Source organism: Triturus cristatus, chromosome 4_2, assembly GCF_964204655.1.
Source record: "Triturus cristatus chromosome 4_2, aTriCri1.1, whole genome shotgun sequence".
Taxonomy (NCBI): Eukaryota; Metazoa; Chordata; class Amphibia; order Caudata; family Salamandridae; genus Triturus; species Triturus cristatus.
In genome coordinates this window covers 882255928-882397623 of record NC_140586.1, presented here as the reverse complement: position 1 = coordinate 882397623, position 141696 = coordinate 882255928, and the positions used below count along the sequence as shown (strand labels likewise).

Below are 141696 nucleotides of genomic sequence, written 5' to 3'. Positions count from 1 at the left end.
CGAAGAGAGGACAGAAGGGAAGGTGACATGTGGAAGGGGTCAAGGTATGAAACAGACTGGAAGAAGGCAAGAGAGAGAGAGAGAGAGGGGCAACAGTGCAGAAGGGGGGTGAGAAAAGATCTCTCATTGAAAGGAGGCATCAGACCTTTTTAGAAGCAGTAACAGCAATAAAAGCAGCAGCAAAACTCAGAAACCACAGACTGTAGCATTAAACACAGAAACCACGGTCGAAAATTCCACAGGAGTGAGATTTGAGCAATTTAATCTGGAAGTCAATGTTTTGTCAAACAACATAGCGATTCGTTGATGTTTGACTAAACCAAAGAGAATTGTCACAGACCAGTCAACTAGAAATCACTCTACAGAGATATTAATTCAACAAAATTTAGAAGCAGCCGAGGTGACATCACATACTCCAGTCTGCGTGACATGTGAACCATGGTCAACCCAACCTATTTGCACCAGAAAGGGAGGGGAAGGGAATGTGGTACAAAGTACAAAATTAAATGAATTTTAGGGCTGTGTTGCCTTCTGGATGCCTGAAACCAGGGGTAGCAAGGGCAGTGTCAGTAGTGCTAATGATCAGACTATAGGTAACAGCTGCTGCCCTGGCTCTACCTTACCGACATGCAGGCTGAGACCGCAGCCACTGAGTAAGAGCTGATGTGCTCGAGGTAAAGAAAACATGTATCTAAGAGCTTAAAATTCAGAGGAACTGGCAACAGAAACAGACCACCCAGTATACAGGGTCGACAATCTCCATTCCATCTGTGGCCTCCTTGGACCTGGGACAATGTCTGGCTCCATCCTGCCTGCCATCCCAGCTCTAAGTTGTTTCTGTTGGTGTTCAGTGGCTTTGGAACACATCTTTTACATTCGGTGCTTTAGCACTCTTTAATTACTGGATCAGCCTACTGTGTCTTGCTGAGCACCCGGCTGCTTACGGCAGCTGTAACATAAGTGAGTGCTCAGCCAAGCAGGATAAAAATACACACTGCTTAGAGTAACACAGAATCAGAAACATCACAAATTACTCATGGTAATATGGATTATGTTTCAGTTGCAATACAATGCACCTGCTGAAAAACCTACATGGGAAATGTTATACAAAAAAACAAAACAAGCTGCTCTTGCCTTGTAAACACAACACCTCTGCCTTATGCCAAATGAACAAGGGTTACACATTTGTGGTGGGATCGCACAGCCTTTGGTCAAGTTCCTTTGGGGCAGCAGCGTGAACTTCTCTGCTGCCCCAATAAGCGATGTGTGAGGTCCAGGGCAATGCCGGACATGCGAGCGCCTGTTAAGGCAGCCACGGCATCCTTGGCATGCCCCAGAGCCAGCGGCCACAACCATCTCGAACTGACAGGGGAAGTGGCGGCTCTTGCCGGGCTCCAAGCAATTCATCTTCTCCCGACGTGCACTCTAATGGGTTACCGTGTGGCGGGACTGGTCATCCATTTAAAAAAATAAGAAAGAAGTCCCGAAACAATGGATTAAACTAGTCACTGCATATGTTTAGAAGCAGTTGGTCCCTGCTCTCAAGAAGGGCTAAACACTGGAATAGGCATGACTCATGCACGCCATGGACAAATGGGGAGAACGGATAATAGGGCAACGATGGAGCCAGGAAATGGGAGGCTTCTGGGCGGGCTGTAAGCCCACAAAGTAGATACAGCATGTCTCTTTTCGAGACAGTGCATACATGCCGTCTAGAGCCAAGATCTAATTAATACAATGGAAAATAATTACTAGAGTGAGTCTGACACATTTGATAATTTTAGGGAATCAAAATATCTGACACAAAGAATTGACATATAGTGATTACATTTGTTTTTTGTGTGGGTAAACCTTTTTATGCCCCTTGTTCTCCTTAAGATGCTAGTCAAAATGTTTATAAAGCTAGTGTGAGATTAAGGCTAGTAAGCTAGGTGTACATTTGATAAACTGGGACAAGGTCACTTTAGGAACTTGGAAATTAAACCTTTAGTAGCTGTTAAATGCTAGAAACACCATAGCACATTTATGAAGCCAGAGTTCCGTCCATTTTTGTGAACTAATGACATTCAAGTAAAGAAAGACAGCTTCCTATCGACTCGGCTACCTACCCTGTATGACATGGTGGGTATTCACCGAGAACTGAGTTCCCAACCTAAGCTGAGGGCAGTGGGGATGTTCCAACTAATTTTTTTTTTTTTTTTTTTTTTGTTTTTGAAAATTTTATTGAACAATAAATCAATTACAAGCATGGGCCTACAACCACCAGGGCCGGCCGCTAGATTCAGAAAGGATCATACAGATGTTAAGGCAGTAGTCGACTCCCGGGGCCCAGCTCCGTACATGGCTCCGGATAGTCCTAGGGAAGCAGGATACATAGGTTTAACATAAATAACAAATAAAAACAAAAGGCGAGGCATAAGGGCAAAAAAATGTGGGTCAGGCTACATCCGGGGGACTCTACTTCAGACCTTCAAATAGCTATCAAGAGGAAGGAGTACTGATAGGTCGGGGGTGGGTCACGGGAGAGGAACGTCTATATTCGGTTATTACAAAAGTCGCAAGGAACCATCAAGGGTCAGGGGGACAAAGCAATATCGGTGTCCACTAGGGGGGGAATACAGATACCCCCGCGATACGCGTTCCATTGCCCCCAGATTCTACCCCATGCCCCCGGTTTACCACGAGCCACATACACAGTCTTCTCCCTGAACATGCACCAGTCCATGTTCTCCTTCCATACGGACACGGTGGGAGGCCGCTGGGAACCCCAAAGCTGCGCTATATCTCTCTTGGCAATCATGTTCCCCAGGGCCGCCCACCGAGTCTGAGCCGCGTTATAATCATTGGGCTCCCACACATTCAGGACACAGCGACGCACCTCCGGCAGCAGCACAACCCCGGTGACTTGTCCCATGACCACATGAACCCGGCGCCAGTATTCCGCCACCTCGCGACACTCCCAAAGGATATGGAGAAAGGTGGCACTGAGTCCACATCCCCGCTTACAGAGCCCGTCTTCAGAAAATCCCATCGAGACCAAACGGGGACCCGTCACATACACCCGGTGGAGAATCTTAAGCTGGACCAGGCGGAGACGGGCTGGAATGGCCACTTCCTTGGGGGACGACAGTGCGGACTGCCAGTCCTCGTCGTCCAGTTCCACCCCATCCCCCGTCCACGCCTCCCGGAGGCGCACCAAGAGGTCAGCCCGATTATTGATAAGTTTTTTATAAATTAATGAGATAGTACTGTCGGGGACATGACCATCGAGTATGCGGTCCTCGAGGGGCGAAGAAGCCGGGATCTTGGTCCCCTCCCCAAAAACAGAGAGCAGGGCATGCCGAATCTGGGCGTAGCGGAAGAACTCCCTTTCCGTAAGTTCGTATTCGCTCTGGAGCGCCGCGAATGTTTTAACCGCACCCTTAATCCATAAGTCTCCCACTCTACTAATACCAATCGTGTCCCAACGTTCAAACCCCTTCGTTGTCCAGAGGCTTCCCAGGCGGTCGGAGGCAAACAGAGGAGTAGCACATGTTAATCGCTCACTCCAGCTCAAGGCTACATTGGCCGCCTTCCAGATCCGTACCGCAATCTTAGTAGGGCCCGTAAGGGTCCGTCCAGCCGAGCTGGAGTAAAGTGCCCTGTTATAATTTCCGCCGGGAAGCAGGAATTTATCCATCTCATACGCCGGATTCAAGCCAGGCGCATACGTGGCATGGTTAATGGCCGATAGCTGTGAGGCCCAATAATACCTGCGAATGTCGGGAAGCGCGATGCCCCCGTCGTACCAGGGGAGAGTAAGCTTTGCCAGAGCGATACGCGCCCGTCCGTCCCACACCAGTCTCCTCTGCAGGCTCTCCACCTCCCGAAAGTAGGACACAGGAATGACATCGAAGGAGTTCTGAAGTGCATAGAGGAATCTGGGAAGGGACATCATTTTAAACAGTGCTGCCCGACCCAGCGGGGACAAGGGCAGCTTACACCACCGAGCCGTGTCCTCCCTCAAACGCCGAAGTGGAAGCAGGAGATTCTGCTCATAGCGAGCCACCGGGTCCATCGAGACGTATATTCCCAAGTATTTAAAGCCGGACAGAGATAATTGGATCGGAAGCCGAGGCGGCAAGAGAGGAGGGTCACCGGAGATAGGATAGACACAGGATTTAGACCAGTTGATCGTTAGACCCGAATTTCTCCCAAAGGAAGTCAGAACATCAAAGAGAACATTAAGCGACTGCCGCGGCGAGGTGAGATACAGGAGAATATCGTCCGCATACAACGAGACCCGATCCTCAAAGCCCGGGGCCCACCGGATCCCTCTGATCGAGGGCTCCCAGCGGAGCCAAGCAGCGAGCGGCTCCAAGGCAAGAGCAAAGAGCAGAGGGGACAACGGGCACCCCTGCCTCGTACCCCTACCGAGAGCGAAGGGCCGAGAGACCCGCCCATTAACCACCACCTGAGCCATGGGTCCCGTGTAAAGGAGCTTCACCCAGCCAAGAAATCCCTCCCCAAAGCCGAATTTGGTCAAGACAGCCCAGAGGAATGGCCACTCGATGGTGTCAAAGGCCATCGTGGCGTCTAAAGAAACCAGCACGGCTGGTTCGGAGAGGTACTCCGCCCTGGCGAGGGCGCCGTGAAGACGCCGCAAGTTAAGAGCGGTGTTACGGTGAGGGATGAAGCCGCATTGATCAGGATGAATCAAATCGCAGATGACGCTCAACAAACGATTGGCAAGGACTTTAGCCAGGATTTTAGGCTCTGCATCCAACTAATTTAAAGATGGATTGGTTGAGTAACAAGGCAACGGTCCTTATCTTTTACTGCAATGTACAGAATAAAGAGGTTGTCAATTTCCGTGACGTCTAGTTGCTGACTCTGAGGCAACAGATAAAAGGTTAACAGGGCGGCAAATTGCCAACGATTATGTGCTGAGCTACATTTTAAATGTATTAGGGACCTTAGAATAAAAATATATTTTTTTTAAAGAAATCTAGTGTGAGAATCTAACTTTCCTCCTAACCTCACTGATCCGGACGTTCTGTAGTAATTAGCCAAAAGTATGAAATACACTGAAACTAGAGAGTTTTAGGTCAAAAAGTTCCTTCATTAGCCGAAGAATTCCTGTCACCCATAGGTTTGAGAATGCTTCTGGTAACATATTTCTGCAGGTCTCCTTTAACTATTGGTGTGGTTAACTCTGGAATCTTCTTAGTCAATCTGTGTATAATCATTATTAGATGTAGGATGTATCTTATACTTTTGATGCACCAGTTCCTTGTTTCCTACCAGTGTTTATGAATTGATTAGTTAATGTTAAAATGCATTTTGGTCAGTGACTTATTCTTCTGTACTAATACTGTATCAATTCTGTGGAATATTCATTAATTCCGAAATAAATCTGGATTGATTCTTTCACTCACATTTTTTCAGCTTTTCTGTGATTCTTTTTTATTTATGAAGAGAGAATGCTTGAAATGTATGTCTAGAGTCTTCTCATCGGGGAGGTGTGAGGAGCCAAATGCAACACTATTGGTTAGTCAAAGCTTAAAGGGCAGGGCACAGAGACTCAAAGCCGGAGGATTTCAATGTCGAACTCTTTTATCGACACTTAATCATCATCACTGATCGCAATACGTGACTGGATCAGGCCCCCTCCTACAATGTCCAGATGGGCTGCTAGCTGGGTATATTCAACACAGGTTTGTAAATCAAGGTTTTGTGATGTAAAACGTTAAAGTACTGGAAACATAAAAGCATTACAAAGGAACGATGGGGGCGATGCCAAGCCCTGTGTGACACTGTTAGTACTGCTAGCAAGAGTGTGTACATGTATCTGCCAATAACTCCTCTTTGTGAATAAGGGCAGCCATGCCTTGACTCTCTCCCTGTTAAACCCAACCTATTTTACACTCTCTCCAGCAGCACCTGTAGACGGCTCGCAAGTGAACACTCTTACAAATCCATCCTATTTAACACCATCTCCAGCAGGACGTATAGAAGGCTGCTGGGTGAACACTGAACACTCCCACAAAACCAACCCGTTTTACACTTTCTCCAGCAGCACCTATAGACGGCTGGTGAGTTGAATACTAAACACTCTCTCACAAACCCAACCTATTCTTCTCCCTCTTCAGCAGCCCCTGTAGAAGACTAGTGGTGAACAGTAGACCCATCACAAACCCAACCTATTTTACACTCTTTCCAGCAGGACCTGTAAATGAGTGACGGTGAACAATAGACAGCTGGGTAGTGAACACTGAACACTTTCTCACAATCCCAACCTATTCTAGACTCTCCAGCGGCACCTGTAAACAGCTGGCAAGTGAACACTGAACACTCTCTCACAAACCCAACCTATTTTACACTCTCTTCAGCAGCACCTGTAGGAGACTGGTGGTGAACAGTAGACCCATCACAAACTCAGCCTATTCTAGACTCTCCCCAGCAGTTCTTTTGGTAGGACACCGCCAGAACCTCCTTTAGGCTTATTTCAGAAAGTAGTGGATTTGGAGCTCAACATAAGGTATGATTCGAGTAACCAGATGACTCCATGTCACTTGGAAACAACTTTTCCATTTCTGGATTATGTTTTACCATATCACTGTAGTCTGTGAGCTGGAGTCTTACCAAATGAACCAGCACACCTGATAATAATGATATGTAAAAGCAAAGTCCAGGAATGGGAAGGTAGTGTCCCTGTGGCATGGAACCATCTGGTTACCATACGTACGACAAAGTAAACTTTACGCAGCATATTTTGTGCTCTGTTAGAGCTGTTATTTTTAAAAACAATACATATGTACATATAGGCAGGCAGGTAGAATCAGAAATAACATAAAAATAAAGTTCTAAGAGAGCTAGGCAGTCATGTTTGCAGGGTTGGTCTAAAGTAGGGCTACTCAAAGTACGGACCGGGCGCTGCAGGCGGCCCTACTGACCTTTAACTGCGGCCACCTTGTGAACAGACTGAGCAGAAACATTCAGAAACCTGTGAAAAAACAGGCCACTTTATTTAAGTAAATTAATGCTAAACAAAAGTCCTAGACAACCTACCTTTAGCAACACCTTTAGTTTTAAATACAACTTGCACTAAATACGTAAAAACATTATAAACTCTATGTAAACTACAAAAAGTGTATTTTATTAACATGCATGCATGTTTTACCTTAGTAGATCAGATTATATCACTGCATTGAGAGGCATTTATTAGCAGTGATAGTCTTCAAACATGTTCATGGAAACATTCATGCCGCCCCATAGTGAAAACAATGCCATTAGTGAATCAAGAGACAAGTCATTTGCCAGGTGAACCTTGTGTGTAGCATTGGTTATTATATAATTGGAACAATATTATAGTTTATTAAATAAAGTGCTAGAGAAAGATTTGTACAGCACACATCTTGAACTCGTATATTTTAAGGGGCTCTCATATGTGGTAATGAAGAAATAGGAGGCAAAGTGAAATTAACAAATTGCCTCGGATCACACAGTTTCATCATGTGGGGGCGTCAGTACTGATACCAGGTTTTCTGGTTTCACATTTTGCAATTCAGCCACCAGATAAGTATCTCTTTCCCTCTCATGCTTAAAATTAGAAGTTAATGCTTTGACTTTAATTCTTGGTACATGAGAATAGGGCGTTGGTGTCAGACAGAAGTCATGTGAAGGCTTGGTTTGTTGTCCACACCATGCATCTGCTTCGCGTCCACCTATGCCCACCTTTCATCACCCGACCCTTACATTGCAGGCATCCGTGCGGCCCTTGGGCATGCCACAGACAGTACTGAAGCAAGTTGCTGTAGAAGCAATGCTAGATTTTGGTGAGCTATAGGGTTCTCCCAAAGTGGCACTCTTTTTGACATGGGTAACTATTGCACCAATGACTAGTTCTTGACATTACCACTGATTGGTGGCAGCTGATAATAGTAGTGGATGGCAGGATTTTATACATATGATCCCCTGGGGAAACTAGCTGCTGGCTCTTCCTGGTAAATCTGTGCAGTATATCATGACTGCGATTAGGGTCAGTCTGTGTAAGTAGCCCTAAATTTGTAGGGTGATTCATTTTTTCATAAGGCTTTATTCGGAGCTTAAACACAAAGTCCATAAAAGCACATACATACATACATCAAATACAATATCATAAAAACCATAGGTTAAAAATACAGTACAGAGTACGAGAATAAAAAACAGTTAAATTATCATGCTAGTCCTTGCTTTAACAGCTTGTTGGAGAAAGGTAGCAGTAAAAAAACAGACATCAGGGTGGGGATTAAAAAACAACTTCATAGAATCATGAACATTTCGGATTCCATACTTCATAAAAATAGGTTTTAAGAAGGCTGAGCGAAAGTTACCATACAATTTACAAAACAATAAAAAGTGCATAGTGCTTTGTGCGGATGAGTGATCACATGGACATGGGCCAATCGGATATTTTTTAATGCAGGGGAAGGCCACCAAATGGTAAACAATCCCCAACCTTAATCTGGTTAAGACAAACCGGTGGGAAGCTCTAGTAACATAACTCAGATACGGTTGGTAGCCCACAGTCTCACTGTATCTTCCATAGAGCATACATGAGGAAGAATTGGCACCAATCCTGTCCCGCCTCTCTGATTTATGGCTCATAGAGATGATCTTCATCTCACCCTTGGACAAACTAGAGGCAACGTACATGTCCTTTCTAATATCAAATCCATAAATCTCTAAAAAACTATTGACAACAAATTTAATCCAGGGAATCTTCAGGTGGTCGTCAGTTAACAAACAGTCTCGGATGATGGCTCTGTTTAGGGAAGTCTCTTCCTTCGACCAGATGGCGCGCCATAGCATTAATGGTCTTAAGGTAATTTGGTCTGAGAGATGTTGAATCCCAAGCTCTTTATGCGCCAGATCACAAAAGTCTCTTAAGAAAGAGATTTTCCTCCACTTGGAGGCTTCGGGCCGAAGCGTGACCCCAAACCCCAGCACCATAAAGGGCAATCGAAAGACATCTCATTTGATAAATTGTTAACATGTCTTTGATCCGTTTATCCCCAATTTTACATGCAAACTTGAACACCCCATGTGCACATTTAGCCATCTTGGCCCGGACATAGGTAATCTCACTGGACCAGCAACCATTCTTAGTAAAAATTAATGCCAAGATAGTTAAAGGAGTTCACCGTTTGCACCTTATGCCCATCAATGAAATAGGAATGGAGTTTATTACGCCCCAGACCACATTCCATGATGTGGGTTTTGGATTTGTTGATCAACAGCTTTCTATCCTTGATGAACAGAGAAAATCTATCCATCAGACGTTGAAGGCCAATAGGAGTCCTGGACAAAATCACAGCATCGTCCGCGTAAAGTAATACCGGGACGTAAAAAGCATTAGTTTTCGGGGCATCTGCCGCCACCGTCTTTAGGGCAGAATCGATTTCGTTGATAAAAAGGGTAAAGAGTAGGGGAGCAAGAACACACCCTTGTCTTATACCCCGCCCAATCTTAAACTTAGGGGTACGCTCCCCACCCGGTCCATAGCGAACACTAGAACTAAGGTTGGAATAAAGTCGTGCCAGGAAATAAACGATGCCCTCGGGTGCCCCCATTTCAAGCAGTTTGGCCCATAAAATACTATAGTCCACCATATCGAAGGCGCTGCTCAAATCTGCAAAGCAGAGATAGAGAGAGCCTTTCTTGGCCCTCGTATATTTCCCAATTAGGAGGTCAAGGTTGAGACATAGTTCAATGGTCCCTCGTCCCTTCCTGAAACCGTATTGGCAATTGGCCAGAATATTATTGGAATCGGCCCACTCTTCCAACCTGACCAGGAGCACCCTACTCATGATTTTCACTGAGGAATCAAGAAGGGAGATTGGGCGATAATTCTTCACGTCACCCCTGTCACCCTTCTTATAAATAGGAATGATGATGGATTCCTCCCAAGTAGATGGGACTCTGTTGCATACTGCAGCGTTAAAAACATTTGTTAACAGAGGGCCCCACAGCTCAGGGACTAATTTATACAAATCGATTGGCACCCTATCGGGCCCCTGCGCCTTCCCACCGTTGCTTGAGATAATGCTTCCCTGTACTTCTGCTGTAGAAATGTTCAGAGGGATGATAGGCCAATCATCTTCATGCACAACCCTCTGCCTATCTGAATCGAAGATCACAGAGAAGTGGGAGACCCAGTTTTCCTCACTGACGTTAGCCGTCAGTTCGGGCATCTTATCATCCTTTAGGAACGGGCAGTTAACCGTATCCCAAAATAGAGAAGAATCTGAAGTAGCCGCTGCTTGATCTAGTTTGTCCCAGGCCTCTTGCCTTAATTCGAGCTTCCTGCGTTTAACTGCGGCCTGATAGGTGGCTCTAAGATCTCTAACCATGCTAATATCTCTTTGCTTGGCTGCCAAAGCGGCTTTAAGCCCCTTAAGTGCGATGGTACTAGCATGGTCAAACCACCCCTTCTGTTTAGATGACTTGGCCTTTCCATGTTTGGTAAATTTGTTCTCTATAGTATGGTTGATATTGGTAAAATTATGCACAACTTCATCGGTAACCTCCTCACTTTCTAAAATGGTAGTGATTTCTATCAAACAACTTGAGACTATGGAATTTGACACAAGCTCCGCTTTATCCCCTTTCCATCTAATTCTGGTTCCATTCGGTCGATGCGGTTCAATATTAGCAATGGTACAAATGTTAGGGCCATGCTTCTCCTTCCAGAGAAATGTCTCAATGGTGATACAATTGTGATCGCTGAGCGCATTATCCACGACCACAGGGGTCAGACACCATAAACTAAGACTAGAGGATATGCAAATAAAATCTATTACGGTATTTGCATTCCTTCCCCTAAAAGTAGGGATTATATCTCCAGAGGCATTTTTCGCATTAACCAAAATTTCCAGATCATAAGTGGTCAGGATTTTATTCAAAGCATCCCCATAGGTGTTATGTGGAAAATGGGAATCATCATCTCCTAAACTATCATTAAATCCACAGATCCTTTGAGAGGAAAGGGGACAAACAGCAGTATTGAACTCTCCCACCCAAATATAATCAAAATCAATATCAAACTCCATTATGATGTCAGCCAAAGCGGTCTCAAGAGCTAGCACTACCTGGTGCCTGGTACTGTCAAATACATTGTTATAAAAATGTATTAAAAGAATATTTCTCCCATGCTCCTGATAAAGCCATAGAATCTGGGAATGGACCCCAACCAATACATGTTTTTTAACAATAATGGGAACATCCACTGAAATCAGAACCAGAAGCCCACCCTTTGCCCTACCCAAGGGTGACGCCACCGCTGGTAATTGATATGAAACGTACCCATTATAATTGATTAGCTCCGTACACCAGGTCTCTTGGAAACAGATAATGTTAAAAGCATTGATAAACTCCAACCAACCCAAGCAGGCGTCCTTAGATGAGAGACCTGCTACATTCCAACTAACAATTGAGCATAACCGGGGGTTGGAATTTTTGATAGGCGTAAAGCTCAAAGAAATTGGTCCGCTGTGACTATGCGGAACACTAGTAAGGGAAGAATATCCACCCCGATCGTCAAAAACCAACCTCCCGTCTTCACGGCGTCTGTTATCATTAGTGGCATCAACAGTAGGGCTACAATTGGCATTTGGTCCCGCGGGGTCAGAAACCCCCAATATTACATCACCTCCCCCATCACCTAGAGAAACAGCTTCATCCCTTGAGTTCATCTGGACAGGACCCAGTCAGTCGTTGGAATCCAGTCCACTCAGGGACTGGAATCTATTGGACGTAGCAACACTAAAGGTAGTATGCAGGTTTAAATCTCTTACCCCTGCCCTAATGTAGTCGGAATTAGGCTGGTTATATAAATGCCTATAAAAATAACCTAGGGGACGAAGGGAAATCCCTTGGTCTCGGTAGGGGAGAGAAGTGCCTCTACATAGAACAGTGGAGGCGAGATGAGGATTTCTAAAATTAACAACTATACAATCGCCATCACAGTTCTTGCACGAGCTTCTTATCCAATTAACTCTTCTGGTACTTAAAATTCCATCTGCTAGGGCTACTGGGAAACCACACTCCCGATGAATGTCCACAGTCTTATTTTTCAAAGAGGCATGGGATTCACTATATGTATTATTGTGTCCGTTCTCTCTAACTGGGGGGGCATTGGTCAGGACTGCCACATATGGTGCACAGTCCGGTGGTAAATCAGGCTGTGAGATGACATTAATTTTGACTTTTCCAGTACTATGTGCCACCTGGTTCCCTGAGGGTAAATTAGACAAAGAATTTCGACCTGTTCTCAATGGGGGGTTAGACACAATGGGAACCTTTTCACAAGGACCCCCAGGGGAAGGCATAGGGGTATTAGACATAACCGTAGGGGTAATCTCGCTAGCACTCTTGGGAGTATGGCCTCCGACTTCCTTATCCTTGACTAGGTCCCCTATACTGGGATTAATAAACGATTCCAACATACCTCCCAGTCTTACTACTTCTGCATTAACCAGGTCAAGCTTAATCAATAGGGGTTTGACAATCAGGTCGAACTTGGCTTCTAAGGTACTGATTAGGCAATCGAATAGCTCACCATTTAAAGTGGCCGGGGTAGATGCCGATACTAAATTAGGGTCACCCACAGCACTGGTTAAAGGTGAATCTACTCTCTTAATTAAGCGATTCGTCCCCCGCTTTAGTTGGGCATTCTTATTATTATTCCTACATGCCCGTGGAACTCTCTGCGATCTCGTGGCCGTAGGACAAGGTAGCGGAGGATCTGGAAGTCTAACCGGGCTTGATTCTAAGTCAGTAGCAGCCCCAGGTTTTAAACCATCTGAACGGACTTGGTCTGGAAGCTCCACCAAGATGGAACTATCCAAGTGGTTGGGATTATTGATAGCCGTGGGGGAGTTAGACGGGGAAATAGATAAAATAGATGGAGGGGAAGTAATATCAAGGGCCTCCATACGCCCCAAAGACTTTCTGCGCTCTTGGTTGATTTTATCCACCATTTTAACCAAATAATTATCCATGGTGGCCGTCGCAATGGCGATTTTCGTTTTTGACATAATAAACACAACCAAACAGCCGTGTTACTCCAGTACAGTACAGTGACTTTTAAACACAATCCCGCAACCACACCCCCTCATAAACTGGTGGCTAACCGCTAAAGGTCACAGTTGTTAATACGACAATGGAAGGCACAACAGTTTTACCTAGGAACAGAAGAGGTTGAATACCTTAGAGCTACCCACACTACTGGGTCCGGCCCGGCCCAGCCTCCTCCAGCCACCTCCTGTCCTGGACTGTCTTGGACTGTCACAGACTGTCCGCCCTTTGTCCGGGCTTCGCAGCGGTGATTGGGGATAATTGAAGGGGGCAGGATAGGCGGGTGGGCGGGCCTCGTAACAGCTGGGAACACGCACGGACTCCTGGAAGCTGGAGTCCCGTGCGGCAACCTTCCTCGGCCAAAGCAGTGGCGGCAACAGCATACACAGCCCCTCCAGGGGTAGTGGCAGCACAGTTCTCAGCTTGCCGGCAGCACAGTTCTCAGCTTGCCCCCAAGGACGAAGCGGGACCCGCGCCAGCGGGTTCGGCGAGGTGTTTTAAATGTTTGTAGGCGGGAGGGCGGGCCTCGTTACAGCTGGGAAGACGCACGGACTCCTGGAAGATGGAGTCCCGTGCGGCAACCTTCCTCGGCCAAAGCAGTGGCGGCAACAGCATACACAGCCCCTCCAGGGGTAGCGGCAGCACAGTTCTCAACTTGCCCCCAAGGACGAAGCGGTGATTCATAGGTTTAGCATTAGAGTTTGAATGGGAATGTCCCCTGCATGGTGTCCAGTCATGTTCCCTGCCCTGGGTGCCTAACTGCTAGTTTCTGGCTTCCTGTTGTTTGATTTGCCCCAGTGTCACACAAATCTAGTGCATGAGTGTGAAAGCCTAAGTCTGTCCTTTGACATGAGTGAGATCCTGCCCTGGAATAGGGGCAACCCAAGCATCCCCTCATTTATTGGATAGTGGACTACAGTCACAGGCATGGTTTTGGCATGCAAAGTAGTGATAGCAGCATACTATGTTATATGAAAATATGTTTTGTGAATCAGTAGATGTGAACAGACCATTTGAACTGTGTCACAGGAATCGAGGCCTACTGACCCACTGTAATGTTCTGCTTCTATGCACTAGCCCTGGTCCTAGTGCTAACATCCCAGTGTATGTTATTTGTGGTTGTGTGTGTAGCCTTTGTGATGAGTTCATTGTGTGTAGGAGTGAGTCAGAGCAATGGAGGCCTTTGGGTTACATTTTTAGAAGTTTCTGGCTTGTCCATGTGCACAAGATGGAGTTGCAGTTGATTTCCCAGACTGGATGTGTACTGCTGACATACCTGTAGTTGAAGTGAGAAAAGAGGAGACAGGGATCCCTTTAGAAATTAGATCATCTCCTTTTGCTATGAGAGGCTGCTGATAAGTTTTCCTGAGCGCTGACATTTTGTAGCTGGCAAGGTGAAGGGTGGGACCCCAGTCTCTGTTGTCCAGAGTGTAGGATCACTTTGGGCAGGACAACCAATTGACTGTTTCCTGAACACTGTTCTGCATCAATGTTGATAGCCAGGTACGAAAGTTGAAACCTCTGTGTGCCTCTGTTCGGGGTGCTCCAAGCCAGAGACGAACCTGCTGTGAAGAGCTTCAATCTACAAAAAGGATCCATCTGGAAGATGTCCTGGAAAAGACACATGAAAGAAGAACAAACCCAAATTAGTGATGAGAGTGCAGACAGAGAATCCATACCCCTTGCATGCTTTGACTATATAAAGGTACGAGCCGCTGAACCACTTGCTGTTTCACATTCAAATTCTCCATGGCCAAGACGATACCTGCTATTCCAATTTTAAATTCTCTTTGGCCAAGGAAGGTAATGCTCCACAGAGTACTCAGATGATAGCTGTGCAACCAGAGATGATGTCTTCGTGACACTCAGTGACAACACGCAACCTCATATCTTTCGCTTCTCCCGTGCACATGCTGATTTTCTTGGCCCAGGAGCGGTGTAGTCCCTATACGGAATTTGGTGCTTTCTGATGGAACCGTCTTTCCTGTAATGGAAATTCAGTTATGTCTTGTCTCTTAATCACATCAGAGTCTTTAAGGATGACAGACACAACAGTTTTTAAGTTTTAAAGATTTACTTCGAAAATATTCAAAGTATATAGACACAAATTGCAGTTAGTCAAATAGAAATTCAGTCAAAGTGCTAAACCCAAAATACAGAGAATCATGAACTCAGGAGAGTTCAGAGACAAAACGGACAGAGATTCACCTTCTGAGAGTGGGGACAAGACTTCTCCTAAAATTGTAAAATCACACACATTTTTCAGATTTTAAACATACATTCACTACATTAGTATATCATTCTCAAGCACATGACCAATAGGAATAAAGCAAAGAAAAACATTTCCAATAAAATACATTTGAGGACTTTCTCACTATTATACGACATGGAATTCACAACATAGCTTCCCAGAGGTGAGGGGACATCACCTGGCATCTGACCTGGAAGTGAAGATCTTTCTCCCTGTCCTTAAGCACCTGACCTCGATGCTGAGAGAGGGAAAGAGTGCACTGCCATGTAGGAGGTGTGATCGTTTAGAGTGGGCAGAAGCTGCTGACCCCACAGTAGAGGGTCCATCTGACCAGAGACACTCAAGAGAGTTATTTGCGAAAACGAAGGACACCAAAGAGCAGGCTATTCTGCCCAAGAGGCATGCATTATAGCACTGTCTCGAAGCTGTGCCCAAACGGATCATGCTGCTATGATCCTTAAGTTATACCTGGGTGGTCTACTCCATGGCACTGTCTGAAATTGTCCCCAAGCGGGCTGTGCCACGCTTAACCTAATTTTGCCAAGCAGAATGTGCCACTGCACAGTCCTGACATTATGCAAGAGCTGACTGTGCTGCTGTGAGTACACCACTATCCCATTGCAGTGAGATGAGATTGGGTGTCTTACTGTCCAACTCAACCGAAGCCTGAAAGCAGATTTGCGATTATCCGGAGAACATCAATGATGCCGAGCCTCCATGCCTGAACAGACTCTGAGTGCAGTATCTGATGAAGCACCCGCAGGCTTGAGCCGAGTGCAGGTGCTCTCACTGCTGGTGGGTCTCCACCTGTTAGGGAGAGGGAGAGCCAGACATGTGCAGCGGGTCGGTGGCATGACGGTGCTTTCATGATCTATTATGGACAGAGGAGAAACCGCCACCTTCATCTTGCTTGACCTTTCGGCAGCATACAACATTGTCTCTCATGGCACCCTCATCACCAGACTCCAGGAACTCGGGTATCCAAGGGCTCGCACTGAGCTGGATCGCCTCCTTCCTCTCCAACACGAGTCAGACTCTCTAATTCCACCTCCGAGCACAAGAAGCTAGTTTGCGGGGCCACCTAGGGCTCCATCCTCAGCCAACCCTGTTTAACAACATGTACATGACGCCCCTCACCCACATCATAAGAACCCATGGAATCACCATTGTCTTCTACGCTAATGACACTCTGCTCATCGTTTTCCTCACTGACTCAACAAAATCATCGGGACCAACTTCACCTCCTGCATGTCCAATGTGGCCAAATGGATGTGAGAGAACCTAGATCCTGATCTTCAGAAGTAAAAGCTCCTCCTAGAACTTCTCCTGGTGGCCACCCGACCTGGGTACCATGCCTACCCCACAGAAACCAATTCTAGGATGCTTGTTTCCAGCCCAGGGAGGACCCGGATTAGCAGTTCAGGCTGGACTGTCCTCATGAGGAACAGGGTCAAGACTGATTTGCATATGGCTGGGTCCAAACTGGGGTGGCGTAGTGAGCAAAAGAATAATGGATTTATCCCACATCTCTTGACTGGGGGTGAATGTTTGATTATTTCAGCATTCCATCCATCATTTGTTGCTGCAGCACTTTTTGGCCTAAGTTGGACGGGTATGCCCAGACGTGGGTCCCTTGCTCGCTGTGCCACTGGATTCAAGCTAGACTGGCTGATGAGGGGTGTTACCCCGAAACCGGTCCCAGGATGCTTGTTTACCAGCCAGGGAGGACCCGGCTTGGCAGTTCAGGCTGGACCTAACTGAGGTGGCGTAGTGAGCAAAAGAAGAATATAGCATATTACAACGCATGCAATTACATTGCATACTTTTACAACGCCGTCGTTACGACGACCGCGTTGTTAGTAAGCAATACCTTTACATCGCAAGTCATTACATCGACTAGCTGTAGGGGGCACGCTGGACTTAGGAATAGTATTATTTACTATTCCTACTCCAGTTTGCGCAACAGCAGGGAAGGTGTTGGATTTTATATCCAATACCTTAGCCCCCCCTACAGCAAGTCATTGTAATGACTTGCGAGGTAAAGGTATTGCGTAGCAACAATGCAGTCATTGTAACAACCGTGTTGTAAAAGCACTGCATTGTAACAATAGCATTGTAAACACTGTTTCCTGCAAAAGAACAATGGATTTTACCTAGATCTCTTGACTGGGGATGAATATTTGATTCATTTAGCATTCCGTCCATCATTTGTTGCCACAGCCCTCTTCGTCTGTAGTGTGATGGGTATGCCCAGACGTAGGTCCCTTGCTCGCTGTGCTACTGGATTCAAGCTAGCCTGGCTGATGTGGGGCAATACCTCGAAACCAAGGATGCTTGTTTCCGGTCCAGGGAGGACCCGTCTTGGCAGTTTGGGCTGGACTGTTCCCATGAGGAAGAGGATCAAGACTGATTTGCATATAGCTGGGTCCACCCTGGGTGGCGTAGTGAGCAAAAGTACAATGGATTTTTAAATTGCTCACAGACATTGCACTGCCTGCACTGCAGCACCTAAAAACCAAAAGCACCAGTCACTGCAGAGCAAGCACCGGTGTCAAGAGTTTGTTGGGGTTTTTCCTGCGGTGAAATTTCCACAAACTGACTGGATGCCCATAATATGAACATGTTCACCTTAAAATGATATTGGGGATGTCATGTTGGCGATTATATTGGAATTAAAATAAACCTGTGTCTCTGATTGTCAATGCTAGTTACCACTGTTCATGTTGTATACTTCTAAGGAAAGAATTCTAAGCGGCCGTGTGAATCTCTGGCAATAGCCCGATCAGTAATCATGGATTTATGAAAAGCTGAAGAGCCATCAGAAATGTGGATGAAAATAATTAGGAATTTGAAATAGTTACACTTGAAAAGATATTTGAAAAAATGAAATTGTACACAAAATAGATGTGGTTCAAGAGGATTTATTCAGGTTAGTTACAAGATCAGTAATACAGCCCCACCAGGAGCAGCCAGCATGCTGCTCAGCCCTTCTCCAACTGTGGCCTACCACTCTCAACATTCCATATTACATCATACAGAGGGAATCTCACTGGCAGAGCATGAACCACATTGAAAGCAGGATACTACATATCCTCCTTTCTTCCAAAAGGAAAACAAAAAGGAACACCAAATATAGAATAACAAAAAAGAAAGAAAGCAGAAGCTAGACACAGGCTAAAGGAATGAAAAGAGCAGAGAGAACCAGAGAGAACAGTGGGAAAACAAAATGAAAGGAGAGGCGAGAATAACATAAACCAAAACTCATCTTCGCTTCCAAAGATAGCAACAGAACAGAAGTACATAGGAGCAAAGAATAGAAAGAGAAACCATCAATGACTACCCTCTGCACACCTACTGGCCAGGTAAGTATGCAAGAAGGCAACCTACATCAGGAGGAAACAAGACGACGGAGAAGAACAGGAATGTACTCAGACTTCTCCATAAAATTTAGAAGAATGAATCAAAAATAGAGAACACCACTGGGCTATAGTGTTGAAAACAAAGCAAGAAGCATTAAAAAACAAACGCCCAGCGTAACGTAACCCATGCACTATGGTGACTGAAACCATACACCCGCCAAGAGTAAAAATGTACTTGTGCATGGGCAACCTCGAGTGGAGGTAAAAAAAAACATAACCCGCACTAGACACCTTAAGAAGGTAAGAACGTGCACTGTAGTGAAGGTATAAGTCATGTGATGTCATGTTCGTGTAAGGACGCCTCTCGACTGGAGGTCATATGTTATGCACAGGATGATGGGGAAAAAACAAACAAACACACCTCCGGAGAGGTCAAGAGATTGTGCATTGTAAACGCGGGACACCCGTCCACGCGACACACCTAGTGTACTATGAGGCAAAACATTGTGCACAGTACTAAATGAGAAGAACCCATAAAACACACCCTATGTAGGGTAACAAAACAAGAAACGACGACCTTGTGTGAAGGTCTGTTGTTTTGCATTCGATGACTGGGACTGAAACCCATCACCCAACCTAGAGTAAGGTTAACAGGGTAACATAATGTGAAACAAGGAAAGAGGGACTAGAGCCCAAATTCGTGCCCCTGAAAAAGGGACGGTGTATACGGAATTGCGCAGTAGAGTAAACAATAACTATAGTTGACAAACGACCACGCTGGTGAGCGACACCTCACCCGAGTTGCACATCAATTGGCTCAGCTCAAAACAAGTAATGCATGAAAAACATCACAGTATTACAGTCATGAGGGTGTGTACACTCAGAAATAGGAACCAGTTAGCCAGCGTAAACATGACATGTCAAAAAAAATATACAACACCTTTTTGAATGAGTGCAACCACAAACATTCTGTATGCACTGTAAGCCCAAAACAAACGCATAGTAAGCTTAACATTGGCGCTTAACCACTGAAAGATAGATGGTCTGTAAGATTAACATTATAAAAATTTCATTGGTGTGCCTGTCACCGGGGTAGGGACAGGCAGACGAAAACGGACCCATCAGAACAACTTAATGTTAATTCTGGTCTGTAAAGCTCACTGACCCACAGCAGAACCCTTTGCAGCAATATTTCAACATCACTGTGCAAGTTATGGAATCTCCTTCCTCTGTAATAATGCTCTAAATCAACATTATAGTTCCTAGGGCTCTATGCCGCCTTGCTGATCTTGAGGCAGCAAAGTTGACAGTAATCCACAATTGATGTAGGCAGCTAAATAAACGGAACAGTATCTTCAACTGTTGAGTGCCTTCCAAGAAGTGAGTGAAAACTATACTTCACCTTGGTGCTAACATCACGACGTGACCGGAGGATCATCTTGTTGAAACTTTATTGATGTGGTTAAAAAGCAACAAGGCTGGAACGGGTAGTAACGTGGTTGGCAACATGACGAATCGCCAATCGTAAAACGGCGGCACGCAATACAGACGTAGCGTCGGATGGCTCCCGGCATAGACGTGCATCACGGCGTCCACAGAAGAGTACTAGATTCCGTAACAGCAGAACCATAAAAAGGAAGATCACGAGGGAATGGCTCCGCGTGCCAGAAGAATGCAGGTAAGAGTGTGGACACCTTGGATGAGGCTCGCGCCTCTATTTCAAAAGACACACATGGCGGTTGATGTGGCACTGCTGCTCAAACAAGCCCAACAATGAAAGCTTAAATTTCCTCACAGGCTCCAGTTCCCTCGGACTGCAAAAGGCACGTGGGACCAAATAAATAGACCTCGAACAGCGCATTTTCCCAAAGCTAGCGTTGACAACGCGTTGTAGTAAGTTCACTTGCCTCTAGTACCGTCAAAACAGCAAAACAGCTTTTGTGCTCGTGAATAAAACACAGGATGCCTGGGTTGAAGCAGACCAATTACATTGTAGGGACAGCAGAAACTGACCTTTTGAGGGTTGAGAGGACTCTGTTGCTCACTGCATACCCCCACTGCTAACGTAGCACGAAAGTTGAAGTATGTCCTCTAATCTCTGGCATTGTGAAAACAGTCTAAACAGCTTCTGTGCGAGCGCACTTCGAATTACACGGTGTATTGTGAGGTTGCTTGGCTGGAAGCAATGAAAATGTAGATGCGACACTAACTGTGTGCAGACGTAAACTTGTTCCAAGGAAACTTGATCTTCTGAGGCACATGCAGGAACAGGTTTGTGCAGATACGGATGTACAACACAGGAGACACAAGCACGGGCAGCAACTGATTACCTTGCTTGTAGAGGCTCTGTAGACACAGGCGCTTGGGCTGCAGCTGGAACAGAAACAGCAAGGACTGGCACGTTTACATGCTGGGCGACCGATGTTGAGGTCACTGGTGGGGCTGGTGTGTGCCAGTATGTTGATTAAATGCAGCTGTAGATGAAGGAGTAGTTTAAGCTTGAGAGTAGGTTCTCAGACTCTCCAGACTTGAATAAGATGGCTTGACAGGAAACTCATTCAGGTTCTTTTGAAAACTCGTCGCCATAAAATTGTAGTGACTTAGTCCAGACAGATAGATGTGGTTCAAGAGGATTTATTCAGGTTAGTTACAAAGTCAGTAATACAGCCCCACCAGGAGCAGCCAGCATGCTGCTCAGGCCTTCTCCAACTGTGGCCTACCACTCTCAGCATTCCACATTACATCATACAGAGGGAATCTCACTGGCAGAGCATGAACCACATTGAAAGCAGGATACTGCACATTGTCTAAGAGATATTGAAGTGGTGAAATGTGCAGGTTATAGGCCTCCAGAAACAGACAATTTTTTAAAAATTGTATTTATATTTTTGCTAGGAAATTAATAAAAAGATGATGACAAATGAGAATGGGGGGCGTGGCCAGGGAGGGAATGGAGTAGGATGTGCTTTGCCTGCTTTCCCCAAGGCCCATCAAAGCGCCATCAACTGCACCGGGGAAATCGAGCAGAAATCCTGCGGCTCCTGGGACTACTGCCACTCCCTCGCTTTTGATGTGGCACGGGTTGCATGCACTCCTGTCTGGGTCCTGGCTTAGTTACAGAAAAGGTTGGCTGCTGCCGAGACAGGCCTTCGGCGCTATCTTGCCCCGCCGGCTGCCGCATCACCTTCCCTTGCAGCATCCGCAGTGGGACGGCATAGCAGACTCCCCCCTTCTAGAGACTGGTGGTGGGGGCTGCCCACACGGTGCATGTGCAAGAGACCACCATGTTGATGACCTCCACGGAGCCCCACTGAAAACATTAGAATTGTGTGGGTGTCCGAGTCCTGGTGTGCCCACGAGCTTACAGACTTCCCCTTCACCTGGGGGTGCCTCTGCTGCCCAAGCACTGAGTACCCTGCTGGTTGGAGTACCCCGACTCACCTGCTGCCCTTGGCCTGCGAGGCAGCCCATCAAGGAGGATCCTGAGGTGATGTGTTGTTATGTTTCAAAGGTACCCCCGAAATAGGCTCAGGTAGTGACCAAACCTTTCACCTATATTTCCCCTGCCATTACACTACATAATGGTTCTTGTAACTGACCTTTTACCTAGTTACGGTACTGCTTAACCCGTTGAGTGCTCATGACGAGCTCATCTCGTCATGAATCACAGTGGAGCTGTGCTCATGATGAGCTGAGCTCGTCATAACTGCCGTGGCCCGCCCACGCGCGATTGATTCCCCGCCTGTGCGGGAGAATTAATGGGTGGGCGGGGTCGTGACGAGCTAAGCTCGTCATGAGCTCAGCTCCAATGTGAGTCATGACAAGCTGAGCTCGTCACGAGCACAGCGGCGCCGCGGCCCCCCGCAGGGAAGGGGTTAAAGGACGTGGGGTTTTCTCCGAAAACTAGCTTCATCCATTATACATGATGATTCTTGAAATCTCAGCAGGACTACCATCTCCTGCATCATAACTATATCCTAGAGGGATTCTTGCCTCTACACCTACATACATGTTAGGTACACGTAGGTACAGCTAGATAGGGTTGCATCGTAGGAGTATGCATTTATTACTGTCATGTATTTTATATACTTGCCTGTATTCATTGTTCTTGCACTATGGTAGGAATCTACCATCCTTTTACTCTATTGGTACTTGTAATCATTTCTATTCGTTTCTGTCTTATGGTTGTTTCAGCACATTTATTTTACATTAGAATGACGCTGGCTCAATAAATGATCATTAAAAAACGTCTCCACCGTTTATTCTGTCTATTCCTCTGAGACAAAGAGAGCACAAGTGACTGAGCAAAAAGTACAGTACTGTTTCCACGATCCCTGATGATGAGTTATCATGTTCGTTAGTTGCCAAGAACTATTCATCTCCTTGGTAACAAGGGTTTATAGTGGCACTGTGAGCTAGCTGGTATATAGGCTAACATACCCGGTGGGGGTGTCTGTAATCCGTCTGGACACCAATACCGCAGTGTAAGTTGTCTAAACACACAGATCCTATATAGGTTTATAGGAACTACACAACAGTTTTGTGGCGTGGGCAGCGGGGGACGACTATCAGACGGGAGGCCCTGGGGACCCGACCTTCCTTCTGGCCTGGGGCCTGCCGCCACTGCAGCCTGAAGAGGAATCAGGGATCTGCTGGCTCCCTGGGCATCCTTAGTTTTGCGGCCCCCTGAGGGCGAGGGGGGGCCCTACGCTGCAGCAACACGCGGGAACTCCCTGAGTGAGATAAGCGGGCCTCTCTGGTACACCTCAGGCCATTGGTCTGCAGCCCTGCCTCGCGTAGCCAAGCTCTTTTGCACACCGGCATAGGCCCAGAGTGAGGACATTGGCTGGAAGTGAGCTGGCTGGGGCGAGCTGAGTAGACAAGTTGATCTTTGGGGAGGCTCGCGAACGATGCCACTCGATAGGGGCTGCCTCCCTAGACACGGTGGCAGTTTTCAAAGGGCCCAACTGATTCTACCCATGGCTATATCTTACACAAAGCTTGAGCATTGCATGGGACTTTTGTTACACTGTGTGGGGTGCAGGCTCTCCCGACTCCACCTTTATAGCCTCAGTGGGGGCCTCTTTGAAAGCCAGAGGGACGTCTTGGGCTGGAGCTGACCCGGGCCTTTGGAGGACTCAGGAGTCACAATGGTGAGGTCTGTTAAGAATGCTGGCCTCTCTGAGCAGCATGTGGGATGGGGCTCTTTTGCTTGTAACCCAATGGCTTAGAGGCGGTGAGGACCGCATTGGGGGCAGATAGTGGTCTGGTCCTATCATATCTGCCTGTGTAGGCCCGTGCATCGCACAGCACCTCCCATCTCAGGGACACTGACCGTTACGGTTCAACCAGCCAGAGTCTGAAGTTGAGTGAGGTGAACTTCATAGCCCCACTAGCCTCGTACTGGACCCGAAACTCCGCCCCATTATGCCATGATCTAAAACTGCAAAGTGATGTCTCTCTGGAGTAAGACTTCACTGGCGGATTCTGAAGCACTGCACGCCCCCACTGACACCAGCAGCGGAAGCTGCATCCTCAGCCCCCATTACTCAGGGCTATATGGACCACTTCCTGAAATCCACACCGACATCAGCTCACTGATAGACGAGTTCAAACCCTGCCTCTGTGACATTCGGAGAGATGTCTCTGAAATTGGTGAGCGAGTGGATGAGCTTGAGCTAGATCTGAGGGTCAGTAGATGCTGTGGCACCAAGGAACAGCCCTGGAGGAGCAGAATATCAACCTACAAACCAAGCTGGAAGATTTAGAAAATAGAAGCTAGTGCAATAATATCCACTTCCGGGGGGTGCCTAGGGGTGCGGAGGGCTGTGGTATCATGGCCTTCACGGCGGAACTTCTGCAGGCAATCCGTGGGGATGATGACTCTTCTCCTGTTCTTAATAGGCCTCACCGGGTGACCGCTGTCAATGGACGCACAGATGTAGTTCCTGATATCCTGACCAGAGTACATGTCTTCACAGAGTAAAATGCGATATTGCGAGCATCTAGAGACAATACTGAACTCACGTTTCGAGGATATGTTGTGCAACTTTACCAGGATCTCGCCCCTGTAACCTTGAGAAAGCGGTATGATTTCAAGCCTGTCACTGGCAAGCTACGTTCCCTGGGGATCCCCTATCCCCTTTGCCTTTCTGTTCCAGTGTGAAGGTAAACATCACTAACTAAGATCCCTAACGGAGACGAAGAATGTGCTGGGACTCACTGATGACTCTTAGAAAGATGATGTCTCCCCAACCCGGGATCCCCCTGGGAGGGACCTCAAGCCCAAATGGACCACTGTGAAATCACAACGGCCCGACAAACGACAAGCAGAGGCATCCTCACAAGAGGCTAAGCGTGATAATATCCATCATCTCTGCAGCATTGGTGGGGGTGTCTCCCCTGTTCGCTCGACCACAGGCTTCCTTTCAGCGCAGGGGCCGCCCTGCACTATCCTGCACCAGCATGCTTGAGTTGGCTTTACTTCACCCTTTCCTCTTTCTACCTGGGCCTAGGAGGGCCCCACTGTCCCCTGAACTTCTACGCCTCAATGCCTCATCTGATGGCCGCCCCATATACTTTCTCTTCTGGAGGGTGACTCCTCTAGCAGGTTTGGAGCATTTTGGTGCCGACCTTCGCAAGATTGGGTTACTAATGGACCCCTCGGTCTGTTGATACCATTTGTTATGACATGTTTTCTCTTACAGGTCGTATTCCTTTGACAGCGGGTTGAATGGTTGTTACAGCTGCTGTCTCCGGTCTCAGGGGTGGCCGGTGGGGCACTGGTGTCTGCCTGATAGCCAGTCCCTTCACAGCCCCCCTAATGGGCTATCAGTGCAAGGGGCTCACTAGCTTTTTCCTATTGTCGCCTCCTCAGGGGAGAGGGTAGATGTAGATGAATCCCTCCCTAGTTTGCGGGATGCGCCCCATGTAACTCTGCCTCCTCATCTATAGGACACTTTACGCACACTCCCTGGCCCCTTATCTATTCTGGTAGGCTTTAAGTTGATATCTCTGAATGTGCGGGGTCTGAATTCCCCAAACAAACATAAACAAATCTGGCGTTATGTACTACAACACGACCCAGATGTCATACTGCCACAGGAGACCCACCTGACAGGGCTGACCGCCACCGTATGGCACACCCAAAAAACCCTTGGCGTCACTTAGCCTACACGAATACCAAAACGCTTGGGGTGGGTATCCTTTGCATGGCGAGTTTCTGCACATCCATTACTAGTGAGGTCCGAGACAAAGAGGGTTGGTTTTTTAGCATTACACCTTCTTCGGGGGCAGCATAAACTCATGATATCCTGCAGGAACTATTAGAGGGGTTAGACAGCGACATCATAGTGTGCGGGGAGGCCATGTCCTCATGTTTAAAGTGGGAAAAAGAGGACCGGGGCCTCAGACTCGTGGCGCTATAAACATCTGGAAACACTGGACTATTCTTTTTACTCACACGTACATACCTCCTACTCCCGGATACACTATGCTGTCATCACCCCTTCTCTCCTCCGTCACTTAGACACAGTGGGGCTCTCTGACATTTCTATTTCGGACCATGCACATCTGGTGCTGTCATAGGTGGGTGGTACATCCCACCCTGGAGAACCACATCGCTGGCGCCTACCCCTACACCTCCTTCGCGACCCAGTATATTTGCCTGAAATACGTAGAGGGATTACGGACTACTTTACATTCAATGCACCCCCTGAAACACCCCTCTACACTCTCTGGGATGGGTTTAAGGCCAACATTAGGGGCACGATTACGTCCAGAGCCATTGCGCCTGACAGGAGATGAGACTGGTGGAATCCAGCTTGTCAGCGGAAATTAAGCAGTACAAGCACTTGGACAAAACCGCATCCTCTCGTCCAACGAAGCGGCAGCTGGGCGTTCTACTTTGCCAACTGCGAACCCACCAGACGGGTAAGTGGAACAGGTGCTCCTGGCTCTGCAACAGCGATACTATGAGGGGGGAGACAAAGTGGGTAGGCTCCTGGCCCGCAGGTTGCGTCATGCACGTGCCAAGATGCACATTGTTAAGATTCAGATGGCGTCGCAGGACGGGTGACACCGGAAAGGGACAAACTTGAGGCTTTTCATGCTTACTATCAAATGTTGTATCCCCGGGATGATCCACTCTCCCTGATGCTTCACTCCTACTTAGCTGATTCTGAATGGGAAGCACTGTACCCGGGCCACGCTGCTCTGCTGTATGAGCCGATCACTGCTGAAGAACTGCGTACTGTAGTCTGGGCCCTACCTCTTCTATTGGCTCTTTTTATCCCACTTTCAGGATCACTTATTGTGACTTTTTAAATCCCTCACGCAGGAAACGGGCCTTATGCCCACGATGGCGGCTGCCGAGATCTCTCTCATACTCAAAGCGGGTAAAGCCCCAGCCTTGTGCTTCTCCTATCGCCCCATAGCCCTACTATGGATGCTAAGCTTTTCATCAAAATATTAGCCACACGACTGGAACCATACCTCCCGGGCCTCATCAGCCCGGATCAGGTGGGCTTCATCCGCCATAGGCCGGGTGCAGACAATGTCCGCCGCATAGCACACTTGGTGGAAAAGTCACATTGTTTTGACATTCCGGCGTGCTTCCTCTCGCTCGATGCGGAGATGGCCTTTGATAGGGTGAATTTTGAATTGGTCTTACCTCCACGCAGTGCTGAAAACAATAGGGCTGGGGCCGGGTTTAATCTCTAAAATGATGGCCTCGTACATGGCACCCGTGGCTAATGTCCATGTTAATGGACAAACCACGAGACCTGTATCTATCCGTCGGGGCACACAGCAGGGTTGCCCGCTATCGCCATTACTTTTTGCTCTGGCTGTTGAACCCCTCGCTATCGCAATCTGCGGTACGGATACAGTGAAAGGCATACCCTTTGATGGCCAGACACACACGATAAGCCTGTTCCTACTCACACTCTCTCAACCTGAGGTGTCTCTACCAAGCGTTGTGGCATGCTTGCAGGCCTATAAGGCTCTCTATGGCTTTAGAGTCAATATGGCTAAGTCAACCGTACTTAATCTAACCAGCCCTGCCCACGACATACCACCACTGCAGCGCCTAGTACCTTATCAACGGTCCCCGGACGCCATCAAATACTTGGGCCTCAAAATCACCCCCATGCTTACTTCCTGGTCTCAAGCCAACTGGCCTCCTCTTCGTCGCTTAATCGTGGATGAGTTTTAGAGGTGGAAATCCCTCCATATCTCCTGGTTGGGGTGTGTAAACGTCATAAAACTCAATGTACTCCCGAAGGTGGTCTACCTGGTTCAGATGCTGCCTACCTTGATCCTGCAGGAGGATATCCTGCGTCTGCAACGTGACATTCACACCTTTATTTGGAATAGGAGACAACCCCGAGTAGCCCATTCCTTGCTGAAGTTGCCGCGAGATAGGGGAGGCCTAGCATGTCCTAATCTCTTGGAGTACTACTGGGCAGCTCATCTGCGGTATGTTTCTGAGTGGGTGGTTCAGGAAAGCGAGGAGCACTGGTTCCATATGGACCATGCTGTGGCGTGTAGGCCCCTGTGGGACCTTGCCTGGCTGCCCAAGCATGCTCGGCCGTGCAGTTCATATGTTGCCACCCCTACAAGGATGGTGTTAGAGATCTAGGACAAGGTGGTCATTAAGAGAGGACTAACTACTTTCCCTTCTCGCCACACACCTATCGCAACCTGGACTTTTTCCCGGGGCTTGTGCCCCTTGCCTTCCGCTGTTGGAGCGAGGGGGACTGTCGGACGCTCTTTACGGGGGATGCCATGAAGACTTTTGACGAATGTAGGGCAGAATTCCAACTACCATACACCACGCAACTCCAATTCTTTCAGCTACGACATTGGGCACTGCATCCCTCGGTGTATCCAGCGATTATCTGTCCCCATACCCTATTTGAAAATCTAGTTCGGGCCTATGACGATTCACGAGGATTAATATCTAACACGTATCATGTGCTGCAACCCTCTATGCCAGCGCGCACTCATACATATCAATCGACATGGCATAACACCACCCAGGAAGAAATAACACCTAAACACTGGGAGACACTGTGGCGGGATATACCCATAACCTTCGAGAGACCGCATATAGATTGGAGTTCCAATGGTACTATACACCGGCCCATCTTTCCACCATTTATTCTGATGTTTCCCCTCTTTGCTGGCATTGTGGGGAGGTGGAGGGGGACTTTTGCCTTATCTGTTGGTCCTGTAGAGCAATGTTCCCTCTAATTTAATTTCTCTGTGTGCAGCAAGAAACCCTCTATGTGCACACTTCCCCACCCTTGTGCTGCACTCCTTCTGGGTAAGCCCGCTGTAGGGTTGCAAGCAAGCGAAGAGTGGTCCATTTTTATGCTTCGTGCAAAACAGTATCATTACAATGTACTTTTGCAAATGCTTACCAAAGGTTAGTGTACACAAATATCATGACTCATCAGAAAAGAAGCAAACTTCCTTGCAAATGGCAAACTTTTTTTGAGCTTCCTACCCAATAAACATTTACCACATAGCTCTGTTACCAAAAAAGATTAATTTCCCAATATGGCTTGCTCCACATGACAGAAGTACAATGAATGCTGAAAATAAAAACAAACACAGCAAAAATAACAAAACATTTTATATGACGCACACCGTGAACTGAATTCCAGGCTGTTTTGCTCTGGGGCTCGTAATAGTGATGGATTAAAGGGGTTTTGGCATTATGCCCATTCTTGAAGTGCCTGGACATTAACTCAGCCAAGTCGAGGTTGAGGACTTAGGAGTACCCCTTTACATTAATGTAATGTTATTAATGTCAGCAATCTCAAGCCAAACTGTTGGCAATAGAGGTCTAAGCATATCTCTTTTACAATAATAGACAGAACAGAAGAAGACATTGCCCTGTGGACGAGGGATTAGAAAGGAGTTTAAGAAATCTGCAAATGAACGCTTAAATCACATGTCTGTTTGACAACAACAGTTTCCCTTGTTAAAAAAATGTAATTTCCTTGCAGATGAACACTGTTGGTAAACCTACTATAAATAACTGCAACTTAAATACCAGAAAAATCTAAACATTATCATCAGTCTGTCAGAAATGGCTATCGCTTCTGCGATCCTTAAAATGGATTATATTAGCACCTAAAATGAGTGAAAGTAAAGAATATACTCTTGTTGAATAAATGATAAGGAATCTCGACATTTTTTATCTGCCAGTGTCAACATCCAGCTTGGTGGTCTGTAAGTGCTAACTTACCACAACACATCTATCAAATGAGTTGGACCATGAAGAGACCTGCTCAAGAGTTTGCAGGGTAACCCCTTGCGACATGTGACACTGCTCGCAGAACCTGGCCCCACAATACCCCCATAAAAATAAAATCATTCGTTTTACATGGACGATGCCACAGTGTTTATAATTTTGCGGGATTCAGAGCCATCCAGGCAGCCGTTCATTAAGGGTTGTCTATTATTTTAGGAAGTAATACTTTAGTTGATAAATACAGATACCACTGGGGCAGAATTTCCTCCCTATTACTGAGGTCGGCACTGCAGAACTGGGGATACTGCTGAAATATTTCATGGTTCCCCATTTTTAAGCTGCAAAACCAGGAATGTGCAGTATTTTCCTTGCACAAATTATGTCACTTTACTCAGCAAAATTTGCAAGGGAAACACTCCAAATGTATTCAACTTTTGTAATCCCTATTTGGGCACTAACTCCTTTTTACTCCCACATCTGGAATAATTGTCTTCCTGTCATGAGGGCCAGGAATCTGGATTACAATAGACAGCAAATGTTTCCCTGCTGGGAAATGTAAATCTGAAATTTTCATTTGTTCACAAAGGCACAGCAGCATTTAGATTCTGAGTTAGGTAAACTGTGATGAATTATCAGTCCCAAACTTGCCAGCAGCCTATGTTCATACAGCTGTCGATGCGTCTCAGTCCTAGGACTTCCTGCTGTATGTGTTTACACGACTTTTACAATGTACCTCAGTCACAATGCTCAATTCAGGCAGCATTCACACTGCTCCACGGATGTCTAATTGCATCCTCACCCCTATGACATGGATCTCAGTCACAGGGCTGACTTCCGTTCGCATTCACACTGCTCCACTGATGTCTAATTGCATCCTCACCCCTATGACATGGATCTCAGTCACAGGGCTGACTTCAGTTTGCATTCACACTGCTCCACTGATGTCTAATTGCATCCTCACCCCTATGACATGGATCTCAGTCACAGGGCTGACTTCAGTTTGCATTCACACTGCTCCACTGATGTCTAATTGCATCCTCACCCCTATGACATGGATCTCAGTCACAGGGCTGACTTCAGTTCACATTCACACTGCTCCACTGATGTCTAATTGCATCCTCACCCCTATGACATGGATCTCAGTCACAGGGCTGACTTCAGTTTGCATTCACACTGCTCCACGGATGTCTAATTGCATCCTCACCCCTATGACATGGATCTCAGTCACAGGGCTGACTTCAGTTTGCATTCACACTGCTCCACGGATGTCTAATTGCATCCACACCCCTATGACATGGATCTCAGTCACAGGGCTGACTTCAGTTTGCACTCACACTGGTCCACTGATGTCTAATTGCATCCTCACCCCTATGACATGGATCTCAGTCACAGGGCTGACTTCAGTTTGCACTCACACTGCTCCACGGATGTCTAATTGCATCCTCACCCCTATGACATGGATCTCAGTCACAGGGCTGACTTCAGTTTGCACTCACACTGCTCCACTGATGTCTAATTGCATCCTCACCCCTATGACATGGATCTCAGTCACAGGGCTGACTTCAGTTTGCATTCACACTGCTCCACGGATGTCTAATTGCATCCTCACCCCTATGACATGGATCTCAGTCACAGGGCTGACTTCAGTTTGCATTCACACTGCTCCACGGATGTCTAATTGCATCCTCACCCCTACGGCATGGATCTCAGTCACAGGGCTGACTTCAGTTTGCACTCACACTGCTCCACGGATGTCTAATTGCATCCTCACCCCTATGACATGGATCTCAGTCACAGGGCTGACTTCAGTTTGCATTCACACTGCTCCACTGATGTCTAATTGCATCCTCACCCCTATGACATGGATCTCAGTCACAGGGCTGACTTCAGTTTGCACTCACACTGCTCCACGGATGTCTAATTGCATCCTCACCCCTATGACATGGATCTCAGTCACAGGGCTGACTTCAGTTTGCACTCACAAAGCTCCACTGAAGTCTAATTGCATCCTCACCCCTATGACATGGATCTCAGTCACAGGGCTGACTTCAGTTTGCACTCACACTGCTCCACTGATGTCTAATTGCATCCTCACCCCTATGACATGGATCTCAGTCACAGGGCTGACTTCAGTTTGCACTCACACTGCTCCACGGATGTCTAATTGCATCCTCACCCCTATGACATGGATCTCAGTCACAGGGCTAACTTCAGTTTGCATTCACACTGCTCCACTGATGTCTAATTGCATCCTCACCCCTATGACATGGATCTCAGTCACAGGGCTGACTTCAGTTTGCACTCACACTGCTCCACGGATGTCTAATTGCATCCTCACCCCTATGACATGGATCTCAGTCACAGGGCTGACTTCAGTTTGCATTCACACTGGTCCACTGATGTCTAATTGCATCCTCACCCCTATGACATGGATCTCAGTCACAGGGCTGACTTCAGTTTGCATTCACACTGCTCCACGAATGTCTAATTGCATCCTCACCCCTATGACATGGATCTCAGTCACAGGGCTGACTTCAGTTTGCATTCACACTGCTCCACGGATGTCTAATTGCATCCACACCCCTATGACATGGATCGCAGTCACAGGGCTGACTTCAGTTTGCACTCACACTGGTCCACTGATGTCTAATTGCATCCTCACCCCTATGACATGGATCTCAGTCACAGGGCTGACTTCAGTTTGCACTCACACTGCTCCACGGATGTCTAAGTGCATCCTCGCCCCTATGACATGGATCTCAGTCACAGGTCTGACTTCAGTTTGCATTCACACTGCTTCACTGATGTCTAATTGCATCCTCACCCCTATGACATGGATCTCAGTCACAGGGCTGACTTCAGTTTGCATTCACACTGCTCCACGGATGTCTAATTGCATCCTCACCCCTATGACATGGATCTCAGTCACAGGGCTGACTTCAGTTTGCATTCACACTGCTTCACTGATGTCTAATTGCATCCTCACCCCTATGACATGGATCTCAGTCACAGGGCTGACTTCAGTTTGCATTCACACTGCTCCACTGATGTCTAATTGCATCCTCACCCCTATGACATGGATCTCAGTCACAGGGCTGACTTCAGTTTGCACTCACACTGCTCCACTGATGTCTAATTGCATCCTCACCCCTATGACATGGATCTCAGTCACAGGGCTGACTTCCGTTCGCACTCACACTGCTCCACTGATTTCTAATTGCATCCTCACCCCTATGACATGGATCTCAGTCACAGGGCTGACTTCAGTTTGCACTCACACTGCTCCACTGATGTCTAATTGCATCCTCACCCCTACGGCATGGATCTCAGTCACAGGGCTGACTTCAGTTTGCATTCACACTGCTCCACTGATGTCTAATTGCATCCTCACCCCTATGACATGGATCTCAGTCACAGGGCTGACTTCAGTTTGCACTCACACTGCTCCACGAATGTCTAATTGCATCCTCACCCCTATGACATGGATCTCAGTCACAGGGCTGACTTCAGTTTGCACTCACACTGGTCCACTGATGTCTAATTGCATCCTAACCCCTATGACATGGATCTCAGTCACAGGGCTGACTTCAGTTTGCATTCACACTGCTCCACTGATGTCTAATTGCATCCTCACCCCTATGACATGGATCTCAGTCACAGGGCTGACTTCAGTTTGCATTCACACTGCTCCACGGATGTCTAATTGCATCCTCACCCCTATGACATGGATCTCAGTCACAGGGCTGACTTCAGTTTGCACTCACACTGCTCCACTGATGTCTAATTGCATCCTAACCCCTATGACATGGATCTCAGTCACAGGGCTGACTTCAGTTTGCATTCACACTGCTCCACTGATGTCTAATTGCATCCTCACCCCTATGACATGGATCTCAGTCACAGGGCTGACTTCAGTTTGCATTCACACTGCTCCACGGATGTCTAATTGCATCCTCACCGCTATGACATGGATCTCAGTCACAGGGCTGACTTCAGTTTGCATTCACACTGCTCCACTGATGTCTAATTGCATCCTCACCCCTATGACATGGATCTCAGTCACAGGGCTGACTTCAGTTTGCACTCACACTGCTTCACTGATGTCTAATTGCATCCTCACCCCTATGACATGGATCTCAGTCACAGGGCTGACTTCAGTTTGCATTCACACTGCTCCACGGATGTCTAATTGCATCCTCACCCCTATGACATGGATCTCAGTCACAGGGCTGACTTCAGTTTGCACTCACACTGCTCCACTGATGTCTAATTGCATCCTCACCCCTATGACATGGATCTCAGTCACAGGGCTGACTTCAGTTTGCACTCACACTGCTTCACTGATGTCTAATTGCATCCTCACCCCTATGACATGGATCTCAGTCACAGGGCTGACTTCCGTTCGCACTCACACTGCTCCACTGATGTCTAATTGCATCCTCACCCCTATGACATGGATCTCAGTCACAGGGCTGACTTCAGTTTGCATTCACACTGCTTCACTGATGTCTAATTGCATCCTCACCCCTATGACATGGATCTCAGTCACAGGGCTGACTTCAGTTTGCACTCACACTGCTCCACTGATGTCTAATTGCATCCTCACCCCTATGACATGGATATCAGTCACAGGGCTGACTTCAGTTTGCACTCACAAAGCTCCACGAATGTCTAATTGCATCCTCACCCCTATGACATGGATCTCAGTCACAGGGCTGACTTCAGTTTGCACTCACACTGGTCCACTGATGTCTAATTGCATCCTCACCCCTATGACATGGATCTCAGTCACAGGGCTGACTTCAGTTTGCACTCACACTGGTCCACTGATGTCTAATTGCATCCTCACCCCTATGACATGGATCTCAGTCACAGGGCTGACTTCAGTTTGCACTCACACTGCTCCACTGATGTCTAATTGCATCCTCACCCCTATGACATGGATATCAGTCACAGGGCTGACTTCAGTTTGCACTCACAAAGCTCCACGAATGTCTAATTGCATCCTCACCCCTATGACATGGATCTCAGTCACAGGGCTGACTTCAGTTTGCACTCACACTGGTCCACTGATGTCTAATTGCATCCTCACCCCTATGACATGGATCTCAGTCACAGGGCTGCCTTCAGTTTGCACTCACAAAGCTCCACTGATGTCTAATTGCATCCTCACCCCTATGACATGGATCTCACTCACAGGGCTGACTTCAGTTTGCACTCACAAACTCCACTGATGTATAATTATCTGGGGGCTGCCTTTATTCACAATGTAAAAACATTTGATATTACACTGCTACAGTAACACAGTTTTGACAGTGCACCGCTTTCACAGAGTTGCCAGTCCATGTGCACACAACTTTGACAGTGCACCTTAGTTATAAAACCACCTTCTGTCAGAATTCATGCAGCTCTAATGAACCTGTTGCCAGACATGTTGCAGACTGTCATATTACTCTGTGAATCAACTGTGGTACAAGGAAGCACAGATTCCCACATATACCAAGTTGACTAAGAAAGGCCAGTTCACTAATGGTGCACTATTAATGTGTTTTTACATAGCATTTCAAACCACTACTTAATGTATAGGTATTACTATTTACCATTGTATAGTTCTCAGTTTAGTGAACTCGGAAGGATGAAATGCTGAGTGTGCCTTGCAGGTTTGAAAACCATGATCGCCAGAACTCTGCATATGTCTGCAACAATTGTCTAGCTCACTGAGCCATCCTTCTGGCTACTAGATTAAAGAGTACTGTAAGCTCCTAATGTGCGATAGCATTCCGGAAAGCATATGCCCCATGCAGCAGGAGGGATGATAGGGACAATCACTGGACTTGTGATGCTCCCGTCCAGATCTCAAATTGCAGATGAATCTTAGCACTGCATTTGGGTGCTCAATAAAAACAGGACTAAATTATGGATGTCACCTTTGTTTCAGAAACCTTATGTTCCTATTTGAAGGATATATTGTGTGATCTTAGAAAGGAAGGTTTGACTAACTGCTTTAGTTAGTCATTGTCTCTTTCCTTCCTAATCCTTACCATAAATATCGCCCCTTTCTGATGGGAGCAATGATGGCGCTCTGCATTCTTTGGTTTGCTCTTGCTTCAAGGTATTTTCCAGGCTAGTGTTGAAATCCCTCTTATTTAGCCTCTCAAAGCTGAAAACGACTTTCTAAACCTGTTAGGTCAACGGGACCCCTACACTCTTTCCTGCTAAGAGATGTTACCACCCCTACCCAGACCCGCTCTTCAACGGATAAAGACCTGTACAATCCCCCGGTAGGCTGGATGGGGTGGGGGCTGGTTTTATGACAGGGGTCCGGTTCTGTTGCTGGGGGCCGATTTGGCCATGTCGGACCGACTGTGCAAAGTAAAATCAAACATGACATTGCATTACGCACAACTCTCCGTGACGTGAGCAGTGACCTGCCGGCCGATTTTAATTTCATTTAGGCAGCAGCAGGCAGAAAACTATACCTGACTCATTACAATTTATTTTAAAAAACACCTGACCGTGTGATCATTGATCGTGATGAGTGACGTAGACGTGCGCAGCGCGCAGATGTCACCCCCTCCGCGTCTGCGCGCCGTGGTTTTAGTTAGTTTTGGGGTCTGCTGCCTGGTGATGCTCATGCGCATTTGGCTCGCGCATTTAAAAGTGCGCGTGACTCTGAGGCGAAGACGAGGTCGAGAAGGCGAGGCAGGCATCTCAGAGGCCAGGGCGGGACTGGGAAAGAACGAGGCACCCCATAATTGTATTCCCCTGCCTGGACTACCGCCAGCAGGTGAGTCTATATACAAAAGGACTGGACACTGTCCAGTCGTGTAAATTGCGTGCAATCCTTAAATCTTCCTGCTTCTGGCCTGATCTGATTCATCCGCGGTAGTGGCCAGGGCCTAGGCCCTTGCCCCTTAGGCCCCTTTTGTTTTTAATTCTTTCTGGCCCTGTCGCAAATTCCGTCACGTGGCACTGTCTGTTGAACTTAAGAGTCGCAACCAGGCGACTGTGGTTACCAATGTCACGGTGGCACTGTCTGTCGGTACCGGGACAGGCCGGCCAGAAGTTGAATTATCATGGCTGCGTGCTCATATTATTGAAACACCGCGCGCTGGCTCGGTTGTGCGCAGGCCCAGGGCATTGTGACGTGAGAGATTGGAGGGGTTTAAAGAGAATGAATTGTGTAATAGTTGTCGAGCTCTATTAACTGATAATTGACTCCTCAGTATTGAATGCGTACAATAAGCAGGGCTCTACATTTGTGGTCTCCTACGCCCAACAATTTTTACTCCTCCATATTCAACATTTAAAATGTAGTCTAAACATATAAATGATCCGTGGATTAGCAGACGCCACATCAGGTGATAGCTTCATAACTCGTTTGCATCTCGTGATAAATGCTCATTCAAATACTAGGCTCCTCTGCGATAGTACCTCGGTTTCAGAACCTAATGTACCATCAGTAGCATTCTGCAAATACTGAAAACAACTTTTATGGATGCTGCCACCCACCGCGTTGACAACATAGACAATAAAGGCAGGCTGGTTTTGTCGTCAAATATTGTTAATGAAAATGTGCTCTTAACTTCCCTATGTTGGCTGCTCTATAGAAACGGATGCCGGTGTGATCTGGGACTACAGTCCTTATATACAGCAGGCTGGTGCTGGAGCTAGTCTGTGACCTCAATAAAAGGAGCGTTTTCTCTATTCTCAGATAAATCTGCATCATACTACAGATTCTTTATTGTTGAGGGGGAGGTCACCTTTTTGTCCAGCTGGGATTGCCTTTGTTTAGAGGTAAGGATTGGAGCTTCGGCAGAAGGAGCGGATTATGTTGGCAGGAGCGCCTCGCCATTACATAGAATTATCCCCGTCTTCCAGCAGCACTTACACTTGACCTAGGCACGCTAACATTGAAAATTGCTGTTCCTCTTGACCTTGCTGTAGTGTAATGACGCTCATTTGCACATGACTTACATACTAAGCGGCGAACAGGTGATAGGTATTTTAATGTGCGGGGGAGGGTGTTCCTTCTTGATTCCGCCTGCAACAGCAGAAAAATTGCGTTGTTGCGGGGGGAGGGACGGAGAGACCAGCCTCTGAAATTACAGTGCACTGTGGTGAAACGTCTGTGGAGTGTGGACTTTGTGTTAGACAGTTCTGGGAAACCTAAATTACTATTTAAAAAAATCTCCAAAATAGATGAATTAAAGCTGACTGATTAAATGCAAAAACATGATTCGTTTGGTTCAGCATTCTGCCTTCAGTTCTTCCACTGAGCACTTCCACTGTGAGAGAGTGGACACGTTTGTCAGGCCCAGCCCACAAACTCGATCTAAGCAAAGTTTTTAACGCCTCAATTTTGCCTCCATCTAATTAAACAACACTATTGGAATTAACATGTAGATATTCCCTTTACTAGAAACAAGTTTCACACAGATGTGGCACTCCTCGTTTTATGACCTGTCCTCCTGAATTACTGAACCTGGAAAACCAAAAGGGGCCTAAGGGGCAAGGGCCTAGGCCCAGCCCGGGAATCGGACGGGACCCGGTTCGGTCCCTGACCTCAGAGGGGGTGATGGCTAAGTTTGCGCTGACGCCCGTGAACATTTGCACTTTCTGCCTGAATTCAGTTGTGCCGCAGTCTACCCTACAACAGTGGGTCATTGAGGATGGGAAAGAGAGTCTAAGGAAGAGGAAACAAGAGGAATAAGTGAGAGAAGGAATGGAATCAAGTAATGGGGTGAAAGGAAGGAGGAACAAGGGTAAGAGGGGGAGGAATGAGAGAGCATTAACCAGGATAGGAATTAAGTAAAGAATGTTAGGTGATCATGGAGAGATGGTAGGGAAGAGTGAAAGGGAAAAGAAAGGAACACAATGGAATGAGAGAGGAGATTATATTTAGAACATGGGTTAGAAAAAAGGAGAGACAAGGAGGATAAGAACTGAAAGGATGAGAGAGCAGAGGAAAAAAGAGAGAAAAATCAAATGGCAAAAATGGTTAAAGAATGGTGAATTTGACATCTGAGTAAAAAGCGTAGAAGGCAGGATTAGAGTAGCAAGGGAAAGAAAGGTAACTGGAAGAATGCCCTTTCTGGGAAAGAACACGTTTTAAAAAAAAGCATGATAAACAGCTAGATGAAGATTATTGAATCTGGCTGAAAGTACTTGAACAGGAGTGAATGTGAAGAAGCCAGGGGCATCTCATAGATAGGAAATGTGTTTAACAGCCAAAGTAGTGGAGTCAGAACATCCTAAGTAGTGGAGTCAGAACATCCTATTATATCTGAGCTAAACTTGCAGTTGCAGTCTTGGGAGATAGTGGTCTTGTTGTAACTGGTGCTCCTCAGTGAGACACTAGATGCCACCCCCAGTGTATTTATTCAAATGCAAACAGGAAATAAGATGTATACTTTCTAACGCATGCAAACAGAATAATGGTAATGACATTGTTCATAAAATGTCAAATTCATACTATGAAATTCATTTTTCTTTTTAATTTTAGTTCAGTTCGACAAGTGTTATCCACACTGAAGTTGCGAGCATAGTTTTTTAAAACATTTCATTGTACAGCCAACACATGTTTCGCAAAAGTGTAAAACCGCTTTCTCAGGGCTCTTTCTCTAATTTTGGAAAAGTTATTATTTCCATCTATTTATCACATATTGTGTTCCAAATTAAAAATATCAATGTATCTTGTTAGGACGGTTTATTCTGTTTTATTTATTCGTTAAGTGTTTTTCTTGCCCAGCATTTACTACAATACCTCTTTCTTCACAATGCACGCACCAGAATTACCTCACTTGGTAGTGCCTGTGCATATTCTCTGCCAATAGAAGCAGTCTCTACTGTATCATACCTGTAATATAGCATGAGTTCCTTCCGACCTGCAGCATGCCTGCTGTTTGGTTTACCCCACTACTTACTAGCATTCATCGTAGCTTGCTGACTGTACAGTTGTACATGACCTGTGTGGCTACCCAAGGCCATCTCTGCCTACTGCCTGTGCAAGTGCATTCTTGCCTGTGCTTGATGCGCCTCTTTCCATAGCTTAACACAGAGTCAATTAAAGCTGTCTCTAGGCCAGACTTAAATAAGAAACCCAGATGTGCCTGTGGTGTTGGAAGCCTGTCCACGTTTCTACCGAGCCCATAGCTTTTTCTGATATCCTTGGAAACCAGTCATCATCTTCACAAGGAGCACAATGGAGGACATGTTTTTTCCTAGACTGTAAACAAAGCAATCCCCTCTTGCCAACCAGACCTGTTCTACCATTGGTTGGTTTAATGGTCTATGGTTAGTTGGGGTTTTGCATGGCCCCAGTTCGAAACCCTCACAGTGCGAACTCAATGCGCGCCCTTTCCACGTCTGATAATGAGCTCACTGATGGTGTGATGAACATGGAGGATTTTCCTTGCTTGGCACAAATGTGTGCATAGGCCGTGCGATTATAATATATGATGGTGCACCGTTTGTATTTTGAACCTGCGAGGGATTTATCTTGGATATACTGTGATAAAGCTGTTGGGCCAAACTCTTACAATGTTCTTCGCATACATCTTTGTCCTCTCATCAAAGCTCATCCATCTATCCATCCATCCATATATCCATCCTTTTAAATGGGATTACCCTCCGTAGTCTCCTCCAGGTTCTTTTGAGAATCAAAAGGCTGCGCACATGCGATGCACATTTAAAGCACAATCCCTGTCATAAAGTGTCCAAGTTGTCACACAAGTGAACTGTCACATAAGTGGCGTGCCCTTGAGTACAACCTATGCTTCATGTTCACAGTTTGGCTAAATGGTTGGTGGGGTCTGTAACTATTTGCTGCTGATACTATGGGAGTGGGATATGCCAATTATTAACTCTTCAAAGTAAATGGACATACGGATCTGCATCACATAACACACAGAATACTTTAAAAGAACTTTAAAGAATATGCATCTGTAAACTCTCTCCTGTGTTAAACGTTCAAAATTATACTGGGACGTCATGGGGAGATGCTCTTCAAGGATGGTGAGCTGTAGCACTAGTCTTCCACAGGCCTCCCTTGTGAAGTGTTTTTTAGATACATATTGTTCATACTGACTGCTGAGACATGGTTAGAGAAGTCCTTGTCGGCCTAAGATTTCTCCAAATTAAATGCAGGTTTGATCTGCTTTATTACATCAAAAGCCATTTTTGTTGGCCCTTAGGGCTCAGTGCACTTTACCACCACTAAACAGTGCTAAAGTGCTTGCGCCCTTTCCTTTAAACATGGTACAATTGGCACATTTATTTACTTGTAAGTCCCTAAAAATGTGGTTCTACATGTACCCAGGGACTGTAAATTATATGCTGCTAGTGGGCCTGCAACACTTATTGTGCCACCCACGTAAGTAGCCTATTTAAACATGTGTCAAGGTCAGGGCCGGTCATTGTAGTCTGCCTGTGCAGTTCTAAAACTGCCATTTTGACCTGCTAATTGGAACCTTTTGCCAGGCCTAAAACTATTCCCTTTTACTACATATGTCACCAGGATGTCACCACTAGTGCAAGCCCTAGTAGTGGTTGCTAACTGTTGCACTTGTTCGCTACACACCATGTGGGGCTGGTCTCACTTTTACTTTGTTCTCTCTGATTCACTACTCGTGTCTATTTTTGGTGCTCTCTGTAAGAATGTCTATGGGTACATATGACTGGGTGGGTAACATGGTGCTCTTTAAGGTCATCATCGACTATTTACTGTGCTTTGAACGTTGATACAATTGAATATATAATGAGAAATGTGCTGTAAAATTCACCATTTTGGTCTGTCTTTTAACAAAATTTTCTTGGGGGGAGAACCCCCCCAAACCCTCCTAGTAGCGGTCGGGCTCGCTCGCTGCGTATGCTCGCTCCGCGCCGGACGGGGGCTGGTCTGGCAAAATTTGCCAGGGATGCTTTCAGTTCCCAGTCCGGTCCTGCTTTAAACCCAGGCCTTTCCTGCACACAAAATGCTTGTTTGTATGAAATGCATTCACGACTGGAGGCAGTTTCTATCAGTGAGCAGCAGAGGGCGCTCCTCTCCGGCTGATAAAATCCACTAAGCACATTGTAGCAAGGGGAGAAGGGCTTCCTCTTCCGGGTCAGCGGTGGCAGAGACAGCACTAGTGATGGAATCACTTTCAGACACTCACTGGCGACCCTGAGGCTCCAAACCTCACAGGAGGTCGCTCCCCTCCCACTGCTGCTGCCTGACGCCTGCCTGCTGAAGCGACCGCTGCGCCGCTCCTCCTCACCTCTGCTGACCTGCTTGGAGGTACAGCCCTCCGCTCGCTGCCTGCTGCGGCTGCCCATTTCTCTCGGCATCTTCTTGGGCGCCGCTGACCCGGTCACTCTCCTCCCTGGTTCCCGCCTGTTTCCCGCCGCTGCTGCTTCCCGCCGCTGACCCCGCAGCCCCGCCTCCTCTCCTTGCCCATTGGACACACAGCCTCCCGCCTCCCAGCTGACCCTCCCTCCCGGCTCCTTACTTATGACGCCCCCCGAGCGACCGCGCAGCGGACGCGTGCAGCGGGAGCGCTGAATGAGCGCCGAAGGTGCGCCAAAGGTAAGCCCGTCTGCGCCCGTCCGCGCCTGGACCGCGCCCAGCGCCAGACCCCCTGCCCCCGCAGACGCCAGCCCACCCGCCTGACCTACGACGCCACCGAACTCAACGCACTCAACGCCGGCCGATTCCCGGCCTGCTTCCAAGCCACCCCGAGATGCACCCACGGACCCTTCTGCTGCAACTCCTGCGAGTTCACCTGCATCCGGACCTGCACTACACCAGCACCGACCGAGACCAAGACGAGCAACAGCAGCAACCACCTGAAGTGCATCCTGCTCAACACCCGCTCCGTCCACAGACACGCCGTCGAGCTCTGGAACCTGCTCGACACCACAACCCCAGACGTCGCCTTCCTCACGGAAACCTGGATGAACGCCTCCTCAGCGCCCGACATCGCCATCGCCATCGCCATCCCGGACGGCTACAAGATCATCCGGAGGGACCGCGTCAACCAGATAGGAGGAGGCATCGCCATCATCCTCAGGAACACCATCCGCATCACGACCAACACCGACGACTCCCTCACACCCGCCGAGCACCTGCACTTCCAGGTCCACATCAACCCCAAGACCACCCTCAGAGGCACCCTCATCTACAGACCCCCGGGACCACGCACACAATTCAGCGAAGACATCGCCGACTTCATCAGCCCGCACGCCCTCCCCTCCGCTGACTACATCCTCCTTGGGGACCTCAACTTCCACCTGGAGAACAACAACGACCGCAACACCACCACCCTGCTGGACAACCTCGCAAACCTCGGACTCAAGCAACTGGTGACCTCCCCCACCCACTACGCCGGACACACACTCGTCCCCATCTTTTCATCCAGCAAGGACATCACCTTCAGCCACGCCACCGGACTCCACTGGACGGACCACAGCTGCGTCCACTTCAGCTTCAGAAGGACCACGATCCTCCACCACCAGCAACAGGTTGCACGCCGAAGCTGGAACAAGATCACAGCCGACCAGCTCGCAACCTCCCTGAGCAAGAACCCACCAGCGCAACGAACCCCAGCCAAGCGGCCACCAACCTCACGAAGTGGATCAGCGACTGCGCAGACGACCTCGCCCCCCTGAGGGCCCCGCCTAGCAGACCCGGCAGCAAGAAAGCCCCATGGTTCACCAACGAACTCAAGAGCCCCAAGAAGAACTGCCGAGCCCTCGAGAGAGACTGGCGCAGAGACCCAACACCTGTCAACATGACGGCCCTCAAGCTCGCCACCCGAAAACACCACCAACTGATCCACGCCACCAAGAAGACAGCATTTAAGGAACGACTTGACAACAACGCACACAACAGCAAGGAACTCTTCAAAATCGTTAAAGAGCTCTCCAACCCCAACGCCGGAAACAACGACATCACCCCTTCGCAAGACCTCTGCAACTCCCTCGCCTCCTACTTCCACAACAAGATCGCGGACATACACAACAGCTTCAGCACTCTACCATCGCACGCCACGACCGAACCACCGCCCCCCACCACCACCCTCCGCGCCTGGACCCCGATCAGCTCCGAAGACACCGTCCGCACGATGAACTCCATTCACTCCGGATCACCGACCGACCCCTGCCCTCACCACGTCTTCAACAAGGCCGACGCTGTCATCGCACCCCACCTGCGAGACATCATCAACACCTCCTTCGACACCGCTACCTTCCCGGAGAGCTGGAAGCACGCCGAACTCAGCGCTCTACTAAAGAAGCCATCAGCCGACCCCGCCGACCTCAAGAACTACCGCCCCATCTCGCTGCTCCCGTTTCCAGCAAAAGTCATCGAGAAGACCGTCAACAAGCAGCTGGCCGCCTTCCTCGAGACGAACGGTTCCCTCGACCTCTCGCAGTCTGGCTTCCGGGCCAACCACAGCACCGAGACCGCCCTGATCGCAGCCACCGATGACATCCGAACCCTGCTCGACAACGGAGAAACAGCGGCCCTCATCCTCCTAGACCTCTCCGCGGCCTTCGACACGGTCTGCCACCGTACCCTAGTGCAGCGCCTCAGCAATGTCGGAATCCAGAAGAAGGCCCTGGAGTGGATCATCTCCTTCCTCGCTGGAAGGACACAGAGAGTCCGCCTCCCCCCAATCAGATCAGAAGCCACCGAAGTCATCTGCGGCGTTCCTCAAGGCTCTTCGCTTAGCCCAACCCTCTTCAACGTCTACATGAGCCCCCTCGCAGCCATCGCACACCAGCACAACCTCAACATCATCTCCTACGCCGACGACACCCAGCTGATCCTCTCCCTAACCAACGACCCCGACACCGCCAGAGCCAACCTACACGAAGGGATGAAAGAGGTAGCCGAATGGATGAAGAACAGCCGCCTGAAACTGAACTCGGACAAGACAGAAGTCCTCATCCTGGGATCCTCACCCTCCGCCTGGGACGACTCCTGGTGGCCCCCCGCCCTAGGCAGCGCACCCAAACCAACAGACCATGCACGCAACCTGGGCTTCATCCTGGACTCCTCCCTCTCCATGACCAGACAAGTCAACGCCGTCTCCTCGTCGTGCTTCAACATCCTGCGCATGCTACGTAAGATCTTCCGGTGGATTCCCACCGAGACCAGGAAAACGGTCTCTCAGGCCCTCGTCACCAGCCGTCTGGACTACGGCAACTCCCTCTACGCCGGAACCACCGCCAAACTCCAGAAGATACTCCAGCGGATCCAGAACGCCTCAGCACGACTCATCCTGGACATCCCCCGCCGCAACCACATCTCCGGACATCTGAGAGACCTGCACTGGCTCCCGGTCAACAAGAGAATCACCTTCCGTCTCCTCACCCACGCACACAAAGCCCTACACAACCAAGGCCCAGGATACCTCAACAACCGCCTCAACTTCTACGCTCCCAAACGCCAGCTTCGATCGACCAGCCACGCCCTCGCCGCCATCCCCTGCATCCGAAGAGCCACCTCAGGAGGAAGGTCCTTCTCCTACCTCGCCGCCAAGACCTGGAACTCCCTCCCGACCCACCTCCGCCTTACCCAGGACCACCTCGCCTTCAGGAAGCTGCTCAAGACCTGGCTGTTCGAGCAGTAGTGGACCCCCCTCCCCTAGCGCCTTGAGACCCTCTGGGTGAGTAGCGCGCTATACAAATGCTTTGATTGATTGATTGATTGAACCTTCACCAATCACCTGCGCCACTCCAGCCCCCTGAGGAGGATAGAGCCTGGGAATATCTGCAAAGGTAGGAGATTGTCGGCACCTTCTGCTGTGTTTGCACAAATAGACTAAATAATCCTTGAGTAAATCTCTGACAAGAGCCGGCTAAGCTGGGCTCTTCTATCCGGAGACCTCTGGGGGGCTTTCCAAACGGCCCAGGGGTTGTTTGTGTTTATCATTTGTGTTAAAGAGGGGATCTGTGCACACTGCACTGCATTTTACTGCGGTGTGAAAAATCTGCACATTTGCACTGCATCTTACTGCACTCTGGCGGATCTGTGCACACAGCACTGCTTTATACAGCACTATGAGGATCTGTGCATGCTGTTCTCGATATTATTGCACTGTGAAAAATCTGTGCACGCAGCACTAATTTTTACTGCACTGAGGGATCTGTGCACACTGCACTGCTGCTTACTGTAATATGAGTCTTTGCACTGCTTTTTACTGTACTATGAGGAACCTTTGCACTGCTGTTTACTACACTGTAATAAATCTTTGCATGCTGCACTGCATCATACTACAGTATGAGGGATCTCTGCACACTGCACTGAATCTTACACTGAGAAATGTGTACATTCTGCACTGCTTTGTACTACACTATGAAAACTGTACACCTTGCATCTAATTACACTGAGTAATTCGTTCACACCGCACTTTTTTTCTGTGTGATGGTAAAATATGGGCTGCATTGATTAATCTGTGCACACTGCACTGTGGATTGCGCTTAGTGTACACTCTTCATTACATTTACTAGACTATGATAAAGCATTGCATGCTGCTGTTTGTTGCACTATGAGAAGTATGTGCATACTGTTCTACTGTTTACAACAGATTGAGAAATAAGGGCTCGCTGCACAGCTTTTTGCTGCACTAGGAGAAATCATTGTTCACTTCAGGGCTGTTTACTGCACTCTGACTAATCTATACACACTCCAATGCTGTTTAACTATGAGAAGTATGTGCACAATGGATTGTGCATTCTGAACTCCTGCTTAATGCACTTTCAGAAATCTTTTAACACTAAGATTTTGTCTGCACAATACGAAATGTGTGCATACCTCTTGTTTTTTTACTACACTGTTAGAACACTATTAGCACCTCACTTCTTTAAACTGTGCTATGAGAAATCTGCACACACTGTACTTCTTTTCACTATAACATGAGAAATATGTCTACTGCACTGAGAGGTATTTACAACTTAAACGGGAAATCTGTGCACACTGCACTGCTTTTCACTACAATAGGAAATCTGCGCACACTGTACTTCTTTTCACTATAACATGAGAAATATGTCCACTGCACTGCGTCTTCCTGCACTGAGAGCTATTTACAACTTAAACAGGAAATCTGTGCACTCTGTACTGCTTTTTACTACACTACTAGGGACATAGTTAAAGTAAACTTGTTGACTCCTCTGCTTTTTACCATATTATGAGATCTGTCACACTGCACTGCTTTTTACTATACTATGAGAAACGTATGCAAACTGCAATGCTTTATACTGCCCTGTGAGAAATCTGTGCACACTGACTGCTCCGTAGGTAATTTACAGGGCACTGGTTTTTATAACCCAGTAAAGGGGGACTTCCAGAAGAAGAAATGTGTGCATGCTACTCTACAATACATTACTACACTATGGGCCTCATGTAGGTAAATAAATTTTACCGGTTCTTAAATACCGAGCCGTACCGAATCGGTAAATTAGAATCGGTAAGTTATATGTAGGTAAAAATTCGGTAACAGTTACCGATTCGGTAACATTCGGTAATCACGAATCGGAATTCACCGAATCGGTAAATACCGAGGTGGTATTTACCGAATCGGAAAATACAGAGGTGGTATTTACCGATTCGGAAAATACCGAGGTGGTATTTACCGAATCGGAAAATACCGAATCGGTATGTACGGATTCGGTAAATAAAATCACATGACTTGACGAAACAGCTAATCCTGTGCAACGACAGCCCACCCAACCAGGAAGTGGCCACACCCAGGCAGGTGTACATAATTAGCCGACCCTGGAGAGGCTTTGAGTGCAGAGGAGAGGCAGGGAGCCGTTGCCTGTGCGAGCGGGAAAACGAACAGCATGTCCAGCCAGAGAACACAGAGAGACGGAGGGGAAAGGAGGAGGAAGCTGAAATTTAGCCCCAAGGAACTCCAGGTGCTGGTGGAGGAGGTGGTGAAGCAGCACCAGAAGCTGTTTGGAAGGCAATCCCTGCAAGTGCCTGAGGCTGAAAAGCGCAACATATGGCTGGCCATCCAGGCGCAGGTCAATGCTGTGGGAGTGACCCACAGGGACATTGAGGTCCTCAAAAAGCGCTGGTATGACCTGAGGATTGTAACCAAGAGGAAGATGGGCGACATCCAGAAGGAGGCCAGCCAGACCGGAGGTGGAACCAACAGGGCACCTGCCCTCACCGAACTGGAGGAGCTGGTGGCGGCCACAATCGAGCAAGAGAGCGTCGTGGGTCTTGGGGACGCCGACAGCTCTGCCAGAGCCGCAACACACCAAGGTAAGACGAAAGCACAGCAATGTAGCCCCCCCTACCCCTATCCCACATCCCCCATTGTGAAACGAGAATCACACTGCAGTCCACACGTGTCAGTGCAGACAGGCAATGCATTCCGGGAGATGTAGTCAGGGTAACACTAACCATGACGTAAATGTTACAGGGCAACAAGGCATGTCACGCACTCGAGGCACAAGGAGACAGAGGACATTTTGGAATGTGAAATGATTTATTGTGACGCTTGCAATGCAGCCCTTCGGGGACACTGAGCCAATGTTGTATTTCTGTCCACAGATGTGACATCATGCAGGACAGGGCATGCTGCAGGAGAGACGGCACACCGGCCACAAATATCACCTCTAGCCAGCACAAGTTCAGACCAGGGAGCAGGCCCACTGGCAGCCGCACCACCAACACAGCCAGCCTCGCCGCACCCAGAGCCAGCATCACCTCACCGAGAGCCAGCATCACCTCAACCAGAGCCAGCATCGCCACTCATGTTCGAATCACCGGCCACATCTCCGCTTGCAGGTGTGAGAATGAGGAGGCGTCCAGCAGCCAGGCTACGAGCCTTAGACACCTCGTCAGACGACAGCATGGGCCCAGAAGACCGCACCAGGCCCCAGGAAGGGAGCCATGCCACTGTGCCCCACACCTCACAGGCAGCACAGACGGGAGCAAGAGGGCGCCGCAGGTCGCGTGTCCAGAGTCCACCAGCACCCATTGACGGCCATGGTGTCTTCTTGGGTCTCGAGGGCCAAATGTTGAAACAACAGCGCCTGCAATCAAAGGCAGTCATGTCAGTCCAGAGGCACATGCGGGTGATGAAAACAACATTAGTCAACATGGACAATAACATTAGCGGCATGCCTGCGGGCATTCGGGACATGTCCCAGTCAATCCAGCAGTTGTGCAGCAAATTAGATGCTGACATCGAAGCACGGCGCCGGGAACGCCAGAGAAGGGACACTACCAGCAGGGCACTCAACCGTCTGGCAACTGCGACTTCTCTACTGTGCCGGCGCTCTGTGACGATGCAGGAGGGCCTAACACAGTGCTGCAGCGACCTGTCTCGGGGGATGGTGCAGGTGACAAGTGCACTAGGGGTGCTATTGACTAGTCAGGCGTCGACAACTGCTGCAGGGGATGCTGCGGAGAGCATCGACACCAGCAGCAGGAGCAGCATCACACCCCCCGTCCCAGAAGCACGCAGGAGCAGCAGGCGGCTTGGGGTTGGCTCTAGTGAGGATGCACAGGCCGTGCAATCCACCACTGCAGCGCGTATGCGCAAACATTGATGTAGCCCTGCTTAGCCACTTCCCATTGGGTGACGTAACCCTGGACTTACTCCTTGTATAGATGGGATATTGCCAGATTGGCTTGTTCATGTGTTCATGGCGTGGTGCCACATTAAAACTACGTCATGACTTCTCACAACTCGCTGTGTCCCCTCACTTACTCAGAAATAGTTGCATGTGATCTCTGCCCGTCTCTCTCTCCCATCGATTGCAGTTGGCACTCTAGCTGCGTTGCCCTCTGGCTGGCCTGACTCATCCTCGTTGTCCTCAAAATATGTTAGTTCCACATCTGTACCTTTTTTCGTGGCAAGGTTGTGCAGCATTGCACAAGTGGCAATAATCTTGCAGCAGGTGATGGGTTTGTACTGGCGTGCGCCTCCGCTCTTGTGCAGGCAGCGGAACCTGCTCTTCAGTAGTCCAAACGTGCGCTCCACCACATTGCGTGTTGTTTTGTGTGCCACGTTGTATCGTCTCTCACTCTGGGTTGCTGGGTGTAGGTAGGGAGTGAGGATGAATGACCGGCATGCATATGCACTGTCGCCTAGATGAGTAACAGGGAACCATCAGTAACATGCCTCTATACACTATGATTTGCAGGTTTCAAGGGGCGTCACTGTTACTTACCTAGCAGGTATCCCTCTCCGAATTCTCCGGCACTCAGTCGTGTGTAGATCCCACTATTCTGGAAGATGTAAGAGTCGTGGGTGCTCCCAGGAAACTTTGCAACAATATCTGTGATGATGTTCCCTGCATCACAGATCACCTGCACATTGATGGAGTGGGTGGACTTCCTGTTCCTGTAGATGTGCTCTGTGTCAGCTGGTGGACAGATTGGGATGTGTGTACCATCAATACAGCCGATGACATGGGGGAACTGTGCCATGTGATAAAAGTCTGTTTTTGTTTTCTGCAGTGCAGCCTGTGTGTTTGGGAAGCTTATGTAGTGGTGCATTCTCTGCATCATGGCATCCAGGAACTTCCTGAAGAAACGTGACAGGCAACTCTGGGATACCCCACCCACCGCAGCTATCACCACCTGATAACTGCCGGATGCCAGCAGATGTAGGCTGCAGAGCACCTGCACATGTGGGGGTATGGCGTGCGCCCTTCTTATTGGCTGGTCCAGGAGTGGGTGAAGGTCCCTGATTAAGTCCATGATGGTTTCGGGGTGTAGCCTGTACCTCTCATGTATCTCTGCATCAGTCAGCTGGAATAGTGTGATGCGCTGTCTGTAGATGCGTTCCTCCCGTCGCCAAACCCTCAGTCCTGCTGCCTGTAGACGTAGGCGCCTTGCAATGACGTACATAGCGGCCATGTTGTCCACGCTGTTGCATTTTGGGATTGCTTATCTGCACTGTTGATGGTTACCACCTGCTTTCAATCCGTGTTAATTACCGACTCTTATTTACCGATTTTCTTGGATTTCTTAATTACCGAGTGCTCCTACATGTCATTTTGATTTTTACCACTTCATATTTACCACTTCATATTTACCGATTCGTTAATTATGTATTCGGTAAATCTGATTCGGTATTTTGGAATTCGGTAAATATGAATCGGTATTTACCGCCTCATATTTACCGAAAAGTGGTTTTTGGACTCCTACATCTCACTTGTCTGAATACCGGTCGGTAACGGCATATTTACCGAAAATCGGCCGTTACCGACCGGTATTTGGCTACCTACATGAGGCCCTATAAGAGATGTGTACAGAAAAGGTAATCTGTACACAGTGCACTGCTTTTTATTCACCTTCTACTTGTAGCTTGCAAAAGTGGATGTATGTGCTGTAAGTCAGTCCAAATTGGCCTTAGAACGGCGTGTCATTAGGTGCCCTTGTAACTCCAGTTTGAGCTGGCTTCTGTGTTTCAAAATGTCATGACAAATTTTCAAGAGCATCTCAAATATTTCAGGAAGGCATCTTGATATTTGTTGATACGAAAAAAGTGCATGACAAATATGTTGTAAGAGTGCTGTCCACCTTGGAATCCAGTGGGGTTACTATCAGGGAAGACAAATGTATCTTTGGAGTACATTAAGTTTAGTTCCTAGGCCATGTGTGGACATCAGATGGGGTTAAACCCCAACCGAGCGTTATTGATGGTATTGTAAATACACCACATCCAATGGATAAGGGCATCTCTGTTTTTTTTTTGTTTGTTTTTTTAGGTCTTTGTGAATTCTATGCAAAGTTTATAAAAAATGTACTGACCTGACTGAATGATTTAGGCAATAGTTTAAAAAAAAAATTAGAATTTGAATGGTCTGCCATATGTCAACAAAGTTTTGATTGCATCAAATAAAGTATTTGCTCTACTTCCGCACTACAGTCTTATATGGAAGGACGCAAACGTTTTGAGAATGTAGATGCAAGTGCGTACGGCATGAGGGCTGTTTTGCCATAAGTGAAGGATGGCAAGGAAGTCACTGTAGGGTCTGCCAGCAGAAGCATGAACGAATTAGAAACAAGATATTATGTAATAGAAAAAAATGTTGGTATGTGTTTGGGGTGTTGACACGGTTAAGCCATATCTCTGGGGAAGAATATCTTGTTTAAGGACAGATCACATACCACTCATTGATATTTTGTAAGGCATGATATGGGCCGGTCATTTTTCACTTCAGAGGGATCTAGTGAGGGTTTTTTTAGAATAGCCCGTATGCAAGCTTTCTTCTAAGAGACAGAACTCCTGACACAAGAATGTTGTTCAGGAGCGGGGCCAAACGTGTACTAACCCTATCCAAAACCATGTGAAGTATTGAGGGAGGACAGGGATCCGACGGGGAGCCAGACTTAATGGATAATAATAGATCACTTACTCTCTTCTGGGTTACAGAGAAGTTTTGCAGTTGACAGGTAGTTCGGAGTAATTTTCGATGCAATAAAGTGAATACAAAAATGACAACACATTTCTTTGAGAAACAACACTCCCCTGACTCTTTACAGTGGACAGTTCTCCAATCCTTTAGAAACATTAGTAAAACCAAATTGTTTACGTTGGAACAGAGGTGGGTAATGAGATTATCCTCCCACAAGGAAGGGCTGAACGAAGACATTCCCTGGAGTAGCCTTTTGAATCTCTGAACCACAGGGTTGGATTATAACCAGTTGATACACAACATTAGTTTACCTTCAGTGAGTGGCCGTGGGTAGGGATCTGTCCGCTACCTCTGGAAGGTAATCGTTAAGTTATTGGCATCTTGCCTCATACGATATCCTTGAACCATTCATGGAATAGCTCTTTATACATTCTCTACCCAGCAGGGTATGAGCGCCCCTTTTGGCTCAAATAATTTTATCTTTTAATGTTAACTCCACCTGTTACGTTACTTTATCTGTATGTGGCTGGTACCGTTTGGCTATAATGACTATCCTTTAATGTTAACTCCACCTGTCACGCTACTTTATCTGCATGGGATTGATACCGGAAGAGGGGTTCGCGCTTACTCCCCCGACCTAACAAGTTAGTTCACGCGCTAGCTTTTCTCTTCTCTCTCCCTTTTTTCATTTGTCGACATTAAATGACGTGTCACGCCTTCTGACACAAGAACGTTGCTGCGGGTATGACTCTACCCCGCCCCACCGGAAGTACACTCCGCGCAACACTCCTCTATCTGAGGAGATTATTGGTTCCCGTCGTTGATTGGCTCCCTGTCCCATTTTATTCTACCCGCCAATGTCCGGTTGTGTCTCCTGAGCCGGCGCGGACACAGGGTAGGATTCGAGGCGTCCCGTACTGAGGACCGATGTAAGTTATCCCTCACTGTTTGGTGAGCTCTTTTTGTACATCAATATCCTTTTTGCATTAACAGGATTAAGACCTTGACAACCAGTTTTTGGCAGCCGCTACATTAGAATATATGTTGATTCTTTACGAGTTCGTATATTTATACACGAAACCTATGCTAGCGCATTTCCCCCCCCCTTCTCTATAACAGGACACTGCACTATTCAGTGTCGTTATTCAGCGCCTTCTCGTTGGAACCTGAAACATTGCACCTCAGGGTGAGTTGACGAGCGAGCTGAATTGACTGTAAAGTTTTTTATATTTTCTTTTTAAAGTCACGGTGTTCCGCCAATATTAAGACACGTGTGGTTCATGCAGCAGTGTTTGTCATACTATGGGGAGCAATCCCTTTTAGCCACTAATAAGTTTGGTTGACACACTTATGGTACACGATTGAATACCACCACGTTACGAGTATTGCATGACACCAATTGCTTGCAATAGATAAGGCTGTTTTACTAAGATTGTATTAGTAAGATGTTTTTGATTTGTATGTTTGTCCCCTTGTATCTCTTTTACAGGCGTTTTTACCTTATCCATATAAGTAACCACTTATTAGGGTGCTGTATCAGTGGTAAGTGCTTTAGTAGTTGCTACCACTACCAATAAGTGTGTTAACTTTCTGGTCCTGATGAATTGCGGTTACATTTACCTATGCAAGAAACATGTTGACCACTGACCACTAAAGCGTAAACCAGACACCTTTACTGTAGGATAACGCACGTTATTGTTTTTAATTAAGAGTGGGACCTCTCTTATTAAATTCTGTTACTAAGGATTTCCACTACTTATTTTAAGCACACTTTCTCCAACACACACTTCACTTTAGGGCCCTCACCTGCACTACACCAACCGGCAGTTAAAGGAAAAAAGATCTCCATTAAAAGGCGCCACTAAGGTCGCCGATCGGGGATTGCAGCGCCGCCCCGATTCGGAGCAGACCTAATGATGAAACATGACATCTGGGCCATATGCTGACGAAATATGACAGCTAGTCTGCCGGATGTGTGAGGGTCTTTTTCCTTAAGGAGGAAACTCCTCCTGACTTTGCTGACTCATACATTTCAAATATCATTAAAAGCCTTTCCTACATCACTCTTTGAGGAACAGCATACCTTTGTATTTCAAGTATTGAGGGAGGACAGGGATCCGACGGGGAGCCAGACTTAATGGATAATAATAGATCACTTACTCTCTTCTGGATTAGAGAGAAGTTTTGCAGTTGACAGGTAGTTGTGATTCCAGAGGCATTGTCCTCTATTAGCATCTCATTGACTGTCTGGAACATGCCCTGAGAGCTTCTTGTAGACTGTTTGCACATTGGTCTGAAAAACGTTGGCCACTTTATTGCAAAAGGTTTGATCAGGAGAGAGTTGATTCTCCACCTGAAGTTTAGACAGAGAAATGAAAGTTTAGAAAAGCTCTAGTCAAATTTTTTGCTTCCTCTTTTTTTTGTAGAAAAGTAATTCATTTTGGCGGTTTTAATTGCTTCTTTATATTCTACTAGGGCTAGCCTGTGGTTTAATTTGCCCTGCTCACTATAATCTAGCCTCCAGGTATGTTCTAAACGTCTGCACTTGGATTTTATCTTTTTAAGTTCTGCCGTGTACCATTGGACTTAAGGTTGGTTCTTGCGTTGTTTAATCGATTTCTCTGGGGCCAAGAGATCGATTGCCGACCTCACCCAGCGGTCGCAATTATCAGCAGCCTTGTTGTTGTCTTGGTCTAGCGGGGGAGGGTATCTAAACAAGGCCTCTTCTAAGTCGGTTTTATTAATTTTCTGCTACAATCGGGTTTTAGTAGCAGGCAGCCTGTTGTGAGAGGGCATTATTTTCTCCTGAAGGAGTTTGAAGAAGATAGCCCTGCGATCGGTCCAGGTTAGCTGCAGTACGTTTTCCATATTGATATTGGAGTTATTAGTGAAAATCACATCTAATGTGTGACAGGCCTTGTGTGAGGGCTCTGTAATGATCTGAGTCAGTCCAAAACAGGCCATGCTATCTACCAGAGGGGAGGCGTCCACATTGTTATGCATTTGAGATGAACATTAAAATGTAGTAGCATAAAAGTTGGGAAATCAAGGCATGATTCCATAAAAGTTTGGAGGGATTCTGTAAAAGGGGCCCTAGGCCCAGCGGCCTGTAGAGTAGTAATCCAGGGAAGGACATGGTATTACTGAATTTGAAGTTGAACATCAGCACTTCTACTCCTGAGTGCTGCATAGGGTCAAATGTGGCCTTAAAATTGGTATGGTAGGTAATCGCTATAGCTCCTCCCTTTTTCCCTTCCCTATCTTCGCTTGCTAATTCGTATCCGGCTGGTAACGCTGCAATCCAGTCAGGCTCAGATGGATGTACAGTAAGAAATCAAGGAATGTATCATTGCAAAGTTGAAGATTTGGTCTTTTTTCCGATATGATGGTATCGAGTGATCAGTTGAAGGAAGTTGCTGTATTGAACAAGGTCATGAATTTTGTGAAATTTGGGTGGCCAATGGAAAAACGTTGGATACAGCTTTGTAATCTTATTGCAAAGTGGTAGATGAGTTACCTTTGGAAGGAGGATTGTTGGTAAGCGGCGTTCAGTTGATTCCACAAGTATGTTTCTGCCAAGGGATTTTGAAGACAGCTCATGTAGGCCATCTGGGTATGAGTACCACTAAGCGTAGGACAAGAAATGAATTCTGGTGGCCTGGAGGGATTCTGGAGGTAGAAGTGGACAATGCTGTTTGAGTGACAAATATTTGGTGACCACTGTGCCTACTGATGTGCCTGCTTTATGTTCTTTTAAGGTGTGGCACAAAATTGTGGTTGATGTGGGGTTTTTTTTTGGGACCTTTTCTTGTATTACCTTCCAATATGAGACACTTTGATGTCAAAATGGATCATCTTTTCAGGTGGGTGGAAGTATGTGGTATAGCAGAACCCAGCACAAACTCTGTGATTAGTTTTTTTGTGTTTTGCTAGAGAAGGTAACTCTGATATTTGATGTGGGCTCATTCGGTCACTGGTAAAGCACCTTTGAACTCATGAGAGGGAGAAAAGTGGTGCCCTCGTTGTGCCCTTTTTGGAAGATGGAGGTGATGGGTCTTGAGGTGCAAGGAAAAATATGTCCAGGGGTCAAATTCAAGGTGGGTGATTTGGTATGTGTCAAATACGCTATTTTGTTGAGAATGCCATCTTCGAAATTTAGAGATCCCGTTAGAGCCATCGAAGTTAGAGGCAATGCTGTTCGTGTTTTGAATGGGCAATGGTGGAATATGGCAAGAGTTGCTAGAATTGGTAAAGGTGATAATGAAAGTGAAAAAAAATGCCTAAGTGACAAGCAAGTGCCTGTTTTAGGGAATGGTCAGAGTTCTGGTTTAAGGAGTACTTGTGTTATCAAAGTACCTAAAAGATACACTCCTCTTACACGTTGAGTAGCATCTGGTTAGTTTTTTATATCTGCCTTCGGTATTGTTTTCCTCTGGTTATGTGTTGATCTCTTGTCCTGTTTTGTATGCGTTTGTTTGTGTGTGGTAGTGTCACTGTGCTTCTGTATGTGTGTGTGGTGTTAAAAAAATGAAAAAATGGGGGAAGATATGCGGCACCTTCAGATAGGATGTCTTTACTGTTTATTGTTATATGATGTAATAAGACATTGGTTAGATTAGTCTTCTGTTATGGAATGTGATGGTTTGAATATTATTACAGTTGCAAGGATCTGCCGGGCTCTTCTACACCCATGTTACTGGCACAGCAATTAAACTTCTCAAAAGTCTACCCCACCTTGTGGATTGATGTTATTTCCACATGGTTTCTAGGCCTCTGTGTTCCAGGGTTTCTTGCCTGTCCTCCCACAGGCCCTCCGCATGTTTTCCACCACTGCCCCATACAGTAAAAACGTAGAGCATAGGGTAGAGCATATTCGTTTGAGATCCACAAAGTCCCTTATTCTTTCACCTGCATACCAGTTTCCTTGCACTTTCATACCCTTTCTCTCTCACAAGCCAGTCCAATATCCCTCATGCTGGACTAGTAATGATGCAGACAGGGGGAGGTCCTTTGCATGAGGAACCCCATATGTGTTCTCTGCAAGTCCTACGCCCAATCCAATTCAAGGGTATTCAGCAGGAGACCAGAATACTCAGCACCTGTTCGAGCATTCTGGCTAATCAGTGTGGCCAATAGCAGGGTACGGGTGGGAGAAAGCATACACCAGTCGCTGCCTCCCCTCCCATCCCCCCCTCACCTCACAAGGTCTCCAGTAAGCACCCATATCAGTTTTTCTTCCAGGTAATAAAGCTCCAGGTCAGGCACCACCAACCCACCTCCATTAGTGAGGAGCTGCAGTTTGGTTAATGCCAGTCTACAACATCCCATGCCTTATATGAGGTATAGCAAAAGACTTTTCTTCTCCTGAAAGATGGATTTTGGGAGTCAAATTGGGCAAGCTGCAAAGTAATACAAGAGACTGGGAAGGAAAACCATCTTTGAAGGCATGAACCTAACTGCGACTCATAGAGGAAGTGTTAGCCTGAAATGTATGGAAGTCCGCGCTAGTTGAAAATTGTTCTCAAGGAGATTGGCTACGTTGTGGTAAATACGAACACCCAGGTAGCAAAACGTGACTGGTTTCCAGCAGATATTCTGCCCTATTTCTGGCAGAATTTCACCCATTGTCGGAGCATGTATTGTGAATGCGTTTGATTTGTGGTTCAACAACCATGGCAAATAGCACTGGCGACAGCGGACAATCCTGTCAGGTCTGGTCTGTCCTACAGTGTGCTAATAAGACACCCCGGTTCAGACCCCTAGACATCAGGGACGAATATAGCAGAAGTGTCCAGGTGAGGAAGCTCTTCCCTAGTCCCATGCTGGCCAGTGTAGTGAAAAGGAAGCCCCAGCACAGAGACTCAAAAGCTTTCTCTGTCCGTGCCGATCGCTACTGCTTTAGGATAGTCCGCTAATGGGGTATGGAGCATTTGGTGAAACTTGGGGATCATACTACGTTTAGGTATAAAACCTGGATGATCCGTGTGAATAAGTTCACCTTGATGGGATCCCAGTAACCAAAATTTTACTAAGTATTTTATAATCCACACTTAAAATGGAGAGAGGCCTGTAGGATGTTACCTTAAAAAGCTTCCCTTTTTGTGGAGTGGAACAGACGGGTACTCTCCATCATTGGTGGGAGTTCTCCCGCTGTTCTTGCTGCCTTAAACAATGTAGCCAAAGATTGGGATAAGCGTGTCTACATGACATGCATTAAATTCCAGGAGCAAGCCTTCTGAGCCTGGTACGTTGCCCAGGGCTTTAATCTCCTCCTCACTTCCTGGATTGAGATATCACCTCTCCTGTCCTGCAGACACTGCCAATGACATTTGCTTCATACTTGCTGACAGAACATAATCCTACATGGCACCTCATCAGAGCACCCATAGATGTTAGAATAATAGACAGCAAAGACCGTATTAATTTCGGCCTACCTGTAAACTAGGTCGCCCTCCCTTACATCTGCAATATTTGGAAACCCTGTCTATCAGGATTGGCAAGACCCACTAGTAATCTGCTGATTTTATCACAATCTGTGTGTGCCCTAATAATATATGCTCGACAATCATAATCCTGGAGTCGCTCCACTAGTTCGAGGTAGTTTTTCCCTTTCTACTCTTGTCGTGAGGGACTAAGGGTGCCAGCGGACATTGCTAAGTTAGCATCAGTTGTGTTTGCTTCACCGCCATTTTGCACACAACCCTACATGCCTTCGTTCTCACATGGAAACTGTCTGCCTTTCACTAATTCTGCTGTGCTCTGAGTTCTCGTCTGTGCATAGGCCAGAAAACAACACCACTGGTTAATCTGCTTTGGCCAGTCCCACGCACATATAGACATAACATGGAACACAGCTGCGCTTCTGAATTTTCAAGTGCTTTTATTATTGCACAGGATGCAGGTTAAGGCACTTGGAGAACACCTTTCCAGCAGGAAGAGCTGTGTTTGTCCGGAGATGTAAATCCTATCATCTAAGACTTGAGGTAGGGGGTTCCGCTGTCCAAGCCCAGAGGTCTTCCACTTATATAATAAACATTGCTCTTAGAACGGGGAGGGTGGTAAGGCGCTACATGGCTTAATCCACTGTCATTATAATATGCTATCCCCGTTCGTATTATATGGAAGTGTAATTATGCTGATTATATTGTTTTTATGCATTTCTCTGCTAGCATTAGCACGTGTACTGCATTACAGAGAACGTTAGTTGAAATAAACATTTTAAACTATACAGTGTCTCTGGTTACTCACATTGTGGACAGGTATGAGTGTTTAGGCGAAAGAGTGTCTTGTTCCCACGATTTCTGAGAGGACCTGAGTAGCATGTTCTAGGATGTCTAATCATTGGTTGCTCCACTGTATAAGGAGAACGAATGAGATATTATAGCTAGTCAGATAGGGGTTCCAGGTACTAAGGTGGGTTTTTTGGTAAACCACAATACACCGAGGTCCTGGTTTCCTGCGCATAGTTTTGTGTATGTGCAGAATCCCTGCAACATGGCGTACCTAACGTTTGGTCTGGTACTTATTTACGAGTCACTTTAGTAGTACTCAATACTTGTCCACAGTCCCCTCACTTCTGTTTCCGTAAAACATTTGTGACGGTTACCTTGCTATATTGTCGTTTTTATAGGTTTTTCAAGCTTGATTTATTTAAAGGTTTTGTTCTAATTTTTGAATTACAACCCAACTCTGTCTTACCACCTTTTAAGTTGTTCATTTCTTATCTCGTCTATATGGCTGCAATTCATATAGCGGCGCAAAGCCGTGCTGTGCTCTGGCAACACTTGAAGGCATTTGGAGTGCCGGGCGCAGGTGTCAATCTCATTTTTGTCATCGAAGCTGATCTGTTATACTCATATGAGGTATTCTACTGTTTGGTGACATTTCATGCAGTGGACAATTCATTTCATACAAACACTCCCATGCACGTTCCTCTTGTATATTGTTCATATAGAACTCTTGAAGTTCCGTTGTCGCATTGGCAACATCGCATTTGGTTTGATGGCGCCCTCCCCCAGTCCCTGACACCGATCCGTTTAGGCCCTTTATCTATTGAGGGGGCAACATGGCATATGTTGGCAGGGCACACGCCACATACACGATATTTGACGTGTGATGTACTGGCTCTCCGCGATATGCACACTACGATAATACGTGTGTATAGAGCTCTGGATCAATTCGTAACGCGCAACGTCCAGGTGGGAACGCCTGGCGCTGCACAGCAACCAGCTGAAACTGGCAGTGTTATTATTAGCCCCGTCATGGCTAATTCGGTTATGGGTAAGCGTCCGCAAAATAAGGAGGATTTACCTTAGTGGCTTGCAGAGAAATTTGACCAGCTGGAAGCGGTATTTCCGAATACCACTCCTGTGGAGAAATACAGGATTTTAATAATTAGTTTGCAGAAAGACTTAGTACCCGAGGTCACCGATTGTGGGAGTTGGTGTAAAATATTTGCGGCTGTGTATGCAAAGTGTTTCGGAACACCCTCCATGATAGTACTCCCCTCCGTTATCAAGCGTGTTCAGGATGAGCACGGACCGGAGGTGGTAGTAGAATTAGGGATGAGGTTAGTTGGGGTGTTTGACGTAGTTTCTGATCTTATCATTGCCAACGTTCAGGGAGATGGAGTCATCTTTCAAGTGTCGAAGGCTTTGGCTCTTGTCCAGGATGTAGACAAGCCGCAAGAATTACCTAAAATTATTGCCCTGGCTTATAAGACCGTTGGGCGTAATAGTTTGGGTGTTAAGCCTTTTGCTAGAGTACTGGCACAGCCGCAAACACAACAGACGTCTCAGTCTGATCAAAGTGAGCGTCCAGCATTCTCTAAAAAGAATTTGAAGAATAAAAAACAGGGAAAGCAACAGCAGAAACCAGGGTCGCGCGGCTTCTGAACGCCCGTATGATTTGCGTGACCGCGCGAGAATTAGATCTCCTGAACGATTTCAGGTTCCTGATCAGCGTTCTCCTCGTTCTTCACAGGAAGCATCAGGCTCACAAGCCTTTGGAGGTGATCGCCAGGATCACGGAAGAGGTCTAGGTGCCCAACAAGGATGTGAGCAGCCTCGTACAAGTGACTTAAAGGGAAAACAAGACGATTTTCCTCGTCAGCGCCCACCGTTTCAGAAGAAGAAAGTTGCCACTTTAACAGCGCGATATGCCACGGACGGTGAGAACCCAGCTCCGGAATCTAACTTGGGCAGTAACGCTGCTAGACAGCGCAGCAGAGGTTACAATAGTGCAGCAAGCACTGCATCCATTTCTGGAGGCGAAAGCAACTGATACTTTCAATACACTTGAAACAGCTGACACCCGAGTGGCTCCCCCTGACAGACTATATGACATTAGTATTCTCATCGAAGGTGACATTAAACGTGTAATCAATTTTTTTTTGGGGGACAATCGAACTTTTTCTTATGACATTTTTGTTAGCAGAGGCAGACTGGCCCCCGCCTTTTGTTCTGGGAGCTCCGAGAGGGGAGGAGCTAATCCTCCCTAGTTTTTCTCATGGTGTATCCAAGGAGCATGCGCAGCCTTTTTCAGAACAGTGGGCTTTGGTGCTTGCACCGGCTTTGTACCGTACTCAAGTGGTATGGGATAAAACATCTCCCCACCACGAGATACCGTGGCGGTCTATGCCCCAGGCACAAACCCAATATTCCTTCCGGCGGGAGTCAAAAGCTCCCGTTGCGGAAATACTCGACCAATTAGAACATCAAGGAGTGATTGAGACGTGTCTTACCGACATTTTAACTCCCATTGTCGGACAAATGCTGTCCAGAATACCCATAGTTCAGTCCTAGTGGACAGTCTAGTTTGTAAAAAATATAAAACGACCCTGGATATTTCCAATGGCTTTTTTAGTCACAATCTGTCCCCTATGACCAGTCAGTGGACAGCATTTACCCACGGCGGAAAACAAAAACATTTTAAACGATTGGCAATGGGCTATAAAAACAGCCCGTGTGTTTTCACCGCGCGTGTAGTTACTTTGTTAGACACCACCGACCCTGATGCGTATTCGTACGTTGATGATATTTATCTCACGGACGACTAATTATGGGCGCATCTTTGTCGCTTGGACCGCATCATAGTATTGTTTGTGGACTACGGTTACAAGTTTAACTTTGCAAAATCACACATTGCAGAGTTCACAGTATTGTTCTTGGGCTACGAGTTCAACAATGAAGGTAGAGGCTTAGCACCTCACTTCCTGGAGGAGTGTGCACGTTTGCGTCCTCCAACAACCCAGAAAAAATGACAATCCTTGCTGTTTTTTAAAAACTTTTGTCGTACATACATATCAGAGTATGCCCACTGTATCAAGCCTTTGTATGCTTTGATACAACCAACCTTTGCGAAAGCATGCTGGCTTCTGGAACATACAGCTATACTGCAATCTTTGCAGTCTGATCTTGTTGAATCTAAATACTTATTGACCCGTGATAACCACACCAACCTGGTGATAAGTATCATCCCAGGCCCTGTTGGTTTCACTTACTTGACTTTTAATGAATCACATTTGTACACTTCCGTGGAACTGTGATTCTCCGCTGTCAAAAGTCTTGACAGCTGTCCAGATGGCGATCCTCAAAGAACGTGAACTGGCACGGGGAAAACAAATTTTGGTTGTTACACCGTATCCTGCTTTGGAAGCAGTGACTAAAGGGAGTGTTCCAAATTCCAAAGCTTTACATCCACGGTGGCTACAATGGGCTACTTTGTTGACGTCCCCGGATGTCACATTTATCTTTCATTCCTTGTTACAGACACAGGAGTTCTTACAATATGAGTTTGTTCATCCACCTCCTCTGTCACTGCGCCCGCGTGATGATTACCATTGTATCATTTACACCGACGGTTCGACGCAACCATCGATTGGATCTAAACATTCTTACTCAGCAGCCTGTGCGATTGTGGCTGGTTCTATGGTGAATGATGAGTTTAAGTCCAGTGTGGTACACACACAGGTTCTTGCCGACTGTACCGCCCAATTGGCTGAGCTGTGTGATTTGGTACTCGCACTGGAGTTTGCAGACCCAAATGTGACTACTTTAACTATAAGCAATTCCTATTACTGTGTACAATTTTTTAACAACGTGTTTTTTTGGTCTCAGAAGGACCACAGTGATTCCAAAGGCAAGACAATTAAGCATAAAATGCTATGGGTTCGAGTGGCGGAGCTTAAAGACCGTTTGCTACTCACATTTAATTCATATTCTTGGCCACCAACGTGTAGGAGTACACGCGGTCGGTAACAGCTTAGCTGATGAGGCATCTAAGTCCGCTGTAGCCACGTGCTTCATAGCAGCAGTTACAAGATCCATGAGTAAGATTGATGATGACATTTTGGCAGCTATAGCTGCTACAGAGAAGGGTAGTAATTATCCACAAGGATTCCCTTCCAAATACTCTTATCATTTAAGTCCCGATAACATTCCTTATGTGAGAATTAATGACGTTGGTGAAAGGTTGATTCCCAATGCGGACTGCAGTCTCACACCGATAATAGCGGCACACAAGGGCATGGCCTCGGCGCATGCTGGTGTCTGCTACAGTCTATCTTGCAGCAACGTTACTGGTGGCGCTGCTTGTATAAACAAACACGTACTTATGTGCTTTCTTGTGACTTTTGTCAGTAGATCAAGCCCTCTACTGTTGTTCGCACACCACAAACACCGCTATGCATTTCTAATAGACCATTTGTTTGTGTTTATTTGGATCACTGCGGTCCATTTTCTTCAGATACTGCCTATAAGTTCATCTTAGTTGAGATGATTCGTGCACACGTTTTCTATGGGTTTGGCCACAACGCAGCGCTGAGCCTCACACTGTAATCAGGGGTTTGCGTGTCTTTGTGTGAATTTTTGCAGTTGGCACCTTACATTCCGACCAGGGTCCGGCGTTCGCCTCTAAGGCGTACAAAGAATCCATGAGGTCATTGGGGGTGCAGGTCAAATTTTTGTCTCCATACAGGCCTGAGGGCAACTCAGTTGTGGAGCGAATGAACCGTGACTTAAAGCAATCCTTAACAGCTAGAGTCCTAGGTACTGGCAGGAACTGGGTCGCCCATTTGTATCGCGTACAACATGCACTTAATAATCTCCCAAGAAGCCCTCTGGGTGGGCGGACCCCTTATGAAATGCTCTTGGCATGAAAATGTTTGTGCCAGACCTTGATTGCCTAGACTTTGCGACTCAAGCCGTCCCCTTTGACGTAGATAATCATTCTGCTATATTACCGAACCTACACGAGACAATCTTTCAAAGGAACATGTACCCTCAGCCACTGATGGTGCACTGCAGATTCCGGTAGTCGGCTGGCTACCCAAAGTCGGAGACCTGGTCCGAGAGAAGGTGGAGAACAAAAAAGAATTTGGTCCATCCTATGGAGCCCCGGTTCCAGTGCTAGGAGTACAGGGAACTCGTACAATCATTTTACCACCACTTCCTGGTCGCAAAGACAACAGATACATCTCCATTGACAATGTCAAGCTACAACATCTGGCCGATTCTGAATAGTTTGCCTCCGGCATTGTCTTATACATCTTTTTCCAGAAATCCTGCGTTGTGCTTCTTGGACAACGCTCTGCCTGACACTGCCATAGAAATGGACTCTGTTGCCAATCCTTTGCTGATCCCACAGTCATCAACTGCAAATGAAGAAACAGAATATGCTTACCTTGCAAGTGAGTCGTTGCCTGGTTTACATGCAACAACCAGGAACCAGTCACGTTTTTCTTTTGACTCGCGTTCCACATCAACTTTGACCCCTTCAAAATCTGCAAGTTTTGTCTCCTGGTTTAAACACATTTTTTGGTTCCCCCTTGGACATACATTCGGCTAGTGCACATCTTCATATTTTTATTTATGTCTATTGGATTTGTGATAGTGTTTTTTCTTTTGATCAAGGGTCACTACCTAAAAGAACGCTCTGCTGTTGAACTGATAGATGGAACTTTGGCTCCACACTCTTCATCACACATCATGAAAAGGGACCAGACTTTTGTCAACATTACTGCCTGGCCAGTTGCGGATGGCATCGTTTGGGATACAGTCAAGTTTCAAATTCATGGCCCTACTGAGATAATTAATGTTCCAAATGTACTTCGTGTTTCAATGGGTGATGTGGTGAAATATAACATACATTCTGATGACTGGTATGTGCAAGCCGTACAATCTCTATTTTCAGATTTGAAGTACTATATTGCATTTGATGCTGAAGACTTGTATTTAAATTCTGCTAATTATGCTGATTTATTTTGCTACCAGCATTATGGCCACCATTATCTCCATAAAGCTAACACATTTAGAGCCTTTTTTAATTAGATAGAATGGGAACATTGCCCCGCTTCTTAAACAGGAAGCTCAAAAACACTGTTGAATAAATTTACATATTTTACGAATTTTGATAAATCAAACCCTGAGTCTTTCTATTTCAAATTGAATTATATGTCCACTTCGAAAGTTATGCTCACCCACACTAAATTATTATACTCTGATTCCTTCATCCTTAAATTGGCGGTGGGTTGCTATGATCATTGTAAAAATACATTTGATTTAAAATCAGTTTGGGGTTCCAAATCATGGCAGGTGCAGGGCACAGAAGCCTTTTATCGCGCCTGCCTAAACCCACACACATTTTATTTTTAAATGATTTGGTCTATCAAACTACTTGTTTAGGCTTAGTTACAACTAAACAGATGAATGTCCCTGCCATTCCATCGCTAGTCGAATACCATCACTGGCATGCTACCACCAATTACACCATTGAGGAGTTGCAGTCTTTGTTTACAAATGTGACATTTAATATCTCGAGTATTGATTCTCTAGGATGGTTGGTTTGGCAGGCCAGTGCTGATGCATGGCGAATGTTTTTCCATGACACAGCTTCCGGTTATATGCAGGATAGGCCTAATCCTCGATTTTGAAACACACATTCTATTACAACGTATTCTGTTGGTAAATTATGTCAAAATTGGTTGCAACAGTTAAACACCATTTGTCTATACTATCTAATGATGTGGATTTATCAGATTTTATAAAAAGCCCGATTGGCCCTAGGCCTAAACGATTCATTTATGCCACTTACAATGAAATATGGAAGTTATCTCAAATTGAAGCCGCATCACGTTTAACCCCTTCGCTGCTGCGGACATTCCGCTGCAGCGCTGGGGGGGGCAGGGGGGCAGCGCGGTGGGCCTGTGCTCATGACGGAGCCGCTCCGTCATGAGCCACAGTTGAGCTGTACTCATGACGGAACGGTTCCGTCATGACTCCGCCCATTTGCGTTGTCCCCCCGCACAGGCGGGGAAACAGCGCCGCGCAGGCGGAGCGGCCGCCAACGGGCGTGTCATGACGGAACCGTTCCGTCATGAGCACAGCTCAACCGTGGCTCATGACGGAACGGTTCCGTCATGAGCGGGGAAGGGGTTAAGGGCGATAGCCCAAGCTAATCTTGAAAAGGTTCTTGCAGTGGTGGATAACAGTATTAATACACTTTCTTCCAGGATATACACATTGAATAATATTGTTTCATCTGTTGTTGATATTGTGCAGGATGATGTATCTGTGTTATAATATGGTCAGAACCAATTGCGCTTCATTATGCAGTTAGCATGGACTTTGCAGACACTTATAATGGGTCGAGTGCCATAGGACTATTTGAACTCGTCTTCTGTGTTTTTACCATTTAATTTAACTGATAGACAACAATCAATGTCTATGAAGGAAGCCGCTTACACTCTTTTGCAAATTGAGAAATTAGACCCTCTACCTTTCTCCGTGGCAGAAACTCACTCTGCTGTTTGGCTCATTCATGGTGTAATAACCCTGCAGTTTTCGTTATTTAAATTTACATCATGCATGAAGCATCAGAAAGTATGTTAGCAAACTGATAGCTTGTGCATACCTGAGTAATACAAAAAGATGCCGCATCCGGAATTGAGGTTCTCCAGGTATCGACAAATCATCAATGATTGATCCAATATCGAAATGCGTGGGCAGTTTTATGTAGTAGTAATCAATCAATCAATCAATTAATCAATCAATCTACCTATAAAGCGCACTACTTACCCGTAAGGGTCTCTCGGCGCTGAGGGGAGGGGGTGCCGCTACTGCTGGTAGAGCCAGGTCTTGAGGAGTCTTCTGAAGGCGAGCAGGTCTTGGGTCTGCTGCAGGTGGGTAGGGAGGGTGTTCCAGGTCTTGGCGGTGAGAAAGGAGAAGGCTCTGGCGCCGGAGGTAGCTCGTTGGATGCAGGGGAGGGTGAGGCTGGTGGAGCGGAGCTGGCGGGTAGTGGTGTAGAAGCTGAGTCTGCTGTTGAGGTAGGCTGGTCCGGTGTTGTGGAGTGCTTTGTGAGCGTGGGTGAGGAGCTTGAAGGTGATCCTCTTGTCGACGGGGAGCCAGTGTAGGTCTCTCAGGTGGGGGGTGATGTGGCTGCGGCGGGGGATGTTGAGGATCAGTCTGGCGGAGGCATTTTGGATGCGTTGTAGTCATTGCAGGTGTTTGGCCGGGATTCATGCATAGAGTGCGTTGTCTTAGTCCAGCCTGCTGCTGACCATGGCTTGGGTCACCGTTCTCCTTGTTTCGATGGGGATCCACTTGTAGATCCTGCGGAGCATGCGGTGGGTGTTGTAGCAGGAGGAGGAGACAGCGTTGACCTGTTTTGACATGAAGAGGGAGGAGTCGAGGATAAATCCTAGGTTGCGTGCGTGGTCGGTGGGTGTCGGTGCCGGTCCCACAGTGGTCGGCCACCAGGAGTCGTCCCAGGCGGAGGGGGTGGGTCCGAGGATGAGGACCTCCGTCTTGTCCAAGTTCAGCTTTAGGCTTCTGCTCCTCATCCAATCTGCGACGGCCTTCATTCCCTCGTGGAGGATGGTTTTGGCAGTGAGTGGGTCCTTGGTGAGGGAGAGGATGAGCTGGGTGTCGTCGGCATAGGAGATGATGTTGAGGTTGTGTTGGCGGGCCACTTGTGCGAGGGGGGGCCATGTAGATGTTGAACAGTGTGGGGCTGAGGGATGAGCCCTGGGGTACTCCGCAGATGATGTCGGTGGCTTTGGAGCGGAAGGGTGGGAGGCGGACGCTCTGGGTTCTGCCGGAGAGGAAGGACGTGGTCCAGTCGAGGGCCTTCTCTTGGATTCCGGCTTCATGGAGGCAAGTCTTTAGTGTGCAGTGGCAGACCGTGTCGAAGGCGGCTGACAGGTCCAGGAGGATAAAGGCTGATGTATCGCTGTTGTCTAGTTGGCACCTGATGTCGTCTGCGGCGGCGATGAGGGCTGTCTCGGTGCTGTGGTTTCATCTGAATCCGGACTGGGATGGGTCTAAGATGTTGTTGATGTGCATGGGTGTGTGATCTAACTAAAGTCACATCCGCCACGCAGTTAAAATCTCCTCCAAGTTCCTCAGGGTAACGATGTAGTACGGTGAGGAGAGGCATTAGGGAGGATAGGAATGATAGTTTGGTCCATATTGGGGGCATAAATGTTAACAAAGGCTATATCCTTGCCATTCAATTTTCCTGCTAATATCACAGTGACTTTCTTTTTTTTTTTTTTTTTTTTTTCTCAAAAAGTTTATTGTGCAGGAAAAAAAAAGGGTACAAGCACGGGCCTACAACCACCTGGGCCGGCCGCTAGTATTCAAAATGATCAAACAGTTCAAAAAACAATGACTGGCCCACAGGGGCTCCGCTAAATTACAGGAGATCAAACTGCACATAAAGGGAAGTCAGGATACACCCTTTTAACATAAATATCAACAAAAGTAAAGAAAAACAAAAAGCAAGGCGAAAAACATTGAAAGGGCGTCTAATTACGGCAGGGGAACTCAACACCTGACCACCCAAGGGTGGTCAATAAAAAGGGAGGCCTGAGAGGGAGGGGGGGGCCACGGGAGAACCAAATCTATACTCAGATGAACGAAATAAGCAAGGAACCCTCAAGGATCAGGGGGACAAGGCAACCTCAGACGTATCCACCAGGGTGGGAGAACAGATAGTCCCTCGATACACATTCCACTGACCCCAGATTCTACCCCATCACAGTGACCTTCTTTTTTTTAAATTTTATTGAGCAGTAAAAAAGGATACAAGCACGGGCCTACAACCACCTGGGCCGGCCGCTAGAATCAAAAAGGATCACACAGAGCTAAAGTCAATAACTGGCCCGTAGGGGCTCCGCACATTACAGAAGCTCCAAATGAACATACGGAAATCCGGATACATACATTTAACATACATAACAACTAAAAACAAAAGGCGAGGCGAGACGACAAGAAATGGGCGTCGTACCGCAGCAGGGGGACTCTACATCCGACCACCCGATAGCGGTCAAGAAGAAGGAGGACTAAGAGGTCAGGGGGGTGTTCACGGGAGAGCCAGGTCTATACTCGGATATTCCAGATAAGCAAGGAACCATCAAGGATCAGGGGGACAAGGCAACCTCGGATGTATCCACCAGGGGGGGAGCACAGATATTCCCACGATACTCATTCCACTGCCCCCAGATTCTACCCCATGCCCCCGGTTTACCACGAGCCACATACACAGTCTTCTCCCTGAACATGCACCAGTCCATGTTCTCCTTCCATACAGACACGGAGGGAGGCCGCTGGGAGCCCCAAAGCTGCGCTATATCTCTCTTTGCAATCATGTTCCCCAGGGCCGCCCACCGAGTCTGGGCCGCATTATAGTCATTGGGCTCCCACACATTCAGAACACAGCGACGCACCTCCGGCAACAGAGCAACCCCGGTGACTTGTCCCATAACCTCATGCACCCGGCGCCAATATCCCGCCACCTCGCAGCACTCCCATAGGATGTGGAGAAAGGTGGCACTCAGCCCACAGCCCCGCTTACAGAGCCCGTCCTCAGAAAACCCCATCGAAACCAAACGGGGGCCCGTCACGTAAACACGGTGGAGAATCTTAAGCTGGACCAGACGGAGACGGGCCGGGATGGCCACCTCCTTAGGGGACGACAGTGCGGACTGCCAGTCCTCGTCGTCCAACTCCACCCCATCTCCCGTCCATGCCTCCCGAAGACGCACCAAGAGGTCAGCCCGATTATTAACCAGTTTTTTATAAATCAGAGAGATAGTACTGTCGGGCACGTGACCATCAAGTATGCGGTCCTCGAGGGGCGAAGAAACCGGGACCTTGGTCCCTTCCCCAAAGACCGAGAGCAGGGCATGCCGAACCTGGGCATAACGGAAGAACTCCCTTTCAGTAAGCTCGTATTCGCTCTGGAGCGCCGCGAAGGTTTTAACTGCGCCCTTAACCCATAAGTCTCCCACTCTGCTAATACCGATCGTGTCCCAGTGCTCAAAGCCTTTCGTTGTCCAGAGGCTTCCCAAGCGGTCTGAGGCGAATAAAGGAGTGGCACACGTTAAACGCTCACTCCAGCCCATGGCTACATTCGCCGCCTTCCAGATCCTCACTGCAATCCTAGTAGGGCCCGTAAGGGTCCTTCCAACCGAACGGGAGTAAAGCGCCCTGTTATAGTTACCGCCGGGAAGCAGGAATTTATCCATCTCGTATGCCGGGTTCAAGCCAGGCGCATACTTGGCATGGTTAATGGCCGATAGCTGGGAGGCCCAATAGTACCGTCTGATGTCAGGAAGCGCGATGCCCCCGTCGTACCAGGGGAGAGTAAGCTTTGCCAAAGCGATACGCGCCCGCCCGTCCCACACCAGTCTCTTCTGCAGGCTCTCCACCTCCCGAAAGTAGGCCACCGGAATGACGTCGAAGGAGTTCTGAAGTGCATAAAGGAATCTGGGAAGGGACATCATTTTAAACAGCGCTGCGCGACCAAGCGGGGACAAGGGCAGCTTACACCACCGAGCTGTATCCACCCTCCAACGCCGAAGTGGGAGCAGGAGATTCTGCTCATAGCGAACCGCCGGATCCAACGAAACGTACACCCCCAGGTATTTAAAGCCAGACCGAGATATTTGGATCGGAAGCCGAGGCGGCAAGAGAGGAGGGCCACCAGAGATAGGATACACGCAAGATTTAGCCCAGTTAATCGTCAGGCCCGAGTTTCTCCCAAAGGAAGTAAGGACGTCAAAGAGAACATTAAGCGACTGCCGCGGCGAGGTGAGGTACAAGAGAATATCGTCCGCGTACAGCGAGACCCGGTCCTCGAAGCCCGGGGCCCACCGGATCCCTCTGATCGAGGGCTCCCAGCGGAGCCAGGCAGCGAGCGGTTCCAAGGCGAGAGCAAAGAGCAGAGGGCACAACGGGCACCCCTGCCTAGTACCCCTTCCGAGAGCGAAAGGCTGAGAAACCCGCCCATTGACAACCACCTGAGCCATTGGTCCAGCATAAAGAAGCTTCACCCAGCCAAGAAATCCCTCCCCAAAGCCAAATTTAGCCAAGACGGCCCAGAGGAATGGCCACTCGATAGTATCAAAGGCCATCGTGGCATCTAAAGAAACCAGTACGGCTGGTTCGGAGAGGTACTCCGCCCTAGCGAGGACGCCGTGGAGACGCCGCCGGTTAAGAGCGGTATTACGATGAGGGATGAAGCCGCATTGATCTGGATGTATCAGATCACAAATAACGCTCAGCAAGCGAGTGGCGAGGACTTTAGCCAGTATCTTGGGCTCGGCGTTTAATAGGGAAATAGGCCTGTAGGAGGCACAGCGGTCTCGTGGCTTACCATCCTTGGGGATCACGACTATAGTAGCCAGACGCTGGTCAGCGGGAAGGGAACCCTTCTCGAGCGACTCCTGAAACATACGACGGAGAAAAGGGGCGAGTTTATCCGGGCGTAATTTATACAGTTCAATAGGCAGACCGTTGGGGCCCATAGCCTTGCCAGAGCGAAGGGAGCGAATCGCAGTGGCAATCTCTTCAACAGACAAGGGGGCGTCCATCTGCTCACGGTCCTCGACGGACAAGCCGGGCAGAGCAATATCCCGCAGCAGAAGGCGAGAGTCATCCTCATCCCTATCAGTCACCGGGGAGTACACCGCCCGGAGGTGGTCAGCAAAACACTCCACAATCTCACCAGGCTCAGTCACACACGTTCCATCCGAAACCCCAAGCTCCGGGACCACACGATTCACTCTCTCCTTCTTATCCAGCCAAGCAATCAATTTCCCCGCCTTGTCCCCGGCGTCATATAATCTACCCTGCTGCTCCCTATACATAGTCTTGGCAGCGTCAGTGACAAGAGACTTGTATTCAAACTGCTTCAAGCTGAGGGCATGGAGCCCATCCGGAGTGACACCCGCCTCCAAGGCCGCCTCCAGCCCCGATATGTCAGCCTCCAGCTTCACCACCGCCTCATTCCTGATCTTCTTAGCCACCACTATCTGGGAGAGGGCATGTCCGCGGAGTACGGTCTTAAAAGCTTCCCACAGGGACATTGAGGACGACACCGACCCCTCGTTTTCAAGGAAATATTGGTCAATCGACTTGACCAGGCTATCGCGAGTCGTGGGGTCTCGCAGGTACCAAGGGTTAATGGGAGCGATCCGCCCTGCAGACCGCGTCCCGGTGTCAAAGAGCAGCCACAGTGGGGAATGATCAGAGATACCCCGAGCCAGGTGCTTAACCTCTCGAATCCGGGCAGTCTGGGCCGCGGGCATAAGAAAATAGTCTAATCTGGAAAGACTCCCATGCGCCCCAGAGTGAAAGGTGTACTGACATTGTGTCGGATGCATTAATCTCCAACTATCTACCAGACCAAAGGTCTCCAAGAGTCCGCCGAGCCATGCCTGGGCAGCGGGGAGGGCCCTGGGCGGGTGACGATCCAGGTCACCCGAAACCACCGAATCGAAGTCCCCGCCCATAAGCAAAAGACTGTCCGGAAGCTCAAGCAGCATGCGACCCAAGTCTGAGAAGGTGGAGTTCTGGAGGCCCGGGGGAACATAAACTGAGACCAAGGAAAGGGACTGCCCCGCCCACCTCCCAGTCAAAGCCACATAGCGCCCTCTATCATCCGGAACTACCCTGGTGATCTCTAACGGAAGTGAGGATCGCAGGAGAATGCCCACCCCTCTAGAACCAGTGGTGAAACCAGAATGGGCCACGAGGCGGTATCCCCCCCTGTTCATGGCATGACAAACATTACCAACCAGATGCGTCTCCTGTAAGAACACCACATCAGGAGTCAGACGACGCAAATACTGCAGCACAACACCCCGCTTGATACGGTCCCCCAACCCATTGACGTTCCATGACATCAATCTCAACCCGTCCCCCCCCATCCCCTCCAGTAGATCAAAGGTCCCCCAGCAAATAGCGCAACACCCGAAACTGGACCAGAATCAGTACCTCGCCTTGAAAACAAAAAACACACATCAAAACAACCCCTCCCACCCCCCAACCCCCCCCCCCAAATCCAACTCCCCCCACCCTGCACCCCTGCGGTCCAAAAAACCACCCCAACTTGCAGTGTGCCTGTCGCCCTACAAACCCCATTCTACGAAAAGACCCCGGAGGAGGAAAGGGACCCGTCCCCGCCCGCCCCCCACACAGGTCATAGTGAAACAAAATGAACAAAAGAAGTAAAATCCAGCCGAACAGTACAAAGTGGCAAAGTCAAGGACCAAAAGTCACTCCAAAGGGGACCCGTCACCCTCGGTACCGGCAGAGGGCCCAGGCCGGTCACCCCTGTCCGGCAGCGAGTCCAGCCAGTCACTCACAGTCGCGGGAGAGTCAAAAAAGGCAGTCTGATCCTCGTGTTCCACTCGGAGCTTTGCGGGATAGAGCATAGAGTACTTAAGGCCCAGGTCACGGAGACGACGCTTCACACCCTGGAAACCCATCCTCTGTTTCTGGACAAGTTAGGTGAAGTCCGGAAAAAAGTTAATAGACGAGTTCTCATGATGAACCGGGCCGTGGACCCGTGAGGCCTGCAGAATCGCATCTCGGTCTCTGTAGTGGAAAAGTTTAGCTACTCCCGGAACTCGATGGGCCCGCTCCACGGCAAAGAACTTACTCAGGCCAGCGGGGGCCAGCTGTTTGAGGATGAGCTCCTCGACCAGGAGGTCAACCGGGCGGTTGTCGGAGGACTCCGGAACGCCTATGACACGGATGTTATTGCGTCGGGCTCGTCCCTCAAAGTCCTCCAGCCGCCGGGCCATCTGATCGTTGGCCAGCTTGAGGTCGCCAAGAGTGGTCCGCAGGTCCGACACCTCCGCACCAAGGGTGGACGTCCGCACATCAAGCGCTTGAACCCTCTCGTTGGTTTTAGAGAGATCCGCCCGAATTAGTGTGACATCAATAGCCACCGTGTCGATTTTACGGGCCAAGGCCTCGTACTGCGTGGCGATGGTCTCCTTGATGCCGTTAATGGCGCCCATGATGTCCTGCAGGGACAGCTCCGGAGAGACGGACGTGCCACCACCGGCATCGTCTGGGGGGGCACCGGCCGCTCCAGGGGACCCTCTGCCATGAGTGTAGCGGTCCATGTTGTTCGTCTGGACCGGTCCCCCAGGGAGGGAAGTTTTAGTCTTACGCCCCTCGGGGCCCCCCTTGCCCCCCATGTGGGCCACGCTCGCCGAAGGGGACCGCCGATCAAGGGTCGAAGGGGCACCGGCACAGCAGACGGGCGCCGCACCAGAGTCCGCAATGTGGCGGTGCGAGGGGACCAAAGGCAATGGGTACACTTGTAGCAGGCGGAGACAAAGGCCTCAAGCAGAGGCCAAGTAAACACCCAGCCGCACCAAGCAATTCCGCCGTCCAGCCCCTCTGAAGTCCAAAAGTGAAACCGAAAGTGATGGAGCGGCCGCTGGCACAGCGCTGCTGCCGCTGTTGTTCAATTACGCCCCGGCTCCACAGTTCACCCTCGCACCGGGCACAGCCGTCGGTTGGGCCTCAAAAGTTCAGACCACGATAAATCAGGATTCCCAGGTCCGATTCGATTTCTGAAAGGAGGTCAGTGTTCAGCCAGCCTTCATCTTCCAGATTCCGTAAACCATATCAGGATAAAGTCAGGATAAGTTCCGAGGAGCAGCGAGGGTCCGGGGAGCCCTGTGCTCACGCGACCATCTTGAGTGACCTTCTTGATCTATAATCTCTATCAGCAAGAGAAACGGGGTCCCAGTAAGAATTAAAATCAGCACCCCCTGCCCATAGCAAATGCGGAGTGCGTGGTGGCGTAGATTTTCACCCTGCATTGCTTCTGCAGTGCTAGACCCTCTTCTTTTGTTAAGTGAATCTCACAAAGCAGTCCTATTTAAGGTATCTATGAGGGATGATACAGATATATCATTTGCGGTTCTCGTGGCCCACCCATAGTTGTTGTTCCAGGAGTACCCGTTTGGTGCGTTCCAGATCTGTGCCAACACGATATGCTTGCTGTAAGAGCTGATTCGCCGTTATATATTTCTATCTTTGGGAGTCTCAGTCTGTCAGAAGTAGTGGCTTTAAGTTTGGACATGACCAGTCCTCGTGTCTCACCTTCCCAAAAATATGTTTAAATGGCTGTGTCTATTAGGCATAGTTCTGATGCTGGTCGGGACCAGTATAGGCAGCATACCGAAAATGTAGTTAACCTGTGACTCTACCCCATGTTCTTAGTTTGGACTTGTTCCCATAGCTACAATTGTGGATTGCTCCATTTAGTGAACTCCCTGTGCATTTGATTAGGCAGTACAGCAGTGGCGGTTTTTGCGTTGGGGCGGTGGGGCGTTGCCTCACTTAATTAATTGTGTACATTTTCGAGCGCGCTGCTTTAAATTATTAATACAATTTCAACTTTCAAAGTTGAAATTGTATTAATAATTTAAATCGGCGCGCTCGCATCACTCGCGGCCGCGGTGTCACGTCACGTGACAACAACTCGGACTCCATGTCCGTTAGGCAGGAGGCAGGCAGCATTGATTTTCAATGGGGCGTGGCCTCGCACAATGTGCGCCGTGTGGTCACATGGCGTGCGCGTGTTGGGTTTGGCCGGCTGCCTTTCCTCGGCCAGGAACCCAGCATGCGCATAGTGGCTTTGCTACAGCAAGCACAAGGTGACTGGGGGAGGTGCCCAAAACAGCAGATCCCAGTAGGAGCAAAATGAGCAGCGAGTACATTTGTTACCTTGGGCAGATCTAAGAACTGTGTCCTTACCTCGCAGAGCATTTCCTCTTTCGACGTCCCTGCTGCTGGCCGGGTCTCCCTCCCGCCGCCGCGTCAGTGAATCTCGTGGCCGCTGTGTGGAGGGGAGACCACAACTCCCAGACTCCTTTGCCCCCATACCGGAAGCTGTCGTACTGGCAGTCGCGCCTGGAGGCGCTTTAAAAGCAACAACACTCCTGGTGGAGCGGGCGCTCGAATACATTTGTTACCTTGGGCAGATCAAAGAACTGTGTCCTTACCTCGCAGAGCATTTCCTCTTTCGACGTCCCTGCTGCTGGTCGGGTCTCCCTCCCGCCGCCGCGTCAGTGAATCTCGTGGCCGCTGTGTGGAGGGGAGACCACAACTCCCAGACTCCTTTGCCCCCATACCGGAAGCTGTCATACTGGCAGTCGCGCCTGGAGGCGCTTTAAAAACAACAACACTCCCCGCGTCGCAGGACCGCGCGCGGGCCAAGCCCGGGCAAAGGGCGGGCCGTCTGTGGCCATCAGGGGCCAGAGGGGGTCGGGCCGGGCCACCCCTCTTGGTTACTATATCTGGAGACCTGACAGTGAGTTATGACTGTTTGACTCAGGGACTGTAAAATCATATACATATCTCTTTACGTGAGACCCTGCCACTTGCTACTGCATCTTGCCTGTATTGTATTGTGCGCATGCTGTGATAGGGGAGGAGGGGATAAAACTGTATCTATTCCAGGCTGGGTGTAGTGAAGGTTAGGACTAACGTGGGGTGAATAAGTACCATTACGATACCTTCAAGGGGAGTGATTATTTGTTGTTGGGAGCATGGCAGGCAAAACGGTTACACGCTCGACAAGAGCAAAGCTCAACACTCCCTCTGTTCCCCAGGCGTATAAAGCTGACACTAGTTCACCTTTCCCTGTAATTATGCAGCCAACAGCTATTGACCGTATGCTTAAAAGAGCGCTAGGGGCTGTGTCCAGCGAAATCGAGCGCACAGAGCGACGTTTGTCCCTAACCCCAGTATTTGACCCACTTGTCGCTACCCAAGATCAGGACCAGGAGGTTGTGTTAATCTCACCGCTCAGCCCTTCAGAGCCTAGCGAGCCGGATATCCCGTGTGCCCAACAGACCACTACAAGGAAAAGGGAGGACTTAGTCGCAGCCAAAAGCGTTACAATGCAAAGAAATAAGAAAGGCTGCCTAAAGAAGCGAAGGACTAAAAACAGCATAGTGAGCTCCTCCCACCCTGCGAGCAGAAACAATACTGGGGTAGAGCGAGCAGTACAGACATCTCATCAGGTAGACCAACCAATATGGTTGACCCAAATTAAGTCAGATTTACAAGCTCACTTAGAAACATTTATTGTAAATCAGATGAAGCCGCTAGCAAGCAGGTTGGACAAAATCCTGAGTGAATTAAAAAATAGGGAGAAAAAAGGCAGCCCAGTAGGGGAATCAAGTAATTCTATAAATACCCCAGACACTAATTTAGTGTCCCTAAGGGAGAAGAACATTAGTAATACAGGGGACGCACAATCAATAATTGTACAGACCCACAAAGTCCCGGTTCCCCAGTTACATGTGGATAAGCTCACTAACCCAAATGATAGAGGATTACACACAATTAATGGTCCAGGTGTGCAACAATCGGATAAGCGATCCCAACTATCTGCTGATTCCAATGTAAGAACAGTACACAATGTAGAGAGGGCTACCACAATAAACTCCACCAAGGCTCTACCTACTGTAAATTTACCACCTGAGTCATGTCCGTTGGTGGTAGTTTTTGCTGGGGTCCCAGAATTAAAACACGAGCAGAGAGAAACACGCCAGGAGTTAAAAAAATAAACTCATTCATTGGTTGACCCAAAATAGACCATTAGCAGATAACCAAGATGGGGAAATCCTTTTGGTTAGAAGAGCGAACTGGATAGGAACCAGACCCCAAAACATCGTAGGCAATTGTATTATTGCTAACTTTAGGGATAGGGGGGTTGTCGAGCATATCCTCAGACAGGGGACACTTAATCGTGTGAGCGGTATAAGGCCTCTGTCACTTAGTTATTTTTACCTAAGGCAGCATGAAATACAGGAGGGGCAGTACAACACTTGGAGAAGTTGGGAGGGACCAAACTTGTACTCAAACAGGACCCCAGATTGCACACGAGGAACGGCAGGGATATGGGCAGGGGGACACCCATGCTGGGTAAACAGGTTCAGCCCACTAAGGCCTCTAGAGGAGACTGATTGACTAATCGCCCCACACACCCCGGAAAAGCAGGCCGACATAGAATATAAGAATCTTGACTTGGATGCATTGATTGGGGGAGGCTCGAAAAACCGAGGGGGGACACCACTCACACTTTTTGGTCAAAGAGGATAGACAGTCAACATTAGGGGAGCGCAGGTGTTGGAGCCTAGTAAAGACTCCGGAAGCCTCTAACTCCATCGCTAAGGGACGACCGCAAGTAATCTCAGGGACAGGAGCTATAGCCCCAGCTTTAACATTGCAGGGTAGGGAATCTCTGAGGCCACATGCTAGGAACCAAGATGGGTTGGTTAATGTCTCTCAAGGTATGACTGGGCCAGGGAAAGATAACATTGCGGAAGAGGGACTGAGAACTATTTCTTGGAACATAGCAGGTCTTGCAAGTAAATTTGACAATGAGGACTGGCGGCAGTACATGGCCCACTTCCACATAATTTGCTTGCAAGAAACCTGGGTAACAGACAACACCCACTTTCACATGGCTGGGTATAAATGTTTTTTTATCCTAGCACAGAAAACCACTTCAGGTAGAGCCAAGGGAGGATTGTCCATGTATGTAGATTTAAAAATACAAGGCAAATGGACCAGTGCGGACTGGTTCTCATGGAACATCCAGGCTCTGAGCTTTAGGAGTAAAGGGTTAAGGCTCGTGTTGTTTAATGTGTATAACACAGGTCTTTCCGGAGATGATATTCCCATTCTGGGGGAATTAGATTCCAGACTGAGCCATGAGCTTGCGCCTGTTAACGGGGCCGCGGCCTCATTGATATTAGTAATGGGTGATTTGAACTGCCACTTATGCCCCCTGTTGTTTCTGATTGATGTGAATTGGTCACAATGCCCAATGAAAAAAGGTCCTAATTTTATTCACTCATCGAGGGGTACAGACCTGGGTAAGCTCCTTCAATCTTATGACCTGGAGCACACGGTTGATATGATGCCACTGGGGCCAGATGGCACTCTCCCCCCCCCCACCTTTAAAGGGAGAGGGTGCTCTTCCTACATAGATTATATTCTTGCTTCCAGGTGCTTAAAGAATCGGATCACTGAAGTAGGAATTGAGTGGAGCCCCTTCAGTGACCACAATCCCTTGGTAATGGAGTTTGTGTACCTGGCGAAACAAAAGTCCAATCCAGTAGGGGGCATTACCTAGAGACTGACGGACCAAGGTAGAAGACTTAGGTGGGCAAAATTAGACGGGGAAAGATTTTACCGGTCCTTAATGGATAAAGGTAAATCACTCATTGATGAGTGTTTAGATCTCTCTGTGGTAGGGGATCGATTAACAAACGCATTTGGCCAAATAACTAGCCTGGTGGAGGGGCTATTGTGGACCAAGGCCCCAAAGAAAACCAACTCGAATACAACGAGATGGTTCGATGGGGACTGTACACGAGCCTTGAGGGAGCTAAAAAAAAGCCCTTGGCAGTAAACCTAGGGACACTGTGAAAGTCACAACGTGTAGACTAAAATATAGGAAGGAGCAGAAGAGAAGGAAAGTAGCACTGCAGGGGGAAGCGTGGGCGGCCTTGAGGGAGGCCTCCGAAAAAAGGGATATCACGGAATTTTGGAGACTAATAAATACCCCTTGTTTTCAAGACAACAACGCCCCCGAGATTGGCACAAACATCTTGCCGGAGCAGTGGACAGCCCACTTTGAGGGCCTGTACAACCATGGGGAGGAAGACCGGACAGAGGAGATGGGGCTGGTTACCCAGGGACAGGTACTGGAGTTTACCTTAGAAGAAATTGTTATGGGCATTGAGGGACTTACTAAAAATAAAGCCCAGGACCCAGATGGGACCCCACCGGACTTGTTCCTGAGTAACGTGGAGTTATGGGCCCCCATTTTAACCAGAGTTATAAATGCGGCCATTAGGGTTGGTCTGCCCCGTTCCTGGTCGTTGGCTATTATAGTACCCATTTTTAAAAAGGGCAACAGAGATAACCCCCAATGTTATCGTCCAATCTCCCTGATAGACGTTACAGCTAAAATCCTAGGAAGAGCAATACTGAATCGCCTGACTGAATGGGCCGAGGATAAAAATATCATCTCGGACGTTCAGTACGCTTTTAGGATAGGAAGGTCTACCAGTGACCAATGCTTGAACCTCTATATGTTGGTCGCAAAGTATATTAAAACCAGCAACGAAGCCATCTATCTGGGGTTTATGGACTTGGCTGCTGCATTCGACCACGTTAATAGGAACAAGCTTTGGGCTATGATGAATCATCTGGGAATTGACCCAGGTCTAATCTGTACTCTGAGGGAACTGCACAGAGAGACTTCCGCCAGAGTACGCTACAATAAGGAAGGGGGGTTGACTGATTCTTTTAGATGCACAAGTGGTGTGAGGCAGGGCTGCATACTTGACCCTTTCTTATTCTTGTTATACATTAACAATTTAGAACAGTCCCTGACCAATTTAAAAACAGATTGCCCTAGGGTGGGGAAACGCAACATCCCGGTGCTGCTGTACGCAGACGATGCGGTTCTCTTGGCGCGAACCCCCAAAAGCTTGCACATTCTAATTGATGGGTTTGTCAAATTTATGGACGTGCTAGAACTGTCTGTCAATCTAAAAAAATCTTATGTAATGACGGCAGGTCACAATCCACGGACCAGCTTCCCATATAGAATTGGAAATCACACACTAGAAAGGGTGCAATCGTTCTCGTACCTAGGCTTGCTCTTTGATGAGTCACTGAAATGTGCCCCTTTGGTACAGGAAAGGGGTGGCAAATTGGTGGCCTCAACTGGTGCTATAGCGGGTTACGGGAGGAGAGTTGGCCGTTGGTGTCCGGAACAAACAATGAACCTTTATGGCTCAATGTGTTGTTCCAAAGCCATGTACGGCTCAGAAGTGTGGGGTTTTATAAATCTTGATTCACTGCAAAGGGAGGAAAACAAATTTTTACGTTCAATACTGAAAGTTCCTAATAGCACTCGAGCTGTCATAGTACACAGAGAATTAGGAAGACCTTACATAGAGGATATGATAAAATTCAGACCAATTCTGGCCTGGCTCAAAACCTGGACAAACCCTGAAGCTGCGTTGAGTAGGCAGATCCTAAAAGATTGCCTTGGAAGAGATAAAAGCCTGAACATCCCATGGCTTAACTATGTAAAAACTAGCCTGGAAAATATGGGCTGCAAGGAGTTCTACTCAAACCCTTCAGTGATTACACCACAGGATAAGCTTAAACTCAAGAGAATTTTTTTGGACCAAAGATCGTCTGTTAGAACTACAGTGGAAGGGGCCAAACGATCAGTGAGTGCTTATAGCAGGCTTGAAACCACTGAAGGGATGGAACCGCATCTTTGTGTTATGTATAATGCCCAAGAAAGGTTTTTAATGTCACGTTTTAGGCTCAATCTTTTATCATATTTGTTAGCTGACCCAGCTGGTTTTAGTCATTTAATTGAGCAGAAGGGTGCCTGCGGCTGCGACAATAGGTCTCCGCAGGACACCCTTCATTTTGTACTCCTATGTCCTTTTTATGCAACCCGAAGACGTAGATTTTTAAAGGAAATTTTAAAAAAGGCCAGGTTTACTCGAGCCAAAGAGGCATTGACCTTCCTACAAAGGGCTAGTGACCCGTTAACACTGTGTTCTGTCATAAGTTTCTTGAAATTTGCACTAAGATTAAGGGTGACCAGAGGTTAGAACCATTTGTGAACCTGGCAGGATTCCTCACCCGCTATTTCCATTAAGCTACCAAGGTGGACTCACTGTGAATAATGAATTATTTTTATATACATAGATTCAGTCAATGTTTCTGTATGATGATTTAATACTATTTTAACTGTATATAATGTGTACTCTTTTATGATGGTTTTTAACCACCGAATTAAGAATTTACTGACTGAGCGGCGAGTTTGCCTGCTCATGCCCATCCTACGACAGCAGCATCTGCGTCCGGATTGGCTGCTGCAGCCGAGGGGTATAATTTACTTGGAGTTGGCACTGCATTGCAATCCGCAGGGGTGGGAGGGCCCGCCCAGTGCCTAACGTAGCAATGGCCAATCAGTGTCATGGTTTATTATTGAGCCATGCAGTGATTGGCCATTGTGCCGTTGCTGGGCAAATTCCTCTCACTCTTAGTAGTCGAGACTAGCGCGTGGAGAGAGTCAAGACTACTAACTAACTAGACTGTCTGTGAGACACCGTCCGTGACGCGATTCAATTCATCATTCATCGAGACATCGATCATTTCTTGGATCGGATTAACTGCTGCCCATTGCCCGGACTTAGCAGGTCAGTCCTCTAGCCTCTACTGCATATCTCCGCCGCAGTACTGCATCTCCAGCCCAGCAGCCCTTGCACATCTCACTACTAGTTGCAATGCAAATGCAAGCACAGGTAGTGTGTGGTACATACAAACAGTACGGTGTGAGCGCGAGGCCTGATCTGCGCAGTAGTAGCAGATGTGCGGCCATGTGCGAGAGGCTGGGGGTATGCTGTGGACTGTGGTACAGCGGAGAGCAGGCCTGTGAGTGTGAGCGAGCGTTACGTTACCGTTAGTGTGCGAGAGGCCTGATCTCTGCTGTAGGCCTGAGGGTGGCAGTTGGTGTGTGAGAGCGAGGTGTGGTCTCTGCTGTGTGTCTACGTCTAATGGTAGTAGCAGTGTGTGTGAGATCAGATCAGTGCAGTGTCTCTGATCGCAGGTGTGAAGGAAGCCATGCCTTGCTGTGTTACACAGTATGGATTCGTGATCATGAATCATGCCTTGGAGCTGTTGGTGCTGAGAAATTAATATGTTCATGAGGTGTGGGAAGAATAAACTATCAAGTAAGTTCACCGACACCCGCTGAGTGTGATGTCTTTTTTAGGTTAACAGAACTCTGCCACAATTGTCGGCCTAAATGCAATTGTGCCATTGTAACACATCAAAGTTGTATATCCGTGCTGTTGCACTTGCAGTTCAGTACGTGTCGGTGCCCTCTGCGCTGCAAGTGAGAGCGGGTGACTTAGTGGCTTTACATTGTATTTATTGAATGAGGAATATGACTTTAATGTGAAGCACACAATGTGCTAAAAGCGAGCAGCACGGCCTGCCAGTGCCAGTGTGTTCCGTCCTTTGATGTAAACAGTATTGATGATGTGAGTGTACATGTGTGTACACAAGGACGACGTGAGATTTTGTTTAGGGAAAAATGCTTCGTATGCAAACCTGTCCATGCGCTAACCCCGAATCACCCGCACAAGCCATGTAGAGAAAAGTTGTGTTAACTAAATGTATTGCACGAAAATACTGTATTCAACCAGGGGGATCCGTCATCCGGTAATTTTCATTTTTAATCATTATCATTATCAACTCCCTACGATTTTTTCAAAGCAGGTATTGTTGAAGGATTTAAATTAGAAGCAATTGGGGAAGAATGTGAGCTAAAACCTGCACTTTTTGTCTTTACATGGGGTGGGAGAAGACTGTCAGACAAGTCGGTCTGATGCGAAAAGCGTGTCAGTGTGTCTTTATGAGTGTTGTGTTTATTTGTGAGGTTCGCAGTGTATGTGTGTGTCTCTTTTGTGCGTGCGTGCGTATTTGGGCGAAAGTATAATTTTAATGGGTTGCAACTTGCTACGTTCACAAACGTAACCGTGGGATTTGAGTCGGACTCGAGTTGGAGTTTAAAGTTCTAGGTTTGGCACTAGAACACATGTTCCAGAACAGTGCCGCTAATGGGGTCTGCGAGGTTGCCCTTGCTGTGTGTCTGCACCACCCCACCACCCGTTCATCAATAATTAGATAGAGCGCCCGCTCAGAGCAGCAAGAGGCCCTTCAGCACCGTGAAGTGAGTGACTATCCCTATACATATGGCACTAACTACTTTAAAAGAGCTCACTGAATTCCATAATTCCACTGCTAAGAAATGTGCAACCGTTTCAAAACATAGTAAAAAAACAAGTCTAATAACTTTATTGCTTAGTAAACACTAACGAGCAAAATAATTTATTGAACACAGGCATTTAAATTGCTACTCGAATCGACAACTGACAACATTCTTCTGCCGGCCAAAAGTAGAACCATCACAAGAGTATATCAGTTCATCAAATTATTGTGCTGGAAACAAGGAATTTAGTTCCAAAATAAATTATACTGTTTCTCAGTGTGGGCTGAGCCCACACTGGGAAACAGTATAATTTATTTTGGAACTTAATTCACTGGGCTGGTAGACAGGCTTGAAAGAAATGTCAATAGTAAGTTCTAAAGTAGCGCCCTTCTCTAGCAATGGACACTTTCCTTCTGGGAGCAACGTGCCTCGCCTCCTCATGTGCAGCAAGTGCCCCCGTTGTTTGCATGCCCTTGAACTGTGCCAGATATTTACTGTGCATGCTGTTGCGTTTTGAATTAGCGCGGGCCTAGCAGCGGCTGCGGAGCAAATGACAGAGACTACACACAGGTACTGGGTCTCGGTGCGAGTGCCCAACCGGGCACGCCCCCTTTTATTTATAGAGACGCGTGTACGCCACCGTCGTGGCGTACGCATAACGCTGTCAACATGTGCGCTCTAGCGTCGGACGCTAGAGCGCTAACTGCAACACATGCCATTGTTCCCTCACGGAGTCCACACGCCCGACGTACACCAGATGGGAGGCCCGGATAACCAGCGGGACAATAAAACTCGTCCAGCTGAGTTCACAGAGAACCAGAGCTGCGCGCCAGGTAACGTCTTGCTCTAGTGCTTTCTATGAGCTTATTACACATCTGTTGCATTGCCTGCACGTCCCCTTGTCCTTGTTACCTTCGTCACTAACTCACTACTGAGGTGGAGTCCACCTCGAGATACAAAACAAAGAGGTACAAGAAAGCTAGAAATATTGCCCCTCCCCACGAGGGACCTTTTCTGATGTTCTTTTTTCTGCCTCACGGAAACAAGAGTTAAAGAGTTTCGGCCCCTGTTGGGCTCGAGTCAGTCTATTACTAGGGTTGCCACCTAGCTGATTTTTTTTTTTTTACTGTGGGCTGCAGGCCGGTGCACTTGGCCGGGTCTGGTGGCTCAGTGGACTAATGTATCCACTGCAGGGGACTGTTTCACCTCATGGTCACAGGTTCAAATCCTGACGGGTCCATCCAGCCTTTCATCCATCTGAGATCGATAAAATGAGTACCATTGAGTTGGGTAACAATTAACATCTCTTATTAAGCGCCGAGAGACCTATGGGTGAACGTGTGCTTTACAAATACACATGTTATGTTATGTTACTTAGAAACCTGTAGGCCTTGAAACACATCAGTGAGGAGGCAATTAGTCGACAATGGCGTCACCACGCTTCACTAGCAGCAGTGATCACTTCACGAGAAATTGTATACAAAAAGCATTGAGCTGGTTTCTTGCATGTCGTTTACTTTGTATGCAAGGCCATACCTCGCAAACAATGTTCACGCATGCAACTGTTCAGGGAAGTTTGCATATTATGATAATGTACGGCAAAAGGGGATTTGGCAAGGGAGTACCTATATCCTCATTTTCTTTTCTGGACGCATCCCATTTTCCTTTAACCCCTTCCCCACTCATGACGGAACCACTCCGTCATGAGCCACGGTCGCCGTGTGCTCATGACGGAGTGGTTCCGTCATGCTGCGGCCGTTGGCGGGCGCGCCGCCCACGCGGCGCTAATTCCCCGCCTGTGCGGGCGATTAGCGCCATGGGCGGAGTCATGACGGAACCACTCCGTCATGAGCACAGCTCAACCGTGGCTCATGACGGAGTGGCTCCGTCATGAGCACCGCGCCACCGCGCTGCCCCCAAACCCCCCCAGCTAAATAAATGGGCATTACAATAAAGAATAAATTACACCCACAATAGCATATTTTTGGGCATCTGTTGCCCGGATCGATTCCGAAACAGATATCTTAACATTCCAATTGTCACTAAGATTTCGACTCCTATCTTAACAAATAAGACAATGTGTATTGTGCAATAGGTACAAAACGTCTGCACAACTTGACACTGAAGTCACAGGATGAATCTGTTTTATGTATGATCCGAGGCCTGTGGTTCTTTATGATTAACAGTCTATGTGTTTGGGTGACACTACTACATTTTGTTATATTTGCTTTTCAGCATCTGGTAAAGCCTCAAAGCAAAGAAGAAGAGGCACCAACCTCCTTTGCTGCACTTGCGCCTCTACAACAGTCAACAACCCCAGCGTTTAAGGTAAGGAAACCGCTGCTGTATTTTACATTCTAGTTGTTAAGGGCTATGTAAGTTGTCTACATGGTGGGTGGCCTCCACATGCACCAAACCTCATACGTTGTACTTGATTATTGACAGGTAACATTAACATTGGTAACACCATGAATACAGTAGAGCAATTACTTGCAAAGCCGTTCATTGGACTGAAACGTGAAGATAAACTAATTGTAAAACAACTAGGACCCCACCGGCCAGACCTAAACCTACAACAAAGTTCCCAAGACAGAGGGAAGATTTACACACGTTCTTTCTCAAACACCCGGTACACAAAAGTTGATTGGCTTACAGGGTGTACTTCAACAAATACTCTGTTCTGCTTCCCCTGCTTGCTGTTTGGTGGTGAAATTCCTTGGACAAAAAAAGGAGTGAAAGACTTGAAACATCTGTCAGATAAAGTAAAGAAGCATGCACACACAAAAATACATATGGAAAACCTGACGAGACTGGGAATGTTGGGAGACGCATCGATTGAAGCCCACATAAGCGATGCCTACCGCAAAACAATAAAGAAACACAATGAAGCAGTTGATAGGAATAGACACATACTATCAAAAATCATTGATTGCATTAGTTTCTGTGGTGCTTTTGAACTGGCATTACGAGGGCATGATGAATCTCAAAGTTCCGCAAATCCTGGTATATTCAGAGGCCTTGTGGATTTAATAGCAAGCATAGACCGTGAAATGGAAGCACATCTAGCAAGTGCTACAGTCTTCAAGGGCACCTCTTAAATAATACAAAATGAACTGCTTGAGTGCATGCTAGATATTGTAAAAAGCAATATCGTGCAAGAGTTGAAAAACACCGACTTTGTGGCTATTCAGGCTGATGACACCACTGATGTGGCCACTAAAACACAGTCTGTACTGATCTTTCGGTACCTTGACAATGACAGCAGAGTTGTGGAGAGGTTCTATGGTTTTACACATTTAAAAGACTCTAGTGCAGAAAGCATTTCTTCAGCTATTCTACAAGAACTAAACTTGATTTTTCCAGAGCAGCCTCAAAAACAAAAACTGATAGCACAAAGCTATGATGGTGCTGCAGTAATGAGTGGAACCTCCGGTGGAGTACAAAAATAAATTAGAGATGTGTACCCTAATGCCCATTATGTGCACTGCTATGCCCACCAACTTAATCTGATTATGCAACAAGCAGTAAGAAAGATCTCTGAGGCACAGATATTCTTTATGGATGTAGGAGGAATGGCAGCATTCTTCTCACGTTCCCTCCAAAGAACGGAGGTACTTCATACGATTGTCAACAGAAGGATTCCAAAGGGAGGCCCAACTCGTTGGAATTTTCACATACGTACAATCAGCCTAATATACCAACATAGGGTTGACCTTGAAAAATGTTTCGACACCATAGAAGCCAATGATGACTTTGAATATAAAACTCGGAGTGAGGCCCGTGGCTTTGCTAGAACACTGCAAGACAGGGAGTTCCAGTTTTTGCTGTTTTTGTTTCATGACCTAATGCCTCATGTTGACGTACTATATGAGAGGTTACAAAAACGTGAAATAGATACTGTCTGTGTGGAAAGAGCTACCACTGACTTTGTTACCTGCATTAACAAAGTCAGAGAAGGGGTCGACAATTTAGATAGCAGACTGCCAAATGATTCTACTTTCTCCAACCGCAGAAAAAACATCAGCAGTCTGGTCCGAATTGCAAAAGATATGTGACACTATAACTGTGCAGGCAAAGGGACGTTTTTCTTTTACAAACCATTTGGTGAGTGCCACGTTACTGAAAAGTGATTTGTTTGCAAAATATGATAACTCCTTCCCTGAGCAAGCACTGAATAAGGCTGTGGAAGCTTACCCTATGCTCAACAAAGAGGATTTGAGAACTGAATTAACTGTACTCTACAGTATGAGTGTATATCGGCAGGCCACTGGTGCAATTTCTTTGCTTGCTTTGATTCGGAACCTTAACATGGAAAAGTCACTTACAGAGACAGTGGCTTTACTAAAAATAGTCATAACCACTCCAATGACAACAGCAGAGGCGGAACGATGTTTTTCCACTTTGAACAGAATAAAGACATTCTTGAGGAACACCATGATTCAGGAAAGACTGAATGCTTTAGCTATGCTCTCTATAGAGAGAGACCTAGTTAAGAGAATACCAGACTTTAACATTCAAGTTATTGAAAAGTTTGCTGCTCTTAAAGATAGACATGCTGATTTTATCTACAAAAAGTGAACAATATGTTGAATGCTGCTAGTTTGCAACCTGTTTAATTGTTTGTTAAATAAAAAGCATCTGTGAGGTACTCAGAAATGCATTGTATCGCGAAGTCTATTATGAAGCTTTGTGGTTATACTGAAGTAAGCGTCTACCTATGTTATATGACATCTCTTTATTAATGTAATAACTGCACTTTCACAATTGCTTTTTAAACCTCCCTGCTTTCTCAAATTTGCTTGAAAATGCACCATTTGTCCACTCTTTTTTCCAAATTTTCTTGGGGGGGGGGAAACCCCCCAATCCCCCCTTAGGTGGTTCGGGCTCGCTCGCTACGCTCGCTCGCAACGGTGAAGTTTCACAATTGTTTTACGTTCACCACTTTCAAATGTCACCAGCCACCACTGCAGTACAGTTATATTCGATAGTCGGTAGTAATCAATACTCTGTGATATTTCAACTTGGCAGGGATTTACAGAAACAAATGTTCATGGAGGGCTTCCCTCGTGGTATAGATCGTAGTGTGTAAGACGTCACTTATGGTCCAGTTAATTTCGTAACTGGAAAACGCTGTAAAAACTAATATGGAGAACATCAGTGCTGGCATCGAAAAATCTGGAGAGGCTAAAGTAAGGAGGTAGTAGTCCGCATCCAGCATAGTTTTCAGGTTTCCAGCTATGGTTTCAGTTCCCCAAATGTCTTTTGAGGAGAATATGGTAAATGCGAGGGACTCTAGGGCAATCAGGAAGAGTATGGGTGAAAGAGGACATCCCTGCCTCATGCCATGTCCAATGGGTTTCTTTCCCTCCCTTTCTGCTTCTTTTCTGGCATCTGTTTGTTCTCATTATCTGTTGTATGAATTCTCAGAATTTAGATTTTTCGAAGTGTAGAGTCAGAGTCTTGAGTATTATGCCTTACATCCCTAGCTTTATCAGCATCCAAGTTAAACGTAGTTACAAAAAGACTGCACTTCCCAGAACAGAACCGAATGGGATGCATGACTACAGAAAACTGAACCTGATGCACACTAGGTCTCATAGTTAACCCGTTCGGTGCAGAGGACGGAATGGTTCTGTCTTCTGCACACAACCACCAAATCCCTCTGCTGTAAACAGCAGAGGGATTTCCTTTTTAGGTCGAGCTAGACAGTGCAGCTGCTGTAATCGGTCTCTGCGCTTGAAGTCCATCCCCTTTCGTGCCATTGCTTTTCATTTATCTCTCTCAGTATCCTTTAAAAATCCTTACTTGCTAGTGGTCAGTCCTGCCTCTTTGTCCTTCCTTTCTCTCTTCTGTACCTCTCACAGAGCAGGGACTTAGTACTGTCTCATGCCTCTATGGTTCTTTATCTGTTGCCCTGGGGACTACTTTCTTTTTTCGTTGTCTGCTGTGTTTCGCACCATTCAGTTACTCTCCCTGTGCTGTCCCACTCACCCCCTCAGTATCCTACAACACTTCTTAGTGTGTTTAGCAGCTGATATGAACATTAAACCGACAGCTGTGTCTGTACCATCTCTAAAGATCAGATTGGCACTGGACTGCAGCACGCATTATGGTCCGTAAGTGCCCCATAGTCCTATTTCCATGCCTGTGCTGAACGTAAACACAATCATGGCTGCCTTGGGACATTTCTTCTCCTGTGTATAATGCTGCCAGTCCCTTGCTGTTTTCCCTGTTTTACTATCTGCAGTGATAATATTCACACAGCTCACCTACGTTTGGGCCTTTTTGTCAGTTTGTAAAAAATGTATTTATGTAATTATGGTGCATGTACGTAGGGGCGAGTTCCTGTCTGGCAGAGCGTTTATCACAGTGCATTTTATTAACACTACTGTCAAGTTTGTAGCATGGTAATAGCATTGTTCTGGCCACGCCTCCATCAGTGGACTCCTCCTCGTGATTTTGTTTTTTATTTTTGTTTCAGTTTCCTGGACCCCATCAAGTAACTTTCGGTGAAAGTGCCACCCTGAAACACTGATAATACGTTACTGACAAGTTCTGTATGCGCCTGCATGGCTGTGATTCTCTGTTTGGATGTCCGCTAGTTGCACCGGAGTAGGGTGTGTGTCTCGCTAGTTGGAGGAACGGAGGCTTAAGCCCACCGATGACTGGTGCTTCCAAGTTGAAGCGAGGATTCTGCAGTTATGCTGGTAAGTCAGATCACCAATCTGAGCCCCCTTCACCTCCGAACCCTCCGTTGTTATGCATGTCTGGCCTGAGGTTAAGCCATAACGTGCGTCAGAGCTGCTGCACATTCTTTTATATTTTATATTTTAAATGATAAGCAAGTCCATGCTATATGCAACATGATCAGACCGTGCTGGCTTTTTAAAAACAAGCATTTGCAATGCAATAGGTCTCGCATTATTAAAAGTTGGTTTCACTCCAAATTTGCGGTGCAGCATCTGTGACTACTAGGTACATGGGCTCTGCAGTACAGAAGGTCACAGAACAGGGCCTGCAGCAGGAGCATCCAGAGAGGGGGAGAGGACGGGTGTCCCAGCAGTACAGCAGTCGAAAGTGGCCTGGAAATGCCTCCTGTTGCTTGAAAACAAGCTTCGGAGGAGGCATTTAGCCATGCTAGGAAAGCAGTGAATTCAAACTTCTGCAAGAACACATAGAGTTGAAGGCTCTGAAAATACAGCACCTCCAGCCTACCAATAGAACTTGCGTTGCCCTCACGTTTGCAGGCTACTTGTGTTCTCTTCCTGCTCCCTTATGTACAACGGCTGCGCTGAAACCCTGTTCTTCCTGTTAGGATCTTCAACTCGACTGGCGAATCTAGCATTTCTCTCACTGTGTCCCCCCACAGGTCATTGCCCTTAGGTAAACCCCCTCATTCTCCAATCCTTGCACTCATCTGATGAAGCTCTGCTCACCTATTGAGAGTAGTTTCTGCTTTACCAGCTCTGACATTGTGGGTGGCTGGTCCATGGGGACGGGGGAAATTGGAAATGGCAGGCACATTAAAATTCCTTGATCCTTTGCACGTGGACATTTTTAAGCACTTATTCTGTGTGCTGGGCCTGCAAATAAGAGGTGTCTTGAACTGCAGTGGCGGCAACTGACTCCACTTAGTCCTGTGTCTGTTATCAGAAAGGGAACGTGTTCACGATAAAATGTTGTCGGATTCTCTGCACCATTTTTTTCGGGCAGTTTTATATGCACGGACTCGACCTGAATCACAGGATGTTGGTAGAACCTGGATCCCCAGTGCCAAAATGAGCAGCTCTTTTTATGAATGACCTGCGGCTGCAATGTGGTGCCTTTTAAATGTTGTGCATTGGAAGTTTTAACAAAAGATGAAGAGCATTGAGTTCCCCCACCACCTCCCGGGTCTTAATAAGAATGAACGCTACACCGCCTCCTCTTCCCTCCACTTTGTGCACGATCCTGAGTCACCCCGCTCCTCTACGGTGTACACTACAGTAATCCCTTATTTACCACCTAGGTTTAGGGTATACAATACATGCATATATAGAATGTTGCATTAGGCGCTTGCATGCAGAATGACAGCGGTGTCCTATCTGTATCAGTGGAATAGGCGGGATGCAAAAATTAATTACGAATAGAAAATGGAAAAGAAAAAACGCTTAAGGCACATATTACACTGTTCAGCTAGGTCACCTGTTAGCAGTAGTGATGCTGTTAATACTCGAACAACAACGACTGCATTTATTCAAAAATTACCTTGCCCACTCCAGGACTGGGGCTGCAGGGCACTGCAGGATATTGAGGGAAGTTAGCTTGTTCATTCAGACCAACACTCATGCAACCTGCAGGGGGCAACGTCGTTGCACAAGTCTTCAGGCAGTGAAACTGGAACTCGGGAGCAGAATGGCGTCTCACACTAAACACAGCGCGGGCTGTGAGATTGCCAGCCTGGCAAATACTCTAGACTCTGGGTAGGTTTTGAGAATGCGGAAGTCATTCACCAAACAGCAAGCATGACTGCGGTGAATGGCAGTGTGCAGCAGCAACCCTCTAGCCAGTAGCCTGTAAGACTAGATCGAGCGAGTGGGTCCTTTTTAAAAATAATTTTATTTCTAAAAAGCACTTTAGCATTTTTTGCATGGACACGTTTGTTTTATTCTCCAGTTCTGACCTGGGTACGAAAGTACTGAAATACGCAGAGTTGGGGAAATGGAGTTGTGATGTCTTCAGTGGAGAGGGCAATTTGAGAGAAACGTTAATTTGACAGACCTCAGCCAGTCTGCGTCGTCGGTGTCTTTTAAGCACGAGCTTCCTTAGCTGTGAGGTTCTCACCTAGTGCGCGATCTGTGGTGTACTGCCACCTACCAGGGAGAGGCGCTGTGCAGGAAGCAGTCAGTGGTGCCCCGTGTGTGGTAGCCATTCGAACCCTCGTGCATTGCCTGGGGCTGGCATGGAATAACTCGCTGTCATTACAGTGGCTGGGGCACGGGGGAGGTTTGCATCTTCAGAGGAGGCACATCTTTAGATTTGGGGAGATTTGCCCAGTGACTAGCTGGCGCCGCTGGGCACAGGTGAAGATCTCTAATCCTTGAGTATCCGGTTTGGGTGGGCATCAGGTGGCACCGTGCGAACAGAACCCTGCCTGTGGATGGCAGAAGGGGTGGGGCAAACACCTGGCGTGTCTCCGCACATTGGGGGCAGTGGCATAGAGCAGCGGGTTTACGGGGCGCAGATGTGCTACACTGTCCTCGTCTGAGGGGTACCTGCCTAATAACGGCTGTGGTGGTGATGTGGGTACAGGGCAGGCGGACGGGTGCTGTTAGGGCAGGAACAGGGCGTTGACTCAATGTGTTTTCTCCGGAATGGCGGTGTGGGAGCAGCCATTTTCCCCCGTGTCTGCTCTGCCGGGTTTGGCTCTGCTGCCAGCTGCCTGCTACAGAACAGCCCGTTGTGTAACAGCAGGAAGAGGTCTGGCAGGGGTGGGCACAGGGGCGAGGAGGCAGCCAGGGTGCAGGGCAGGTTTCACCCCGTTTATCATTTATTCTGATCCCAGCAACACTCACCAGTGAATCGTTAGAGTGGAATATACTCGCACACTCCAAGGTTCGTGTCCTACCGTGGGAGGGGGCGATACAGAATATGAGTACCGGTTCTCTGTGGGATTTATTCACCTTTAAACTTTAAGCTTTATAGGAGTGTTTCTGCGGGTACAAGATTGCCAATGACGACAACTTCCTCTTTGCAAAGGATATGTTCTTTTCATTTGACCAAATATTGTAACAATGTTCAAACTGGCCACTGGGTGCCCTTTAGAATGCCTGGCTCCCCCGTTGAAACGACGGGGAAAACCCACTCAGTGTCTCCTGCGAACTCCACTCTGTGCTGTCCAGGGTCGCCGTGCTATGTCAACCCGTTTCAGCTCCATTTGCACTCGTGGAAGACCGCTGCAGGACAGTGGGCGCCGAGGGCTTGGAGTTGGAACCGGTGGGTCAGGGCGACACAAAGTTTGTCAATTCTGCTAAATTGGATGATTTTGTGGCTGGGGACCCTCGCAGAAAAATAACGGTCATGCCGCAATCTTAAAGTGCGACATATATGTCCCATTGCGCTATACGGGCAGATGGGGGTGTGCAACAGGAAGGTGGGGTGGATATATGTGACACGGCAACGTCAAGGCCCCCCTCTCCTTCCTGCAGATCTGGACAGTTTCGGAGGTTCCGGATCACTCATGTACTGCGGCCATAGTGTACACCTGATGTGTGACATACTCCGGCTTTGGGATCCTTGTTTGAGGGCTGAAGAAAGGGCAGTACAAGACGGATGGGCGGGCGGAAGGGGCAGCAAAGGGTGGTCGGTGGTTGGAAGGTTCAGAGCCAATGTGCCCTTCTTGCATACTAGCAGCTGGGTGTGGGGGGAGGGGGTGCTCAAGTGCACCCACAGACCATGCCATGCTGTACTCTCGGCGTGTAGGTGGAGTGTGCGAGCTAGGGTCAGGCCCTGTAGACTCAGGCAATGTCGGGGTTCCAACACCCCTGTAGAAGGTAGGCACATGACATGCCTTGGGAGTAGCTGCAACCTCCACTGGAACTCATGCTGGCTCTACCGTCTTGTCGGTAGTTTGGGGTTTTAGCAAACACCCCAAATACAGATATGTGTCACTCTTAGAGAATAACATTCTTGGAAAGGGGCGGTGGTAGTGTGGCAAGACAGTGCTCAATTTGTAAAATTATAAGTGCTGGGGCAAACGTTTTACTTGGGAATCCGCCCCAGATGCTGTGGATTGTTGGATGCTAATCCAACCTGGTCTCATTTCTCCCTCACCCCTCCTTCATCCACCTCTCTCTCCCTTTAGTTCTCTCTTGCTTGTTTTTTCATCCCCGCATTCTCCCTTTGTCATTGTTTTCCCTTCTATCTCTTCACCTGTCTTTCCTCCTCTTTAACTTTCTCCCTCTTGTTCTGCGTCAAAATCTGATGGAAAAAAATAAGTTCTGGTCCCCAAAAACGAGTGTCGGTGCCCACTATTCGCTACTACTGGTACATGTTATGGAATGGAAAGGGCGGCGGTTATCTTTAAAAGAGCGAAATCGGGCTCCGTTAGTTCGTCTTGAGGATTCGGGTGGATTCTGAGTTCGAGCACACAGCCCAGATACAATTATGCGGAACGCGTAGAGAGTAACATCTTGCTGGCTTGAAGGGGCAGAAGGGTACAGGGAAAGGGAAGGGCGATTGTCACTAAAAGAGCAGAATCGGACATCGTTCATCGTTTTACGGAGACGGGTGTTTTCTGGGTTCGAATACACACCCCAGATGCAATTATGTGGCATACATACAGAGTAACACCTTGGTGGCCTGAAAGGGCAGGAGGGTACTGGTCAGGAGGGAGGGGTTTTTCTTTAAAAGAGCAGAATCGGGCTGTTTGTTCGTCATTTGGATAGTTTCGGAGTTAGATCGCACACCCCTGATGCAGATATGCGGCACTCGCAGAGAGTAAATCTTGCTGAGTTAAAGGGGAGCAGGAAGGTACAGAACAAGAAGGAAGGCGGTTATCTTTATAAATTAAAACAAGCAGCCCATCTCTCTTAGTTGCTTCGCTGTAAAATGGATCAAACAAAATGCAGAAGCCCGCGAGTGGTGCGCGCGCGCCACAGCGAGCCGTGGTTTCGGTTCCAATTCTCGCGCCCGTGTCTGGGCACGATCATTGCTCCTCCCACGGACTATTGGTGTCTATTACTCGCTTGATGCGCGTAATAGACACCAATAGGCTGTGGGAGGAGCAATGCGCCCGCCTTTGGCCAATAGCGTGCAGTATTTCATTAAAAGATGCACGCTAAGGCCAGTGGGGTAGCTGAAAAGGAAACTCACAAGCATGTGTGATTCCTAGGTCAGCTTAGATTCCCCGTTTTTCACCTATAAAATGTCTCACGCAGTGCACCGCTAGGCACGAGACCTAAAAATACACTGCGTTCTGGGACTTGTAGGATTGCTTTTAATATTGTTATAAAAAGACTAAAATCACAACAATGGTTATTAGCTCTAGTTGGTTAGATTTCCTACTTTGGGTTCATTTATTTATTTGAAAAGTTATATAAAGCGCGAACAAGACGCTTACGGGTATCAGAGTGCTGTACAGATGTGGCGAAAGCATGAATACAACCAAAACACAATGGTACAAAAGGTGTAGTTAAGTCATACACAGTCAAACAAAGGGGGGGGACAAACCCGGTCAGGTGTTGGGGAGTAGGCCCAACCCGAACTGTACCAGAAGAGCCCTAGAGCGAGATAACAATTTAACACACAAATCGCAACAACGGTGTGCAATAAGAATCAAATTAATTTGTAGACCTAGCATAAGAACAAGTTGATGCTGTTAACGTTCACTCATGAATAACCGTTTGACATGTTTCTTGAAAGATGCAGTGGAAGCATTGGATCTGGACTTGGGAGGCAGGGCGTTCCAGATTCTTGGAGCAAGACCGAATTTGGGAGGTTTCAAAAGTAGGGTGGGTGTTCTTCTTAAGTTTCGGCCTGAGCCCGAAAGTTCAAGCTTATTTGCCAAGTAACCGGGGTGTTGTAATGTCTGGCTTTATGTGTTAAGCAGGCTATCTTGAAACGTATCCTAGCTTCGATAGATAGCCAATTTAGTTGCAAAAAGTCAGGGGAGATGTGGTCATGCTTTCTAGAGCCAGTGATGAGCCTGGCCGAAGCGTTTAGAGTAGCTCTGAGCAGGGCCAAGCTAGCTTTGGGAAGCCCAGCCAGGGTCAACAAACCATATTCCAGTGTAGAGATAACCAGTGATTGTCCAGCCGGCCTGATGTCTTCGGGGGGGGGGGGGGGGAGAGGAAAAGCTTGGGATTTTCTTAAGGGTGTTGAGTTGAAAGTTGGCTCCCCTAATAGTTGCACTGATGTGCGCTTGCATATTTAGGTGTTTGTCCAAGATGATGCCTAACGATTTAGCAGAGTCTACCACATGAGGGATGCAGTTAAGAGCAGTGACTTGTTTAAGCCAGTCCAGGGTAGGTGCAGAGTGGTTGGGGGGCGGGCAATCAGAAAGAATACAGTTCTGAGAGTATTTAACAAAAGATGGTTCTGGGCTAACCATTTTGAGTTTGTGAAAGTGCAACATTTAGTGTTTTTATATCCTCTTGAGAGGAGATCTTCAAGTGCAGTTGCGTGTCATCCGCATAAATGTGGTACTGAATGTTAGAATGGTTCAGAATGACAGTAAGTGGTTCCATAAAAAGGTTGTGAAGAGTGAACAAGAGTGCAGATCCTTGGGGAACTCAGATCATAACTGGGGTACTGGTTGCAAGGGAGTGGTTAACTTTGATTCTTTGTATGCGGATATGTAAGAAAGAGGCAAACCAATTTAGGACGGGCCAGTGAAACCCATCCTATGTTGAAGAAGAGCAATCAGGTTTTCATGTTTGATGGCATCAAATGCTGAGGACAGGTCAAGAAGGATCAGGAGACAAGGGACCTTTTGATCCAGAGATCTCAATGTCAGTGAGTCAAGGAGTTGATATTTCTCTATGTGATTGCATAGCTGTGAGTGGACGCATTTTTCAAGCAATTTAGCTAGAGTCATGATGCTGGTGATAGGTCATACGTTGTTAGGATCAGATAAATCCGATTTGGGCTTCTTAGGAATGGAAGTAACTTGCCCAGCCTTGAGGCAATTGGGTATCCTTCCCATTATGATAGATTCATGAATTATCCGGGACCACAGAGGGATAATGGCAGAATTAAGATTTTTAAAAAACTTAGCAGGTAGAGGATCGCCGAAATGGTTGGAAGGTTTAAGGAACGTCATGTTGTATAGAAGCTCCATGACATCTGGAAGGAGAAAGGAATTCCAAGAGACATAATGTTTGAGAGAACAACTAAAGGGTGAGGGTACTACAGAGTGTTCCGCCAACTCCGCTGATGGTGGGGTAAGGTTCAGAGGCCGCAAAAAAGGAGTGTCATGTAGCAGCTCCGGCTCCAGTTCAATTTTCCTTGTTTTTTCAGAGAAGTCCTTCCCACTAGGGAGCAAGGACATGGGAGTCGAGATCGGGCTGGAAGAGTGCTTAGCTTGTTGCTTGAGATTTCAAAGAACTTCTTGATTCTATTTTTAGCTCCATCCAGCTGAACCCTGAAGTGGTATGTTTTAGCAATGTGGATGTGTTTGTTGCATGTACTTCTCACCTTCCTTAGCTGAATGAGACTTGTGGTGGAGGGAGTGTTTCTTCAAAGCCTCTCAGAGTCTAAGATTGCACCGCTCATCATTTAGGGCACCATTAAACCAAGGTTTGGATTGTTTGACTGGAATCCTTTTGAGTTACTTCGGTGCAATAGTATCAAAAATGTTAGCCACAGTGTTCATGTAGTGATCAGAGAGATCAACAAGGTTGGTCATGTTGAGAGGGGGCTGAAGCCTATTTTTGGTGATGGATGTTAGAACATTGATGTCTCTCATATTGCGCGTCAGTTGTTTAGCTTTAATAGGTTGGCCCTTTCTACACGTGACCTTTTCCAAGATGTAGAAGGAAATTTGATGATGATCGGACCAGTCACAGGGTAAGATGTCACCCAGTTGTATGCTATTGTCTTAGGCAGTGATAAGGTCGAGAGTGGTGCCCTTGTTGTGGGTAGATCCCTTACAGACCTGTGAGAAGTTAAGATCGAAGAGGAAAGCCTTAAAGGAGCAGACTAAAGCATCATTTGTGTCATTCCAATGTAGTCTCCAAAGAAGATATGACTGAGTTGATCCGAACTCAAGCTAATGACCTCCATGATTTGCTCTATGAAGATCAGATTATCACCCGGTAGATGATAAATCGAGTGAAGCTAACAGGCCCTCTTGCCCTTATTCCAAATTTCAGTGACAAGTTGCTCACAGGAAAACAACAAAGGACATTGCGATTGCTTTACGGGGAGGCTGGAGCGATGAATGCATGCAATGCCCACCCCTGTTTTAACAAGTCAATCGCGTCTGATTCATAAAGCCTAGGAGGTTTCGCCTAATTTCATTACAGTTTTTTTTGCTTTGCCGTTTGCTTATTTTCGTTATTATAGGCCATCATGTAAAAACATATATTGGTTGAGTCTCTAAAATACAAGCCAACTTGCAACTCTGCTTTTCCATCGACAGACTTGCATAAATCTCTTACTTTAGAGTTTGGCTTCTGTTTGATCATGTTCTTCGTGCCCGTGATATTTTCCCATCAGGCATGCTAATTGTTCTTACACCTCAAATAAATTACAAACTGTGCTCAAAAGTAAATCCAGTGCCTTTCTTTATCTGGTGCGTTTCCCTCTGTTAATAAAAGCTCTAATTGAGAACAAGGAAGCACTGAAAAAACAATGTTTATCTCGGCTTACATTCAGCAGATCAACTGACTTTGCTGATGCTGGTTTCTATTATTTGCACATCCTCCAACACCTGCAGTGTCTTCATTTATCCTCCCTCTCCGTTCCCTTCTATGATCCTTCTCTTAATTATTCTACGAAGGATTCAAGTCCCCAGAAGAACTTCCCTTAAAAATCAATCAGGACTGGTTTGCATATGCCTGGGTCCAAACTGAGTTGGGACGGTGGGCAAAAGAATTATGGGTTAACGACGTGAGGTGGAAGCTGAACATTAGTTTTAATCAAGTACTGTCTTGTATTAAGTGTTACAGTAGTTCACCTCACCTCCCCATGACCAGCGTGGACGCTGTATTTGTGTATGTTTTAAGTGCTTTATCTTTAATAATGGCAGCCACGTACCTTTCTTCTCTTCTGCGCGGGTCGCCGAACTCTCTTTTTTTCAATCTTGATAATTTATTATATCGGCGCGGCGCACTGCAAATCAGCAATAGCGGCCGCTTCTTCAATATCCAACCCACACACCACTGCATCTTTAAAGCAGCACGGCACATCGCCCTTCACCAATAATGATCGAACCGTTTAAAGTTTTTACAACACTGCACTAAGCAAAGCAAAGCTATCGAAAGGTAACAAAACACTGCGAATGTGCTGCATTAGTGTTGCAATTTAGAGGTAGAGCAGCATTCAAACGCATATTTATGTAAGACCGGAAAAATTACGAACATCGTTTTGCCAGTTTCTCGCATTAGGAGCATTTTGAAAAGTATTTCCGATGCCAGTCGTTAAAATCTTTTTGCAGAAGGCACAGCCCGGACGCTTCCACTGCCCACTTTCCCGAGACCTATTCCTGCCGATGACGGTTAAAATAGCAATGGCATTTCATCATCAGCTTGAGGCAGCTTGTGCACTATTAGCCCTTGAGAGGGCTGCTCTTTAAAACCACACTTGTGTTTTTAGGAGATGTATTCAGGCGTATACGCTCTTTTAGATTTGAAACGGTTACACTTTTCAACAAACAAGTTGTGCCCTTTTTTTTTTTTATTGTTCAGCACTCATTTTTATAGTTTCACGTTTTAAATGCAGACATAACACATGCTCTTAACCTTAGTTAGCTCAAATAGCAACCATAAGTACCACCTGGTTAGCTGCTCGCTTTGTTAGAACCCAAAAACATTATTTTGCTAAACACTGCTTGTGACTTTATTCGCCCTCCCTTGCACATTGCTTGGAAAAATGAGGTTGAGCCGCTCTCAGACACTTTTGCATCCTTCAGAGGGCCTAGGCCAGCACTCTTATAATACAGTAAACACATTAAATTATTCTCAACCCACTCTGCCACCTTTTATCTAGTGTAAAATCTATGCAACAAAAAACATGATCACTTACAATGTCAATAGCTCTAACTTTCACTAAAGCGAGACCTACTGCTTGTTTGTTCTTGCGCCTTGGTAGCTGGGAAAGATCTCCCCCAACGTCCCCCACATTTTTTTGTTTATTTCAATGTAATGATGGTGTGCTGAAATCATTACATTGAAAGTGAAACTGAAATGACCCCTGAGCACCCAAACACACTGGAGAGGTATTGTTGGAAAGGGGATAATCTCCTCTTTCCAATGGTACCCTTTCAGAAGGGATCCACCACTAGACCCCAGGGAATGGGGAGCTGCCCCTTGGGCAAGGACCTTTCCTCCGCCCATATTTCTATTGCCTTATTTAGTCTTTCTGCTGGGGGGGGGGGCTGATAGCACACTTGGCACCAGGGAGTATTTTGTTTTTAAAACTTGGGTGGTTTGGGGGGATGCCCAAAATGGGCATGCCCCCACCCCACAAAAAAACAAAAGGGGCCAGTCTTCCTGCTCCCCGTGGGGCAGATGGGGGTTATTACCCCTCTTATGCACCGCAGGGGCAACAGAAAGCCCACTTGGCACCAGAGATTTATGCTTTCTTTTCAATAAAAAAGGGGTGGGGGCTGCCCAGATTGCCAATGCCCCACCCCCCAAAAATGGGTGTATATTCCTGCTCCCATAAGCCCCCCTCCCCTTCGAGAGCAAATGGGGGCAATAGCTCACTTGGCGCCATGGACTATATTTTTTGTTTCTTAGTGTAGGGGTGGGGGCTGCCCATCCCCTCCCATAAGAACAATGGGCACAGTGGTTCTCCTCCCGGGGGCATAGCACAGCCATAGCCCCTGATCTGCACCAGCCAGGGACTATTCTGCCCTTCACCCCAAGGAGGGGGGCAGAAAACCCAGTGGACACCAGGGACTATTTGTACTTTGTGTAGGGGTGGGGCAGCCCAGAATGGCCATGTCCATGCCCCCACAACCTCAAAAACAATAAAAATGGGCAGTCTTTCTGCCTCCGGGGGTCAGATGCTGGTTATTACATCCAAGCTGCCCCACTAGGGATTTGTTTATGGGCATCTTAGAGAGGGGCCTCACACTCAAAGGTCGCTCCCATTTTTGTTTTTTTTGGTCCTCTGCCTTCGGGGGGGCAGAATTTTTATATATATATATATATATATATTATCTACTGGCGGTCGCCAGTAGATAGTTATAGTTAGGACCCTGTTTCCATAGGAAATCCGCAACATTCTATTTGGAATAACTTTGGCGCCGGTCGATGAATCCTCGCGAAATTTTCAAAATAGGTGGGGCGCTACGCTCCGCTCCTACCCTGAAAGTCTCGGGGGGATTCGTCAAGCGGGGGCTGAGAAAAAAGGGGGGTCCCAAAACGCGTTTTTCCCATGCATTTTTCCATAGGACCTTTAGACACAGCTACAGCCCGAACGGCTGAACAGAGTTACTTGAAATTTGGCAGAGAGGTAGTCCTCAGGTCAAGGAAGTGCCTTTTGTAGGTCTGGTGTAAATCTGTTCAGTAGTTCCTGAGAAAATAGCATTTAAATCAATATATATATGTGGGCGGAGCCTAACCACACATCTCATCCTGAGATCTGATTGGCTGTCAGCACTTCATCCAAGAAGTGTTGGCAGCCATCTTGGGACCAATATACATGATAGCACCTCATTAAAAAGCATTGCAGTTAATAGAAGATTTTAAGACTTTAGTTACATTATAAATCATTTGTTGATGGTACCATACTCATTTTAGGAATTGTGGTATGTTCTAAGGTGATTTCACCATGTGAAAAAGCCTTCTGCTGGGATATCATGATTGAGAGAAAAATATTTTCTCATGCTTTTACCACAGAGGTTTGGAAGGTGATCTATAAGCTAAACTGAGAGCTTATTTTCTGTAAATTCACATTATCTTTCTCAGTCATGTGAGAATGAAGTCTGACATTCTCAGTAAAACATGTACATCCAACAAGGGCAGAGACTGTCAGTTGATTCCTTTGTGTTCTACTGCAGCTTTCCAGAGTGTTCCAAAGAACTACTAGAGCGCTAACCGTCCTACTTATGATAAATGTATGGCACACCTGAAGCCATCTTGCTTGGATTAAAGTGGTAACTCTTAAAACATTTAATTTAAAAAGGAACAAAATGAGGGGGTTCATTTTTCCATAAAAAGTATGATTAGTGCTGCAGAAAGAAAAATTAGGGCACATTTTGAGTGACTTCTCAAATCCTGGCATGCAGACTGAAACATGCACTTTCAATACCAGCAGCAGTTTTCCCTGGTGAGCAGTAGCTTTACTACAGTGATCTAATGAGCAAAAAGAGTGCTAACATTCTGATTTTATGGCAAATGTGTGACACATTTGAATGCCTTCTTGATGGAATCAAAGTAAAAAACTGAAAGTATTTCCTACTGAGGAGACTGCAGTAAATGAGGAAATTAGGAAACTTCATAACAAATAAGTCTCCCAAGATGGCCACCAGAGACAAAAGAGCCCAAATGTAGCCCAAATATCACCCAGATGTAGCCCAAGTATAGCCCAATGACAGAATGTCCAAGAATGTTCTTAAAAACAACTAGAGCACTTACTGTCTTCATTATGACAAAAGTATGGCACACCTGAAGCCATCTTGATTGGAATAAACTGGTAACACTTAAAACATTTAATTTAAAAAGGAACACAATGAGGGGGTTCATTTTGCCATAGAAATTATGATTAATGCTGAAGAAAGAAAATGAGGGCACATTTTGAGTGACTTCTCAAATCCTCTTCTATTTCATTAAAAAATTCTGACATGCAGACTGAAACATGCACTTTTAATACCAGGAGCAGACTTCCATGGTGAACAGTAGTTTTACTACAGTGATCTAATGAGCAACTAGAGTGCTAACATTCAGAATTCATGGCAAATGTGTGACATATCTGAATACCTTCATGATGGAATCAAAGTAAAAAACTGAAAGCATTTCCGACTGAGGAGACTGCAGTACATGAGGAAATTAGGAAACTTCATAACAAATAAATCTCCCAAGATGGCCACCGGAGACAAAAGAGCCCAAATGTAGCCCAAAATCACCCAGATATAGCCCAAATATAGCCCAATGACAGAAGTGTGCAAAACACTTATTATTTTGTGTTTTTGCAGTGTTATATAGTGCAGACTTGTCAGGTATTGGAGTGCTTTACATGAGCATTGGTTACATCACACAAGAACAAATTCATTTTGGTTGTAGACATGGGGAGACTAAGTGATTTGACCAGAATCACAGAATGTCGAGCTGAAGCAGAAACTTCAACCTGGTTCCCCAGTTGCAAAGTCTGCAGTTCTGGAAGTAACACCACATCCTCTCCCCTAAGTGCAACATTTAATCAAGTTGTCAACTAGATAAAAAAACATAAAGATAACAAATAATTTAAAAGTGCTTTGTCGCTATTTGAAAACTCAGAAAATATGTCCTTATTTTAGTCTTTTAGAGCACTAACCATAATTTTGATGCCAATAAGACCCTCTCATATATGTAATTTCTAAAGGAATGCTCTAGGTATTACAGTTTTGATTACATCAAGATGATGTCAGGCGTTCCACACATTTGTAATAAATATAGAATGTTAGCAATCTAGTTGTTCATTAGGATACTGTTGAGAGGCAGAGGCCAGGGGCACGGACTCTGAAAATTGAAGGCAGGTAGGAGGGTGCAAAGGCAACAATTTAACCACACTGAGCAGGCAGGAAGGGCCGTGGAAGCACAACAGACTATGGAGGGCAGTGGAAAGGGGGGCAGGGGCAACAAACCAACAATACAGGACTTGCAAGAGAGGCTGTTGGAGGGAAGATCTATTACGGGTCAAGGAAGCTAGGGGCGGTCCCCAGAGCCCCGGGAGCCACCACAGAACTGAGCAGGAGAGTGAGTCAGGGACAAAAGGGGCACCTTAATTTGAGCCGGGGTGCCTAGGAACGCTTGCTCCAAAAATGAAGAAAACAGACATATGAGACATGGAATTGGAGGCAGAATACAATGGCAGTTTAATGAGAAGATGCAACTTCAAAGAAACCACAGAATAGAGACATAAAGTACAAAATACAGAATCCAGATAATCATACAGCTGTCATGATATTCTCTGTATCTCAATTAATGGACTGACAGAGAGAGAGAGAAAACAAATCTATAAATGCATCATGAGAAACAAGTTACACCAAGGAAAATGTTACCTAGGGACACTCACATTTACTCTTAGAGCAAGCATTCCTGCAATTACAATACAACATCTTTTAAATGCAAAAGTAAAGAGAACAATGGTTAAACATAACATGACATTTTATATAGGTAAAATAGAATAAGATACTTCAAGCAAAGCAGAGCAAGACATTTTAAGCAAAGGAAGACAAGAGCTCCCAGTTCTTGGGGAAAACCTGCACAGCCTGTTAACCTACATACAGACGGCGAGGTTGTCCGTCGATATCTGTGGGTGCTCCCTTTTTATATCATTTTGTGGGCTCCTTTGCACGCTACATCTACCTACGTATGCTACCCAAAAGCTTCGTCTGCAGATTTTACCAGACATTTCGTCATTTACCCACTTAATGCTGACAATGGACTGGGTGAAAAGGTCAGTCTCTCAGGCCAATCGCTTATCGTAAGTTCCATAGAGCAAGCAGAAAATAATGGGTATTGTACAGGAATTCAATATATTCATGTATAAAATCTCCTCAGTTCTCCTAACTTGACGCTCTGCGGTTGCCACTTCCTTAAAAGCGGGAAACCTGCCCAGGAAGCAAGTACCAGTCCAGGATGCAGCCTACTGTATGTCGACAGCTTCAGGGGGATGTTGAACTTTGATACCGAGCACGGAGCACTCGGGTAGGGTGGGGGCTACTAGTTTGGAGCAGAAGGCCTCGCAGACCTGCCTTCAGACTGCTATACACTAAAATTGCAGAGCTATGGTCAATTTAACAAAGAGGCCTACATATTGAACAGAAGGGCCTACACAGGGGTTTTATGCTGGCTGAGTGGTAAGGATGTCTCAGGATAATTATATAGCAACACAGGACCCGCTGGTCAATTTAATACGGCCTACAAATGCGGCTGGCAGGGCAAGGACAAGGGTCTCATACTTCAGGTGTGGACAGAACGGGCCAGGGGCCCCCTGTGATACAAAATCTACCCTCCTTCAAGGCTGTGGCAATGTAATAGACCATTGTGGGCAGAAGGAAGAGGCAATGGTAGTACAACCATACATGCCAACAGACCCGATTCAGCCAGGAAACGTCCAATGTTTTTAAGCTCAAATGGGCTTTATTTGATCTGTCACCTGTCTACAATATCCTCTTTTTCAATGTAACTCAAAGGGGAAAATCAATACCCCAGTTTTTTTTCAAAATCTCCCTCTTACCAAGTTCAAAATGTTCGCAAGTATGGTACATTGGATCATGGAAGGAAATGGGATAGGGACATGGACTTGGATAACAGAGGACAGGAGAGACATGGAGAGGTGCACCAAACTGACCCTGCAGGGCAGGCATCAGGGTTTGCAGCAGCACAATACACCACACAGGGCATGCAGGACGGGAGTGCAGCACAACAATCCATAGAAAGCAAGAGGGAGGGGACAGGACCATGCACATGGACAACAGAGAACAGAGGGGCAAGAGGCAATGGTAGCTAGCTGACCATAATGGACAGACAGGAGAGAAGGCTGCAGCATAACAGACCATAAAGGGCAGGAGGGACGGATCAGGGGCATTACAATGGAACAGACAAGCCAGGAGGGAGGGAGTAGGGGTCTGCACATGTAAACAGAGGGCTGGGGGCAAGGGGGCAGGGCAGGAGCAGCAAGATGGCCATGGAGGTCAGGCAGGATGGGCACTAGAAGCAAGACACAACATGAAGAGCAACAGTGAGACTGTGATGGCATACACACAGACCATGGAGGGAAGGTGGGAGGGGGTCAGGGGCAGCTAACTGACCACACAGGGAAGGTGGGAGGGGCCATGGCAGCACAGAAGACCATGCATGGCAAGTGGGAGGGTTAGTGGCAGCACAATGGCTATGATGGGCAAGAAGGAGGGTGCAGGGGCATGCACAAAGGACGATGGAGGATAGAAGGGAGGGTCAGGACCTGTGCACAGACAAGAAAGTTCAGGGGAAGGGGCCTCACAACAGACCACACGGGGCAGGCAGGAGGAGCAGTTGCAGCACAACAGACCAGGGAGGGCAGAAGGGTGTGGCAGTACAATGGACCATGTAGGACAGGAGGAAGAGGATAGAGGCATGGCATGTGGACAGGCAGGGTGGAGGTGGCAGGGACAGGTTACAGTCATCTGACAATGCTAGGCAGGTGGGAGGGGAGTGGCAGCTCAAAAGAACACTCAGAGTAGATAGGAGTGGCAGGTCCATGGGACATGGTGGGCAAAAAGGATGGAGCAGGGACATGCACAAAGACATCGGAGGGCAGGGGGAAGGAGAATAGGGGCAGCAAGCTAAGCACAGAGTTTAAGCAGGAGGTCAATGATGGGGCATAGAATTGGGCAATGGAGGGCAGGAGGAGTGGACTGGTACATCATACTAAATTGAGGGCAGTGGCAGCACATCAGACCATGCATGGCAGGAGGGAGGAGGCTAGTCCATGGATTCACACAACAGAGGATAGGGAGGAGGGGGATGGGGCAGCAAGCTAACTGTTCAGAGAAGGCGGGTATTAGAAACTTTATTGTTTTTAAAACATTTTGTCTGTGCAAACTACTTAAAATATGAACAAGTATGCAGCATAATCTCACTTTTATTCAGGAAGAAGAAGACGTTAATGACTGTGACTCCGGGCTCACTTGTCAAAAACACCCCCTGACCCTCCACCCCCTATCGCAAAATGTAATATCCGTGAAAAGGGTAGGTGAACACAGTGTTATATAGAACATAGTCCTGAGAGCACGATTGAAAATGAAAACTAGATATAGTGTATGGTATAAACTATGCACCAAAAAGTGTGATATAAGATGAACCAGGCGTGAAATATAATATGCAATACATTGTGCGCAATGACAGATTCATTGGAGAGCGCGAGATAGCACAGGCACTAGCGCGTGCTATGCGATATGCGCCTTAGAGTGTAATATGCACAGGGCAGTGTTGTGTAACCTAACTAGTCTCTAAAGTTGTAATATAAAATATGTGCTGGGGAGTGTAACGTTGCATATGCACTGTGACAAAGATATGGATCCCAAATTGTAATATGTATGGCATAGCACTGTGCGTTATAACATAGGCATCGAGGAAGGCACGTTAGATGGGGCAATATAACCCGTGCGAAGACAAGTGTGGCATGACATTTTCACGGGGTGGTGTTACAGTGCACATGGGCTAGAGAGTGTCATAGCATATGCACTAGCTAGTGGAATACAATACAGAGGTGTGTGGCACTCGGCAGGCAATGGTGGGTGTAACACAGCATTGGGCTCTGTCAGGAGCGCGCTGTGACTCGCAAGTGATGTTCGTCCCCTTTCCAGAGAGTAAAATAAAAAGTATTACACATCCGGCAGTGGATGTGTGTTTTATTAACTGTGAGGGGTGTTTCTTGCATAGTTTTGGTCGAATTTTTGTCGAATCCCCTTTGAATGGCTTGGTGTGCATGTGTATTAAATGTGCCCGTCAATAGCTACCCATGTTTGTATAAATAAACGACAAGGGTGTCTACCGGGATTAGGCACGGTAGAGCATCAGACATGTCAGAGCTTCACTAGTGGTGTAAATACATTCCACGTGGATTAATTGCATGCATAGTCGCCTTTTAATGAATATCACGCAAATCGTCATGGTGATAGGTACGTACGGTTTGTCCAGCATGTCCTAGGTGTGTCTATAAATATATATTTTTAAAAAATAATAAAAAACAGTGGCCGGCCCTGGGGATTGGGGTCAAAAAAATATAATTAGGAGACAGGCCCTGGGGGATGGGGTCATCAGGGCCAATAAATTAGAATAAGAAGGGGAACCACACAGCCCCCCTTCTTAAAAAAATAAAATAAATAAAAGACTGGCATCGTGCCGGAGGCCATGCCCCCTCCATGCAGCACTCTGCAAACGCGCCCCCAACAGGCATCTCCAGTATGCGCCAGGGAGCTGCGCTGCAGACAGGTGTTCTGAGGCCAAGCCCCTTTTTACACCTCTCTGCAACGCAGCTCTGTGGCGCTTACTGGAGGTACCTAGTGGTCTAGTGTGACCCTAGGGACCCTTAGGATTCAAGGGGACTTAATCTCTCAACTTAGAACAGCCACAGGGCGCGTTTACACAGTGGTGAAGGGAGGGGACGGGGCCTGAGGTGACGTGTGCAAACACGCACCATGGCACGTTTTAAATTGGGGATATAATTTCCCTTCAATACTGAGGGCCCCTGGGGGCTAACTAGCCCACCAAGTGCTTCCAGTAAGCACCACTGAGCTGCATTGCAGAGAGGTGGTCCAGGCCGTGCCACTTTTTACACCTCTCTGCAACGCAGCTCTGTGGCACTTACTGGAGGTACCTAGTGGGCTAGTTGAACCCTAGGGACCCTCAGGACTCAAATGAACTTAATCTCCCAACTAAAAACGGACACAGGGCGTGTTTACACAATGGTGAAAGGAGGGGACGGGGCCTGAGTTAACGTGTGCAAAAACGCCCTGTGGCCTGTTTTAAGAGGTAGTTTTAATCCCCATGCCCTATTATATACTAGGGGCTTATAGAGGAGGTAAGGCTAATCACAGGGGGACCCCAACGCATAATGTTCCCTAGTGTATGTAGGTGTTTTCACTGTATTCTAAGTGTCTTTTAACATAGCACTGGCTCTAGGACTGGTTAGTCAGACTCAGTTACCACCAGTATCCGTCTGAAAAAGTTGAGGGTACAGGATGATTTTGCAACAAGGCTTCTTTCTGCTCTTCTTTTTGTTCTTTCTGCACGTTATCCTTCTTCCTGCACTTATCTTCGTATTTGAGGACTTCTGTTGCTTCTTTCTGCACTTCTTTTGTTTCTTTCTGTGCATTTTTTCTTCTTTCTTCACATGTCCTATCTCTGTAGGCATAGTTAGAAATTAGCATTTAAAAAACCTTTGAAATTAACAGAAAAAACCATAGGTTTCAGGCATGTTATAGTTAGGAATTAGCATTTAAAAAACCTCAGAAATTCACTGAAAAAACCATAGGTTTCAGGGGTGTTATAGTTAGCTGGACTTTTCACTTGTACAAAACCATTGAAATTCCCCCGTTATAGTTAGTTCAGCTAACTATAACTCGCGCGCCCGCAATGCACTGCTGATGACGTCACATATTACATCACTCATGACATGGTCAGTGACATCACTCATGACATCACTGATGACATCTCAAATGACATCACTGATGACATCACTGATGACATCATCCTTGTGATAGAGTGGCAGACCTCCTCTCACCCTAATATAACCTTTGATACACACATTCAAAAATAGAGACTAAAATTTTCAAAACAATGGACATACCAATACCAGTTACAACAACCTCTTCAGTAATTCTAAGATCCACATACACATCCACTCATTCACCAACAGTCCAATACAGTCACTCATACATGTACTCACTCATCATATGTACTCATACACCTATACATCCTGTCACACAATGCCACTCATCCATAGAGTTACTCACACACATAGTCACTCATGCTAATAAAGAATCAAACATACATTTACTTGCATATACAGTTATACACACACCACCACACTTCTACGGAAACTTACACATACTTAGTCTTTTAAACAATCACTTATAGAAACACATACTTATTCATACAGGAACTCTTTCAATCTCTCACTCTCACATATACTCACATATATACACCAATAGTCACATATACTAGTTTAAAACATATGTAGTTACTCATAAAGACACTATTGAGACAGTCATTCACTCACTAACACACCCATACACACACTCATCCACCCATACAGTCCTGCACACATACTGTGTTCAACACATACAAACAGTGAGTCACTCATTCATGCACCTATGCACTACATAATACCCCCACCGAACCATGCAGACACTCAGACTGATACTCAAAAAACCAACTAATAACCTATATAGACACCCATGTAGCTACTCACCAACCCATGCAACCACTTATACACAAAGTGAGAGACTGATACAGATATTTACATATTTAAACATTACTCACTAAGCCATGTATTCACTATGATACACTTAATCAGTCAGTTACACAATCAATTTTTCAAAAACAAATCCTCCATTTAGACACTTATATACCCATTTATTCTTCCATCGACCTTGAGATATACATATATAAAACATATTTAATTTAATTTTCAGAATAACACACATTCACTGGATGATGTCATCAGTGATGTCATCAGTGATGTCATTTGAGATGTCATCAGTGATGTCATGAGTGATGTCACTGACCATGTCATGAGTGATGTAATATGTGACGTCATCAGCAGTGCATTGCGGGCGCGCGAGTTATAGTTAGCTGAACTAACTATAACGGGGGAATTTCAATGGTTTTGTACAAGTGAAAAGTCCAGCTAACTATAACACCCCTGAAACCTATGGTTTTTTCAGTGAATATATATATATATATATATATATATATATATATATATATATATATTACACCCCACCCCCCCTGAATGTATTGACGATTGCCTGGCTGTGTGCGCACTGGCATTTTTCTGGCAGTGTGTCTGGACTTCCGCTTGGCTGGCAGTGTGTCTGGACCAGGTGGTGGTGTGTGTAGACTGGCTCTTCCCTGCAGTGTGCATTGGCTGGCGATATGTCTGGCTTGCATGGGCCCCCCAGCGTTTTATTTATCCAGAATCCTCTGCACACCTCAAATTTAGCTAAAAATTCACATTTTGCTCACAGCGTTCCCCTTGATAAAAATGATACCTCACGTGTGTGGGTGCCCGAAGCAGAGTCAGCCTAAAAGTTTATTTTAATAAACTGAGCTTATGGACACACGTTGGTTTCCCCTCATGTATCCATTTAATACGTTTTTAGGCTGCTTTGGGCACCCACACAAGTGAGGTATCATTTGTATCAGGATACACAGGGGAACACTGGGTGGTAGGAAATTAGGAAATTTGTGCGGGCACGCTGATTCCACACAGAAATGTGATTTTTTTTTTTTTTTTAGCTGAATTTCAGGTTTGCAGGGGATTGTGGGTAAGAAAACGTTGTGGAGTCCACGCAATCCACACATCCAAGGACTCCCCGGGGTGTCTAGTTTTCAGACATGTATGGGTTTTGTAGGTTTCCAGAACTTTCCATCAAAGAAATGTGAGGAAAAACGTGTTATTTTTTTTTACGAAGTTTGAGGTTAGCAAACGATTCTGGATAACAGAACCTGGTGAGTGCCATACAAGTCACCCCATCTTGGATTCGGCCTGGTGTTTAGTTTTAATGTTCAGGTTTGCTAGGTTTCTTTAGGTACCTTTTTTTCACTCTTGATATTTTACCAAATTAACTGCTGTATACCTGGTACAAAATGAAAAGCCATTGCAAGGTGCAGCTCAGTAATTGGCTCGGAGTACCTCAGGTTCTTGGTGAACCTACAAGTCGTATATATTCCCACAACCTCAAGGGTGCGGTGTACGTAATGGTATATTGCTTTCAAAACACTTCCATACTTACAAGAAGTTACAGGTGAAAAATGTAGGCACAAATGGCTGTTTTTTTCAACTCCATTTCAATAATATTTCATTTCAACTGTTAATTGCTATAGGAAAACCTTGACGAATCTACGCTAATGACCTACTTTTCAGAAATGTATAGCTTTCCAGGATCCATTTCTGGTTTCATACCCATTTCTACCACTAACTGGAAGGAGGTTGAAAGCACACAAAATAGAAAAAATATGCCATGTCCCACTAAACTGCCAAAACAGTGTAGAAAATGTTAGTTTTCTGACAAAGGTCTGCCTGTTCCTGAAAGCTGGAAAGATTGTGAATTTAGCACCGCAAGCCCTTCATTGATACCATTTGCAGGGGAAAACAGATGCTATCTTCTGCGGCACTTCCCCCCCCCAATCCCCCCCCCCCCAGCCCCGCCAAAGAAAAAAATGTTGTTGTATTTTGGCTAATTTCTCAGTCCCCTCCTGGGGAATCCAAAAACTCCGGGGACCGTTACAATGTCCAGGCTTTTGGAAAAAAGGACACAAATTTGGCATGGATGCCTTTTGTGGACAAAAAGGTATGGGGGCCTAAGCACTAACTATGCCAAATAGCCCAAAAAAGGCTTAGCACAAGGGAGGAAAAGGCCTAGCATCAAAGTGGTTAATCCTCCCATGCATGCCGCAAGTCCTCTTCTCTAATAATGCACATTGAAAATAAAATGCATAAGCTTTTCGGTTTTCAGTTTCTATGGTTTCTAAATTGTGTTTTTTTTTTCTTTCAGTGTTTTACAAAATGTTAAAACATTTTTGACTTTTTCTTTCTCTGTAAACCTTCATGAGGCTTGTGTTTATCTAAAGTATGTTACGTTTTTTTCCTTCTCTTGTTTGAGCCTATTGCCATTTTTAATATCCATTTATCTTCTCCTAAGCCTATTTTTGGATTTGCTCTTTTAGGTAATGTTTCATTGTTTTGCTCACCTGTCTCATTTTCCATCGATCTCTTTCAAACAGTCACGTGCTGGATAGAGGTATCTTTGCATTTCATTAATATTTAATTGCAACAGGCGAAATGTTAATGGTTGGCATCTAACACCCCTTCCTGTTCCTCTATTCTTCAGACAAACAGTAAAGATTCACTGAAAAGGGGTGCTCAGTGTGTGTTATTGTAAGTCTGCTTCATATTACCCAGTTCTTTATCTCACAATACTGCTGGGCTGTAAATGTATTATTCCTGCTTGATCTTGGCTTGCACCAGCTCCACCTGGTCTTAGAAGAGAAGGTGCTAAGGAATTAACACACATACCATTAGTTACAGGCTCTTCAGTCACAATGCAGTAACAAACCTTTATCCTGCTGCCTCACCTATCTCTCGTTGACTCTGGGCCTGCCTTTGACCTGATAGGGAGCATCACCGTTTTTCTGGCTAGGTTTGTGCTATTCAAATACCACATGCATAGCACCTTTTTAAAAGAAGAACACTTTAGTGGCAGCAAACTGTGTTGTTGTATGAAGCAGCTGAGATAGTAAAGAACCTTGGTGGCCTGCAGCAAGCTTTGGATCATTTGCCGTTGTGTTTGACTCTGTGAATTAATTTTATTTAACATTGTTGAGCTGTGCCTATGGATTTTTTTTTGTGTATTTGAAAAGCAGTGCTAAGCATATGGGCCTTTGTTTATTCAAAAGCTGTGTTGGGACTGTGTACTTGCCTAACGTGTGAGAGCCGCAGAAGGCCTTTTATCTTTGTGTTATGTGCAGGGTGCACTGCTCTGGTGCATTTTCCATCTTGTGGAAAGAATGAGCACACCTCTGTATGTTTCCATTAAATGTAGCCACAGTGATTTGTACAGGTGATATTGCAAAAAGTGAGAAGGAGGAGAGTCCCATGAAAGTCACGGGAATTACGTGTTTGGGAAATCTTGTTCACAGGCTTGGGCTGGAAAAGGAATGTTGACTACAAGACATTGCAAGTGAGGTGCAGCAGAATTAATATAAGAACAGGTCCTACCGTGATGGTTTAAAGCGTGGAGAGCAGTCAAAGTGAAGGAAATATGGACAGAGCCATTTGACTCAGTTTCAGGTGCTGAGCATGGTTCAGGAGTGGAAGGGTGCTAACAGGCTTCGCTTTAGTGCACCTTTGGTGCACCCTCTAACCAGATGCACCACAGCTTTCAACTATTAGGCCACAAGGCTAGTGGCCATCTCAACAAGCACTAAAGTTAGAGGTGGGACAACTAAACAACAGACGGTAACCCAACTCAGACTCTTGATCCAGCCGGGGAGCTCCCATCCTGGTGGATAATACTGTCAAACTAAAAATAGCTAAAACATATTTGAGAAAAGTCAAACGACAAAGAAGGTATCAATAAACCTCTGCTCTGCAGAATATTGTGGGAGTAGTCAGTGAACAATAATATTTAATGCATGGCACAACATTCTAATGTGCACCCTTTTGTCTTAAGTCATGATTCCTCTCTTTCTCCAAGATCAATTGTTGTTTTAACAAACTCTTGACCATATTCATCTACCTAAAGCTGTAACTAGTATATGAGTGGTATGTGAGCGCCCATTTTTTTTTACTAAGTTGCTTAATGAACACTAGTAAATTACCACCTTTGCTGAAATAAATAAAACATGTTCAGCAGAACTTTTATTTAAATATCTGTGTATGGATGTATGAACAAGAAATGGATTTCTCCAGACCCACCTCTAGCAAGAGAAAAACATGATAAACCTCATAATCGCTACGCTGTACAACCAACCTTGATTGTTGTTTGTAGTCTCTACTTTGCATACAAAATAGATAAGTGTACCTTACACTCGTTCTTTATATCCTGATTGAAATCCACCATGCATAGACACTATTCCGTTCAAGGTGGTTACCAACAAACCATTAAGTTCAATACCAATTTCCATGTACGTGGTTAACTCATTACTTTACTACCACTGTACTCACTGCTCTATTATCACCATAACAGTCTCATTGAGACACCTTGACTTACTTTCTTTTACTACTTCGAATCAAAATCGGAGAACTTTTACCTTTAGAAACTGACTTCAATTGGCACCTCCTGCAATATAACCCTCTTTGTACTACTCGAAAGCACACATTTAACGAAGCATCTCATTCAGGCAGTCATTCGATCGATCATTCGATCCTCTAAGACACTTAGGGGTTTATTTACAAGAATTGCATTCGTGTATCGCCGAGAACTGCCACCATAGTTCCGATGTATTTACAGTACGTCGCCACATGGCGATAAGATCTGCTCGCGGCGGTGAAAACTGACGCTAACAGTAGCGTCAAGGCAATAAAAATGTTGCCACTGAGAGAAAAGTGAAAGTCCAATTTAGAGGCAAAAAAACTCACGTTAGTCAGCCCAACGTCACCTTTCTGCCTCTAGAGGCAAAAATAGCCTATAATTCTACTACCAATGATAAAAAGAATATAAAAACAATGGAATGCATAATGGAGCAGCCAGGGCAAATTCAGTACACCCAAACGACCCCCACCAAGCCCCCCAACAGCCAGGATGACCAGCCAGAGTCCGAGGGGAAGAGGATATTCAGATTCAGGGCTCAATATATGTAAAGATGCGCACTGCTGGGCAAAACCAGTGATGCATCACTTTTCATAGCGCTTCTCTTGTGATCCAGCAGTAGAGGTGCAAAAATGTGGTTATCAATATAACACATATGAAATCATTTACTAAAACCAAATGTTTGGGCCCATATTAAACTGTATAACCTCTCAGATTTCCATGAGGCCCTCCGATAGAGCTTTCTGTTGAGCTAATAGGGACAGAAAACATTTCCCCCACGAGGACCTATAATGAAAGAAATGTCTGTCTAACAACAAATGTCATGTTAATAATTCCTTCATATAAAGAAAAACAAACTCAGTATATTTATATAGGCACTTTTATCTAAACTTCATATGAATGATCAATGCACAAAAACAAAATACATTAGAACCTTCAAACCTATTTCTTCTAGTACAGGCAAATCACAATACAAGACACAAATCAAGGCAGTAATATCTTAATCAATAACTGGCCTGAGGGGAACGTGAGAGAGAAAGAAAGATACACATTGAAATATCAATATGTAAATCCAGTTTTCATACGAACCTAGATTTCAATGAACTAAAGCACAGCGTGCAATAGTCAGGAGATTGGCTACCCCCACACCCCCCAGCTGTAGGGTTTTAGCATATGCAACTTCACCAGCCGATGAAATGCGAAGGTAAATCAGGAAAGTTAGAATTACGGAGTGACAGCATGTCACGGCCCCAAAAAATGTCCGGTCGCCTGTTTTTCAGCATACACACACACGCTCTTCAGAACTCGTGCAGAACCACAGCAGCGCGCGCTCTCCGTCATTTTCCCACAGGGTAGTTATACCTCAAAATGTTCATGACTCCAACCCCCAAAAGAAATTTCTTCAAAATGTACACTCTTTCGTTGGTTAGAGTCCATGGTGTGATTGTTGTATGATCATTCTTCAGTCCAAAAACCGTCCAGTAAACTTTTGTTCTCTGTCTAAAATTCTCTCGATGAATACATTGTCTCATTTGCCTCGGAAATTGGAAATCTTTCTGTTTCTTTACACATCCACGCTCTCGCTTCCGAGTTAGCTTGCAACAAAGTTAGTACACACTTTCATTGAAAGAAACGCGTTAGCCGTAGAAGGGGGAATTCTAGTGATAACCTTAAACAAATAGATCAGCATTTGGAAATAACGATGTACAAAATACATTCTTTTAGGCCTACAATAGTAAATTCACTAACAGGTTTAGGGCCTACATGAAGAAACCATAGTGTCATTTTTTTCTAAAGAATAAACTCAGAATTATTCATTTAATTTTGAAAATAGAAAGTCCATAAGAAATGATATAAAGAGAACATTATTTTCATTGTTTTTCATAAGCCTAGTGTGAGTATTTTTTCACAAAACATATGCAATCATTTTCCTTTAACTTTTCTTATTGCATACATATACTACAAGCAAAAATCATTTTACTTTAATCACATTCATGATCATTTTCTCTAGGTTATTATTTGCAATTTACTACTTTTCACCAATATTTCTTATTAGATCAGTAAGTACCTTTCTCGCCAATCGTATATCTTTTTATTTCACATTTCGTGTCGCTCCTGCATGCTTTTACGATGCAGCTTTAAAATCTTTCACATTCCGTGTCATTTCTGCAAGCTTTTACGATGCAGTCTTTTGTTCTCGTATTTACCACAAGATCACACTGTTAGTATTGCTCGTTAAACATGTATTAGTTCTCACTAGCTGAGCTGAATTGATAAGGCAGATTTATTTCTGAATAATCATGTGCCATCAATCCCCCATCTCATTGCAAATCAAGCCATCACACAAACCCCATAATCAGATTACAATCTGATTATTTCAGAATGCAGTTGTTCTCATTTGTTTTAGTCTAACACCCTCTACATCTCTTAGCATCTCATAATAAGCACCCTTTTTATTCTACATCTCAATTTTATCCCTTTTTCTCTTTCTAGCTCTTCGTTTTGTCTCTGTTACTTTGCTCACACAACATCTATATAACAAAATTATGATTAGTATACCAATAGCAATTATGGGTATTAGTATTTTTCCTACTAAGCTGTAACTTAGTGCTGCTAACCAATTTCTCACTGAGGAAAAAAACTTACCAAGTTTCTCCCATGCACCATCAACTTTCAAATCTGTTAAATCACTCTGTAAATGAGTTATGTTACTAATATATCCCTCCAAATCTCTGATTTTGTCAAGGATAGAAGTGCAACATTGTTGAATTTTCAGCATACTACAGACTCCACCCTCTTTTGCCAATAATACATCTAGTGCAAGTCTATTTTGTAAAACCATCGATCTAATAGCGACCATTTCAGTATCAATAATTAAGAACCCACCAGGAGTGCTCCAAAGATATCTACCACAATTTCCGCAGCACTTATTCCCCTTTTACTCCGTGTTAGTTTCTTTTCATTGGTTCCATGTTTTTCATTCACGTGGTATATTTTTGGAAATACAATACCCACATAACAACAACCATACCAATGTTATCGATTTGGCGAAGGGTTTGGTTAAGACAGGAAGAAATGGCGCTCTGACAGAATCACACAAATAGTAAGAATAGAACAGTGATTACGGTGCTGCAAGGTCAGGGGAAAACAAACCCTGGCTAAAAAACCCCTGCGAGAGTGTGGGTAGGAGACCCCCACTGGGAAATCTGAACAAGTCCTGCGCACACGTTTTTAGGATGTGAATACACGGTGAAAAAACATCGTGTGGAATCATTAATAGTACAGAAAATCAAGGTCAATACCAGGAAAAGTCTTTCAAATGAAATTATTTATGATGCGTTTCTTCAATAGATATAGAAAGAAAACCAGCCGACACGTGTTTTGTCAAACGGGAAACATCCCGTGACTCTTCAGGGCTGTAGAGGAAGTGCTCATGGCTGTAATTAAGATCAAGAGACTGGGGAAGTAAATCCAGTCGGTGAGATGGGTAACGAAGCGTAGTATGCCACGATGTAGAAGGGACGACTAATGAGTCTCCAATCCCAAGTATGCATCCGTGAAGTAGTAGGAGGACGTGTGCGTCTGTCCTACGTGTATACCATGGTAAACGGTGGGGGTAGATTGCTGAGTCTCGTCTTCCGGTAGTGGAGGACTTTTCCTGGTGTTGACCTTGATTTTCTGTACTAATAATGATTCCATACGATGTTTTTTCACCGTGTATTCACATCCTAAAAACGTGTGCGCAGGACTTGTTCAGCGGACCATACCAATGTTGAGGCATTTTATAATAAGCAGTTTTACCACATACATAATATACTCCATGATAAACTGTACCACCGCTTAATTCCCAACCCCCCATAATCAGGAAGGTGTGTTCCCATTCATTGGAACCAATGAAATAATTATTATAATCCGTCTTTAGTTTAAAAAGAAAAAAAATATGTTTTATGTTTATTGGGTTTTATACAAAACAAATATGAGGCTCAGTACTGCAATGTGACAATAGCAAGAACACACAGTATTCAAAAAATGTTACCACAAAGTGTCAAGCGGTCAGTGAACTGATTTTAAGGTCTCGCCTGAGCCAGCGCATGCGCTGCTCGGCGAGACATTTAGTAAACAGGGCTTTTAAAAGTGCGACCGCACGCTTTTGGCTGGCATTCTGCCTGCGTTCACGTGCACAGGCACGAGCAGAGGCGTCATATGGCTTTCCTCTCGCTCGGCCAGGCGCACGCGCCTCGCTTCAATGCCCCACCCCCTCCCCACCACAGAGCGTGTCTCGCAGCTTATTATTATTTTTTTTTAACTTTGAGCGCGAGGCACGCGCGGCCAATGCTGGTTGTTGTTTTTGTGACCCCCCATGGGACTACACACTGGATGCTATACTTCCTGTCTCTTTATCCCATTTTTTAGGTTCTTTTTCCATCCCTTTTTTCTCCCATTGTCACCGTTTTCATGTGTTTCTCTTTATCTGGGTGAAAGTTTAATGATCAAAAATGAAGTTCGGAGCCCCAAAAATGAGTGCTCGTCTCCATCATCTTCAAAAATCAACCAGTGTGTGAGGTCGAACCAACTTCTGCAGTTACTTTGAGTACAAGCTTCAGGAGCCATGTTTCCCTTTTAACATACTGTGTGATCTTGGTAAGTCCCTTTTACTTCTTCCCTCGGCACCGAGTGGCACCCACAGATGCATGCGGGGGCTCTCTTCTTTCACATACGCTGCTGCCAAAGCTTTTCAACATGAGTGCGGGTGATTTTATCAGCCGCGTGTCCACATAGGTGGAACACGCAGCCTTCTGTAGTCCTGTAACCTACACCAGCAATTACTTCTTATCGGACGGCTCTGTGCAGATGTTGGTCTCAGATCTCGCGAGTGTTGACATTAAGTAATTCCAGACACATCATATACCGCCGGAGTCCACGTACCGAGCTGGCCTGTTCATAAATCACCGCTCTCTTTCAACGGGCTCCGCTGCCTGCCAAAAGTTGGTTGTGTTCAAAAAGCTGGGCTGTCCACACGACTTTCACCTATTCACCTAGTTTTGCAGCACAATATCCTTGGTGCAACAACATCAGCTGTTGCATGGCTAAACCTTGTACCTTATAAGTGTTTAGCCATGCAACAGTTGATGTTGTTGCACCAAACATTGTGCTGCATAACTAAATACTTATAAGGTCCTAAAAGCGAGACCTATCGGCTAAGCCAATGCTTGTTTTCCATGGTCATCATATTCAGTCCTCACCTCCCATTCCACCTACGTGCGGCTCCACCCAGTACAGTCCTGACACTTTACAAACATGTAGTGTATCGCCAGTATGTACCCTTCTCTGTGCACCTGCCTAGGTCGGGTTCTGGTCAGCTATAGGTCAAGGATAGTTTCCGTCTGCTCCTGCGTGTCCCCTCCAGCTGCAACCATGCCCTTCCCCTTGGTTGCAAGGTAAGTTTTATACAGTTCCCAAAAGTTTTTAGGCCTGCTCCGGGGCGGGAGAAGCTCACTTAAGTTTTCCGTTTGAGTGCTACAATATAGCATGTCCCGTGGCCACTGGGTTATTGTGGGAAGCGGACCCCTTGACCAGCTGATCGCCACCCTTCGTTTGGCTAGTAACAAACCCATGTCAACCAACCGCCTTACTCCTTTAGGTATCAGTTTAGAGTAGCCCAGCAACGCAAGAGCAGGCTCTGGGGTGAGTGTCAGTTCAGCCATCCGTCGTAGTTCTCTAAAAACGTAGTCCCAGAAATTAGATCTCCCCGGGCAAGACCAGGCGAGGTGGAGGAAGTCAGCTGTCTGCTCCTTACATCGGTCACAAGTCGGTTCTTCTCGCAATCCGTATCTATGTAAATGTTCTGGGGTATAGTAAACCCTGTTGAGAAACTTAAAGTGGATCAATCTGTGCCTCCCGTTCAGGGAGATGCGTTTCGTGCTAGTGCAGCAGTGTGTCCATATCCCGTATCAGGTCACTCTGCCAAGATAATCGCGCTTTAGTATAGTGATTTTACCTTTCGGACATGGATAGCTGGTAGATTTTAGACACTATTCTGAATGGTGACCTTGCCGTTATAACGTAGGACAAGGCTGGAAGGTCTGGGGGTTCTAGCAGTTTGTCTCCCAGTATGTTCAGCAGTGCGTGCCATTTTCTGTGGAATTGGAATTGTTTAAGGATAGTAGGTGTATCACCTCCGGACTCCATGTTCCCCCAGCTCTTGGCAACTCCATTTTCAAAGAGATCCCCTATGGTCTGCGCCTCCAGCGAATTAATTGCACGCGTGACCCCTTTGTCTCTACATGGGGGCAGCCAGCTACACCAGTCTAGCAACGTAGATGGTGAGTAAAGAATAGCGCCTGCCTGTAGCTGCAATAGATAGTGCCAAGCCTGTGGTGTCGCGTTGACTGAGTATAAGATCCCTGTCCGTCGGTCAGGAGATGTGAACATCAAAGCCATCAGTGATAGTGGGGCTGCTACCACAGTTTCTATATGAAGGTGTGGGATGTCCGGAGAACCATGCATCCAGTAGTAGGCATGTGCGCACTGCGCCGCTCTGTAATACAAGTCAAAGTCTGGCGCGCCTAGCCCACCCATAGAATACGATAGCGTAAGAAACCTGCCATTTGACACGCGCCTGTTTGCCTACCCAAGCTAACTTTACCATCAGCGATGCAAGGCGACGGAAGAACGCTCGAGGTAGAACTAATCAGTCTTTAGTTTTAGAAGCAAAGCTTCCCTTTGTGATGCCAACCCAAAGTTATTGTAGCATATGTTTCTCCTTTCTTATAGTTACCCTCCCGATGAGCCCATGGATGTATATTTGTTTTCTGCTCTAGTGCCTTTCTCTTAAATCTTTGTCTTCTATCTTCTAGAGTATTTGTAAACTCTATTTCTACACTATGTAATCAACAGGTTCAGTTATTTCTATATGCATGTACAGGATCTATAGACTAATAATCTGAAAGAAATCTCCCATATACTCTGCATTCATTGTACTGCTCACTCTTTTCATATTCTACTTAATAGGAACTTCTGAAAAGATTAAATCATAATTGGAGTAGATATATTGAAAGTGCTCCCTGCCATAGAACAAACTTGTTATTACATTACATACATGTAATTCCATATGTTAAAGGAATGTGATGATAAGTCACCCTTTTGACCGAAAAGGGTAATTGCATGCACACATAACAATCTCTTGCATACATAGTATCCACGTACTCATAAAGAAATTTAGTGAAATCATTTAACGAAAAGTCATTAATAGTCTAGATTTATCTTGGGGGAGGTCATTCCCTGTTAGTTCTTTTAAGTTTTTATTTCTGCATACGCTTCAAGGACTCTTGATGGTTCTGATAGTGTTCCACATAATCATTATTAGGACTGATAGGAAACATACAATAAGGCACAAACAATCAGTATTATAGAATACATGCAAAGCAAGCGTTTAAACATTTCCGCCTATTAGAGCTTCGACTTCGATTGCCAATCTATTCTATTCTTTTAGATTAGCAAGGTTTGTGTATCCCACACTTTCCAAGCTTCAGATCACAGACCTTCAGATCACGACATCACAACCTTAATTTTCAACCCTCCTTTCTTTTTTTCCCACACCCCTTCGTCTCATGCACAGTTCATTTAGGGTGGCTCATATGACGAAGATTTCTTTGGAACAGAACACAATAAATTATTTTTCCCAATTGTTTGTAGCAGCCAAGTACGTCCATTCAGGTCCTTTGTATTTTCTATTTGGTATTCGTGCTTTTTGTTCCGTTTACTGTGTTTTCTTCTTCAACTATGTCGCTTTGTTTAGATGAACTATAGACTTCAATCGCAGTCGCTGGAACCTTTTTGTTCAAGGTATATTTCAATTGCTTAGCTCCTCCAGGCCATTTGTCACCTAGGTTATAATTTACTACTTTTCACCAATGTTTCTTAGTACATCAATAAGTATCTTTCTCTCCAAAAGTATATCTTTTTATTTCACATGTCATGTCACTCCTGCATGCTTTTACAATGCAGCTTTAAAATCTATCATGTTTCGTGTCATGCAGTCTTTTGTTCTTGTATGTACCACAAGATCACACTGTTAGTATTGCTCGTTAAACATGTATTAGTTCACACTAGATGAGCTGAATTGATCAAGCAGATTTGTTTCTGAATAATCATGCTCCATCACTTGCGACACTATGGTAGCCGAAGGCTGGAAGCGTTGACACTAACCGGGGCCTGGGGGCCTTGCTGGGCCTGTATCTGAAACCCCAAGTGGGAGGCGGAGGTGCTGTGGAGTTGCTGCTGCCTGAAGGTGGATGTGGGCCACGTCGAGGCCAAGCCTTTTGTCAGGTTAGTATAGTCGTCAGCAGCCCAAGAACACACCACAGCAACTAACCTTACTCTCGTGACCGGCAGAGACGTTGGCGGTAGAGTAGTCCCCCAAATTCCCCGGAACGCAACCCCCAGCAGCAGAAGGAGACCCTGCTGCATGAGATTGTGCCCAGGGGAAAAAGGGAATGGGATAAAGAAATAAAACTGTCTGCGGGCCCTCTGGTTCTTGTGGGATCTGGTCTGGGACGCGGTGAATTTCTCCGTATGGAGGGAAACCTGCAGGACAGGGGAAAGAAAGGCACTGCAGATGTATGGAAGCACTTGCTAACAGTAGTAAGCGTATACTAACCCCTACTCCTGCTCTTACTCAAGTATAGCAGCCAGAACACTTTGAACAATCCACCATAGGTCAAAGAATCTCTTCTATGACAACACAGAATACTGGGACACGGTCCCCCTGGTAAACAGCCTGAGGATGCTGTTATGTACTCCTCGCAGTGTCTTTAGTCTTTTCTACATTGAATCACGAAGAATCGTACTTGGTCATTGGTCTCAGTATTACAGCACTGAAACCAATGAGATTGGCGTTCATCAGCTGAACAGCAAGCAAATCAAAACAAAACAAAGTAAGGCAAGGGAGGAATAAATACACAACGCCCTCAGGAGAATGCGGCTCCTCGTCCTTGCCCTAGTAAGTACTGTTTCGGGTCAAGAGGGGCGGACCGGGGCACCGGGAATCAAAGCGCCGCTACGTGTCTATCGCGGTGAATATGTAGAAGTTCCCAGGTGTCCACTGACACAGCGGGGCAATAGTCACTGAACACTAGTTTAGCAGAGCTGCGGGGTGAAGAGACCGCTCCTGCATTCTTTGCGCGACTGAAGTCAGCACTCAATCAACAGTCTCGGAGTCAGGAGAAAGCGCACCAGCTTCTCCCGTAATACCTGTTCCGTAGAGATGCTGCTCTCCGGACACGACAACGGCGATCTGAAGCACGGGTTCTCCGGATCTCCAGGAACAACGCTGCACAGGCTTCACGCTGGAATCCGGCGGGGAGTACCATCCGCCATGATGGTTGATTTCCACAACGATTGTCAAGCACTTTCTGTTTCCGGAGGAGGAGCTTATGTACGGCCTGCCTCCTGATTCGACCCACTACCTGCTGGGACTTGTAGTTCGTTGGGTGTTTTCGGGATCTGAGCCCAAATGCTGGTCTCCTGTTACGACCTGCCTGTTTTCCTGCTCTCAGGTGGGTGATCGCTACAGTACCCCTTCTCAAAGACCGACGTCTCGACGGTCTGCCTGGTCTACCGGGGTGAGCCTCATGGAATCCGGCGGGGAGTACCATCCGCCATGATGGTTGATTTCCACAACGATTGTCAAGCACTTTCTGTTTCCGAAGGAGGAGCTTATGTACGGCCTGCCTCCTGATTCGCCCCACTACCTGCTGGGACTTGTAGTTCGTGGGGTGTTTTCGGGATCTGAGCCCAAATGCTGGTCTCCTGTTACGACCTGCCTGTTTTCCTGCTCTCAGGTGGGTGATCAGTACAGTACCCCTTCTCAAAGACCGACGTCTCGACGGTCTGCCTGGTCTACCGGGGTGAGCCTCATGGTAGCGTTACTAACTCCGGACAATGGAGATTTTCTTCAGGTTCCCATGTTCTATCCTCCACCTGAACCCTTTCCAATCCACTAGGTACTAAATCCGCCCCCTCACCAGTCGGGAATCAAGGATCTCTTGTACCTCATACTCCTCTTGACCGTCTATGTTTATGGGGAGAGGTTTCTTGGGTAATCGCATGCTAGCAGGACAGGGTTGGAGTAGGGACACATGGAAGACGGGATGGATCTGCCATGTATGGGGCAATGATAACCTCATGGCTACATGGTTAATAATTTCCTCGATACTATAGGGGCCTATGTATTTCGGTTTTAGTTTATTTATACCCCTAAGATGCAGGTTTTTTGTGGAGAGCCAGACCTTTTCCCCTACCTGGTACGGGGGTTCTTTTTGTCTTTTCTTATCTGCAAAGCGTTTTTGTGCGGATTGGGCTGTCGCAATATTCGATTTGGCTTCTATCAGTACAGCCCGGAGAGGAGCATGGTGTTCGTGAATGCTGGGCAATGGGGATTGAACTGACCAGTCAAACTGAAGCATGTTGGGATGATATCCGTAGACACAAAAGAAAGGTGAACAGCCTAGTGAGGAATGTGTAGCGTTGTTATAGGCGAACTCCGCCAACCATAACAATGTAGACCAGGTTAGGGTGTTTTGTAATGTGAAACAACGGAGGTATTGTTCCAAAGTCTGATTCAGCCGCTCTGTTTTGCCATCCGTTTGCGGATAGTAGCTAGAGGAAAGTCGGGCCTCAATGTTTACTGTATTGCAGAGGGCCTTCCAGAAACGGGAAGTGAATTGAGTACCCCTATCAGTGATCAGAACACTAGGAATCCCGTGGGCTCTGACTACGTGCTGGAGAAAGATCAAGGCGAGCTCCGCAGACGTGGGTATGCCCACTAACAGAATAAAATGTCCCATCTTAGTTAGATGATCGACTATCACCAATACAACGGTCTTTACATCACCGGGGGGCATTTCCACTATGAAGTCCATGGATATGGCCGTGGGGGGTAGGCAAGGGTCGGAGTAGGCCTGTAGGTTTGGCATTACTGGCTTTACCCTGTATGCATACTGAACAGGTGTTGACGTACTCCTTGACGTCTTTACGTACTTCTGGCCACCAAAATGAGCATTCCCCACGAGAGGGACGTGGCTAGCAGCCGAAGATGGTGGACGTCTAGTAGACGAGCGCCAGGCCGGGGGCACCATTATCCTGAACTTTGCCGATCTTCTAGAGGCAGGGGCAGCTTCTAAATCCTGTACGCTGCCTCTGCGGGCCGGTGGGGTGGCACGGTGTTCCAGCGCCTGCTGTGCGGATCGCCAGCTATTGTTTCCAACTGCGCGCCGCTCCAGGCCTGGCTGCAAGGTGTTGATCTGCGTCCACGGGGCTGGAGTACGGCGGAGGCCCCCTGACGTAAGGCGACGTGCGGCGGCGGCCCGCACTTGTGCTCCCGGACTGCGGCCTGGTGAGTGACGGCCGGCGATTGGACCCGAACGGCCTCGGTCCTTTGTGGTGTGCCTCCTATGCGCCTGCCTGCTGATTCCCCGCCACTCCTCCGGTGTGGTTTCCTGCGTGCCGGCTGGGAGCGCACTGTCGGTCCTGTCCTGGCCGCCTGGGTCGATATGCCCTCGGGCGCGCTGAGCGCCCTGACAACGTGCTGAGCCGGGATCCCATGGTGGCCCTGGTTCTGGGGGCCTTTTCGTGCCACCGCTCGGTGGCAGTAGGCCGGAGGCCCTGTGGGGGCCCGTGGTGGCTGGGGGCTGCCTCCGGAGAACTGCTGTGATTGGACGACCCACTAGAGGGCCCCCCCGGACTCTGCTGCTCGCCCGCGGGCGGGTGCGGCTGCTAGGTATCTGTTGGCGGGGGGCCCCCCGGATGGTGGCGGAGGGGTCCAGGGCGACGACTTCTGGGCGGGTGGCGACTGGCTGCGATGGGGGATACCGTGGTGGCCCTGAGACTCATGGATGGACACCCACTCGGAGGAGTACTCTGGTCTGTGTGGTGCTGCTGAGGGAGGATACGTGTGGAGACGGTACTGGCGGCCGTGGGCCTCGGTCTGACGGCTTTCTTTGCACCACGCGCCGGTGGTGGACCAGCGGCCCTGTGTTGGTGGACTATTTGCTGGGGCGGACGTCTGTGGCTGGCGCCTCGAACCCTGCCTGCGTAAGGGCACTGACTGTGGTGCCATAGTGGAGCCCTAATACCTGTAAGACTTTGATGACCCTTGATGGACTAGCTTTATTCTGAGCGGCTCTTTCCTTACATTTCCTTAAGGGCCTGAAAACTGTACCTACTTGTTATCCTGCTCGCCTTGCGGGGTCTTGTGCCTGATCCGGGGGCGGTTACGGAGATCCACATCGGAACCCAGACTGTTGCTCTTCCCTCTGCCTGTCGCTCGGCATAGTTCTTGGGGCAGGAATCCTCCAGATTACACCCGGCCTTTCCAGATTGTGCGCTCCCCTCTTCACCTTGGCGACGCAATGGGAAGGGTCCGGCCCAGGGTGACTGTGCGGCCGACTGGGGAGAACTCTGTGTCACATTCCCTGGACCGCGCTGGCAGACGCCTGGACCCATCAGTGCGGGAGGGGTCACCTACTCCGTCCCCGGACAAACTGGATGTGATCCTCAAAGAGATCAGAGACACTCGCTCGGCGTTGGAGGGCCAGCTGGGAGTGATCTCCGTTGACCTGAATCTCCTGAAAGATGACCACAAGAAGCTGGCAGACAAGGTGCGGCACACAAACCAGACGGTGGAGCCGTTGATATCCCAGGTGGCGACTCATACCGAACAGCTTACCCACATGCGCCAGCAGATCGATGCCCTGCAGGCAAGGGCTGATGATGCGGAAGGGCGAGCACGCAGCAACAACCTCCGGATAGTGGGATACCCGGAGGGCGTGGAGAGCCCGAATCCCATGACTCACATCGAACACTGGCTGCGAACGGTGGTGGCCCCTACTGGTCTCTCCCCCCACTTTACTGTGGAAAGGGCGCATCGCGTTGCTGCGAGACGACCTCCTCCGGGAGCCAACCCCGCCCTATTTTAGCACGTATCCTCAATTATAGGGATCGCGATCAACTGCTACAGGCTGCCCGAGTCAGTGGTCCACTACTCGTGGACAACGCCACCGTCCTTATCTTCCCGGACTATACGCAGGCAGTCCAGCGAAAGCGCTTCTCCTTCATGGAGGTGAAGGCACGGATCCGAGCAGCGGGCCTCCCTTTCGCGCTACTCTTCTTGGCCAGACTGAAGGTGGTCCATCAACAGCGGTCTATCTTCTTCGACACGCCGGACAGTGCATGGGACTGGCTGGACAGAAACTACCTGGAGGTCCTCCTGGCTAGGCGGCTGGATTCTTCACTGCCGCAATCGCAGAGACCCCCACGACGGCGGAAAAAGTCTATGCTAACACAGAGCACGACCTCCAGCGTTCTGCCGCAGCAACAAATCCGAGAGGGTCAAGGTGAGGCACTGTGCTCGGCCTCATCCCTTCGCTCCACCCGGCCACCGATCAGCACTAGTTTGTCCTTAGGAAATTCATCTGCTTCTGACACGGATGGGAGTGTGGCACTATTCCCGTCGGATTCCACTCACCTAAGCAAAGACCCCCTAGAGGGCCTCCCGGACAGATATTCTGACTTCCTCCCTTTCTTGCGGGGTTTGCTCTCCGGAGGCGAGCTTGGGGAGTGACCACCCCCTGACTGCTTGTCTGAGGCATCTCCTACGCATTTAGCTTCCTCAATGTGCCATTGTTCCGTTTTGCACAATCCGGTTATGTATGTGTAGTTCCCCAGCCTGCCCTGTCTTGGGCACTTCCACGATTAATATACGCTACTGATAACTCAGTGTGAAGTTAACCTTTTCCCCCACTAGGCGATAGCACTAGTTCTGGTTCTGTAGTTCTGATTCGTTTACAGTTTGGTCGGACGCGGTTGGGGCATTGGACCCTGTATTGGGTAACAAGGTTTTTGTTTACAGGTTTGCCGCACAGTCTGAAAGGAGGGGGGATGGGGAGGGGGTCAGGGGGTGTGGGGGCTGGAGAGGAAGGGGTGATTTTCTCCTGATACGATGACTGTCCCAAGGTCGTATGTCCTCATCTCCTGAAATGTCAGGGGCATGGGCTCCATTCAGAAACGCCAATGTGTAGTGGCCCAGTTGCATCGCCGTAAGGCTCAAATAGTATGTTTTCAAGAAACTCACCTGGTCCATTCCGAGTCCCTGAAATTGCAAAAACATTGGAGAGGTCAATTCTATGCCACACTACATACTCCGCCTTTTCTAGAGCGGCTGCAATATGGCTCCGGGCAGGAGTCCCATTTTCTTTGTTAGAGAGCCGGATTAATGATCTGGGTAGATATGTGTTGTTGCGGGGCCTATTAGATGGCTCGCCCGTAGTGCTGGGCTCTTTGTACGCCCCTAATGTAGATCATGCACGATTCCTCTCCCGGGTCTCCTTAGCCTTGTCTGATTGGAGTGATTGTCCATGGTTGCTTGGTGGAGATTTTAATGCTGTCTTTGATGTTGAGCTAGATCGTTCTCACCCCCCATTGGCTGGTACTGCTGCGCGGACCCGTGCCGCGGCCTTCGGTCAATGGGCATGGGGTTGGAACTTGATGGATCTTTGGAGATCGCAACATCCGACTGCTAGGGAGTACTTCTTTTATTCTTACCCCCATCACTTGCATACACGCCTGGATTACTTCTTGGGTTCGCCGACGTTGTCCTTTGCTGTCTCCCACTGCACTTATTTGGGCAAAACCCTATCCGACAACAAACCTATCGAATTGTTCCTTCAGTGGGGCCGGTCTCCGGCGCCGATACTGACTTGGAGGATGCAACCCCTTCAATTAGAAGAGCAGGTCTTCGTGATACATTACAAACGGAGATCACCACATACTTTGCTGTTAACGAAGGCACTGCCTCGATACGTTCCCTAGAATGGGAAGCTTTCAAGGTCTCTAAACGAGGGGTGTCCCTGAGCTCCTTGGTGGGGGCCCGTAGGGAAGTGATCGGGGACCTAATGGTCCTGGAGGCAGCGCTGCAGGAACATGAAGAAGCGGCCCAGCTGGACAAGCAGGCCGAGGAAACCTTGCATACAGCCAGAATTAAGTATGCGGAAACTCTTGAGCGTCTTCGCTTATTAGATTATAGGGCACGCACTCGGAGGCTGACAGAGCGGGCACGTTATTGGCGCGGCTGCTTCCCCCCCCCCCCCCCTCCCCGACTTGTCCCACTCCCATCCTGGTTAATAATACCGCAGAACATGGACAGGTCCAGACTCAATTGGGGATAAACTTCGCGTTTCGGACCCATTACGAGACACTCTATGGGGCGCGCCCAGCACCGGGCACGGAGGATGTGACTGAGTTTCTGGCGCAGGCGAACTTACCAGTGCTGTCTGCAGCAGAGATTCATGACTTAAATGCGCCGATTACCCCGGCCGAGATCAGAGTAGCTATTAAATCCCTAGCCCGTGGGAAGACCCCTGGCTCCGACGGGCTACCCATTGAATTTTACTCCACTTTCTCACCTCTCTTAATACCCAAACTACTTCAACTCCATACGACATCACTTGCAGAGGGGAGGTTGCTCCCTACCACTCGGGAGGCGATCGTCGCATCCCTTTTAAAGCCGGATAAAGATCCCCTAGATATGTCATCCTATCGGCCTCTGTCTTTCCTTAATACAGAATATAAAATTCTTAGTAAACTCCTTGCGAACCGCCTTCTCCCACTTCTTTCGCGGTTGATTCATACAGACCAATGCGGCTTTGTCCCACGGCGCAGTACATCGCTGAATCTTCGGCGCTTCCAAGCCCTCTTGCATGCCTCCGGGCTCCGGCCACCGAGGGCAGGGTGTCTATCCTTGGACATATCGCAGGCCTTTGACACTCTAAGTTGGTCTTATATGCTGGAAGTCTTGGCTAAAATTGGCGTTCCCCCAGAACTATGTGCCTGGATTCAGCTGCTCTACACCGCCCCCACGGCCAGGGCGAAGACAGGTTCGATTATCTCCTCGGCCTACCCTATCTTTCGGGGTACGCGCCAGCGTTGCCCATTATCGCCTATATTGTTTGTTTTAGCTCTTAAGCCTCTGGCCCAGAACCTTAGGCGGGTCATGGTCCCCCATGGGATTCAGATGGAGGGTGTCCTGCATTCAGTCTCGCTTTATGCGGACGACATGCTGCTGTACTTTCGTGATCTCTAGGCCGACATTAGGGAAGTGGCGGATCTTTTTCTTCACTTTGGGAGGTTTCCGGGTTGCACCTCAATGCTTCCAAATCTATAGCCTATTCCTTCAGTGGCACGCTCATGGCTCCAGAGCTGTGTTTTGGGCCTTTGTCCTTCAGGGTGGCACCAGTCACTTTTAAGTACTTGGGGATTAATATCTATCGGTCCGTGCCGGATGTCATAGAAGGCAACCTGGTACGCACAATCTCTTCCATACGTTCCCAAATTACATTTTGGAATACATTGCCTCTTACCATCGCGGGACGGTTAGCGATATCTAAGATGGTGATGCTGCCTCGCCTGCTTTACCATTTCGTCAACATCCTGGTGGTATACCCCGCTTGAATCTTTCAAGAGTTGGATACCCTGCTGACCTCACTGGTCTGGGGTCCAGGGAGGCATAGGGTAGCGTTAGCTAAGCTGCGGCTCCCGAGTGGCGCCGAAGGTATGGGAGCGCCCGACTTCTTGGCATATTGCATTGCTGGTCAGCTGCAGTAGATGGCCTACTGGCTGGCCGGGAAGAACTTGTTTGAAATAGGCTACACCCCGACCCAACTAGCGCATGGTACCTTGCAGTCGTTGTTGTGCCCCGGTGCCCCTAAGCCATCGGATCCCCCGGCCCTACTGAAGATAGCGCTTCACTATTGGACAAGGGCGTGTAAGTATGCTAAAATCCAACATCCATATTCTCCCAATATTCCGCTGTGTGGCCTTCCCACAAGGCAGGGAATTCTGAATGCCGGTCGATTACGGAATTGGGCGCAACAGGGGGTGGAGACAATAGGAGCCTTTTTTCAGGAAGGAAGTTTGATGCCCCACATGGACTTTGTGCGGGTGAGCACGGTACCCGATACCCAGTTTCTGCTTCATGCGGCGATCTCCTGGTACATTCGGGCACTGTAGCAGACGACACCTGTAGAACCCTCAACATTCCACCTCCTGCGCTCCCTCCACATAATGGGCCATGGACGTTTCCTGGTTCGTTGGCTTTACCGTGGCCTTCGAGAACACACACAGATTTCCTTGGCTCCTCTCAAGTTGCGGTGGGAAGCAGATTTGTCCCGGGCATTTAGTGATAGAGAGTGGACCTACATACTGGACTACCCTAAGAAAGTGTCCCGCAATTGTAGGTTGAAGACTATTCAATTGTTTGTCCTCCACAGGGCTTATCTTACACCCCATACACTAAGTAAGATGTACAACACAGCAGTATCTGCCTGTCCTCGTTGCCCGGCACCAGATGCCGACCTGATGCATATGCTGTGGCTCTGTCCGGCGCTGCGGGGATACTGGGGTAGGATAACGCAAGTTTTATTTACAATCACCGAGCGCCCCTCCTGGGACACAGCAGAGGCTTGTTTATTGGGCCTTTTACCACTCCCCCTTAAAGCGAAACTGTTGTGTCGTTTTGCCAATCTGACTTTAATGCTAGCAAAGCGCCTGATAACACAGCGTTGGAAGTCTCGTGCCCCACCGCGTGTAGAGGCCTGGGAAGAGGAGGTATTGCGCTGGTCGGTGTTGGAGCGAGAGGCCCTGCACCGTGAGGAGAGTCGGGGGCTAGGCAAGCATCCTATCTCCCTTGAATGGGTACACTTGACTGAGCAGTTTAAAAGTGAAATGGGGGAGGAGGCTGCAGGGACCCATCCCCAGAGTTCCCCTGTACGTGCCGTGGTACCTATCGGCGGATAAGATTGTGTGTTTGTTGGAACCTGTCCCCTGGCAATGTGAGATGAAGTATCCCAAATGATTGCAGCCACTTCTCGGTGGGTGGTGGTTTACTCCTACCCCCCCCCCCCCCCCCCGGGGAATGCCCTGCAGCCCTCAGACCGAATTTGTGGCATGGGTTTGTTATGGTGGGTGGGTTCTGGGTGGGAGGGGGAGTTGGGGGGGATATTGAGTGGGCACCGCCACCCGTGGGTACAGTGTCTTGTAGGAGGGTTACTTAATGCATAGTAATGTGCGTGTTTGGTGGCCTTTCAGGCTGACCAGTTACATGTTAAGAATGTATGGACAACTGTGCTATTCTACTTCCAGGTTGGCGCGAGACGCTTGAGATGTCTCCACTGCCATATATGTACTTAATGTGATTAATGCAATATGTAATTCATTGCTCCTTCTAATGGGAACATTTAATAAAGTTGGTTATAAAAAAAAAAGAGCTTTCCACACAGGCAATAGTCTTGTATATTCCCAGGTGCCCTCCCAGCACTGAGTCATGAGCCCACGTCAGTACTTGCTGTTGCAGGGTTTTGTGGGGAATATACAGTTCATGATAATGGTAGGCCAATTCCTCAATTTCCGAGCGGTGCTCTGGTTCTTGTTGAATCCAGGCCTGTACGTCCAGGTTCGCCAGGGGCACTCGTACATCTTCCAGAAAGTCCTGGGAGGCTAGGAGAGCTATGGTTTGCGTGGGCGAGTCTGCTTGTGTTAGAATGAACGGTGGTTCTGGTGGGTTCTTCAGGGTCGCATCTTCTGCGTCGTTCATACGAGAAAGAGCGTCGGCTTTCCCGTTTTGTGGTCCTGGTCGGTACTTTATCACAAACTCGTAATCGGAAAAGAACAAAGTCCACCATAACTAACGGTGTCAGGGCCTTCGCAGTCTTCAGAAACAGCAGATTCCTATGGTCCGTATAGATCTCCACTGTATGCAGTGCTCCCAGGAGATAGTGTCGCCATTCTTCGCAGGCCCTTTTTATAGCCAATAACTCTTTGTCAGAGATGGTGTAATTGCCCGCTAGGAGTGAGTTTTTTTGAGTAATACGCCACAGGGTGGAGTTGTCCATTTTCGGGATGTCGTTGGGACAACACTCCTCCCACCGCATGTTGCGAGGCGTCCGTTTTGAGGACAAAAGGGAGTTGTGGATCTGGATGGCGTAGCATAGGGGCCTGCGTAATCTTGCCTTTTAACAGCTGGAAAGACCAAGCAGCCTCTTCACTCCACACGAAAGGGACGTTTTTTCGCAACAGGCTAGAGATGGGATGTATAAGTTTTGAGAAACCCTGAATGAAACGCCGATAGTAATTGGTTAAGCCGAGGAAACTCTGTACTGATTTTATGGTCTGAGGTGTCTTCCAGGTGGTGATTGCTTCGACCTTACTCATGTCCATCTGGAACCCCTGGGCATTGATGATATAACCCAAAAAGGCCACTTCTTGAACGTGAAAAAGACATTTCTCGAGTTTGGCGTATAACGAATGCTGGCGTAGCCTGTCCGGACCTGCTTTTACGTGGGATACATGTTCTAGCAGTGTGGGGGAGTAGATTACAATGTCATCACTATAGACCACACAACGTTTCCAGGTAACCAGTGGCGGCCGGTGGGATCTGAAAGTAGTGGGACGTAAAAGTCCGAAACAGTAACACACAGGACATCACACAGGACACAACTGTAACACACAGGACCTTACACAGAGCACAGCCGTATTACACAGGAAATCACACAAAACACAATAGCCGGGAAAGGACTCCCATCAGAAGCACATGCCCCACCTGGCATCGCCCTATGCCTCTGTGCTGAAAGATGCCCGGCCTTGATCAGCCCCCACCTGCCCTCTCGTGCTTCCAGCCTGCACGCCCCCGCTCATTTCTGTTACACGGCCTGATCTGTTTTTTACTTTATGCATCTCCCGGTGATGTTGAGGCATCCTGTGCGTGTGCAGACCCGGCCCGCAGGTTACACTGCGGGTACATTGCTCGGACTGCAAACATGGCGTCCCTCAAAAGTACAGGTACCTGTTTTAAACTGAAAAGAACAATGTTAGGAAGCGTATTCAAAAGTCGCGGCCCGTGAGTCATGATGCCGCCGCCCCGACTTTACATGGGAGCCAATGACAACGCTGTGAGGCGCAGCAGAGAGCGCCCCAGCCGCGGCATTTTCTCTATGTAGGCTGCATGCAGCAGCCTACATAGAGAAAAATGGAGAATGGGCGGTCCTGGTCAAGGGCAGGGGGGGGGAGTGGCTTACCCACTGTTGTGGGTCCTGACTGTTTGGTCGGCTCCGGGGCCGACCAAACAGTCAGTACCCACAACAGTGGGTAAGCCACTCCCCCTGCCCTTGAGCAGGACCGCCCACTCTCCCGCCCCCAACCAGGCACTTCTGCTTTCTCGCAGTGCGAGAAGCAGATACATAAAATGGTCGTTTTAACCTTTTTCTCTTTCTGCCTTCTCGCACTGCGAGAAAGCAGTGGGGCAACGCCCAAACGCCCCTATGGAGGAGCCGCCACTGCAGGTAACCCCGTAATACCTCATCCATAAAAAACTGAAAGGCCGCGGGGCGTTGCAGAGCCCAAAAGGCATCACCCGGTACTCTAAAAGACCGAACTTCGTTCTAAAGGCTGTTTTCCACTCATCGCCTTTCTGTACTCGTACCAGGTGATAGGCCCCTCTAAGGTCGAGTTTTGTGAAGTACCGAGCCCCCTTTAACTGATCCAAAAGCAACGGTATTAACGGCAGCGGATATCTTTTTTTTTTTTTTTTTACTGTTATTCTGTTTATGGCGCGGTAGTCTATGCATGTCCTCAATTCATCAGTCTTTCTTTGGAATGAAGAGGAGAGGATGCGGGTGCAGAGGAATGCCTAATGAATCCGGAAGCAAGGTTGTCCTCTAGGTATGTCTTCAGGTATTGTGTCTCCGGTTCCGTCAATGCATACACTCGGCTGCACGGTATATTAGCCCCTGGCACCAACTCGATATGACAATCCTATACCAGATGGGGTGGTAACCGAGTCGCCTGTTGTTTATCAGAGAGGGGTTGGTATTCACTGTAGGTATCAGGCAGCACAGTGGAACAGCAATACTGGTCTTGGGTACAGGCAGTTGCAAGATGCTTAGAAGGGTTTTCCTCGTGGTCTGTATGTGGGCGTCCCTCTTCATAACAATGCTCTAGGCAGTAGATGGAAGTCATGGTAACCGCACGGGCCGCCCAACCGACCCCAGGATCATGAAGCATCAACTACGGCGTTCTGAGGATGAGACGAAACTGCGGAGCAGCGATAAGATCAAATTGGATATACTCAGAGTTATTATGACCGATCTTCATCAGAAGGGAAAGGGTGCGGTACGTCACAGGACCAGAAGACAGGGATGTTCTATCCACCGCTTTCACATATTCAGGGGTTTCTTTCTTTTCACAAGGAATACCTAGGTTCAGGGCAAACTCTTGGTCAATGTAGTTTCCCGTCGCCCCTGAATCCAACATGGCATCTACCTCTAATGGGTCCTTTGATGTGAGCCACAGGGATACCCCGACATTCAGGTGGGCTACAGCAGGTTGCTGAGTGTTCGCAAGTACCGATGAGATCGTTTTGCGTGGTGTACCCAAAACAGAGACCTCATCCTGACTCAGGCTCTTTAGTTTTCCGTCGGTTCTCCTTGTCTCGTAGTTGCTTGCACCCGTGGAACGGAGACTCTCCCAGCAACACGGGTTCGAGCACGGCATTCTCTAATAAAATGGCCTCCTTTGCCGCAGTACAGACACAGTTTTATCTTTCTTCGTTTGTCCCACTCCTCAGGGTTCAGGGGTCCCCTAATCCCTCCTATTTGCATCGGTTCAGTTCCATCAAGGGTTTTGGAGTGTTCGTCCACTGGTCCTTTTGGTTTAACATATGCACTTCGAACCTCTCCTCTGACCTTATCTCCTTTTTGTTCCTGGAGTCTATGGTCCAGTTGAACCGTTGGCTCTATCAACTCCTCGCATGTGTGTGGTAACTGAACGACTTGGGAAAGGACGTCCTTGAGCTCTCCTCGCAGCCCTTGGTAAAACAAGGGGATCCTTTTCGCAGACAGCCACTCCATTTCTACCACTAGTCGTAATATACGTCAGGAGGTCTTGGGACCCTTGTCGTAAGGTGAGAAGCTCCCGGTCCAAAGTCATCATGTGAGACTTCCTATCAAATAATTTCCGCAGCTCTAGGCAAAAGTCCGCGAAATGGTGCAATATGGGATCATTCCATTCCATCAGCGGGATGATCCAGTTGGCTGCATTGCCACCCATGTAAGACATCATAAAAGCCGTTTTAGCGGCTTCGTCCTGGAATACGGCTGGTTTGCACAGAAAATGCAGCCGGCATTGATTCAAGAAGGTCTCAAACTTCTTTGGGTCCCCATAAAAACGTTCAGGGGGAGCTAGAGGAATACCTGTGTTCTGTAGCAAGTGAACTGTTGGGACAGTGTCAGTTGTTGTGGGAGGAAAGGGAGTTGTCGTGAAAAATCCACCCCCTGAAGTGCCAGAGGAAAGGGTGTACGTGTTAGACACCGGAGGAGGTAAGGTTGCTGGCCTGATGTAGGAACCCTCCCCATGACCCTTGCGGGCGAGGCCCGCGACCTCTCTACGCAATGTACCCATTTCCCTAAGGAGGTTCTGGTTCTCGACACGAGAGGTCTGAACCTCCTGCTGGAGTGCAGCCAGGCTCTCCAACAGCGAGGTCAAAACCGCGCTAGTATCCATCGCCCGGGCTGGAAGTTTGCACGTGGGCTTGACAGTCTGTCAGGTTAGTATAGTCGTCAGCAGCCCAAGAACACACCACAGCCACTAACCTTACTCTCGTGACCAGCGGAGACGATGGCGGTAGAGTAGTCCGCCAAATTCCCCGGAACGCAACCCCCAGCAGCGGAAGGAGACCCTGCTGCGTGAGATTGTGCCCAGGGGAAAAAGGGAATGGGATAAAGAAATAAAACTGTCTGCGGGCCCTCTGGTCCTTGTGGGATCTGGTCTGGGACGCTGTGAATTTCGCCGTATGGAGGCAAACCTACAGGACAGGGGAAAGAAAGGCACAGCAAATGTATGGGAGCTCTTGCTAACAGTAGTAAGCGTGTACTAACCCCTACTCCTGCTCTGACTCACCCACGTATAGCAGCCAGAACACTTAGAACAATCCACCATAGGTCTCCTTTGACAACACAGAATACTGGGACACTGTCCCCTTGGCAAACAGCCTGAGGATGCTGTTAAGTACTCCTCGCAGTGTCTCTAGTCTTTTCTACATTGAATCACGAAGAATCGTACTTGGTCATTGGTCTCAGTATTACAGCACTGAAACCAATGAGATTGGCGTTCATCAGCTGAACAGCTAGCAAAGCAAAAAAAAAACAAAGTAAGGCAAGGCAAGGGAGGAATAAATACACAACGCCCTCAGGAGAATGCGCCACCTCGTCCTTGCCCTCGTAAGTACTGTTTCGGGTCAAGAGGGGCGGACCGGGGCACCGGGAATCAAAGCGCCGCTACGTGTCTATCACGGTGAATATGTAGAAGTTCCCAAGCGTCTACTGACACAGCTGGGCAATAGTCACTGAACACTAGTTTAGCAGAGCCGCGGGGTGAAGCGACCGCTCCCGCGTTCTTTCTGCGACTGAAGTCCGCACGCAATCAACAGTCTCTGAGTCAGGAGAACGCGCACCGGCTTCTCCCGTAATACCTGTTCCGTAGAGATGCTGCTCTCCAGACACGACAACGGCGATCTGAGGCACGGGTTCTCCAGATCTACAGGAACGACGCTGCACAGGCTTCACGCTGGAATCCGGCGAAGAGTACCATCCACCATGATGGTTGATTTCCACAACGATTGTCGAGCACTTTCTGTTTCCTGAGGAGGAGCTTATGTACGGCCTGCCTCCTGATTTGCCCCACTACCTACGGGGACTTGTAGTTCGTGGGTTGTTTTTGGGATATGAGCCCAAATGCTGGTCTCCTGTTAGGACCTGCCTGTTTTCCTGCACTCAGTTGAGTGATCGCTACACCTTTGGGTCGTGGCGGTAGACATTGAAGCATCAGCGATTGCCCCATACCTGAGGGTGAAGTCCAGCAGGTCGCATGGAGACACGTTGCAGACCTGTGTGAGAAGACCGTCCAGTGCCCCTTGGAGCTCTAATCGGTAGAGGCCCTCCTGCGCACCAACATAGGGAGGTCTGCATCGCAGAACAAGTGCCACCACTACACCGGGGTGCACAGAGGAGATTGCCAATGGTGGTCTGCACCTCTCTGCGCCACAGACCGGAGGATGTGGTGCTGCCCAGATGCTGTGGAGGGTGAGGCCCCTGAGCTGCGCCAAACTTGTGTGGTGGGAGCATTGCAACCTCACGCCTAAGGGGGCCGTGTTGCATTACCTGCATTGGGAGGATCCCCAGCGGACTTTGCGGCGACTGCTGTACCCAGGCTTGTGAAATCCCACCTGGCTGAGGCTCCTGCTGGCGGAGTCACAGATACAAAGAGAGCGCGGCAGATTGAGCACAGGTGTCGGTGTCCATGTGAGGAGAAGGTGTGACGGGAAGTGGAGGAGGCTTGGGGGTCGCGTCGGGCCAAGGCCTAGCACAGGTGAGTGGCGCACACTGTGACCTGAGCAATTCCTACGCTGCAAAGGACACAGCACCAGACTGGTGGGGACTCAACTAACTGACTCAAGTCACTGAGATCGGCCATTAGTGGCAGCGGGTGCCAGGGGCATGGGGACCAGTCTGGGCCCAGGCCCTTGGGTATGCAGCTTGATCTGCTGTTACTGGCAAAGGAACATGGAATCTGGTAGCCACTGATCGAAAGCGGCAACCGGGTGGTGCTGCCTTCCCTCGCCCCCTGGTAGTGAGCTCTTGGGCGTACAGGGGACTATCCCTTAGTGGACTTGCTCAGGTGGCGCTGCGCTGTGGGACGGTAGCTGCTGCTGCTGTCCCCATCTGCTGCTGCTGGTTCCTCTGACCTGGAGGTAAGGTGTTCGAGGCCCTCCTCCCCCGCAGACTCCTGTCTGTGCCTCCTCGTTGGTGGTCCAGTGGTAGAGTGTCACTACGCTGCTGCTTGATTACCCTCCTGTCCCTCTTTACTGCTGTTCCTGTCCCTCGTTCTGCTCCATTGCTTTTTACCAGTGGCTCTGTTTTTTTTTTTTTCTTTGCTTTGTTTGGCTTTTTTTTTCTTGTGCTTATGTACGGCTCCTTTTTCCCGGTCCGATACCTTGTTGGCTCTGCAATACACAGCAGCACTGCCCCCTCCAGTGTCCTTTCCCGCGTTTCCCACCTCCCAGCTGTCCAACCCCCCATAGCACTACTTAATGGCGGCCGCTGTGCAGTCATGCGGTTGTGCCACTGGTGCGCCAAAGACAAGCCCGTCTGCGTATAGACAACTTCCAGCGCAAGGGACCCTGCCTCCCAGACACTCCACTGCTCTGACGCCAGCACCTTCCTCGCCCACAACCCCGGACGCCACTTCGCCTGCCATCTGGCATCACAGAAGAATACCCTTGCATCCTTTGCCAGCCAAAATTGTATACACACCTTCTGCACATCAACAAATCAGCGCCTCTCGCCGTCCAGCCGACCAACAGTACACCCGACCGTCTCAACTGCATCATCTTCAACGTGTGGTCCCTCCACAAACACGCCACAAACTCTGGGTCCTCCTCGGCGCCAACTCTTCAGACATCGCCTTCACTAAACCTGGACCAACCTCTGCTCCGGACATCGCAATCACCATCTCCAACGGCTACAACATCACCTGCAAGGACCACCCGACCGCCTAGGAGGTGGCATTGCCATCGTCTACAAAAGCACACTCTGACTGACCACGCACTCTAATGACCCAACAGAGACCATAGAACACCTCCACCTGAAGATCCGGACCAAACCCAACACCACCCTCAACAGGCACTGTCTACAGGCCCCCTGGGCCATTACCCCCATATTCACCAATGCCATTGTAC

At 47.4% G+C, this 141696-nt stretch overlaps 1 long non-coding RNA gene across 1 annotated transcript; it reads left to right on the top strand.

The window, feature by feature from the left end:
- Positions 1-36653: 36653 nt before the first annotated feature.
- On the top strand, positions 36654-91161 carry LOC146835328 (uncharacterized). The gene is made up of 3 exons (XR_014960717.1): positions 36654-36758; positions 86720-86812; positions 90966-91161. It is a non-coding gene; the product is annotated as an uncharacterized LOC146835328 (long non-coding RNA).
- The last annotated feature ends 50535 nt before the right edge of the window (positions 91162-141696 follow it).